General features: G+C 42.9%; 1 protein-coding gene across 3 annotated transcripts; it reads right to left on the reverse strand.

Annotated features, from left to right (window-relative positions):
• Positions 1–10371: 10371 nt before the first annotated feature.
• CWF19L2 (CWF19 like cell cycle control factor 2) lies at positions 10372–106752 on the reverse strand. 3 transcript variants are annotated; one of them, XM_048494220.1, is made up of 19 exons: positions 106608–106752; positions 94018–94128; positions 91808–91921; positions 87335–87448; positions 80511–80630; positions 77570–77654; positions 76161–76276; positions 72845–73578; positions 65698–65794; positions 65242–65334; positions 47193–47318; positions 45442–45579; positions 29632–29844; positions 25340–25456; positions 18294–18449; positions 16182–16262; positions 12672–12833; positions 12031–12132; positions 10372–11044 (listed from the first exon to the last, which is right to left on the reverse strand). In XM_048494220.1, exons 1-19 carry the CDS (start codon positions 106689–106691, stop codon positions 10904–10906), a joined length of 2904 nt encoding a protein of 967 aa, XP_048350177.1. In that variant the 5' UTR covers positions 106692–106752; the 3' UTR covers positions 10372–10903. The 3 variants fall into 3 exon arrangements, with proteins under 3 accessions (XP_048350177.1, XP_048350176.1, XP_048350178.1); XM_048494219.1 differs by having other exon boundaries at positions 12672–12836; XM_048494221.1 differs by lacking the exon at positions 12672–12833.
• Positions 106753–128056: the final 21304 nt, after the last annotated feature.

Below are 128056 nucleotides of genomic sequence, written 5' to 3' on the forward strand. Positions count from 1 at the left end.
GAAAGACCATTTGAACTAGTCCATGCAGACTTAGCTGGTCCTTTCCAATCAAGCGAAGGGGGTGCACGATATATATTTCTGCTGATTGATGATTATAGCAGATATTCTTACTGCTTGCTGTTGAAATCTAAGGGATGAAGCCTTTACAAGGTTTAAGGAATGGGTCTCAATGATTGAACGGAGGTTCCCTCACAAGGTGGCTTGCCTGCAATCTGACAGAGGCGGTGAGTTCATGGGGAACAAATTCCAAACATGGCTGACACAGAAAGGTATTAGCCACAGGAGAACAAATCCGTTCAGCCCGGCTGAAAATGGCGTGGCTGAGAGGAGACTAGGCATTCTTCAAACAATGCGGGATTGCATGATAAATGATGCCAAGGTTCCATTCCATTTCTGGGGAGAGGCTGTCTTAGCTGCCACACATGTAATAAACAGGTTGTGGAGTTCAAGTATCAATGAAACACCATTTTTCAGAATGTTTGGCAAAAGGCCTTCCCTGAAACACCTTAGAATATTTGGGAGTTTTGCTAACGTCCTCATTCCCAGACAGCAACGGAAAAAGGACAAAAGAAATGGCAGAGACTGCGTTTTGTAGGATATGCGCAGAATACCAAAGGCTATAGATTTTCATTGGGTCATGGAAGAATTGCTATCTCACGCAGTGCCAACTTTGAAAAGCATACAGGTTGGGAACATGTGCATCAAAACTCTGAAGTGTTCTTACCACCAGTAAGCCATGACACAGTACCTAGTGACAGCAAACAACCCCCACTCCCTGTTCAAGGTCACACATCTGCTCCGAGCCTTAAGCAACAACAGAACAGTGATAGTGATCAGGAAGGAAGCCAGGGAGAGGAGGGGGCTGAGCAAACTGGAGAAATAGCTATACCACGCAGATCAGAAAGAGCAAATAAAGGCATACCACCAAAAAGGTTTATGGTACAAGAAGTGAGAGTGTGCCAATTAGGGACAGAACCACAAGGCTTCTCTCAAACAAAGTTTGACAGTTATGATCAGACTTATGCACCCACTGCAAAGGCAGAATCCATGAGATTAGTGATTGCTCTGGCTGAGCAAAGAGACTTTAAAATGAGGCACTTTGATTTTGAAACAGCTTATTTAAATGCAGATTTGCAAGAGACCATATACATGAAGCAAGCACCAGGTTATGAGCATGAACAAGTTGATAAAGTTTATAAGCTCAACAAAGCTTTGTACGGGCTGAAACAGTCAGCCAGATGTTGGAACAGGTGCATACACAAAGCATTATGTGAAATGAAATTTGACCAAAGTGTGGCCGATGCCTGTATATATATACCAGAGGTACTGGTGATGAATGTATCATTTTGATGATTTATGTTGATGATCTCTGTGTGGTTGCAAAAACAGACAACCAAATCAAACAACTTTACACTGAGTTGAGTAAACACTTTAAGCTGAAAGACTTGGGGTATCTAAAGCAATACCTGGGTATTCAAGTCAGTAAATCTGAAGAAGGGGATGTGTTTCTGACACAAAAAACAAAAGATAGAGGGTGTCATACAAAAAGCTGGTCTGCAAGATGCCAAAGTGGCACAAACCCCAATGGTGGCTGATTTTTTGTAAGCAAGATAACAGCAAAGCATTTGAAAGGCAAGACCTATATCGTTCCTTAATTGGCAGCCTGCTGCACATTGCTAACTGGACAAGACCAGACATAGCTTTTGCTGTAGGTTTATTAAGTAGAACAGTTGCAAAACCTACTGAGAAAGACTGGCAGGGGCTAAAAAGAGTAATTCGTTACTTGAAGGGAACTGCTAACTATGGTTTACACTTTTCTAACCAAAACAACAAGGACTTAGTGGTGTACGCGGACAGCTCATTTGCAGAGGACTCAGGATGTAAGTCAGTGAGTGGTTATTATATGCAATATGGCAGCCATCCGATTTGTTGGAGATCTCGGAAACAAACAACGGTTGCCACTTCAACTGCTGAGGCAGAGTATGCGGCTCTTAATGAGGCATGCAATGAGCTACAATGGGTTATGCAGTTGCTAAAAGACCTGGGTGAGAAATGTGAACAACCTATAACAGTTTTTGAAGACTCACAGACATGTATAGCCATGGCAGAGAACGAAAACCTTAAAAGTCGTACTAAACATGTAGCTGTGAAATTCCAAAATGTAAAACAACTGATACAGTCAAATATGATTAAGTTGCGATGTACTGTGAATCATCTGCAAACATAGCCGACATCTTAACAAAGCCATTACCAATACAAAAACATAATGACTTGGTGTTTGGTTTGGGTTTAGCAGATGTACAATTTGGCAAGGACTCTGTACAAAGTGAGTGAAATAAGTAACTCTGTGTACTGACTATGTACTAACTATGTAATGAGTGTAAATAATGTGAATGACTTTTGTTTGTAATTATTTTGTTTGTAAATATTATGTAATGAGGCAACATTCCAACCAGATATGAGAAGGGGTGTCAGGATATTGAAAATTGCAAGGTGGTCATATGCTGGTCTAGAATGACTGGAATGTAACAGTCAGCAGAATTGTAAAGGTCGGAACCTCTCTGTCTGGGTCTGCAGTGATTGGCATGTAACAGTCAGCAGAATTGTAAAGGTCGGAGCCTCTCTGTCTGGGTCTGCAGTGATTGGCATGTAACAGTCAGCAGAAGTGAAAAGGTCACAGGCCAGGATGATTAGATCATCTAGCTAATGATTTGCTGGACAAAACTATATAAGAAGACTGCATACCCAATTCAGTACCTCTCCTTCACCTTCAGGTTCGGGCTCAGATTGTTGTCAGAGTAGAGAGTGGATAGTTATTGTTATTTTTGTTCCTTTGAGAAACAAGAGATAAAGTATTCCTGTTGGAACTAAATCTACTGTCTGAGTGTTTCTTTTTCTTATACTGCAAGCAGTTACCTCCTGTTCTAGCAAGGGTGAGTTGGCACCTAGTCCTTCCGCTGTGCACTAGGCCAACAGGTCTATCACCAGAGCAATGAACCCAGTGAAATTGACAAGACTTGGTGTAATGAAGTAATGCCAAAGCAAAAATGACAAACAACCAAGCAAAAGGGCTGCAGGCAACCTCCCCAGTTGCAGTGAAACAATAAGGAAATTCAATGTATTGTCGAAGGCGTTCATGGCTGGAATCACTACGATGTTGTGGGTTTTCTGGGTTGTATGGCTGTGTTCCAGTAGTATTTTCTCCTGACATTTCAACCTTCTTCTGTGGCTGGCATCTTCAGAGGAATAAGGAAGTTGGTAAGTGGGCAAAATGGCAGTTCAGTTCGGCTAGGGACACATCGCAGGAGGGTAACCTGCGTAAACAAAAAAAACTGTGCGGAAATCTGTGAAGCAAAGTTAGAGAATCAATCGGGTTAAGTAGTGCATGTGTAAATGCCCCGGTTTGCCAGTCTAATGCTGTTCATGAGGATCTGCTGAGTCAAGTAAAAAAAAATCCAGGGGGCTGCTGCAGACGGAGCAGCAGGAAAGCCCCTTTCTCCACTAGAGGATCTTGTGGAATGCAAGCCAAGTTCACTGAAGACAGTAACCAATCACTCCCATCCTCAGAAAAGCAGCTCAAAGCACTACAGCACAACCATAAACAGAGCTGTATTCTTCTCAGCCCAGTGGCTTCAAACCTCTTAGAAGGGTCAATGAGTTTAGAAACTGTTCAGTTTTCCAGTTCGGCTTCCACTTCCCTAAAAATATTTTACATGCTGCTTCAATAACGGTAACACACAGTTACCAAGCAAAAGACTATTTCTCTTGGCAGATAACTTGTTGAAGAGACTGGAGTTTAAGAGCAACTGTTATGGTTCATCTGGAGTAGCAGTAATCCAAATCAACATCCCTTCCTCCTTTACCACAGCACCGCCCACAGCACCGCCCAGAGCCCTTCGGGGGTAGGGCGGTATACAAAACCCATAAATAAATTAAATAAATAAATACCACCCCTATATTTTACGTGATTCACTGATATTTTGATTGAACCCACAAACCCGTCTGCACAGAAACTCCCTTGCCTTTTCAACTCATTCTTTTTAAACATTTGAAGTTCTGGGAAACTAACATTTTCTGTTTGAGGATAAACTCTGAAGAGCCTGTCTGGATTAACCGATCAATTGGTTCATCTGGGGCTATTAGCTATTATATTTAAGAAATCTTGGTTCATTCCATAATAACACACAAAACAGAGCCATTGCAGTAGCAACTACTCTTACATGCAGGAATTCACTGTGCTGATCTTTGGGCCTGAGGCAAGAAATGCCATCAACAAATACATACTGACATCATCACACAGGGAAAACCATGTTTTTTCTGGCACATACGACACCCAAAGCTTCGGCATCCAACACATTCTAACCTCTGATGACGGGCTGCAAGTATTTTTGGCATGATTCAGAACCAAATGTTACAAGAATCAGTGCACTGTACTCTATGGACAGATTACATGTGACAAGATGCGCAAGTAGTTCTATGCCTCACAGTAAAAGGACTGCACTGCAAAACCTGAAACCTCAACACACAGATCTTCACGACATATCTGAGGGTAAGCTATGTGCAAGAGAATATTTTTAAACAACACATTTGTATTAAAAGACTTTTAGACAGAGCTCCTACCTGAAATGTTGAAGAATTAATTGTTGTGCATTACTTCACTCAGCATCCTGTGGTTGCTTCCTGCTCCTGTGGCAGCCATTTTGTGGTTGGCTCCAACTCCTGTGGCAGCCATTTTGTGGTTACACTGTCTCCCTTCTGTCAGAATTCCAAAAAGGCTGCAGGTTTAAAAAAGCTGGAGACACTAGAGAGGCAACTAGTACTTCTTGGCAGCCCACAGAATTAAGAAGCAGAAGAAATGCCCGACAGATGAATAACTTTGGTCTATCAAGGTCAGTGTTGTCCACTCTGTCTGGCAGAGGCTCTCCAGGTCTCAGGTGGAGGTCTTCTGCATCACCTGCTACTCTCTCTTACAACTGCAGATGCCATGGATCGAACCTGGGACTTTTTGCACATAAACCAGATGGTCTACCACTAAGTCATGGCCCTCCGACAATAACAGTATTTGTGCCTGCTTTATGATCTCTTTATGATCTAACCAGTTTTCCATGCTCCCGTCTCCTCTATGTCAGACTACGGCAATGCCCTCTATGTTCACTGCTTTTGAAGGGTTACACACATCTGTTTTAAAATGTTAGACTTACAATGAAAACCTCACTTTTTGTTTAACAAATTTCATTTTTAGTAGCATCTGCCCCAAAGTATCTTGGTTGAATTTTATAACAGATGGGTTACCAGCGATACCTTTGGGTGTGTGTGTGAAGTGCTTCAAGTCGCTTCTGACTTATGGTGACCCCATGAATCACTGTCCTTCCAAATGCCTTATTGTTAAACGAAGGACCATGGCTTCCTTGATTGAATCAATCCATCTCATGTTGGGTCTCCCTCTTTTCCTGCTGCCTTAAACTTTTCCTAGGGCATTCTCATTTATTTTATTTAAAATATTTATACCTGTAAATGTTCTAAAGGTTCTTTCCAATGATTAAAATAATATAAAACACACATTTGTATCATCTGACCAATCCAGACCAAAGAAGAGTTTTTTCACTTGCTCACTTCAATGTTTTCCCTTCTGCCATACTACGAGGTAGATATAACAATCTAGAAATGTGCAAAAGGGTGTGCTCATGTGATGCAAATCAATTAGAAACATTCACTCACCAATTGTTCTGTTGTCCCAAATGGGCAAGTATTAGAATCAAATACTTTAGGTTGCTTTCTATGATACCTAGTGAGCTGGACGAACTAAGCAGACTATTGTTTTTATTAAATAACTCGGATGCTACAATCTGTAAAATGGATGCGAACTTTCTGCTGGAAATACCCCATAAGCAACAGCATGTATGAATCAACTTCATTTGCTATATGTTGCAAGTTTGCATTTTGATGTGATTTTGATGTGATGTGATATTGTTTATGCCAAATAAAGGCTGAATGAATAATAATAAAACACACATAAAATAATATCACACACAAATAATAAAACAGGACAAACAGATTAGCTATAAAATCAGTGAATTAACCCAGCAGCATCCAGGATCATCAGGGTAAGATGAAGTAACATAAAATAAAAACCAGAGGAAACATGACTGGGTTTAATGACCAGCATTTCCAGTTTAAAAGAAATGTCAGATGGCAAATTGGGAGGAATCATGCTCTGCCTCAGACTTTGGAAGAGGACAAGCGGCCACAGAAGGCAGTTCTGGATTACATAGCGAGACACAGCATAGGTCTTCTACATGTGTTTATTGAACCATTTAATAGGGGCTTCCCTGTCTACCAATGCATGTAGTCTGTAGGAGACTCTTTAAACCAAGAACAGGTACAGAATTCAACTGAAGACTTTGCTTCCTCCTTTGGGAACTTCGACAGATCTTTTTTCTTTGTTGGGTGATCTTGGGCTAGTCACAGTTCTTCAGAACTCTCTCAGCCCCACCTACCTCCTAAGGTGTCTTTTGTGGGGAGAAGAAGGGAAAGGAGCTTGTAAACCCCTTTGAGCCTCCTTACAGGAGAGAAAGGCGGGGTATAAAACCAAACTCCACTTCTTCTTGATGGAAGGGAAAATGCGCCCTCCCAAGGATTATGTCTTCCTGACTGTGCTGTTGATTGCAATCTTGAGTTTGGCTGCCCCTCCTCCTTTGTTTAAACTTCCCACAAAAAAACTTCCTCTCTCCTGGAATAATGTCCTGATTTCAGTTGTGCTTCTTCACTGGATGGATAGGGGTTGACTCAGTAACAAGTACTGCACAGTATTCCTCCCTTTGGAAAGTGTCTGTTTGTTTTGGATGAACCTTTAGAAGTAATCGAAACTTTCCCTGTATTGGATGAAATACTTGACATCTTGTAGCACAAAATACTTTTAAATAAGCAAATGTGTGCGAGACAAATTAAGAACAACACGTCTGTTCCATGTTAACTTTGGAGAGGCACAAACAGCCCAATCGGGAGAGAGAGAACATTCCATATACAGTAGGTAAAATTAAACTAATTAACATACAGGCCTCCCTGAGGTCAAACTATCATTTCAAGCAAGTAAATTATGTGCCAGCAGAAGAGAGGACATTATAGCAGTGACCTTCAAATCTTCCCGGAGCCAGAATCCACCATTAGTTGCGGGATGGCAGGAACTGACCCAGAAAATTGAAAGCATGTAACAGGAAGTCATTTGCCACTAGTCTTTTGAAAGGAAAAGGAGGGTCCAGAGTTATGACCTCATCGGGGAAAGGGCTTTGTGCTGCTAGAAACATGAACTATTGGAGGATCGATGACTGGGGCATGGACCATCCAAGCTGTGCTGAGGGAAGAAATAAAGAGAATGAAAGGGATCGTTGTTATGAAGAGCTCTGTGCTCACCTGTGCTAAAAATAAACCTGCTGCTCTTTCCCATCATGTGTGCAAAGAGGAGCAGCCAGCCTGGTACTCTAGATCTGCAAAGGCAGAAGGCGCTTCAAGAAAAGCTGTAAAAAGCAGGGACTTCTGATCCAGGACACGAGGATTGAAGGTTGAAGGTTACCATTCTGACCCAAAGGAAATATCTTACAACTAGTTCTCAAATGCAAATAGAATTTTATTTACACATTCAGACCTGAGTGAAACTGAGAGTGACTAACCCCGTGATGGCGAACCTATGGCACGTGTGCCCAAGGCGGCACTCAGAGCCCTCTCTGTGGGCACACATGCCGTATCTCCCCCTCCCCCTTCCAATCTGACACAAGAAACAGGCTAACAGATGACCTGAGTGCTGCATGTATTGCTCTCGAACTTACAAAGTATGAGCCAAGACAAATTATCAGCATGCATACAACAGCAAAAATTAAATCAATTGTTCAAAAGCATGCCAAATGCAAACTTTTACCTTTCACTATCATTGTATCATTGAAAGCTCTGTTATTGTGTTTTTAAGACAAAAGATGTTAATGTATGAGTTGTTTTTTCTAAACTAAAACCTCAGTATTCAGGTTAAATTGCCATATTGGCACTTTGCAATAAATAAGTGGGTTTTGGGTTGCAGTTTGGGCACCTGTCTCTTAAAGGTTCACCATCACTGGACTAACCCAAGGTCATCCAGAAAACTTAATGGTAAAGCGGCGATTTGAATCTGGGTCACACAGACACTATAGCCAACGTGGGGTAGTGGTTAAAAGCAAATGGACTCTAACCTGGAGGACTGAGTTTGATTCCTCGCTCCTCCACATGAGCAGTGGACTCTAATCTGGTGAACTGGATTTGATTTCCCTGCTCCTACACACGATGCCTGCTGGATGACCTTGGGCTAGTCCCAGTTCTTCAGAACTCTCCCAGCATCACCTACCTCACAAGGTGTCTGTTGTGGGGAGAGGAGGAGAAAAGAGTTTGTAAGCCCCTTTGAGTTTCCTTACAGGAGAGAAAGGGGGTATAAAACTTTTCTTCTTCTATAACCACTATACCATTGTGGCTCTCCAACTCTTTCTGAAAGTGGGATATTTGTATCTCACCCTTAAGACAGTCAGTGTCAATTTCATCTCTAATGGAACCATAATCCAAGGGCAGTGGCTGCCAATTGGCCAATCTGACATCAGCAATGACCACCATCTGATGCTTTTAATACGACCAGGAAGGTTGATTCATAGCAGATTTTGTGTGCCTCTCACAGGAACCACAGCTGTGGCCTACAGAGAAGTTCAGTGCAACAGCACATATTTTGCTCCCAAGGACAGCTTTGCTTCTGGTAGCAAGGAGACTTTCCAGAGGGACAAAAAGTTTCCCAACACAGCTCCTGTTCCTGTGAAACTGAAAGCACGAGAACTTTGACACCAGTGCTCTCTTCAGTGCTGCAAATCCAATTGAGCCGTTTCATTGCACGTGAAAAGTAACCTGCAGTAGCCAGCAGAGCCATAAATAAAATATGTTCAAATCCATATTTCAAAGAGATTTGCTGTGACAATTCCATTGCAAGAGCAGGACATCAGCTAATATGATAGTAAGGTTCCACATATCTGTCTAGTTCCATTTTTCTCCTCAAACCAATCTCTGCTCTATTTTAAAGTAGCCTGTCTGCTGGTACAAGTGGGTTTGTTCAATTTCCTGGACTTAGATCCATCTGAAACAACCAGCCTCTTGCCAGGCAGAAATCCCCTTACTGTGAAAAGGTAAACGTGCCAGCACTGGGTCATTACTGACCCACGGGGTGACATCAGATCAAAACATTTACGAGGTAGACTCATGGGATGGTTTGTCATTGCCTTCTCCAGTCATCTACACCTTATCCCCAGCAGGGATGGGGGGATCAAATGACCCCAGGCGCAACGGTCGGGGGGGATGTAAAACCGCCCCCCTCCCTGGCACCAACCTGGCTTAGAAGAGCTGGGTTGGCGTGGAGGAGGCACCTAAAGACAGCCGCAGCTCCTGTCCGAGCCGCCTCCTTCCCTCCTCAGGCCCTCGGGGGTGGCTCAGATGGGTGCAGCAGCAGCAGGCTGGCCCAGGAGCCAGTCTGCCGCTGCGGTGCCTGCCCGAGCTGCCCCCGCCCCACCCTCCAAGCGCGGGGACAAGGGGGACGCCTGGAGCAGGTGTTGTTCTTGGGCACCATTCCCTCCCCCCCCCCCAAATACTCCTCTGATCCCCAGCAAACTGGTTACTCAATTTACCCATTTTGGAAGGATGGAAGGCTGAACCAACCTTGAGATAGCTGTCTGAAATCGACTTCCGTCAGGATCAAACTTAGGTCCTCCTGCAGCTTCTTGGAGGATTGCCAAACTCCAGGTGGTGGCTATCTCCAGGTGACAAGAGTTCAATTCACCTGGAGAAAATGGCGGCTTTGGAAGGTGGCATCTGTAGCATCATGCCCCACTGATGTCCTTCCCCTCCCCAAACCCCATCTTCTGTAGGTTCCATCCCCCTAAAATCTCCAGGTATTTCCCAACTGAGAGCTGGCAGCCTTAAGATTGTCAGCTTTTCATTGGTCTATATCACTGGGGAAATAGATACCACTGGGGAAATAGATACCACTGGGGAAATAGATACAAAGTGCCAACGAAACAGTTTGTTTTTGTAAGAAGGTAGGATTTAATCAAATCAAACCCTCTTCTGGATTCCTGACTGGAGTGTGTTTTTGCCTCAGTTGCCCGGCTAACATAAGACTGACTCAATGTTGAAACCTTTTTGCAATATTTTAAAGTAAAGGGATGCTTGGAACTACGCAGGTTTTGCAGCCAGGCCTGATACTGAGAAGGGTTTCTGCTTCTGCATCTAGAGTTTTCCATGCTTTTCAGACAGTTTTGAGAAATATCTGCTTCCTTTCCCTATTAAAACACACTACAGACTCTAATTCCCTACAAATTAAACCAATGTTCTTTTTAATTGAATTACTGTGGCTTGGACAGAACATTCCAAGGAGCTACAGGGTACTGTTAAAATGGTTGTGTGTTTTTTTTAATGGTATACTTTGAGCAGCACATTGAAGGCATAAAATATACAGAACTGGCGTGGTGCCAAAGGAAAGAAAAACCCTTTCTGTGTAGACTGCAAAGAGGGGAGGGTGTTTTACAGAAGGTAAACAGGAAGACAAACAGACAAAGAGGCCGAGCAGCAGAGCTTGCAGAAGAGGCTTCTGTACACTTCTCATTTATCAGAGCAGCAGATTATGTTTGAACCAAGCATTAATGTCCATACTGTACCACAAAAATAGGAACAAGGTATTCCAGAATCTGTTTAAGAACCACTCTCCTGTTAAAAAATGTGAAAACATCTATTGATTCCTGAACAAGAGCTCATCTTTTTTTTTAAGGGGAAAAAAGGAACACCCTGCATGGTTTCAGATGCTTTTTTGGGAACTCCCAGCACCTGCAGCATCAAGTCGCTGTTCAGTTCATCAGTCTTTGCTTCTGGTGAAGTCGTACGGCTTCCACTTCTGAGCAAAATGCAACACCTTCTTTCTCTGGTCCTCAAAGTTCTCACGTAGTCCTTTACGCCAAAGCCTGGGCTCCAAATCCAGCATGCCACCAATGATTTCCTTGAAGAAGAAAAAAAGCAGGACAAAAGAACAGTATTGCTCTTAATGAAGGTTGAAAGCCCACACCTGTTCCCAACAAGGATTGCAAAAGCGTTAGGGACTGGAGTCGTTCTAGCTTTGCATTTTAAGAACAGGTGACTCACACATTTGGGTGAAATACATTATGCAAAAGACTGTGTGGGTGGACAGGGAGAATGAGGTAGAAGCAAGATCTCCAAGCCCTGGTAAAGGCACCCCCACGGCGTTTGAAGTTCTCTCTCTCTCTCTCTCTCTCTCTCTCTCTCTCTCACACACACACACACACACACACACACACACACACACACACACACAGAGATTGTGTTAATCCCTTAAACCAATATTATCTTTCTAAAATTACTATCTTGATGGTACTAAAACAATTAGCCTTTGGTCTTCAATTGAATGTTTACTGTGACTCTTGCTGCATGCGAAGATCTCAGCATCTTAGCAGAACTACTTGACAAAGCCACAAAGACTGCACCTGTCCTCAGGCACGCTTCTTTCGTCTCCCGCAACCCAGCGCTAACGCAAGCAGCGAGCTGCTCAGCGCAGCACGTGGGGAACATCTCCCACGCTGACTCCATCCAAGTGCAGGAGCCCCGCATGCATTTTGTTCCACCTCCAAAATGGAAAAAAAAAAAGGATTTCCATTTCCCCCAAAGCACGCTTGCGTCTCTAATCATAATATTGATTATGCTACACAATTAGGCTTCTGCCTTCGAGCGTACGTTTCATCAGGCTCCAGTTTTGCACGGCAGGATCCCGGCATCGTGCAGAGCTGCTTAACGACAAAGCCACAGAGACTGCGACTCTGCCAGCACACAGACATAGAGCTGGCGGGCTTCTTTCGACTCTGCCATTAAAAGCAAACATGAGAAGGGGGGGGGGCTCTCTTTACACCACACGGGGGGAAAGTCTCACATGCTGCCTGCCCTGAAGTCAACGAGGACTGTACATTGCCGTACCTTTCCAAAATAGACAGGAAATCTGTGCTGGTCTTCGATGACGTGGGCAAACCCTGCTTGCAGCCCGAAGTCGACGGAGAAGTAGGGTAAGCCTTTGGGAACCTAGGCAGATCAACGAATTGCCCATTAATGGTATCCTTCAAAGAAAGGGGTTCAATGCCAGCTCCCCTAGCTACTGAAAAGTGGCAGCTAATGTACTTATTTTGAAACACCCAGCCTGCCGTCCCAGACGCACAACCGTAGCAGAGCTTCAGGGTGGCTGACAGAGCAAAACACTGAATGATTCACAGCCCAAACCTGATGAGGGGTGAGCTCCGCGGCAGCCAGCAACAGCACAGCAAAAGCAGTGCCATGCTACCTCCAAGGTGGTTTTGGGTGGCACAGGAAGGAGGAGAATTCCAAAGCCCTCCGGCTGCCTGAATACCCCACAGACCAAGATGGCTAGTGCCAGGCTTTCTGGTGCCGTAAGTCTGTGGCCAGGGATGGGGGGGGTGGGTTCCGGGGCTGGAAGTCTGGTAGAAGCTGATGGGCAACCCAATCTTGGGGGGAATCCCCCTTTGGAGCCAGTGCACCCTTGCGTCAGTGTGGATGCCCACCCCACCCATGCAAGGGGTAAATGCACTGACTGGGGGGACACTTACCCGGGTGGTTAGGTGCCACGTGGCTCTGCAGCACCTGACCCGGAAACCACTGCTCATCCCCAGGCCTGCTGGCGCAAAAATCTGCGCTGGTGTAGCCAGGGGTGTTCCGGGAGCGGGCCAAGGAGTGGAGTCAACCTCAGTCAGCTTCTTCCCAACCTTTGCCTGCTGGAACACCAGTGCAGGGGGGTTGATCTTTTGAGTGGCATAAGCCCATGGAGCCTAATGGAGTGTTCTTCGGCAGTGGGGAGGGTTTTTTTGTTTTCTGCCTCCTGGCACTGTCAAGAAGCTTCCTGGAGGGGGCAGGGCAGCACTGAAGCAGCGCGGCATCTTGCCACCGGGGGAGGGGGGGCTTTGGATGGGGCTGTACAGTTTGCTACACCCCCAGGAAAGAACCTAGCCCACCCCCTGCTGTGCTAGTGTGCTCTCCTATGCCAGAAGGGGTGTAGGCTCTTCTGGGACTGGGCACCAAAGACCTGTGTGGTGCCTGCCTGCCAGTGTGTTTGTCCTCTTCACCAGCACAGGTGTCACGTATGCCAGTGGGGTGGGCAGAAACACCAGTGGAGGCCCATGCCACTCTCAGTACTCCCCGCCCCTCCAGATTGGCCTGCCTATCCTGTACCTCAAAGTCCAGCCCACGATGCCAGATTTTTCAGTGCTTCTGAAAGGTTCTCAGACTTGGATATGGGCAATTATACATAGAAGACTGGTTGTGGTGGGTTTTCCAGGCTGTGTGGCCGTGGTCTGGTAATCTTGTTCCTAACATTTCGCCTGCATCTGTGGCTGGCATCTTCAGAGGTGTATCAGAGTGTGTTAGCAGACTTTCCTCTGTGATACACCTCTGAAGATGCCAGCCACAGATGTAGGCGAAACGTTAGGAACAAGATCCACCAGACCACAGCCACATAGCCCACAACAACCAGTTGAATCCAGCCGTGAAAACCTTCAACAAGACATACATAGAAGAGTTTCATTCCAGAATTGGGGGGGGGGGGGGCAGGAGAAGCCTTTCTTCATACTCTGGGGTGTGTCCTTAGGTTCCAGATGGGAAAGCAATGAAAAGCAGAGAAGAACATGTGACCTTTCTCTAAACCAGTACGACCTTTCTCGAAACCAGTGTAGAGTCTCAAATGCAGAGTTCACGAAAACCTCTCATAATGTAAGAAGAATGGCAAGGGATTCTACGATTATTACCCAAATCTGATCAGTGCCTCTGTGAGCAAACACCAGCTGCCATCCCAACAAACTCAGAAGTAGCACATCAATAAGAATCAGCATCTTGGGAAAACTGTAGATGATGGGCAATATGTTTAGGCATAAATCCTATGAACAGCTGATGCAGATATACTCTAAACACAGAGCTTATTTTGCACGGGAGGCATCAAAGGGAGTGGTTCCCAATAGTTAAAATTTTCATCAGTTTGGACATCAAAGTCATTTAATGCTTTACACAGAAATCAAATTTGGTGAGGCTACAGCGGTGGTATCCTAGTGTTCTTAACAGAAAGTATCCCAAGTATGAAGTGCAGATGGGCCAAACACTTAAACCCATGAGCTGGGGGCAGGGGAGCTCTGGATACAGCTCCCTTGCTGCACTTGTGAACAGACTTGTGCTCTGAACACAGCTCCCTTGCACTTGTGAACAGAAAAGAAGAGTTAGGATTTATGCCACACTTTTCTCAACTGTAAGAACACTAAAGTGGCTTATAAACTCCTTTCCCTTCCTCTACCCACAACAGCCACCTTGTGAGGTAGGCGGGGCTGAGAGAGTTCTGAGAGAACCGTGACTAGCCCAAGGTCACCCAGCAAGCTTCATATGGAAACGCAGGAACAAACTCAGTTCACCAGATCTGAGCCTGCCGCTCTTATCCACTGCACCACGCTGGCATATTTGCCCTCTTTACTGAGCACGTTTACAACAAGAAACACTGACGCCATGGCAATATACCTACAGGAGATTAAAAACCCACAGAGGAATGTGAAAATGGTTCTTAGGAAAGTACAAGTATATTCTTTGTAGTAGTCACTCAGGGTGGGCAGTTTATTAATAAATTCAAATTTATTAAATTTAATAGAAGAAGAAGAAGAAGAAGAAGAAGAAGAAGAAGAAGAAGAAGAAGAAGAAGAAGAAGAAGAAGAAGAAGAAGAAGAAGAAGAAGAAGAAGAAGAAGAAGAAGAAGAAGAAGAAGAAGAAGAAGAAGAAGAAGAAGAAGAAGAAGAAGAAGAAGAAGAAGAAGAAGAAGAAGAAGAAGAAGAAATGGGCTCTCTGGGAAACTTATGCTCGTGTATGAATGTTTTATGGGGCATTTTAAGTAATCTACGATGTTAAGAGCTGTAAAGATTTTCCAGGCCTCTCTCAATGATACCAAACCTCCATCTGTCTCCAGGAACATAGGAAACCAGCAGACAAGGAGGCATGGGAAACATGAATACAGTTTACCCAGGTACAGTCTGGGCTGCAAGCCCATTACCCCAACATAGTTTGTTTATGACTTTTCAGAAATAACAACAGTTCTTCCTTTTACAACTCATGAGATTGTAAGCTACTGGCATTGGGCAGACAGACACCTGTTTCAACTTTATTTAAGGAAATCGTGTTTGAGAAACTGTACTCCACCAGAATTCTGTATCCTCACAGGTGGTATAAACATCACAGCTACATTTATTCTGTTACACCTAGGAAATGTAGTAACCCAAATTCAGCAATATCTCTAAGCACATTCTTCAGCAACAGAAAAAAAATCCTGTTTAAATTTTCTTCGCAAAAATAATTTTGATGCTGACTCCCACAAACCAGTTCAGTATTGGAAAATGAAAAGACGAGAGTAATCGGAGGTGGAAAATGGGAATATAAAGCATGCAAATACGGAACACAAAATGAAGTTTAATTAGAAGCACTTCGCCCTGAAATTTAATTTTGTAGCTATAAACTTAAATGATGCTTTGGTGCATTGGTTCTGAATGTTCTGAAATACATAGAAATAATCTTTCTTACCAACATTTATTCATCCTTTTTATGACAAAAGTATATGGAAGCAATGTTAAATAATCGAATAAATCGAGTAAATCATCATCATCATCATCATCATCATCATCATCATCATCATCATCATCATCATCATCATCATCATCATCATCAAAAATAAGTATACTCATGCTGTTCCGCTACAGAATCTATAACTATGTCAAGCTGTAATACCATCCCATATCTGCTCCGATAGATAAACTGGCCATGAGATTTTAAAATCCCCCTACAAGTTCCCATTAAGGCTCATTCACCCAAGCTACCGAACCAGCACCAATCTGTATTGATTTTAACTTTCAAAACCCTGACTGAAGGTCTTTATACCAATTTCATCATTTGGCCTGTGAATTTAAATCTCGTATTTTCTATCAACTGTATTTTTTTCAGCGGACTTTAAATATCTAGCTCAAGGAGAGGAAATCACTCACACATTAAAAAAACACAACCTGGTCTGTATCAGTTAAGGAACAGAGGGCTTCAATACATACACATTTGCGAACATCTTTTGAAGACAGGTCAATCAGTTTTTTATTCATGGCCCACTCTTCATCACACTCCATTATCGCTTTCTGAAAAATGGATGCAACAATTTATGAAACGCTCTTAGAATGCCATGGAATGTCATGCATACGTTAATCAGAAAAGAAAAGCAGATCAGAAGTAAGGTGCGCAATTTCAATAACACATATTAATTTTGCAATGTAAGAACTTAGCTGGAAACATTCTGCAATTTGTGGAATACAATTTACTCCCATTACAGAACAATGAAGCCATATTTATTTTATTCTGCACTTTTGTTTTTAAAGGAAAAAGTCGTTTCGGAATTGCTAGCCAATTTAAGCCAGGCACAAATTACTTTGACATGAGAACTTTTCAGTTTACGGACCTTAAAAAAAGACACAAACGTACAAGTTCCAAGAATTTATTAAATGCCATTTGCGATTTTTGTACTTTAAAAAAAATCAAAGTTAAAACTCATTAAATCAAGTGAAATCGTCAGTATTTATATTTTAGATTTCAGTCACTATGTTTCCATATGGGAAAAAAATAAACTGAACTAGCTTTAATCAACATTCCCTTCATATGCAAATCCAAGCTCCCTAAATCCTACAGAAAATTAGAATGGTATGTTACTGTCCACGCAATGAAACCAAGAGAGACTCTGAGTTGCATGCTTTCTTCTCATGCTTGCTCAGCCATTTTATGTGTGCGTTTAACCCGTTACACCCCCCTCAGCATTAGGTCACGGTGGTCCCCTTCCTATCCATGCTGTAAAATGGTACAGAGAAACTGTGGGATATTGTGACCAGCCAGTGGTGGGATCCAAAAAATTTAGTAACAGGTTCCCATGGTGGTGGGATTCAAACTGTGGTGTAGCGCCAATGGGGCTGGGTGGGGCATGACAGGGGGGCTTACCGAGCATTCCTGGAAGGGCTCATTGCAAAGCGATGCAGCCATGCGCCGGTCGCTTGGGCAGGAAATCGAATGCATGCAGGCGCATGAGCTTTGCCACGCACGCATCACTGCACCTCCTAAGCTAGACTGCTCTTTCAAGTTCTGGTGCACTTACTGCTGAGAGTGAGGGGTAAACTAAGGCAAAAATCACGTGGCAAAATCACCAATTAGTAACCCCCTCTCGGCACACACAAATAATTAGTAACCTACTCTCGGGAACCTGTGAGAACCTGCTGGATCCCACCTCTGTGACCAGCCTAAACAGCAGTAATCATACCGATTAAACCAGGCAGTGGTTCTGAATGAGTAAGAATCAGTGTCATACAGTGGTTAGACCGGCTCTGGCACATCTGGATTCAAATGCCCTCTCTCCAAAGCAGCTTGCTAAGTGATGCTGGACCAGTTAATTCCCCTTCCCCCAAATTACCACAAAGGATAAAGGGAGAAATGAAAACTCATGCATGCTGCGCTACACTCTTTGAGAAGAGGCTTACGCAGATCGACACGGCTCACTTTCTGCCCTTTCCACTTTGCACTAAGAGTTCAGGAAACTGCACTTCAACTGCGTTCCACTTGGAAGACAAGTGGCAAATCAATGATAAAGTTTAAATGGAGCTGCCTTACATTTTTCTGAGCTTTGCAAGACTTCTTGTAGGCTCAACTTTAAAATCGAAGCAGAGCACTCAAAGCATTCATAAAACTGAGGGGCGAGAGAGATTAACGTCTCCATCCAAAGGGGGGGGGGTGTCTGCCTTTGGGAGCGGAAGGGGGCTACACCGGTGGATTTGCCCTCCTGAGGGCACTCTCCCCAGCGGAGGGGTGAGTCCACTTGCACTTGACCACGGCAGGACACAGTGCTGGAAGACACGCCCGTGTTCCTGCACCTCCACCATAGAAGGGGGATCCGGGGGCATCATTGGGGCAGGACCCAGTTGCCCCGGCAGCTGGGGCTTAGGACTTACACCACCATTTTGGTGATGCAAGTCCATTAAGAAGGGGACTTCTCAGCAGCGGGGAGGCTTTTTTGTGTTCTTAGCCTCCCCATGCTGCCAGGAAGCCTCCTTGGACGTGGCCAGCCGGCGTGGCTGCAGAACCACAGTCAGACATCCGTCCCGCTGGATGGGACTGCCATGCGTTATAAATACCTTGAAGTAGATGGGAGCCATGTCCCCAACTTCCCTTGGTAGAGGGATGCATTCATACACCATGTGGTATCGCTTCTTGGTGCTCAGGTTGGTCTCAAGGAAGACACAGTCCAGTCCTTCAGTTTCAAACATCTTTACCAAAGCTTTTCTGAATGCCTGGAGAAGGGTCGGTAAGCGAGTTAGCCACAGTTTACAAAAAAAAGGAATAAAAAGATTACATAACACACTTGTATCTGGTATCACTGAATTTTTTCCTGCTTCGTAGGCTAATGTCAAATTGCATTTGGCATAATGAGCTCAACCTTGGAACATTAAGATTCATTTTAAATATTCATACAATGTGCTAATGCTACCATCAGCCATCTTCTGATCAGTCAAATGACAGTCGTGCTGCAGTTCAGAAAATTTGAGGGCATCATAAATGGAAACGGTCACCACAGGAGATCTCAAAAGATGTTCTTTTCTGCAAAAGTCTTGTCTTCCTACTGACTCCAAATGCCGCCGTTCTTCCACTCTTCCTTCCAATTACACCATTTATCAAAAAGTGACATTTTGATCAGATGTGATTGACCTTTAAGTCAGATACTAATTCCTTAAAGAAAAGTAATCTTAGCTCTTTTGCCTCCACTGTGCACGAGTTTACCCAACTCGCAACTTTAACAGATTTGACTCGTTCGTGCTCCCCCCGTTCTCTAGATAGGACGGAATGTCACAATTGATTATGGAGCAGATCAGTTTACATCTGCAGTGGCGCCTGGAAGCTGTCATTTTTTTTTAAAACAAACAAATAACTAGATGTCTCTTGAGTTTCAGGTGGAAATCATGGTTTGGATTTCCAATCAACGAGGGTTGATTTTGGGCATCCAAACCTGGAATAGGTTCCTGGCAGAGAGGAGGAAAGCGCGAAGAACTTCCTTCAAATTGAGCTCTTTCAAATTCTATCCAGCTGGACACCTCAGCTCCGAAGCTTCTCAAATCACTGATCATTTGTAAAGCGTTACAACCATATATTATAGAAATCACATTTAATTTTAAATCCCATAAGCTTCACCATCTCGGCAAGGTTACCCTCAGAGGCAATTTCAAACACATAATTTCCATTCGTAGCAATTTCCACATATAACTGAGGTTTTTTTTTTTAAAAAAAGGGAATAGTTTAAACAGTTTTGTCCTCCAAACACTGGTATTGAAAAGAAGACAAAAGATTTTTGTTGGGAACAAGTGACATTAGACATTTTTGAAATATTATCAAAGAATAAAACATGGCAAGAAAAACAGAATGAAATAATGAAGATATGGACAAGTTATGAGAATTGGATGAAGGAGACAGGAGTCAAAGAAGACATGTGGATAAGAAGACAACAACGAATGAACTTACTGCTGTTTGGTTAAAGAAAAGTAAAACATAATATTAGGGGAGGGTGGGAGAAAAAAAGGGAAAATGTATTGTTTGGAAATTATAATTCCTGCATTGCCTGCTCAATCACAGAAATTTCCACTGACGTCTCCCTAACAAGGCCAAAATTCAGGCCGAATCCTTGCCTAGCAACACAGACCACTTTGGCCAACTGCAGTTCAAGCTCCCAAGGAAGCAATCAATGCTATTTGAATATGACCACACTAGCACTGTTCTGTTCCCCAAGTAAAACAGTCTTAGGTGCCCTGTACTCGGCCAGAACAGAGTGGGGGACTCACAAGCCAAGGTGTAACAGTTAAAAAAAGGGGGGTTATTGCTAGAAGAATTGAGACCCTAACTCCTCCCATGGGCTGACTAAAATAAAGTACTTGCTTGACTGGAACAACTTGAAGCTTGAGACTTTTATTCTCTCTTGACTTCTTCCAAGAAAGTCCACTTTGTCTGTGCTTCCTCTTGGTTCCTTCAGTGTCTTTTATCTGGATTCTACTTTCTGTTAGCACCTTAACTTTATGCCCTCTTCACTTTATGCACCTTAGACTATACACCATAGACTATACACCAGTGTTTCCCAACCTTTTCGAGGTCACGGTACCCTTGACCTCACTCGTCATATCTCACGGTATCCCTGCCGTCACCCTCCACCTTCCCCTCCCATTGCCCCTGCTTGCCACACCCTCCACCTTCCCCTCCCATGGTGAAGGGTAGCACGGGGGGGGGGTGGCTGCTGACCTTGTGGCAGGCCCTGCCCCATGGGCCAGCTCCATGTCCTTGCTGGCGCCAGTGGGAGACACCACAAAAATGGGGGGGGGGGGCGGTAGTGTTGCCGCGGTACCCCTGGGACATGCTCACGGCACCCCAGGGTACCAGGGAACCCTAGTTGAGAATGGCTGCTATACACCATAGACCTAATAGATATTGCAACCTTCCAGCTTCCTTGGCACCTTAGACTAACTGAGCTAAACAAGGGCATTACTGGGTAATGAAAGGAAGACTGCCTCTAGGGGGATTTCTTAAAGGGACAGGGTCTAACTACAGTTCCCTCCCTTAGAACACTATACAAAAGAAACGAAACCCATTGTAACTATACGAACAACTAAGACTTATAAAGAAAATAATAAAAACGTCTCTGGGGGCATGACAGCACAATCCTGCCCACAATGACAGGACGCTTAACACTTGGCCCTACAAAGAAGCGGTGAAGTTTATCAGCTGCTGGTAGCGGTTTGTGGCTGCTGGTAGGGGTGTTAGGTTTTCACAATGTTATTCAAAGAGTGAAGCTTTAGAACTAGATATGAGATTGTCAGAAGTCAAAGAACAGAGAATACAGGCCCCGAGCACCTTTAAGGTCCAGTTAACGGAAATATTCCCAAAACCTGAATACCATTTCCCAGTCAAGAGAGCACTCCGCTTTCTTAAGTAATAAGGCAGGCTTGGAAACAACAGAGAGGAGGGAAAGGCAAACAGTTGTGAAGTCAAGGAAAGAAGTCTCTGCAAAAATGATACCTCCAAGCCATTTAAAACTTCTAGCTTAACTTTACAACTCGTGCTGTAGAAGTACAACTGCTCCAAGATGGCTGCAATGCCAAGCAGAGGGCTGTCAACCAAAAATACTGGCATAAACTGGCCAAGCAGCAAGGACATTTAAATGCAAATTAAATTCAAACAGCCCCCCTGGCCGGCATCTTCAAGAACCACTCACCGGTAAGCGGAACTATTCATTATGGTATTCTAGTTGCTGTGACCAGGAATTAATTCAACAGCTGACAGACTACTGCCTGTCACTTCTACTAGTAGCCATCCTGCCAAAGGGGTTTGGGAGACTTTTGAGCCAAATTAAACTGAGAAAGGTTCTTTTGCAACTACAGATACTAGACCAAGAATCTCCCAAGTTTTTCAGCAGTGAACAACCCACCTGCTTGCTGTTTGAATTTCAATGACTGAAGAATGGTGTTTTGGGGGACAGGAGATGGCTCTGTAGTAGCCGGTGCGTTCCAGCAAGACACAAGGGCCCTTTCCGCACACGCAAAATAATGCGTTTTCAAACCACTTTCACAAATGTTTGCAAGTGGATTTTGCCATTCCGCACAGCTTCAAAGAGCACTGAAAGCAGTTTGAAAGTGCATTATTTTGCATGTGTGGAATGAGCCTTAGATTGTAATACACTATATCCGTGGTGGCGAACCTTTGGCACTCCAGATGTTATGGACTACAATTCCCATCAGCCCCTGCCAGCATGGCCAATTGCTGGCAGGGGCTGATGGGAATTGTAGTTCATAACATCTGGAGTGCCAAAGGTTCGCCACCACTGCACTATACGATAAGAGTTGAGGATAAGTAAACCAGCATAGAAATAGTTATAACAGTGGTTTTGAATGGCTGTAACTTAACAGTTTATCACTATGTTGTTGTTTTTTATTTCAGCAAAACAGGCTGGACTACCACGAGGATTTTCCCCAAGAAATAAGCCAGGCCTGCATTTATTCATTCTCTCTGATTAAACTATTGCTGCGAAATTGTGTGCACATTTGGAATGATTTGTTGGTATAAGTATGTTACTTGGCAATGCTGAAGTCAGTAAAGGATTGCACTGGAGTTCGTACTTTTAAATTGCAAGGGGGTATAATCCCAATTGTAAATGCATTATGATATATACTTTAAATTTGCAAGAGATTTTGTCTCTTATTGCAACAAGTGCCTGTCACATTTCAGGGAACTTGTTCTCCTGTTAAGTATTGTACACACTTAGTTTTCCTCCTAATCCTGTGCAGGGTTCTCATAAGTTGGAGTTCATCTTCAGTACAGTGATGTTTTTCTGCATGTTATCTTATGTCTAATCTTATGTCTAAGAGAATCTTATGTTACCTTATGTCTAATAGAATTGAAGTCCAGCGAGGAATTTGTTACTTTAGATTAAATTCTTTATTAAGGTCTTTTTTGACTCCAATTTAATTTTGACCAAGGATATCCTGGCTGCATTTGTAACTGGATTCTTCTGTCCATGTTACCAAGCAGCTTAGTTTTATGCCCAAGCAGCCAAAGCAAACAACTAAGGTGTTGACAGAGTTACTGAGGCTGTGAGTTTGGGTAAGTATGCAGGCCTATCATTGCTTCCTTCTAGATTAAAGAAATTGCCAGCAGGGTTTGGTGCTGGGAGCAGTGCTGGGGCTCAGCTTCCTGGTCAACTTCTCTCTCCCCCTGCCCCCTACCTCATTCTCTCTCTCCCAGCCATGCCAAAAACTATTTTACCAGCACACTGGTATCTTCACATGGCAGATAAAAAATGGCGGCCTACCCTGTGCTTGTGCCAGAAAAATTTTACTTGTCCTTTTCTCCCATTTGTTCATCTCTGGAACACTCATGCCCGATCTACAGCCTTGCTTCACAGAGGACACTGTGGCAGAAAACCATGAACATTTTCATGGATTCTTGCATGATTTTTCCATGAGAACTCGCAACAGTCCTCAGCAAGAATGGAATATGGGGGAACTTTTGGCCAGGAACTGCTGAACTAGCCTGGATCAGTTACTGCCAATGCCTGAAGTTTGTTTCATGGAAACAAAATCTGGGACAAGCCATCTTGCAACCCTTCAACACCAAAGGGCTGTGCAAATGTAGCAAGGGGGTGGGTGCAGAGGCGTAGCTCCAATTGGGTGGGGGAGAATGACACACAGGGGCAAGCCTCTGTGGGGGTGTGGTGAAGGCGTTCCGGGGGCGTATCACGGGTGTTCCGGAATGGGAGCATTCCAGGGGCAGAGGATGTACCGGTGCACCGGGCACTTTTCCACCTTGCTACGCCTCTGGTGGGTGTACATCACCCTATGAAGCTGTTCAACAGCAAGGAAGCTCTAACCCTAATCCTCTTCAACCCTTCTATTGTACTATAAACTCATGCCAATAAAAGGTTGGCGATGATGATGAAGCAAGAAAGCTTCCCAACAAGAAGCCACAAAAGGATGGTTAGAGATACAAAGCTGATTTAAGCTAAGAAACGGCTTCTCGACAAGCCTTAATTTGTACAGATTTTTGGGTTGCCTGTAAAAACGAAATGGTAGTTGAGGGTAATCATTTAAAAATATTAACTTAGTAATCGAGGGAAGGAGCCCCAGGACACACAGAGGTAAGGTGGAGTCAAAGCTCCGTTCACAACCGAAGTTCGATCCCGATGGAAGCCAGTTCAAGGTTGACCCAGCCTCCAATCCTTCCGAAGTTGGCAAAATGAGTACTCAGTTTGCTGGGAGTAAAGCATAGACAACAGGCGAAAGGCAATGGCAAACCAACCCATAAACATAGTCTGCCTAGTAAACACTGTGATGTGTCATCACCCCATGAATCAGGAATGGCCTGGTGCTTGAACAGGGGACTACCTTTATCTTTTCCTTATCAAAAATAGGCAAAATTCTGTTCTGGAAGCTACTAGGAAACGGAGTGAAAAGAAAATAGCCACTGCATGCTATCTCTCTATAAAACGATGGAGCAGGGATTACTGCTATCTAGAACTGTTTGTGCACTATTTCAAAAAGGATCTAGTGTAGCTGGGTAAAAGTGCAAAAAAGGACACTCCTCCCAAAATAGCTGGGAAGTTGCTGTATCTTCTCCACAGAGAAAGGAGCTTGAAGTTTAGGGGAAACAATGACTATGAGGAAGAAGACTAGAGGTGGATAAAATTACACAGTGTGGAGAGAGAACGTTTTCCTCCTAAGTCTATAACTCTCCTTCACCCATAACTCAGGGCTGGGCAGTGAAATCGATTAGCTGAGGACAAAGAGAAGGAAGCACTTTTTCGCACACCATGCAATTAACTTGGGGGGATTTATTTATTTCGTATCTACATGTGTCAACAGGGTGGTTCTTGCTTCTTTTGCATAAGAGAAGAAAGTATACCGCATATTTCCCTCTTGGCCTTTGGTACAGAAGACTCTGGTTTAGTACAACAGCTTGACCATTTTAAACTGGTCCTCAACTCTTCTCTCCCAGTCATGGATATTTAATGCGCTCTCTAATCTGGATATATGTACAATTGCTGTATTTATTTTTACCTATCTATTTTCAACAATACCACCCGATGAACTGACATACTGAAAAAGCTGCTGCCCTTTACAATACCCACTCCATTTTATTTTTATGTTGCACTGCATTTTTCAGAATGCTCGCTTATTCCAAACATGTCTTAATTTCACTTTTTTGTTTATTATATCTTCATAAGCCTTTGTTCCCTGAATACTTGAAAGAACAGTGAACACTGTTTGCTCAAAAGCTATGTGGTTGAGAGGGGACGGGGCACAGAAAAATCAGGGAAAGTATCAATGTTGCACCAGAGAAGCAGGTAGGTTGAGTATGGTGGTCCATTCCAAGAGCGACAGATGTGACGGTCTTCTTTTAAAATCAATGAGACTTCGACTTGGATCCCTCAGAGCATTTCCATGGATGGATCTCCATACATGGAGTATGACTTTTTCATCCCCCCCCCCTCCCGCTCCGCTCCACTGCAGAATATATGTCTCCCCACCCCACAATGGCAAAAAAAGTCAAAACCAGGAGCAGAAATCTTTCAGGGGATCCAAGCCACTGGCTGAACTGTGCCCACAGTATTTACATTTTATTACAACATCAAGCCCAAAGCTTTGGCTACCTGGATTTCTTCCCAGATGTCTTCGTCCAGAAGAGTGGCTGCAGTGATGTGCTGCATAGGAACAATTACGCAGTGGCCTTCAGTCAGGGACTGGTAGTTTGGCAGTGATAAGTAGACCTATACAGAGAAAAGCAGAAAATACATGAATGTTTAAGAAGAGGAGTTGGTTTTTATATCAAACTTTTTTTCTAACTTTAAGGAACATCAAAGCAGCTTAGAATCACCTTCTCTTTTTCTCCCCACAGCAGACATCTTGTAAGGTAGGTGGGACCGAGCCCAAGGTCACCTAGCAGGCTTCATGTGGAGGAGTGGGGAATCAAATCCAGTTCTCCAGATTAGAGTCTGATGAGGGAGCAGCAGTGGCGTAGTGGTTAAGAGAAGGTGTACTCTACTCTGGAGGAACTGGGTTTAATTCCCCACTCTGCTGCCTGAGCTGTGGAGGCTTATCTGGGGAATTCAGATTAGCCTGTACACTCCCACACATGCCAGCTGGGTGACCTTGGGCTAGTCACAGCTTTTCGGAGCTCTCTCAGCCCCACCTACCTCACAGAGTGTTTGTTGTGAGGGGGGAACGGTTAAGGAGTTTGTAAGGCCCTTTCAATCTCCTATAGGAGAGAAAGGGGGATATAAGTCCAACTCTTCTTCTTCTTCTTCTTCTTCTTAACCAATACATCGCACTGGCTCTAAGTTCAGTGGCTTATATCTGCAATTAATGCCATTTTAAATAAAGGCAGCTTTAAAAGGAAGCCAAGATTCCACTAAAACATTCTTTTCATAATCACATTTATACCGAGCCATTTGTCATACAGTGACGCTATTGCACTTTGGTTTGGAATTATAAGAAGGATTTGCCAAACCGCAGTTCCAATAAGAAAATGTTTTTCAACGGAAGAACAGGGTGATTATGTGAAAGTCACTTCTGAGTTGTTCTTTGTGGTGCACACCTACAAAAGAGCAGCTTAATAATATCCTCCCCCAGCCATCAGACTATTTAACATTATGCTGTAATCTTGCAAGACCACACTTTTATAGCAAAGTAAAAAAATAATCATGTGTTTATCCCGTCTTTCCAAGTAATACATTGAAAGCAGCATTTCACACATGAAACATGTCAATTTGTTTTGATTATGCTTCGGTGCGCCAGTGTTAACTTCATGGACGTCATTTTGTCTTAGTATATTCTGGTACATCAACATCCTTTATGATGGCAATTGTATCATAAAACACACTGCTGAAAGACTTTTTATTGTACAATCTAAGGTTTGTGTGCTTGCATTATCAAAAAGATACCAGATAATGCAGACAATGCTAAAAGTGCCACATTTAATCCTGCCTGCAATTTCATGCAAAGCTGATTCAACCTGTACTTTACTGCTGCAAAATAACCCACTGAAATCATTCCAGGACCAGTTGTGCATGTCTGCATAGAGGTATACTATGTAGTCGTAACACTTAAAAATTATAGGTGTACAAAATGGCTTTCTGTAACTATGTGCACACACACACAAACACAGAAGTATCTCCCTTTCCAGAGAATATCAGTTTTTTATTAGCGTGCCTCCATAACATAAGGACTAGAAATTTTGTTCTAGTCTGTCTGTCTCATTTGAGATGGTGTCAACTAACAGTGCAATCCTAAGCAGATCTATTCAGCTCTATTTAATGGGATCACTTTCAGGAAAGCGTTCTTAGGGTTGCACTGTAAGCGTATTTACGATCACTTGAGGTCAAACTCCCTTTTTATGGCCTCCAGCCGGATTCTTCTACATTTCTATTGCTCTTTATATAAATTATACCTCTCATTGGATGCTGTCCAACCCCCAAAATCCAAATAAGGCATTCAGAACAACACAACATGAACATGTGCAAAAACACACACACAAAAACAGATCCTTTCTAGTCTGAGCATGAAAAACAAAGGAAATCAGCAAGTTCTTCCGCCTTCCCTCAAATACATTTTTTTTAATTCCCACCATATAAAAAAAATCAGCTTTGTCAGAATAGAAAAACCAGCAAGCGGTCTGATCTTGATATATCTTTTATGTTTCCCCCCAGAAAAAATGACTTTGCAGAAAAGGGCAACCCCAATGGTCAAGGTGCTAGAGAACTTCCCCTAAGAGGAATAGGGGGAAAAGTGTAAGGATTTATTGTTGGCGGGGGGATGGGTGGGGTGGGGGGGGTGGGGGGGTGGTGAGAGGAAAAGATGACAACTGCCCAGAGCCCAAAAGGGCAAAGGCAGTGTAGAAATCTAATAAATAAAATAAAAATAATTGTATTATCGAAGGCTTTCATGGCCAGAATGACTAGGGTGTTGTGGGTTTTCCGGATTGTATGGCCATGTTCCAGTAGCATTTTCTCCTGACGTTTCGCCTGCATCTGTGGCTGGCATCTTCGGAAGATCCTCTGAAGATGCCAGCCACAGATGCACGTGAAACATCAGGAGAAAAACTACTAGAACACAGCCAAACAACCCGGAAAACCCACACTGCCCTAATAAAAATAACTGATAGAGGAATAATACATGGAGTGTTGAGAAAACAGAGAGAGGGAGATCCAATAATGTCAATGGACCAAATATTCATGACCAAGAAAAAGTACACAACGCATAATAATCTTATGGAATTGCCACCTGCTTAGATGACTCTAAAAGATCAACACACAAATTCAATGAAGACAAATTTATCAATGGCTTCTAGTCATGATAGCTAAATGGAGTCTTCATATTCAGAGATAGACTGGGAAACAGGATGCCAGATCAGATGGATCATTTACTCTGTTAAACCCCTCTCCAAAGCATATACGTGATAAAATTAGAACTGTAACTTGGACAGTTCAATTCCTTTCACAGAGCACAGCTCCGCTAAGAAAATCCTGTCCTGGAGCAAGCACCTGTGCCAGCAAGCTACTTCTCTGTTTGCTTGCTTGTATGGAAAGGGGTTTAGTCAGGAGGCACAGATTAGTTTACCTTTGTTCAAGCAGAGTGTTCGTAGAAAACTAGTACATCCAGAAAGCAAGGGAATGTCAGTGCAATTTAAGAAGGAAAGCACGTTCTACCGTATGTTCCTTCCAACATTTTGAGAGCTGCAGATAGTGCTCTAACCCAGATAGCACTGCAAAGTTTATGGCGTTGAGGAGCAGAGCTTCTTCTATTTGTGAAGAGCTCTCTGTGGAACTCTTTGCCTATGACAAGCATATGGCCAGTTTGCTCAAGGCATTTCAAGAAGAAGAAAAATCTTCCCCTTAAAAAAGGCATTTGGCTGACTTTTGAATAATTTACATTTTATTATGGCTCTGATACATTCTGAAGTATGGACAGACAACCTATCAACTAACAGAGGAGAGCAGACAAGAAGAGAGAGAGAGAGAGAGAGAGAGAGAGAGAGAGAGAGAGAGAGAGAGAGAGAGAGAGTGTGTGTGTGAGAGAGAGAGAGAGAGAGAGAGAGGGTGGGTGGGTGGGTGGGTGGGTGGGTGGGTTGGGTGTGTGGCGAGGTTCTCCCAATACAGGCTTTGGCCTTGTCAAAAATTGATGGGGGAAAAGCACATTGTGATTTTTTTTTAATCTGCATTTTAAATATTTTACTTGTGCTGAACTTCCTATGCATCTTAGCTTAGTCACTGGCTGCCATGACAGCATGGTTTTTCTTTAACTGGAAGGTACGTCTAAAAATTTCAAAATACATAAAAATCTCAAGTAACCTTATTTTTCTGTCTCTTCTTTTAAAATGCTACTCTCTTGCGGCAGAGACGCCCCATGCTCTAGACCATAATTATTTTGCGGTGGGAAATAACCTAATATAAACTTACAGATGTCCTGCTCTATTAAACTGTCTAAAAAGGGCAAGATGGGGCTGTCTGTATGCCGGCTGCATATCTGAATGACTTTATTTTGTCTTTGTGAACCTTGTTTCATTTTACAACTTGTAATTTCAATTCTCTCTTCTCCATGACCCTTTCCCTCTTACTGATGAACTCCGCTTTGGCCTCCCGATTATTTACTCTGAATATTCTGCTCTTGTGTATCATTGCAGCAAGGTCATCTCCAAATCCGGAGCCTCTGAAGTGCTGGGGGAGATTAACTCGATCATTCGAGACGGTGTCGCATCATCTTTCGCCTCACCCTTGAGGAAGCGGTTCTTTTCTCTTAATTGGAAGGGCCAGGAACGTTCAAAGACAATAACTCACGTCATAAGAAGCCATTTGACTTTTAATCTCATAAAACTCTGGCACTGAAAAACAGCCCTCTTTCATTCCTTCCCATTTGCATGTCAAAACAAACTTGGCTCCTCTCTTACCTTGCTACCGATCGCAACGATGAGATGTTTTGGAAGTCTGGGGCTACCGAAGCAGTGGGGACAATTCTCCATGCATGCAGCAAGCTGCCGGTGCTCCTGGATGGCTTGTCTCCTCTGCCTTTCCTCCACTTCGCCGCTGCGCTCGCCCTTGGCAGCGTTGGAAACAAACATGTCATCCAGCGTGTAGTAGTCCCTGTCAGTTTTATCTGAAAACTGGAAGGAAAGACAGCTTTAGGCACCAGGGCATAGCTGACCACGTGCTACATGTGGACCTTGTACACCTAATCTTTGCTCAGTCACAAAGGCTTGTTGACTGGTCTTCCGTGGTCACCATGATATCAGCAGCTTTAACCTCTCAGGGTTAAAGCAATGGTAAACGTGGTGTCACCCATACATGTGCAGGTGACATGTACAAGCTGCCTTACACTGAATCAGACCATCCAGGTCCATCCAGGTCAGAATTGCCCACTGGAAGCAGCTCTCCGGGTCTTTCACATCCCCTGATTCTTTGAGCGGAAGATTCTGGGTAGGGAACCTGAGATCTTCTGCATGCAAATCTGACGCTTTTCCAGGGAGCCATAGGCAGATATACAATACCTTGGCCCATTATGCACTGAACACTTACGTTGAGCCTGTTCTCTGCGCAGTGGGCTCTCCCTGCATTCTCTGACAGACTGGTACACAAAGACGAGAAAAGGTTTTGCTTAAAGAAGTGGCGGTGGGCAGTGCCACCAAATTGCGGTCGAGGTATGGCAACCCCCTGGGGTTTTCTAGGAAAGAGACAGAGCTGGTTTGCCATTGCCTGCCTCTGCATTGCAACCATGGACTTTTGTGGTGGTCTCTGATCCAAGCACTGACTAGGGGTGACACAATATAGCTTGCAAGATCTGCTAGCCTGGGCTATCCAGGTCAAGGCAAACGACCGAACTAGTGCGTGGGAACGGAAAGAAAAGAGACAAGTCAGACCCAGGCATAAGGAGTACATGTCCACTTGGCAAGACGCTTGCTGTGAAAAGTACAATCCTTTATGCCCCAAAGCTATCAAATGCATCTATTGAAGAGATCTTGAAGGTGGGCTCTGGCTAATCAGTTTTAACGATGCACTTACTTGATGACTATTTTTACACAGTGGTTATTGTTGCTACTCACTTTGGGTCCTGTCTGCATCATGAGAAAGACAAGATTTGTAAATACCCTAAATAGGCAACTAAGTCAGTAAGTGCAGAGAGAGAACAGGACATATATCTGACAGACTGGCACAAATGGATGGAGGAAGAAACAAGATAAAGGCAGAATCATATTCGGGGCAGAAAAAGGAAGAACTTTGGTATACTCAAAAGAAGCCTCATTGTGAGACCCGCATATGTAACATAAGGGCCTGTTGAGGGACTCCAGATGGTCTGATCCAAGTTGTCCCCAGAGAAGCATTTGACTGGAGAACCACATAAGAGGCAAATATCATCCATGGCCACAGCTTCCTGGTTATAGTTGCAACAGCTCATTTCTCAGCTGCTGATATCATGGGAATCATCAGTCCAGATCCCTACTTGGGGCTGCATCAGTAGGTGGCATGCTAGATATATACAGTATACGTGCCCAGGAACAGTCACAGTAGATTCCTTGAGTACAGAAGGGAATGTCAAAAATAATCTCAAGGGAAATGAAACAATGGATAGAGGGGAAAGGGGAGTTAGTTTAGAACAAGGGTCTGCAACCTGTAAGACCCAAAGAGCCATTTAGACCCGTTTTCCACGGAAAAGAAAACACTTGGAGCCGCAAATACTTTTTGACATTTAAAATGAATATAACACTGTATATATATTTTTTTTACCTTTACGCTTTGTATATAAACAATTATAGTGTGTTGCTTATGAAACTTTATGTAGAGTTCGGCTATTGGAGAGGCCAGGTCTACCATGACAAGGGCCAGAGCTACTGTCTCTGAGGGCCAGGTCTACCTTGACAAGGGCCAGAGCTACTTCCTTGAAGACCAGGTCTACCCTCCTGGAGGCCAGGGCTGCCTTTCCGAAGGACAGGTCTACCCTCTCTGTTCTGGAAACATCGTTCTACCTCTTCTCTGATGGACTGTTGGAAAAGGGAGACCAGATCATCCCTCGATAGTCCCTTAATGATCTCAGAGTTACTGGGGGCTGAATTGGGGGAAACTACCTCCCCATCAGCTCCGTTTCTCTGTTGTAAGGAGCCCTCTTGCCTGAGGCTGGAAACGTTGAGTTCCGTCGGAGCTTCTGAGGGGGATGGATCACTGGTGCAGCTGGAGCCTTTTCCTCTCTTTGCCGGCTGGGCGTTTGAAGTGGCAGTGTGCTTTCGCTTTTGAAAACACTTTCTCTGCGGCTGTTGGCTCTGCGTTGGGGCTTCAGTAGGTGCATCTGATTTTTCCACCACCACCACCCCAAACAGGCAGTGAAGTCCACCCTCCAAAGCAGCCATTCGCTACAAGGAAACTGAGTCTCAGGGTGTGTGCAAGGGACTCACCTTGCCTTTCTGTTCAGCTCCAGGCGGATGCAAAGACACGTCCATGCTGCCCTCTGACCCCCGGGGATCAGAGGACAGCGTGGGTGTGTCTTTGTAGCCGCCCGCAGCTGAACAGGAAGGAAAGGTGAGTCCCTTGCACACACCCTGGGCAGCTCGCTTGCCTCAGCTTGCTCTCACTCCCTCTCTTGCCGGACTGCGTGACCAGCTTGCTCTCACTCCCTCTCTTGCAGGACTCTCTTGCAGGACCACACGGGAAGCCACGGAGAGCCGCAGGAGAGAAGTGAAAGAGCCATTTGCGGCTCGAGAGCCGCGGGTTGCCGACCGCTGGTTTAGAAAGAGGTTGTTGCTTTTGCACAAATAGATATATGGGCATGAACAGTTTTCTTCAAATAAATGCACAGAATACAGTGCATAAAACTATAAAAACATGTGAATGGAAAGGGGAATAAAAACAGTGAATTTACTTTACTTTCTTATCCTATCAATATTTTCTGGGCAAGCGAAGTACAAACATTTTTGCATATCTTTCACTGGAATCCCAAAGAGCTCATTCTTAATTGTTTTTCACACTTCTCTGCACTCAAAAGAGCTTAGAATAGTATGAAGATTATCCCCGTTTTATTCTCACAACCACCCTGGAGGCAGGGCAATGACTGACCCAAGGTCACGCACGTCTTGGTTCATGGCTTGGTCTTATTTCCTCCCAGTCAAAGGCCAATCCTCTCAGTGACTACATCATCTTTGTGTCACAGTAAACAAGAGAAAAACTGCCAGCAGTACACCCCAGAAGAGTGTTACTATCTGTTATATAATCTTTGACACATTTTCATGTGGTTTCCATAGAAACAATATACATTTGGCTCAGAAAAGTCCTCACGGTGTACAATACGAATGTCCTCAAAGTGCAAGAATCCACAACATTTGTGTTACAATGCCATGCCCTGCATCACTTCGAGCCCATTCCAGACAGTCCGGGCGGGGAGGGCTCCGTGGTGGCCGGGCACAACGCGGCAAAGGTGGTACTGTGCTGCCTCCAAAGAGATTTCAGGCAATGCAGGAAGGAAGGAAATTTTTAAAAACCCTCTTGTCACCTGAATAGCCCCATAGGGCAAATAGACTTACACCACAATTTCCCATACTGGAAATCTGAGGCCAGAGATGGGGGTGTTCCCAGGCCGAAAGCCTGGGGGAAGCCAAATGCGGTCAGCTCCACTTGTGGGAATGCCCTTAGCCTTCCCCCAGTCAGGCCAGCATCCTCCATTATGCTGGCACAGGTCTGGGGGAGCCATCCTCTTCCAAGTCGGGCATGTGGAACTGTGTGATGCCAGCCCGCTGCCCTGTTTGCCCTCTCCGCCAGCGTAGGCACCACCAATACTGATGGGGTGGGCAAACACATTGGAATGGGCCCACGCTGTTTCCAGGATGCACTTGGCACCCCCACCCCCCAGGCTGGGCTATTATAAAGCTAAATCCACTTGAAACAGATCATAAAACAGCTGCAAGAGTCTGTAAACAGCTGCAAAAAGTCTGGGGCAGTATTTTTTAACAAGTAAATCCAGCCTTCAATGCTTCAGAAAACGACAAAGAAGTGTTCATTCCAACATCAGTGTACTGACAACACAACACTGAATTATAGTAACACACACAGTGTAAAGGTGACAGACTAATTTACCAATATAATTTTGCAGAACATAGTTAGAATATGGTTTCCTACAACTTATTCCTATTTTATTATACTGATTAATTTAAAAATGAAACTGTGAATGCTCTTACTCGTTTTTTGCAGAGAAAATTCAAATTTAAAAAAAAATAATTCATCCCTTCTTAGATCTGCATTCCAGATCTACAGCAGTATGAATGCTCATCTAGTCTTAAAAACACAAAAAGAGTAACCAAAACCATGACTGCCCAAACTGCTGGTTTTGCTTCATCTATATTCCCCTGCCTACACCTTCCTTACAAAGGCCATGCCTTTCTTCTCTTGCCTCCTTGCACCGATCTGTCAATTATCAGTGTAAAGGAGGCTCATCAATTTCAGTCACCTGGAGGTCAATGCAGACAGTGGAATTGACAGGTTCACCACCCTAGAAGGTCCAATTTAAACATTAAGGTGGACCCAGGCAAAAGCATTCCCACAGAGGTCTCAATTGAATGTTCTTATCAAAAACAATAGCCCAGACACACAGAACACGGCCATACCAGGGGCATGGCAGCAGGAGTCAGACAATCCCAGCACACCATTGCTATGAATGTAGATGTGATAAAAGTGTTTTTGAAACACCAGAAGCTGCCTGGAATACTCACATGGCTGCTTTGTTTGCAGTCAGTTAAATTTCAATCAGACTAAAAGGTTCGGGAAGTTTTTTTGAAGGTCAGAAAATAAAACCATGGAAATCTAAATATGTACTTCCCCTCCCCAGTAACAGATAGGCACCTTCCTCTTTAAAATAAAACAAAACAAACAAACAAAAACCTGGGACAACTTCAGCATCTCCCCCATTTTTACCTCAGTCGTCTTCTCTGAATTAAAATTTCACCTTTCTCCATTACACCACATGCAGACATCAAGCACTGTGATTGTTTCTTTGAGGGGTTTGCATGAACGAAAAATGCTGATGGGATATACCAGGCAGCAGTGGTGGGATTCAGCCGGTTGGCACCACTTCGGCAGAACCGGTTGTTAAAATGGTGCTTGTAAATAACCAGTTGTTAAATTATTTGAATCCCACCACTGCCTGGCAAGACTGCATGAACAAGTGTAAAACTGCACTGCTAGTATAAAGGTCCCTCACCCCCACCCCCCCAAACACACACAGAAGTTCCTCTGATTTGCTAGGCTTCTAATCATACAATATGACAGGAACTAGGCCCCAGTTTGTTTCTCAGAGGAGATAAGTGGCGTTCAAAGGAGGAGGGACAAAAAGAACGGTGATTATAAGCAGCACTTTTATTCCACTCGAGCTCCTCTGACAATACTGATGCTTCCACTCCTTATGCAAAACCTAGCATCTAAGGATGTCACTCGGGCTTGTGACTGCTTCGTAATCTTGAAAAACAATTCTGCAGAAAAAGGGTGATTGGGTCAAACAAAGTTTCTGCAGCCCTGCAAGAAAAGAATTGCTTCCAAGTATAGCTACGCAAAGAGAACAGATGCACATTTTGTCATCTTGGATGATTTTCGCCTCATCCAATCGAGCTTGTTATTTTGAGACAATATCAGCGCTGAAGGAAAAACAGCTTTTGCCTTCAATTTATAGACTGAAACACACATTCTAGGCCTGTTGGCAAACGGATCTGCATTTAGTCTAAACAGTCAACAAGTATAACTTAAAAGCCAACAGTATGGGACTGGCATTAGTCATAGCCTACATCTGTGATTTAAAGAGACAGGCACACGCAGAGGAAAACTGCAGTGTGTGTGTGAATAAATTGCCATCAAGTCACAGCTGACTCAGGGCGACCCAGTAGGATTTTCAAGGCAAGAGACCAACAGAAGTGGTTTGCCACTGCCTTCCTCTGCATAGAGACCCTGGAATTCATTGGTGGTCTCCCATCCAAATACTTACCAGGGCTGACCCGGCTTAGCTTCTGAGATCTGACAAGATCAGGCTACTCTGAGATACCCGGGTCAGAGTCAGAGGTGTACCGGAGGAAAATGGCACCTGGGGCAACACCTGCTCCAGGCACCCCCTCAACTCCTTCCCTGCCCCCGTGCCCCGCCCCCCGCCACACTTACCTTAACTGGCGGCGGCAGTTCTGGGCAGCCTGGCTGGGCTGGGCTGAGGGGCGCCCAGCGGGCCCACAGCAGGCTGCTCCTTCAGCCAGTGGAGGAGGAAGGTGGTGGTCTCGGGACCACCACTACCCTCCTCTGCCAGCTGAAGGAGTAGCATGCCGCGGCCAAACCACACACACACACACACACACACACACACACACACACACACACACGTGATCTAATGGGGGGCGCCTGGGGTCAATTGATCCCCCATGTCCCTCTGGCAGATACGCCACTGGTCGGGGCTATGCAATGCTAGGTGCCATTATTTTCTGGGGCAATGTTGTCAGTGCCAAAGAGGCATGCTGCTTACAGCACCCTACAGCAGCTTGGCTCTGCTGCAGAATGAATTGCTCCAGAAGAAGCAATGCGTTGGATTCGGCCCAGTTTGGCAATCTCCACTGATCCCCTTTCCCAATGCAGACCCCGCTCATGACTTATTTTGCCTGGCTCCCCATCTCCCACTGCCCCCCCCCCTTTCCTTTTTCTCTTGGTTGCTGCCGACTTCCAGCCTTCAAAGACCCTCTCCTGCTTTAGTACTTGTTGCGTTGCCATTAAAAAGATTCCACTGCGCAACTGCACCCCATATTTAACTCTTTCCCTCTAGCCACTGCAGGAATTATTAACAGATGCATATATGCCCTCTGGGAATGGTGGAATCAACATCTTCCTCCTCCCCCAGTTCCTCCTGGGAATGAAATGATCACAGAAATCAGACTGGCAGCGTAAAGTCACAGAGACGCACAGCAAATCTGAGCGAGATCAAACGAAATGTGATAGAACTGTAATCTTCTCGTCCTGTTTTTATCAACTCTAAAACGTTCCTTCTCCTGGAGTTACAAACGCTCAGAAATGGTTCACACCTCTATGCCAAGACTATGGCTCTGCTCCACTTCTCAGATGCATGTGGACATCGCTACCCATGAGGCAACTCTCGACCTAAAGCATCTGACTGAGAAAAGATTGAGATAGCTTCATCTTGCTTGTGGTCAGGAGCAGGAAAGAGTAGAAATAATTGTACACCACTTTGATTCTTCTTCCTCACTAAACATAAATCTCCTGTCTTTCCTGTGCAAGGGAAGGTGGCCCTTGAAATCATTTGCCTCTTGCGTGATGTAGTGGTGAAGAGCACGTGGATTCTAATCTGGAGAACCAAGTTTGATTCTCCACTCCTCCACCTGAGTGGCAGAGGCTTATCTGGTGAACTAGATGTGTTTCTGCACTGCTACATTCCTGCTGAGTGACCTTGGGCTAGTCACAGTTCTTCAGAACTCTCTCAGCCCCACATGCCTCACAAGGTGTCTGTTGTGGGGAGAGGAAGGGAAAGGAGCTTGTAAGCCACCTTGAGCTTCCTTACAGGAGAGAAAGGTGGGGTATAAACCCAAACTCTTCTTCTTCTATCCTTCTTGTTTCCTCCTAACATTCCACTTGGAGATGACCACCTCTGTTCGTCTCTTGCCTTGATAACCCTACGAGGTCATCGTAAGTTGGCTGCAGCTTGACTGCACTTTGCGTGCAAGTGTGAAAAGCACACTTTGCAAGTGTGCAAAGATACATTTATAGTAAACGCTGATGGAAATTCTGGGGTACAGGACACTTCTTCACTTAAGGTTTAATAGCAGAACCAGAAATACATTTGGTCAGATACTCTGTACAAATGTATGGGAATTCAAGGCCTTTAAAACCAATTCCACACTGCAAGGCAAGGTGCCCATCAGCCTACATATAATCATTTTCTTTAATCTATTATTTATTTTTAGAAGCCTGCAAGAACTAGGCATTGTATGCATGATAAAATAATACAAGAGACGATATTGTCAGGCTCACAATCTAAACTAGGCAATAGATCTGTCAGCGAAAGGGAGTTTATTGATGTTATTTATAGCCTGTCTTTCTGCCTCAGACTAAAGGTGAATTAAAAAAAATATTTAAAATAACAATGCAATCAAACAGCACCCAACATGTAATTCAACAAGAATTGGACTCATAGAATTGGAAAACAATGCAAACAATTGTTGTCTACAGCATGCTGTGGCAGAGGAAACAGATACTAAAAATGCTACCTGCAAGAGTTAAGATTTTATGCATCAAAAGGAGGAAAGAGGGGTGTGGTGCTCCATTCTACATTAAGGGTGTTATTAATAAAGGAAGCCGTCCTGACACAGCATTCACACCACTGTCTGCTTTTGCCACATTTTAAAGTTAGGGCTTTATTGTAAACCCATTGAGCCCAACATAATGTATTTCCTATGCAGAGACAAGTTCCTCTGCACCCATCTCTCAATTCCTCTGGTTTTTCTTTTGTCGGTTTCCCCCCCCCCCCCCACAATTATTTCCATTCTTTCCTGCTCCATTCCCCCTTCTTATATTCACTCCTTCTTAAAGGCAGCTTGGTGCTACCACAAGGCTCACTCTCCTACCCCATAAATGGACAAAATCAAGGGTGAAATTAGCACCAACTAGACCAGCAAAAAAAAATTTTACTCCACTATATGCTTTGATATTCAAGAACAGGAGGGGTTGTGGTTCATTGGTACAGCACATGATTAGAATGCAGGAAATCCCAGGTTCAATCCGTAGTTTCCAGTTAAAAGAGATCGGCTATTAGAGAAACTTTTCTCTGGTTGAGATGCATGAGAGCTGCTGCCTCTCAGAGAAGACAGAACTGAGCTAGACCGAACAAAGGTTCATCTGGGTGAAAAGCAGTTTAACAGGTTAATCACAAATGCAATGAAGCGGGCATCAGCCAGTGCTCAATCACACTTTCTACAGGTTTGGAGGAGACATGGACGTTCCTGCAAAGGGCTGCAGCAGTGGGAATCTGGAATTCTCCCAAGGTGCTTATGCAAATGTTAACACAACTAGTTCCTGGGCTTTTTGTTGGGCAGACCTGCACCACAGGGGTGCCAAATGAAAAAGACGTTTCTCTTCATACTACAAGCAGAGAAGAGGGGCAGTGCTGGCTAGGATATCCAGGAACAAAATGAGTATTTACTGAAACTTTTAACTTCTCTTAACCCCCACCCTTCAGAGCTGAATATTACAGCTTTAAATGGCAATAAAATAGTTATGTAAATATTATAATGAATCCCAAGACGAAGATAGTGCAAGAGATCGTCAATACACATGGATGAGGCATAAGCACCGCTCTTTTGGGTGACAGTTCCACATATAGAGGAAAAATGGGGGAATAACACACAAACCTTATTACATAAAACCCTGTTACAACATGTGTGTACGTATTAGACTCTATTTATTACATCAGTTTTGTAACTTGTTTTCCATTTATCACCTTTCGTCAGCAGATCTATTTCTTACTTGCACTCACCCACTAAATCCTTCATTTCTCCCAGTAATAACTCTAACGCAATCATCATTCAAGATACCCCTTGCGTATGAATGCAAGGAGAGTTATTCCTACTGCTGAAAATCTGCCAGGGAAAAAAAAGACACATATAGAGTGTGTAAACTGGATCAGTGCGATTTTAAATTGCCATGGCAACACTGACATCACCCCTTTTAAATGGTGGCATTTATATTTCAGGAACATTACAGTCCAAATATGCTACAGGAAATTGACAAAGTCAAATACTGATCGTATTTGTGAACATGAGGCTGAACGAACTGTGAACATATATTAAACAGGGTAAGGGTACGTGGGGCAGGATCCAAACCACTGCCGATCAAGTTCTGCTTGCACACGCGGCTTAGCGTACACACTTTAATCAACTGGAGCTCCTGAAAACTGGAACAGACGTCCCCGCGTCTGCCCTGCACCTGCACAGTCCCATGTGGGACTGCATAGAGGCCATGACAATGAAGAAGACCTGCTTACTCAGGAGTCTATGCCTTTGGGAAGTCCAAATATAAGATCAAGTGTATCACACATCACACACAAGGTTGTACTGGGAGCAGGAAAATGACATCTGGCTCCAAAATTCTGCTAATGCTACAGAACTACAGAGCAAGAGAAAGAAATGGAGGAGCGCGCCTATGTATTACAGTGGTATTGTCATGGCCAGATTCAACTGGTTGTGGTGGGTATTCCAGGCTGTGGTCTGGTGGATCTTGTTCCTAACATTTCGCCTGCATCTGTGGCTGGCATCTTCAGAGGTGTATCACAGTGCGTAACAGACTTCCCTCCGTGATACACCTCTGAAGAGGCCAGCCACAGATGCAGGCGAAACGTTAGGAACAAGGTCCACCAGACCTCGGCCACACAGCCCAGAAAACCCACCACAACCAGTTGAATCCAGCCGTGAAAGCCTTCGACAGCACCTTTATTACTTTTTCACTGAGTAGACGGTGTAGCTCAACACAGGAGTGCTGTTGTATGCATGTTGATGATAGTAGCAGTAGGACTGGCGGTGGTTTCGTTATCAATTGCTCTCTCCTTCCCCCCACCCCTTCAGGAAAGGACAGAGTGGCCCTACATGGACATACATTCTAATTTTTGTCAGGCTGATCTCCCTCCTCTCCATTCCTTTATGTGTCTTTTCAATTTCCAAGTCCGAGGGCAGGGTTGGGCTCTCTCCATTGACATGAACAGCTTTGGAAGCAGACTGGCCATTCAGCTCAGAGGAAATATTCCCATTGGGCCACTGCTCTGGAGGACTGCTGGCAGCCAGGAAGAAGCGCGGCCAAGCCCTGGGAGCTCTGCCAATGAGGCAGCGTCCATTCAGCTCAGACTTGGTCAGCGGTGCCAGCAATGGATGTCAGTCCACCTGTTGCCCCCTCTGTCAGTCTGGCTTGTACCTGGGTAGTTTTAGTGATTCAGTCTGTTCCTGGAGACAGCACTCTTAGAAGTAGAATGTAAATATGACAAATGGTGCAATCCTGTGTTGGTTCACTCAAGTCAAAATCCACCAAAATCAGTGGATTTAAAGCTGGAATAACTCTGATTAGAACTGCACTGAAGTCCTTGTTTCACTATTCTCGCTCTTTCCTGTTTCTTAAGACCGATTCTTTCGAGTGCGCTTTGTTCCAAGGTGACTTCCACCTTCACAGTTCTGTTTCTGCTCATAATTCCCACTGAGCAAAATGCAGATTCAAAATCATCTTTTTGGACAGCTCTACACTTTCCAGTCAGAAAGCAAAAGGCACCGAGAGAGACCTCAACATGAAGATTTCTCTGTCAAGTGCAAGTTCAGAAGCAGCGTGAAGAAACGGGGCGTATTAAAGGAAGACAAGAGACAACCATGTTTCTCTTGCGCTATACATTGTGTTCAGCCTACGCTAGAAATTACACTTCAATATTTCCGAGTGGCAACAGAACTTCTTAGGAAGAGGCACTGCCTTCAGAGAAGCAGACCAAGATACGGCAGTCAAAAATACGAACGAAAGTATTTCGCAATGCTGAAGGGACTACCATTTGATATCATATGATAGAATATAATTTCCAGATTTTCCTCAATTTCCACCTCTCTCCCTTTGAGAAGATGACATTCATTTCAAGGGATATATTCCTCATATCTCTCACAGAACGAAAGCAAAGAATAGAAAGCCATTATACGGTTGGCAATTTCTGCGCACTCCATTAACAGAACTGACAAAATGGCCTAAGCTACTATCCGGCAAATGTCTCAAAACGCCCATTCTGTTCCGAATTTGCTTTCAGAGTTCATACAGTAATTTTTAAAAAGGTATATATCATCATAATGATGCATTATGGTCACATATAGTGTGAAAAATAGTCAGATTAGGAGACAGCACGTCAAACTAGGAGTGTGGTTATGAATCCCCACTCAGCTGTGGAGCTCATCAGAGGACCTTGGACAAATCATCTTCTTTCATCCTAATCTGTCTCAGAAGGGTCTGTCTTCGTGAGAATAAAACAGGACTCTGTACTTCTATGGGGGACAACTTTCGACTTTCACTTTTCAAAATTAATTCCAAGTTAGAATACCAGAAAGCCACCAGCAAAGCTATTATTGCACGGTTAACGGAATACTGTATAAGTATGCTAACCATCTTACGATGCCAGCTGACATTTTTCATTATCTTGCCCTGCCCACATGTATCAGTAACTCAGGCTCAATCTTTTTCCATCCCCCTCTCCCCTTTCAAACCTTTAGGTACGTCTAAGACCCTCTGCAGAATGAGCAGACTGCAACTTCATTCCCCTCTCCTCCATTTTCTCCTCACAATGGCCCTGTGAAGTAGGTTGGGCTAAGAGTGTGTCACTGGCCCAAGGTCACCTCGTGCACTTCCATGGCAGAGTGGGGATTCAAACCTGCATCTCCCAAGATCCTAGTACAGTGATGGCGACCCTTTTTGAGACCGAGTGCCCAAATTGCAAACCAAACCCAACTTATTTATCGCAAAGTGTCAACCTGGCAATTTAACCTGAATGCTGAGGGTTTAGTTTAGAAAAAACTGGGTGGCTCCCTCTTCCTCCGTCCCACCCGCTTGAGCAGGGGCCAGCCTGCTCTAGCCTCCAGCAAGTCCTGTGCGCACTGCTCTGTGCCTCTCTAGCATCTCTGCCTCCTCTGCACCCCCCCCCCTCGGGCAGCAGTCACCCGGAGCACAGGCACCAGGCCTGCCAGCCGAGTCCTTCCTGCTCACCGCAGTGCGCGCACATCATGCTCAGTGGCCCAGGCCAGCCTAGATGTATGTGTGTGTGGGGGGGGTGATTTTCCGCCCCCACATGACGAACTCTGTGTGTGCGTGCCCACACGGAAGGCTCTGAATGCCACCTCTGGCACCCGTGCCATAGGTTTGCCATCACTGTCCTAGTATGTCATTCAAACCAATACACCATACTAGCTCTCCAGAACTGTAAGGTTAAATACATGCCTTAGTGACTAACTATATGTTATATGCAAAGGCATGCAGTCAGCACCAATGGTCTCTTTCTATCGTTCAAAGGAAAAGCTGCTTTAATAATTGATTTGGAGAGGGAGGCAGTGGTGGCAGAGATCACTTAATCCTCACACAGCCCACACGCCCCTCTTCATGCTGTATCTATCGATTTTTTAACCTTTCCTTCAAAGAGTTAGCGTAAGAGCAGCAGGCATACGTATTTGATAAAAGCTTTCATGGCCAGAATCCACTAGCTGTTATGGGTTTTTCAGGCTGCGTGGTCGTGGTCTGATAGTTTTTGCTCCTAACATTTCACCTGCATCTATGGCTGGCATCTTCAGAGGCATGTCATGGAACGATGTGCTTCCCTCCGCGGCACAGATGCCAGCCATAGACACAGGTGAAGCGTTGGGAGCAAAGACTACCAGGCCACGGACCGGAAAACCCACAACAGACCGGAAAACCCACAACAGCCAGCAGCCGCCATGATATGCTTTCTTCTCTATTGTCATCTCTCCTGGGAACATGTAACTGTTCCAAGGCCACCCAATGAACTTATGGCTGAATTGGAATTTGAACTCAGATTTCCTCAGGCCTAGACAGACACTCTAATCACTACACCACAATGTAGCCTTGCCCCATCACTAGTCAAGCCACTCCCATCACTAGTCAAGCCACTCCCCATCACTAGTCAAGCCACTCCCACACACACATATGGTGTATAGAATTCCAAATGAAAGTCTGCCCTTTCAAAAACATCAGTAGCCTCCCGCTGATGGCAGCAGATCCACTGCTTTAGGCTCCTTTCCCCAGTGCCATCCAGCTGGCCAGCAGGGGTCTTACTGGGCTTACAATGAGTCCTAGACCTCAGCATCACCAACAGTGGCAACTCTTCTGGAAGTGACATCGTCACATTGGCGATGTCAAGGGAGATGCTCTGGAATTCGGGCAAAACTCCAAGGTAAAAGCAGCGTCTATCATAGAGTTTTTGCCCAAATACCAGAATGTCTTCCTCATCACTGGCAACTCGATGACATCACATCCAGAAGTGATGTCATAACATTTCTGGTGAGGCCTAGGCCTTAATTTAAGAAGAAGAGGAATGGAGTTTTATACCCTGCTTTTCTCAACCTTTAGTTCAGGGAGTCTCAAAGAGGCTTACAATCACCTTCCCTTCTTCTCTCCACAACAGACACCTTGTGAGGTAGGTGGCGCTGACAGAGTTCAGAGAGAATTGTGACTACCCCCCCCCCTCCCGGTCACCCAGCAGGCTTCATGGGTAGGATTGAGGAAACCAACCTGGTTCACCAAATTAGTGTTCTCCACTCACGTGGAAGAATGGGGAACCAAACCCAGTGCTCCAGATTAAAGTCTGCCACTCTTAACCACTGCGTCATGCTGGAAAGGCTTCCTTCCTCCCCTGCCAGTATCTGGCAATGCTTAGACCCTCAGGGAAAGAGGAAAGTAATTAGGGAGGAAGGCTAGTTTGGATCAAAGACAACATGAACGAGAAGGGGTTAAGCTTCCTTCCACTACGGGTTCTCCATTTCACCTTGTTCGTTCCTGAATGGAGCATGAAAAAGGGGCCAGCAAAAATCCATTCCTTTTGGATACAACCCAACAACTTTCATGGTTTTAATTTGACAGTCTCACATCTGGATTTTCTACAGTAACAGATTCTAATTATCAAATTGCTACAGGAAGATAAGTGCTGCAAATCTGAAGAGTTGGGACAATGCAAAGTGAAAATAAAAAAGATTTTAATATATTAAAATACAATCTTTATCTAGCAAATAAGGTATATGACATAAAAGAAAGTCCAGTACATTTTAAATTTACTTAACTATTCCTACAGGACTACATTGCAAAAACATTCTAGATTACAGGAAAACTTCTTTGTGTTTTCACAGCCGCATACACAACAGTTAATTAATTCCAGCTGTGAAAGCCGTTGAGAATACAGTTTTCATATTTGCCTCTGAACATTGTACAGGATTGTGCAATTGTACACAATCACTCCACACTGTGCCACAAAGAGAAACACATTATCATGACCCACCTCTAAAGATGCCAACCATAGATGCAGGCAAAATAGTAGGAGTAAAAACTACCAGACAATGGCCATACAGCCCAACGCAGCTAGTTGATTCCAGCTGTGAAAGCCTTCAACAATACATTGTAATGGGTTTTAGGGCACATTCAATCAGCTAACAAAAGTTTCTGGCCACAACTTCAGGCAAGGCTCCAAGGATACCCTAATGTACACCTAACAATCAACTGCAGCTGTACATTGAGACCTCACACAGGCAAGGGCAGGCACCTGCCTACTATTACAAGATCTGGTCACTGAGGAATCTCTGATAAGCTTCCAAGGAACTCGAAGGTACCCCCAAGCCCAATTGGAAAGTCATTACCAAAGAAAAACTGAGTACAGCCTTGTCATTTAAACATACTGCATTTAAATCTCACTAATTACAGGAGGAAGCAAGAGATTCATCAGCAAGGACATATAAATGAAGCACTTTTGCACGTTAGTGTGAAAAGGAAACACCTGGATTTGAGCAGATCAATCAGTGAAGCTAGTTTTCCACAGCCTTCAAAATATCCACGTAAAAGCCTCAAGACTCCTTAGAACACTGCATATCAAACAGAACTTATTTTAGAAAGTTGAAAGTTTTTTTAAAAAAATGAGAGAAATGTTCTTTCAGCTATAATACAAATTCAGACACATCAGGCCTTACCTTTGAAGCCATTCTCATGAAAAGCTTATTCTGATCCTCCGCTGTTCTCATTTTTTCATTCCTGACCAAATCCTTCAGGCTCAGATTATCATCGTCCTGAAAATATCTGACCCTTTCCTTATCCATGTGAGTAGTGATCTGAAATTGAATAGCAAGAAAACTAACATTAATTTTATGTGAGGGTCAAATATCCTTTTTATAATCTACTCAAAAGGGCAGAGCTTGAATTTCATAGTCACTGTGATTTGTGCATCATAGACCAACAGTGACATAAAAGTGAATTCACAGTGACTATGCGATTTTTCTGTACTGTTGAGGGCTTTCGCAGCCAGAATCGACTGGCTGTTGTGGGTTTTCTGGGCTGTGTGGCTGTGGTCTGGCGGTTTTTTGCCACTAATGTTTCACCTGCCTCTACGACTGGCATTTCCAGAGGTATGTCACAGTGAGATGATTTTCCCTCCATGCCACAGAAACACAGGAAAAGCACATCTCGTTGTGACGTACCTCTGAAAATGCAAGCCATGGATGCGGGCGAAAACGTTAGGAGCAAAAACTACCAGACTGTGGCCACACAGCCCAGAAAACACACAACAGCCACTATCCGATTTCTCATTTATTGTAGTAACGTAATGGGCCTCTGCAAGCAGCTGCTCAAGGCGGGCTTGATCATGAAACGCACCACAAGCAGATTATAACTGGGCAAAAAGCAAAACTCCACATTTTTGCAAAACTGCCTAACGTGTGAATCCTATCCCTTTAGACAAAAGTCAAAGAGAAAAGTCAGAGGGACACTGTCTCCATGACTACTGTTGAATCAACTGTCAACCACACCACCTCTGAGTGAGAGATGGGAGCTGGCAAACACGCCATGTTTACAATTGCTGTTTGCACTGAAACCCCCATTCTGTATTCAAAATAATACCATTTGTCAGAGGTTAGTATTTTAGAATTCACTCTTCCCTTGTTCTTTCCCTGAACACATTCAAAGATCAAATTACCATATATACGTGTGTATAAGCCAACCTTTTCAGCACATTTTTTATGCTGAAAAAGCCCCTCTCGGCTTATATTCGGGTCGGCTTATACTCGAGTATATACGGTATTTATATACAACTGTATGTGCCCTAGTCTGTGCTGATAACCTCACACCAGTTATAGCTGAAGCTCTGTTTGGACATACAGATGAGGAGGAGGAATCCAGTTTTGAAGGATTTTAACTCTTGTGTTTTAGCTTGGTTGCTGATTGAGCTAAGGTTTTTGTACTTTTAAAGTTATTGTTGATTCCATATTGTTCTTGTTGACCCTCTTTTCCACTTACAGAGCTAGTTTACTGTTTTTCTTGAAATAAATATTCAAAAACATTTAACCTACTGATGCCTCAATTAATGTAATTTTATTGGTATCTATTTTTATTTTTTGAAATTTACCAGTAGCTGCTGCATTTCCCCCCATAGGCTTATGCTCAAGTCAATAAGTTTTCCCAGTTTTCTGTGGTAAAATTAGGTGCCTCGGCTTATATTCGGGTCGTCTTATACTCAAGCATATATGGTAAGCTTTAAGAAAAGAGGAGTTCACAGAGCTGTGGTTTTTCATTCTACACCACAGTACTCTAGAACTGCCCTACCAGCTTTCTTACATTGTTTTGGAGTTGTTTTTACATTGGCTCTTTTCCCACCAGACAGGCTCATTAATAAATATATATTCAAATAAGCTGTGAAATAAGAACTTATATTTATTGTGCAAATACATACCGTCTGTCTTTTCCTCCTTCCTCCTTTTGGTTCCATCGGTTCTCCCTCAGCATTCACAGGCCAGCTTCGACCAGATTTATCAGTTCTCACAAGGACCACATCATGGTCTTCTGGGGCACTTGCTGTCTACATCAAGATTCAAAAACAGCTTTTAAAATACGGCAAACAAAGTAAACAAAAACAGGTGATACTAAAAGCACTAAAGCAAATGTAATATATTCATTTCAAATATCCATATTGCATTTCTAAAATAATGTGTGTGCGTTTATAAAAGACCTAAAGAAAACAAGCTAATCAAAATTAAATTATTCCAGAATAGAGAAATAATTGTCATCTACTATATTCCCCGCTCTAAAAAATAGCTGGCCCTATTTACGCCGTATCATTTAGATGCATCTTTCTGGATCTTCCATGACAGCAAACTGTCCATCCTTAATAAACAAAAACTTGAAACTGTAGCTTGCAGTGGATTTACAAACACGGATATGAGGGAACCGGAGCATGGTTCGCATTTGTTTCCATAGTACTCTGAACTATTAATAAAGTGGAGAAGGGAAGTAAAAGTTAACTCTGGGGAAAGAAGTTAGGAGTGAGTGAGAATATATTCCCAAAACCAGTTTCTGATTTATAAACAATAGTTGGCAAGGATCTAGGGTTTCTACTGCATCATACCCAAGCAATGAGATGTCAGGGAATGGGGTGATTATTTTTAAATTTGTAGAAGAAAAAGAGATAAAACAAAATTAGAGGGGCTGTGTCTAAGCTTCTTGCTTAGAAATTAGAAAGCAGCCGCTCGTTGTATTTTAATTGATTAAATTAGCTCTAATAAGGGGAATGTCATCATAATTGGGCATATTAAAACAGACTTTGTCAAGCTTGATAAACACCTATATAAATCTCAATCTGAAACCATTTTCATACAAATAAACAATGTGTCTGGCTCACATCTGCTCATCCTGCCCATAATGACAGCTTATCCCTGAAAGCACTGACAGAGGAAAAATGTTTTGCAGTTCTGAAAGCATCAGGGCTCTAAGGACTTCATTATATTCTTCAGGAAAACCTTCACAAAAATAATGGATAAAGGGGTGAGAAGAAAAATCAAGATGTACACATTTTAATCATCAAATGAGCTTGCTGCTCCTGAACTCAATCAATATTTTTCCTTTGCAAACTTGTTAAAAAACCATACCTTTATTTTTCATCTTTTCCCCTCTATCTAGAAGGGTCCTAAGCTATTGCCTGGTCCTTTCCAATACCGGAACAATTACAATGAGCCAGTATTTCAAAGAAGTCCATGGCGCCCCTGGACTTCCATTTTATTATGCAAACTTTTGAATCTCACAAGGGACATGAAGGTCTTCCTTCAGTGTACAACCTAATGCATATGGTTGGACGGCAAGTGCACAGAACAAAGCAGTCATAATGAGAGAGAAGCTACTGTCCATGCTGTTGTGTTACTATTCGCAATCAGAGAACAGAAGGCACTGCAGAGATCTCGTAGTTCAAACACATAAAAATAGGGAATACATGGCAACCCCTACAGGCTCTCTGGATGAAATAGAGTCTACTGTTTCAAAGTGGACAAGCGTAATGGTAAAAGGAGATTCAAGTCCCCACTGTACCATGGTAGCTCACTGGGTGACAGTCACTTGCTCTCAACTTATTCAAAGGGTTGTTCTCATTAGGATAAAATGCAGGGAGAAACACACTGATTTAACTTCCCCCAGAGAACACAAAACTGCACTTAGCTCTTTCCCTGAGACAGAGTTTAAAAAGGTAAAGCTTCCCCTTAAGTCAGTGGCTCTCAACCTTCCTAATGCCGCGACCCTTTAATACAGTTCCTCATGTTGTGGTGACCCCCAACCATAACATTTACCCATTTTACAGATGGAGAACACTGATGCAGAGTCTTAGGCGACCCCTGTGAAAGGGTCGTTCAACCCCCAAAGGGGTCCCAACGCACAGGTTGAGAACCACTGCCTTAAGTCGTGTTTGAGCAGTGATTTCATAGGCAGTGCAAGCAGTGCAAATCACTGCAAGCAGTGATTTCTTAGGCAAGCCGTTTTGTGGGGTAGTTTGCCATTGCTTTCCCCGGCTATTCTTTACCCCTAGCTGTACTCATTTACCGACCAAGGAATGGATGGATGGCTGAGTTGACCATGAGCCAGCTGCCAGGATATCTGACCCACAGGGGGCTTGAACTCCTGACCGTGCGAGTGGCAGTGCAAGCACTTAACCACTACGCCACGCGGCTCCTGAGACAGAGTTTACTAACTGCTAAAAGGTAAACTTCCTGTTGTTACTTTTTTCTTCTTGATGCTCAGTTGTAATCTTGCTTTGGCACTTTCTCTTTTAACCTTTACCACCAATCATTTCAATCTTCATTATTGTTTAGATGCAATGCTTGAGAACCACAACATGGGAATTGAAAAGCAGGTTTTAAGAGATGTGTACGTGCTCCCTTCTACTTCTCTTTACTCTCTCGCTCAGCAGTTTCCCTGTGGAGCGTTGATTTCGGTTTTGCACTGCACAGGCATCAACACAAACAGACATTTGTGGCAAACCAAATTTCTGTCATAAATCAGACACTGAAACCATGGTTTTTAACTGAGATGTCAAACCAAGGTTAACAGGGTTCCTACTTTGCTCTTAGCCATGAACTGCACCCATGTGACACAAAAACCAGTTAGAAATGAAAAACAGCATGTACCACCCTAAAGAGAAGAAAACTCATCTTAAGGCATCTCTTAGTTTGAAAACCATAGTTCACAGGGACGTCATGTTACATCTGCACCTATCTATAGCAAATAACCTGTCCTGAGAGTTGCAAATATAGATAACATTTCAATTAGCCTACATAATCTCATAGATGACCATAAAAGAGGATTAGATTCATGGAGAATAGGTCTATCAGTGGCTATTAGCCATGGTGACTAAGGGAACCGCCATATTTAAAGGCAGTAAACCTCTACTAGTTCCAGGAGGCAGTTCCAGAAGGCAACATCCAGGAAGGCTTCGGCCTCCATGCCCAGTTGTTAGACCTCCAGAGGAACTGGTTGGGCACTGTGTGAGACAGGAAGCTGGACTCGATGGTCTGATCCAGCAGGGCTCTTCTTGGGTTCTTATCCAGTGTTACCTTTTTAACACTGGAACACATTATTTGAGTTCTGGTCATCCACATCAATGATCATCAGATCAATGTAAATGTTCACAGTCCCTTTGGTTTTTCAAATAGCTGATTACTGTCTGTATTCCCCCCAGTGAACTGAATATGACACATTTCTCTCTTGCCTATTAACGCACTGATTTAAAACCTAGGAGAACCAAAAACCAGAGTCTCTAAAGATGGCCTGTTAAGTAAAATACAATCTTGGCATTGCCTCCAAAACGACTGTTCTATAATTGAACAGCAGAAAATGAAAAAGCTATCCTATAACATACAGTTTAATTTGAAGAGTAGCTAGTTGACTCCGAGCAGCTGAGCAAAAGCTGAAAGCAGACTGGTAATTTGAAGTCGTCAACTATTAAACTGGAACTGCAGTTAACAGCTGAAGTAGATGATGAAAATTGCAAGAGTCTTTTTACCAAAAAGATGGGGAGATGATACCATTTGCCCATGAAGAAATGAGGAAAAAAATCATTTCTTAAAATATTACTCACTCCATGAGCAGATACATATTGCATGAGCTCAAAGAGGATGTAAGGTTGACTGCAGTTCTCCACTGAGAGCCAACGAAATTATCTAGGCATGGCATAACCAAGGCATTATAAATTATGTATAATGTTTAGATGAAGAAGCTAACTTTGATACCCATAACAGATTCTCAGGAATAAAGTAAATTATTTGCATTCATCAATTCAGATCACCTAGCTACAAAAAAATATTTGGAATGTCTGTCTCTTTGGTTATATCGAACTTCCAGTGTGAAACTTCAAAGATTATTCTTTTAATTAACCTATTTCTAGGCTGCCTTTCAGTAAATTTTTCTCTTCAGTTCCAGCTAATCAATAAAATAACTGGGATGCAAGACGCCCTGAAGCAATTCACCATAACCAAATAAAATATCTCTCTCATCACAATGAAATCAGCCCTGAAACAAAATCAAGCAACTAGAGGAATAAACCAACTTTGTTATAGAAAACAGGACCTTAAATGTAGAGTCATCATTAACACCACTATAAATAAAGCTAATTTAAACCAAAGCTTCTCAAAGTAAAAACTAAAAAGGAGAGGGCAGCCAGGAAGGCAGATTTTAAGGTCAGGCGAAGTCTGAATTCGCTTTTCAGCTAGGCAGTGGTAAGCTGGTCTAGGAAAATCTAAGGAAGTTCTCAATACCAAATCTTACAATGGTTGTGAGGGCTCATCTCTGTGTTGGTGCGTTGACTACAGAATGCCGTCCTCAGAGACACCTGTGTGGCACCAATTTCACTTTTTGTTCCACATAAGGTTTGTACCTCTGTGTATCTGATATGTGAGTGTATTTGGCAATTTCTGAGTAATCTCCTGCTAGTTTTACTTTATTTTAATGTGGGTTTTCCATTTTTGTGCTTGATAGATGTGTTTTTCTTTAAGAGTCCTTGAAGCCTTTCCACAGGCAAAAGGGCACAACACAAACCGTTTAAAAAGAGAAACAAATACACAGTGGTTGATAACTGCGGTTAACTCCAGCACCACAAGCTAATTTCTATTTCTTTTCGAAAGCGTTTCCGGTAAACATATCAGCTTTCAACAAGTTTTTCTCTTCAGTTCCAGCTAATCAATAAAATAACTGGGATCCAGATTGCTAGCCAGCAAGAAACCCGACATAATATAACAGAGAGTGTCTTCTATATTTCAAGATGTCATTAAAATATTCATGTGAACATCCGCAGGCATAACTACATTTGGTGAGGATGAATTACTTTTTGACAGGGAATCCAAAGTTCATTTTTTTTCAGGCCCCAAATGAACCAAGGCCCATAGTCTGCCTAATGCCCTAAAAGGAGAACAAGCTATTGTCCACCTGCTGATTTTCACTATAGCTTCAGCCGTCAAGTTGCCATCAGCTAAACATACTTCCAGGGTGCACATGGTGCAAGCTGTGATGCTAAACTGAAAGATCATCGGCACGCTCCAGATGTACTGGCTCAAAGCCAAACATCTTCATCTAACACATACAGGAATGGAGCTTAATTACTTATCTTAAAACTGTGTAATTACTTTCATAAAAAAAATGTTTTCCTTACATGTTAGAGACCATTGACTAATGAACCTTAGAACGCCAATTAGCCATACTGTTTATCCTGACGAGCTCCTTTTATAATGACTTTTCAAAATCTAAAACCTTCCTAATTGTATCACACTGATTCAAGGGATGCAACCAATTTTGTATTTAATTAATCTATGGTTTAGATGTTTTCAAAACGGGCTGGGAGCTCCTTCATCTTTGCATCGGGTGGGCCTCTTGAGAGGACAGTAACAATTAGCGCAAAAATCTATGGTTTCTAGGTTATGAACTGTCATTTCTCTTTTGATTGCAGAAAACTCCCAAAGTATAGCAGGGTTCTTTAAGGCTAATGGGAACACTGCATCTTTGGGGAAGGAGGGGGAGAAGGAGAAGTGGCTACTGTAAGCCATCTTGTGAATCAATATGGATCCAAAGGCAGAACATCTTTGTATTGTCGAAGGCTTTCAAGGCCAGAATCACTAGGATGTTGTGGGTTTTCCAGGTTGTATGGCCGGGTTCCAGTAGTATTTTCTCCTGACGTTTCACCTGCATCTGCAGCGGGCATCTTCATTTGAGACTCTTTTAAGGAGTCTCAAATCACATCCCCGTCTTCAGAGATGCCAGCCACAGATGCCACCAAAACGTCTTTGGACGAATAAGCTAGTAAAAACACAAATCTAGTTTTACCGAAGAGACAGAGCCAAACCCATGTGTCAGACAAGATTCAACGCAAGGAACTGGCGGATATTAGAAATTATAATGAGCTGGAAAACATCTGCATGGGGGTTTGCAGGCCGCAACCCATCTGCTCCTAGTCATCTGGCATCATCCAAGATTCTGTGTGGGGCTGCATATTTTTACATGCGCTTACCTGCTCGTTAACCCCCATGATACCAAGTCTCTTGTCAACTATGACACAATACTTAACATTTTTTGCTTTTGGGGAGAAGGTGTTTAAAAGTATCCTCTTATTTATATTTAATTAGGGAAGTCAACAATAAAGCCTAAGTTATTTCCCAAAACAATTAACGTAGCGTGTTAGAATGCCGCAGGTTAATGTTTCGCTCAGTCTGCAGTAACTCCATTGGTTACCCATCAGTTACTGGTTGTCACATATAAAACCTTTCATGGCCTTGAACCCTTCTGCCTGCAGGACTGCCTCTCTTCCTATGTTCTGCCACAACAGCTTTGCACATCTGAGCAGGGCCTTCTGCGGGCGCCACTGTGTGAGTCGGAAAGATCAAAAACTGCAAATATGTGCACATTTTCTTTTATGGCCCTCACCTTGTGGAATGGTCTGCCTGAGGAAGTCAGGAAGGCTCCCACGCTCCTGTCATTCTCTCAATTGTGTAAGACAGAATGGTCCAGGAGAACACTGGATCTGCAGAAGAACTGGTTGGCCTCTGTGTGAGACAGGATGATAGACTAGATCAGGGGTCTGCAACCTGCGGCTCTCCAGATGTTCATGGACTACAAATCCAATTGGCCATGCTGGCAGGGGATGATGGGAATTGTAGTCCACGCACATCTGGAGAGCCGCAGGTTGCAGACCCCTGGTCTGATCCAGGAGGGCTCCTCTTATGTTCTTACACTGTTAAGCAGTGGTGGGATTCAGCAGGTTGGCACCATTTCGGCAGAACCGGTTGTTAAAATGGTGCTTGTAAACAACCAGTTGTTAAATTATTTGAATCTCACCAGCAGAACCGGTTGTTAAATTATTTGAATCCCACCACTGCTGTTATGGTATTTTTATAAAGGTAACATGGCTGTATTATAACAGAATGGTTCAGAAAAAGGCTTTACTAAAGGGAACAGGACTGTGAATTATACTATTGTGTATAGTATGTATTATCTGTTTGCTGTACATATTATCTTGCTCTCACTGCATTCTTTTTTACTTACATAATACTATTTGCTGCACTGTTTAACGTACTGTATCAGATTTCGGAAATCCCATTCCTCTTACATTGCTTATTGGGGGTCTCATCCTATTGATTACACTGACTTACACTCTGTTATCCACCATGAGTCTTACTAAGAAAGACAGACATAATATAAATAAATAAATACCTCCCAAACTATTAGTTTGGATTCAAAAAAAGTATGATTAGTTCTTCATCTGCAAGGGAGCTTTGGGCTGAGTGAAATCTGAAAATAACCATTGGTTACTCATGTGAAGGTCCTTCTCCTCTGATCCAGGGAGGCAGAAACAAATTAACCTCTTCCTGTTTCCTGTGGGAGTCGCCCCTCCTTCTTCAGTTTATGGAACTCCAAATAAGCTATATAAACTTTTCTAAACCAATAACTCACATCTTCTCTGTCACTCAAAGGAGGACTCTTTATGGTGAGAAACCAATGGCCGTTCTCTCTCTGAGCATGAGGACATCTTGTGGGACCCCTCTAAGTTGTGTCCTTGATACAGGGTGGGACAATGTCATTCATCTTCTTCAATGTGTGAAACACTCTACAGTCAAATGCCACATCTGCTGAGCTAAAGATATTGATTTTATAATGCCTAATGAATCTGGAGATGGAGGACCACGTGGCTACCTTGCATATTTCCTCCAGAGAGCCATTTTTAATCAGTGCAGCATTGGTAGCTGTGCTCCTGATGGAGTAAGCTGGGATAGTACTCGGATACTTTGGCACAGGTTGAACCTTGCTGGGACTAGCCAGCCGCGCAGTTAGGGACTGTTAATGATGATGGCTTTCAAGAGGATTTGGATGTGCTGATCCCAGCACAGGAGAACAATGCGGGCCGGGGGGGGCGGGCAACCCTTGGGGCTCCCTCGACCTGAATCCCTGATTTTAGCCGCTCAAGAGCAAGTCATTAGAACTTAGCAATCGCTAAGAATGGAATGGGAGAGAGAATAAGGAGAAGTACAGAGAGTCAGAAGGCTATAAATAATAGATAGCAAAGAAAAAAAATTCTAGATTCTAAAATTTTAAAGCAAGTAGAGAAGGCAACTAACTACTTCTCCTTGTGAGGCAGGAAAGAAACTGAGGAAGGAGGGGCGACTCCCACAGAAAGCAGGAAGCAGTTAATTTGTTTCTGCCTCCCTGGTTAATTGATAGGAAATACCCACAAGATGTTAGAGGGAAAAGCAGTTTCTTAGTTAGCAGGCAAGGAGAAGTGAACATCTTCTGCTCAAAGGACAAAAACCAAAAAATCCACAGGGCACACACAAACTCTTAGGTCATAGTTTCTGGTAGGGCCTCCCTGTATAGATGTCCAACTCACGGGCCAAAGCTTCCATTTCTTGAGGAAGACAACCATCTCAACAATCTTCAAAGCACATTTATTTACTTATTTTTCTTGTTATAGTTTGCCCTTTCTCACTGAGGCTCCAAGCAAATGGTACAGAATTCTAGACCATCCTCATCCTTCCCCACGGCCCAGGAATCAAAATGAATCAAACTGACCAAAAACACAGACGCCATACACAGTAGTTAGGGCAGTGGTGGCGAACCTTTGGCACTCCAGATGTTATGGACTACAATTCCCATCAGCTCCTGCCAGCATGGCCAATTGGCCGTGCTGGAAGGGGCTGATGGGAATTGTAGTCCATAACATCTGGAGTGCCAAAGGTTCGCCACCACGGAGTATGGGGAAAAATAAGAAAGTAGGTCTGAGAAGCAGGCCTGAGGGAACCAAACTGTAGCCATTAAATTGTCTCTGACTATAGCGAACTTCACACAAAGCCACGTTATTCAGCTATAATTCTGCTTATGCTGATGAACCCAACTGTCATCCCTGTCAGAACATAGTTAATGATGAACTGGTCACTCTGACTATAAAACCGTGGCATTCCTGTTGTTGTTTTTCCAGAGAGACTATTGCCTGACAGTCTCTCTCCTTGGGCATCGATGCATAACAAATACTTCAACAAGAAACTCCATTTGGTCCGTTCCTAGCCAGTAAGCCCCATCTCCTGCTGGGTCGGAATTCTCCACATGGGAAGCTGCCACTTCAAAATCTAACAGGTCAGTTAAAAGCACAACGAAAGGCTGAGCTTGCCTTAACGGTCATTCCACCAAAAGGAGTGGTATAAACCGTTAAAACAAAATTTAAAAATCCAAACGCCTCTGATAATCTTTGTGCGAACCGTTCAGTTTACAAAAACGTTTGGGAAATTGTCACCTCCTAACAAAATCCCCCAATATAACTTTCTGAAGAACCACTCGTACCTTCTTTCCAATGCCACAGGGTACCTGCTGAATGCCTTTCAGTTTTGTTATGATGATTTAGTCCCGTCAACTCCCTGGCAGGCATCAAGCTTCACAAAATGATCTGCATTCTTCCTGACACATCCTCATCAAGCTGTCAAATTTTGTATTTTGCCAGCTTTAGTATGTGTTTTCTTAGACTCGCAGAAGCAGTTCATTTGCTGTGGTTTCTTCCATTCCAATCAGGTTTTTTCGTCCATGCCTCTAACATGACCGTTTACCTTCTTAAGATTTGGGGGTATATATTATTTGAATCAGGTGCTGAAGCCTTGGTGCTGAAGCCAGCTTGTATATTGTAAGATGTTTAATTCTGCAATGACTGCTGTCCCTTCTCTTTCAACTAGCTAGCCAAGGGTATTTAAACACAAACACAAGTGGTTCTGGTGGGTTTTCCAGGCTGTGTGGCCATGTTCTGGTGGATCTTGTTCCTAACGTTTCGCCTGCATCTGTGGCTGGCATCTTCAGAGGTGTATCACAGAGAGAAATCTGTTACACACTGTTTTCAGTAACACACTCCTCTCTGTGATCCACCTCTGAAGATGCCAGCCACAAATGCAGGCGAGACCACAACCATGAAAGCCCAGAAAACCCACCACAACCAACTACAGTTGAATCCGGCCGCGAAAGCCTTCAGCAATACAATAAACACAAGTCATTGAGGCAATGGGGTGTTGTGTGGTTTCCGGGCTGTATGGCCATGTTCTAGTATCATTTTCTCCTGATGTTTTGCCTGCATCTGTGGCTGGCATCTTCGGAAGATCTTCTGAAGATGCCAGCCACAGATGCAGGCAAAACGTCAGGAGAAAATGCTACTAGAACACAGCCATACAGCCTGGAAACCACACAACGCCCTAGTGATTTCGGCCGTGAAAGCCTTCGTCAATACATTAGGGCATTATTTGGACCAGAACTTGTGCTGGAATAATTGCCTCTCCACTGTTAGCTCCTGAAGTAGCAATGAAAAAAAATCATATTATCTCAAAATTAGAAATTCAGATACAAATTCCAAGGAGAGCTTTCTTGGTCAACATGAACATTAGATTGGCTGCATTTGGGCCTGCATTTGGGTCTGATGACCCAATATGGACTGGATGATACGTAAGGGTGCTACAGGCATAACCTGATTGGTAACAGAATGACAGTGGGCTGAAGAGCTACACATTATATCTTGTGAACAGTGTTGCCAACAGGCCTGGAGAAAAATGTCCCATCCCTTAAAGACTTAATGGAAACAGGCAGCTGCAAATGTTCAGGGCATGGAGGAAAATAACATCACCTGGCAACTAACATCCCGTGAAGACTCTGTTAATGGCCTTTTTTTTCTCTTCAGACTGTTGGCAATCCCATTCAAGAGTTAATTTCTACCTCTCAGTTTAGCCAAGCAACACTGACATCAATCACAATTATGGTTAGCTAGATTACCTGCTTAGTCAGGGTTGGAAGAGGTTTAAACTATCCCAGTTAGCCTTAACCACAATGAACACTGGTGCTGAACTACCACTGAGGAGGGGAAATTCATTTCAAGGAGGAAACGTGCAATTCCCTGATTAAGAGATTAGCCCCAGTTCATTTGCAGCAACCTCTCCTGAAGAAAAGAATCCTTCCCTTTCATTTGAGGATGGAGACAGACAGAAAACAAGAACTGGAGGTTTTTGCTGAAAGGGTCGTTCACCTTTGTGATATACATTTTCACTCATTCCTTGCATTAGTTTGATTTAGAAACCCTGTCATAATTCCGTACCAGTTTAGAGCGGTATAAGATGGTTCACTACATTTAAGATAGTTGCAGAACAGAAAGCAATTTTCCGGTGCCATTGTGTAGACAAGAATGCAAGAAGGAAAGAAGAGGATATTCTCTTCCTCTAATCTTTTGATACACACTCATAATTTTACCAAAGCACCGTCAATAGCACAATAAATTCACTAATCCTCTTAAGATCCCAGAATGAATACTTTCTGAATCAGCTATTAAGTGTATTGAGCTTACTTATTTTCAGATATGCACCTCACCATTTTCGAATGAATAAGCTCCCGTAAATGTATAAAAATGTTAACAATGTAAGATATTCTCTTCAGGATTCCAATTTAACTTTTCCTGAAGTGCTTTCATTCAATTAATTTCCTCATAGAGCTTATACATCATTGTGAAAGAATTGTCTAGAACAATCACACAAGAACCAAGAGACCAGCTTTCACTACCTGCATACTGATACAAATATATTACTTCAAACTAATTAACTTTCTGTTTTAACTACACAACTCTACGGTATGGGAGAATTATTAGTAAACTAACATCTTATGAATTTCTGCAATAAAAATGGGGAGTTTTTGAGAGAAAGCTGAAATCCTCTTTTGACATTGCTTTATTTTTCAGTAATAACAAGCCGAAAGCAATCAAAACCCTCACCATTGCTTATAATCTTATACCAACAGCAACGTTTGAAGTCCTAGCCACTGGCTGTTAATCAAATTTTAATTGACCATTGGCCTCCTATGTGATTAAATAGATTTGCATATAAAAAAACTTCAAAATAGGTGCTTGTCCAAGTAATGGCAATAAGTGCACATGTTAATAAAATGTGCCAACAGCAATGATGAGATATCACAACAAAAAACGGTTTCCAAATATCTTCTCAGTTCCCAGTTCCATTAACACTGCACCAATTTTGCCACACCTATTTAATCTTGCTCTCTCCAGTCAACAAGAACTTCTGTTGATGGACAGCCCAACCCAGATGGGGGGGGGGGAGTTCCACAGTGGCTGGGGATGGCAAGGCCGAAAGCAGGGCCACACCTCCTCCAAAGGGATTTCAGGCAGCGTGGAAAGGAGGCAAAACTCTGAAGCCCCCCCCCCCCCCCCCCAAATAGTCCCACTGAAGAAAAAGACTTATGGCACACTTTCTGCTGGCATAAATCTGTGGATGGGGAGAGGAGTGTTCCTGGGCTGAAAGTCTAGTGGAAGCTGACTAAAGTTGGCTCCACCTCCAGAAACACCCCCCCACACACACACACACACACACCAGCATGCTCTCTGACACTGGTGTAGCTTTGGAGAGGCCCTTCCAGGTTTGGGTACCGCAGAGCTGTACAGCACCCGCTGGCATGTTTGCTCTCTCTACCAGCATGGGTGCCCCTCATGCCAGCAAACACGCCAGCACGGGCCCCCACCACCTCCAAAACACCATTCAGTCTCCCCAACTGGATTGGGTTATAACAGTACAATCCCAAGAACACTTTCCTGGCAGTAAGCCCCATTGGCTGGACTTCAGTAAGTTTCTGAGTAGCCCTGCTTAGGATGGCATCGTTAATCTGCTCATTAGTAAATCTTTTCTTGTGTTAATTTCGTTCTTTTCTGTCTTCCTGAAGCCTCCAGCGTTGTAACTGGGCTGTATTCCCCATGCCTCGGGATTCTGAATTGAAATTTGATGGCCTGAGGCTGGGATTTTATCTTAGTGAACAACCTGGGACTGCATTTGCTGGAAGCCTGTTCAGGAAATGGATTTGTGGGATATACATCAGCTCCTGAAACCAGCAGTTCCTTGAAAGCTTCAAGTCTGGCCAGACCTAGAATACTTTTCCCTGTACTCTGCCTGCTGCTTCTGTCTTCTCCAACTCCAGTTCCACCAGCTCAAGGGCTCTGAGAAGCAGAACAGAAACTCCTCGCCTAGACTTTGTACAGCCATCTACATTCCCAACCTGGCCCTTACCCAGACTCTCATTTTGCTGAGGTTTTCAGCGACATTTACAATCCATAGTCAATTACGCTACCTATTTGGTTTGCTGGCAAGTCTGATAGCTTTTTAAACTGAAATGTTTGTCTGCTGAAAACCATACCAATTCTGCTAGAAAAAAAATTCTGGCAGATATTCGGTTGCTTCGCCAACAATTTAGACTTCTGAAACTGGCTTGATTTTCATGACAACTTACATCTTATTTTTGAGAAAGCAGATCACAACTGGAGTTGGCGATGAAAAACGTATTTTGAACAGGGCAAAAAAAAATTGAAGCATCCTTGCAATCCACCAATCTGGGCTCACTGATGCCTCTTGATCATTATCGCTTTAGTCCCTCTTTAATTAACACTGGCGTCCTCCCGCAACAACATGGCACCAAAATAGAACTGCAAGCTGAATTCGAAAGAAGATGGATATTAGAGCAAAGCAGCAATTTGTGAGAAGCTGCAGAAGGCCCATCTGCCCAATAAACTGGATTTTCACTAGATTCCATCTCATATGCTCTGTACGTGCTGATGAAGTTGTTTACAGCTGGAAACTCTGGCAAAAAATAACAACAGATGTCCCACTTCAACAACCACCATCCCCAAAAATGCAAGATTCTCCAAACTCTTCATTCATGGATGGATAGCTTAGCTATATTTTGCAGTCTGAGTGCTCTTAATGATAACATGTCCCAATGCAACAATCCCTCCACCCAAATGCAAGCACTATAAAAAATTTAAGACAGTCTAAAGAAACTGATTTCCTGAACAGAAATCAACAGAAAGAGAATCATAACAGAACCAGCTCTATCCAGTACAGCACAAGTGGACAGACAGAAATCCTCCAGGGCAGGGGTCTTCAAACTATGGCCCTCCAGATGTTCATGGACTACAATTCCCATCAATCCCTGCCAGCATGGCCAAGAGGCAGGGCTGATGGGAATTGTAGTCCAGGAACATCTGGAGGGCCATAGTTTGAAGACCCCTGGTCCAGGGTCTCAGATAGTTGTCTTTCACAAAACCTACTGCTTGTTGTCTTTAATGGGAGATGTTGGGGACTGAACATCAAAATCTCCAATAAACCAAGTAGATGTTTTTCCTCTGAGCCATGGCCCCTCCCCAAATTCATATCCTAGGCCCTAGTGTAAACAGTTTTTCTTAAGAAATGTACATATCACCTTTTCCTTGCATCTACGGTACTTCACAACAGAATACAATGACACAAGCAAATAAAAATCTATAGTTAAAACCGTCCTGCAAATAAAACATAAATACTTCCTTACTAACTTGATTACATTGTAGAAACAACGGCCACAGGACACAGTGGTGGCTTTAAAAGAGGATCAGATAGAACCATGGAGGATAGGCCCAACACTGTCTACTGGCCAAAGAGAGGCAGCAAACATCTGAATGCCAGTGCTAGAAGGCAACATTGGGGAAGGCCTCAGGCCTCAGCCTCTGCGATCAGTGGTTGGCCTGCCAGGGTAACTGACTGGCCACTGTGTGAAACAGGATGCTGGATGGACCACTGGTCTACTTCAGCAAATAGCACTGAAATAACTAAGGCCCTTCAGAGACACCTTTCACTCCATTCACAGATTGAAGGGCTGCTTGTCAAGGCAGGTCCTGCAACCCTTACAAGAACTGGATTGTTGTCCCTTTCATCTCTGCGAGAGGAATTATTTCAATCGGTGGAATATATGGCAGCACCCCCATAGTCATTAGTAGTCATTAAGGGATGGATGCACTCAGATGTTCCATGAGCCTCAAGTGTTTTTCCCTCATACAATGCAAAATAAGCATGTGGGTGGAAGTACCAGTCACAATGGATTTTGACAGAAACACTTAAGACAAATGTCTATAAAGCCATCTTTACACAGAGCCCTTCATTTTCATAAAATAGGGCAGAATTCTTTGTTTTCCTGTCAGACGGACTGAATTGAGGCACAAACAGTCCAGCAGAGTCCTTGAAAGTAAAAAATGGATTTCTGTCCCCTAATTTGATGCCTCTGAGCTAACACTATTGCAATTAAGATGATGATTTATAGATGCTGTTCTCCACAAAGTTAAGATATGATGCACAAACACCAGATATTGACATAATTAGAAAAGTGAATGCAGGCAAACTAATAAAAGTGTCCTGAATTGCCAATTATTTTATCTCTAGTTCGGGATTACTTTTTTCAGACCATCTTGTTATTGACTGCTTGATTACTTTTGGCCACATTCTCAGATGAACTGGTTCACACTCTTGATGCTTATTAGAAGATATAAGGGTTTAGAACACCGCAGACCGATGAATAATTCTTATGTGTCTCATCAACAAAGTGAGCTATTTAAGGTACAATCTATTCTGAAACTACCAGAAACCTTGTGGGGAAATGTGAAGTCATAGCTATTACGCAACGTTGAGACAACCTCAAAAGTGGGCGCTTCTAAGAATACCAATGAAATAGAACAAATGTCTACAATAGAATAGACCCAAATTCTCAAAAGACCTATTTTACAATAGCAAAGAAACAGATACAAATTATTAAATAGAACTGATCAAATTCCCCAAAAGACATACTTTGTCAGTCACCATTATTGCAATTTTTTAAGATCTATATTTGGAATTAGATGAATTAGTTATGAATCTATCATCAGATGCTGGAAAAAAAAACCCTATACTGTATTGTCGAAGGCTTTCACGGCCGGAATCACTGGGGTGCTGTGTGGTTTCCGGGCTGTATGGCCGTGTTCTAGCAGCATTCTCTCCTGACGTTTCACCTGCATCTGTGGCTGGCATTTTCAGAGGATCCTCTGAAGATGCCAGCCACAGATGCAGGCGAAACGTCAGGAGAGAATGCTGCTAGAACACGGCCATACAGCCCGGAAACCACACAGCACCCCAAACCCTATACTGCTACACTTTTCTCTGCTGCCATATCAGCAGATTTTCCCCGAAGGGGCACTTCCATGATTTGAGGAACTGTGAACCTCAGACATGACCCTCAGGAAAACAAACAATATGTAGCATACTGTGACACTTTGTTTATTGCACGCAAAAACTGAGCAAGTCTGGAATCTCTCTCTCACACATACACACATTCACATACACACATAAACACACACTACCTTGTTACCCATTGTTGGCACTGATCACTATAACATCTTGGATCATTCTGGTTTGGTCACAGATTATTGTACAACTGATGGCAGCTTCAGATGACCGACCAAAAACTCAGCAGAGGAAGAAGTGGAACTGGACACAAAGTAGTTTTGGAAGCCTGGGTGGTATCTTGTTGCCTTCAAACATAGCAAATGGCTTTTTGGAGAAGGGGTGAGGTTCAAAGCTCTTTGTGGTACAGAATGAAAATCAGCAACGACAAGGAATATCACTGGCTTAGTGCGATTCCTTTAGTGTAAGATGACTGATTATAATGGTGGTGCAGCAAAAAGCTTTGTGTGGCTCCAAAAAAATGAATAAATAAAAATCAGGACACACAGCTTCTTGGGAGGAGGAGCCATACCTACCACCAATGAGAGATAACTCTGATATTCAGGGCACTAATAGGCGACTCGGGGTAGAGACCTGTCTTATCTATATATATAAAAACAGTGACTTTCTTAGTCATGCCCTAACGCCGAAACAGCTGGACGCCCCCAAATTTTCACATGACGTTCCTCCCTGTTGCGGGCAGTTAATCGGACCTTCAAATCGTCGAAAGTCCATACCTGAGCCAGGTAAAACGTCGTTTTCCTGGTGAACCAGGCCATGAAGCTGCTTGGGTTTAACTGTCACCCTTAGAATGTTCGTGCAGCATGTCTGTGGCCTGAGGGGTTGGTATGCCCTTCGAATGTTCGAGCAGATGGCCAGAGATGAGCAGTGAAAACAGTAAAATACTGTAAGGTAATAAGAGTGGAAGTGAAACACATACACACTTTGCCGTGTGAGACGTCAGGTGGGGTTCCCCCCCTCACACGCAGGAAACTCACTCTCTGTGCCTCACCCACTGCTACCACACAACACACATACTCTCATACACATCCAGCTCATCCTCACACACCTCACTCTGCCCTCCCTCACATCCAACCACCACTTACCCACTTCCTGCAGCCCATATTAAGCCAAACCCACAGCTCTCTTTTTTTTTGCTACTAAAAAGCAAGCTGGAGTTTGCCTTTTTTCTTTCTAAGAAAATCCAGCGTGAGGCGGGACACTACTGGCTCCGCTTCTTTTGCACATGGCCCTTTAAGAACCCAGGGAGCTGGCCTCGATCTGAACGCCTCACCACTCTGCCTCTGCTGCCTGTGGGATAGCCTCCTAGCCCCAGTTCTGCCTTCCCCAAGCCAGGACTGTGCGTGTCAACCAGCCTCATGGACAGCGGGATTCGCACTCTGGACGGTTCTGTTGTGGAATGGAAAGGGTTACATTATACTAAAAAAACAAGCCACCACCATATAACAACGTGAACTGAAAAGGGAAAGAGGGATTCCATTTGACCACCCCAAAAGGCTATGCTGCGGATCGTTGGACCTGCATGGACATCTGTGTGGGTTGCGGACTGTGATGAGAAGGACAATTGCCACAGCAACGCGTGGCCGGGCCCCGCTAGTGAGTTATAATACTCTGCAAGGTTTCTTTTAGCCCAGACACATGACAGGGATAATACATCTACACCCAAACCCAAGTAATGGGAACTCCCCAAAACATGCTATAATACTGAACTGTGACTTCAAGAAATTCCATTCACACGGCCATATTGTTTACATAGCACTGTGTTACTTACTGTGTTGAAAGCACTCCCTGACAATGTTTATTAAGCACATTCAAAAGTGTTACTGTTCTTGGTACTGTGCCTTGCTCACTGTTGCTTTTGTTTTATACTCAAGGCAACTGTCGTTTCCTTACCTCCTCCTCAGGCTTTCTAGCCGAAATCTGCGCTTTGCTCTCTTTGAGCTTACGTGCGTTGTCAAGCTGGGCCTGAAGCTGGGCAGCTAAACCCTTTGGACAGAAGGAAAACACTGAAGGTTAGCCGCGCTGCCTTTTTCTAATAAGCACAACAAACGGGTCTTATGCTAAAATATTTCTCTCCATGGTCCACATTTTAAACAGTTCCCGCTTGCAGCTGCATTGTGTACCAAAGACAAATCCGTTCAAAATAACAGAACCAAGCCAGAAATGGCTTCTAAAGAGATTAAAGGGATGTTTGGGTGAAGGGGTTTAATCAGGAAATGATTGCAAGGTTCCCAAATACTCTTGAACAACTGTGCCCCTTGGGACTAAACACTGAAGTAATGTGGGTGAAAGAAGAAGGGGAAAAAGTAGACATTATTTAACGATATTCAATCCTCTTGCTTCACATACCGTGTTTCCTATCAATTCTGCTTTCACAATCTTGGCTCCCAGTCTGTTCATTTCCTCTTCGCTTAGAATACGGGGACTTTCATCCTCTGTGACAGAGCTGGTGGAACATACATAAAGCATTCAACATCCACACCATGGGAAAGGAGATATTTAATTAAGTACCCCCCAATGCCCTAGACTGGAACATATGTTTTCCAAAAAAACACAAAAAAAAACAATTGAAGAAGCTCTTAAGTAATTTTCTCTCTCCCTCCCCCTGTTTATGTTCTTATGTAGTTCTCAAATGTTTTTAAACAATGTTTAATGGTTTTATGCGGTTTACAAATGTTGTTTGGCAAAAAACATACGAATTTTATTTGTCATTCCTCCACTGAATCGGCAACAGTGTCCAAGCATCAGCTGCTGGAATGCAGAAAGGAAATAACTCATTAGAAGGAAACACAGCTTCCTCTTAACCAGAGTCCACTTTTCAAATACATCACTGTGCATACATCAAGTAAGCCCAGCACTTGCAAAAACCACCCCTTTACAAAAAAAGAAAACGTGTTCTAAAAAATCCACTTGATCGCCTTGAGGACAAAACTGCTACTCAGATTCACAGCAAGGCTAGAAAGAACTATTTCTCAGGATATTTTCTGAGTTTATGCTTTTAATAGTAGTGGCAGCATTTATACCCTCCCCTTTTATTTTCTACCCAGTGCCTGATCCTTAATTCCCCCAAGGAGTTCAAAACCACACAGAATAAAAATCATCATGCAATCAGTTCGTGGGCCACCTCTCTCCCTATCTTTATCATTTCCGTGTTTTATTTGTATTCCACTTTTTCCCCAATGGCGACCCCAAGTGGATGATGACATCATTCTGGCTTCCTCCACTCTATCCTCACGACAACCAACCTCTAAGGGACAGTAGATTCAGACACCACGATGGGCCCAAGTCACCTGGCAAGCTTCCATAGCAGTGTCAGGATACAAACCTGGTTTCCCAACACTCTAACCACTCTCATTTTGTGGCCAGCTCCAAATACCCATCTTCCTTGTGGCTTCTGGCTTAACCCATAAGGACTCAACCATAACTAGAATAAAGTCCAAGTATGTGTAATGGAAACCATCTAACTACACTGAGCTAAATTTTAGCATACTTGTACCCATTCCTCTTGACTCTCATTTTCATCCCTACAATGTCCCATTCAGTCAACGTTCAGAGCGCAAGCTCTTCAAGGCAAGACCTCCTTCTGCTTATATTCCTCTGTAAAACCTTATGCATATCAATAGAATAAGAACCCAATTAGCTATCCTTCTTTTCCTTCTTTATCCCATTTCTTTTTATCATGCCTCTCACATTCTGAGCTATTATTTTAAATTGTTAAAAAAGGGTAGAGCTGGAAAAGGTGATGAAAGGGTGATCCAAGAGATCAAGGGGGTTGGTGAACCATCCTTACAAAGGAAAACTAAAGAGGCTGAGAATTTTCTGCTTTGACAAAAGGATTATTAAGGGGGTGGAGGGTTACAAGAAGCATATGGAAAGAGTGGGTAAAGAAAATGTCCGCTTATAAAGTGGGTAAAAGAAGCGCCCTCTAATAATACTACACCTTGCATTCCACAAATTCAATTGATTGGCAGAAGGGAGAAATGGAAGCATTTCTTGAACCATGCGAATTTACCTCATGGAATTCACTTTCTCAGGATATAGCCTGCCCAAAGTAAAACAGCTAGGCCCCCTCCGCACATGCAGAATAATGACTTTCAATCCACTTTGCAGATGGATTTTACTGTGCAGAATAGCAAAATTCACTTGCAAACAATTGTGAAAGTGGGTTGAAAAATGCAGCCGGGACTTACCGCAGCTGCCGTCGCTGCCCGGAGAAGGAACGGCTGAAAGAAGCCCCTCCCTCCTTCATCTCGCTGCCGTCTGCAGCACGCGAGATTTGGAGGGGCCAATGGACGGGTGCGTTGTCTTCTGGCTGACATCGGGGGATGTCGGGGGGGGGGCTAGTTAAGGCTGGGCCTGGGAGCCACTCGGCCCTGCCTTCTCCCGTTCACAGCTGAATTTTACTGTGCAGAATAGCAAAATTCACCTGCAAACAATTGTGAAAGTGGGTTGAAAGTGCATTATTCTGCATGTGCGGAAGGGGCCCTAGATCCAAGCCCAGTAGCACCTTAGAGAACAACAATAGTTTGGGGGTATGAGTGCCAATGGGGTGCTTTGACTCTTGAAATCTCATATCCTACAAAATTTGTTGATCTCTAAAGTGCTACTGGATTTGAACCTAGCTCATGGAAGAGGGTGATTTTAAAGAAATAAACCAGGCATTTTAACCCCTGCACAACAATTCATGTGCAAAATTTATTACTGCACGAGATTCTCTGACAATTTGATACTGACGTCTGCATATGTATAAGAGGAAACCCCTCTTCCCCACAACTGATGCCCGTTCTCTGTGATTCTTTCTTTACAGTATAAAGGAAGGAAAGTTTAGTGTTTTTGGCCTGGAAACTTATTTTATGCTGCTCAGCAATTCAACTTTTTAGGTCTGCGTATTTATGCTGTGGCCAGGTTTTTAATGGTGGATTTTAATCAATAAATGTCAGCTTTCCTTATTGTGTGTAATTTCTATGTTGCCTTGGGCAAGGTTCCCTGAAGAGACAGCATAAAATTTTCTACATAAATAAAAGACAACTATTGAAGGCCTCCGAACATTAAATTAAACATTAAAAGAAAACAGCCACACACAGCTAGTGCTCTGAAATTTGCGTCAATATCAGTCCCTCTTTTTGTTGCCCCTCATAAAAACATGGTACTCTGTTCAATACGATGAAATCAATTACCAAGATCAAACAGGGCTGATCTTAGCAAACACAAGATCCTCTGAAGATGCCAGCCACTGATGCAGGCGAAACGTCAGGAGAAAATGCTACTGGAACACAGCCACACAACATGGCCACAACATCCTAGTATTGTTGAATATATTTAGAGGTTTTCTTCTAAAATCCACCCTCTTCAACTTCAGTTCAATAGCTATTAGGCCCAAGATAAAGTGGGAAGAATGGAGAATGAAAACAAATTAAAGCTCATCTTAGCGCGGAGCATTTTTAATCAGACATTTTATTCCTCTCCAAACAATCTGAATCTTCTTCCGAGTTCCAACTGGATGACACTTTCACTAATACTGAGCACTGCACTAATGGCACAGACGTGTACAGCAGGAGTTCAACTGTGCAACAGGAAACCATCTTTCTGATCATCTCACTCTCTGCTCACAACAGTGACAACGAATCCGGTCTGGTCATTGCGCCGCTGCTTTATTTCGGGGCAAAATCAAGCTGTGCAAATTCGTCACGCAACTTATCATGTTTCAACAACATGTCACTGTCATCATTTCAGCTGCTGAAATAATCTAAACAATCTTAAATGATCTAAACATGCTCAAACACACACATTTTTCAATTAACTATGGCTGAGGAGCGTGGATGGGCATGTTATATTCAGGCACACACCTAATTTCAATTATGGTTCCTTCTTGTAGATACCAAATAACCTTGCACTGTGGTCCCAGTCACTGTCCATTTTTGCCTGATTGTCACCTGGAGGAGGTGGTGGAAGAATTTCAACCTCTCCATACACGCAGTCCAGTAACCTGTTGGCAAGTCTTGTTTCCACCATTACAACATTCCCTACAGCTCTCTGACATCTCTGGGTTTCACAATCTGGGGAAGATATGAGGTTCAAACTCTCAGGATTGGTCTTGGCCGAGGAGACACTAACTGCTTATCCCTATACATCAAAAACACCCTCTGTGTCAAAGCCTCGGACCTCGACAGAGACAACACAGACTCCAGGAAAACAGCATCAAGAATCATGCACATTCTCAGATACAGAGTAACGCCATCTGCAGACAGCAGTTCATGAACTCCAGGTGAAAGACAATCCATTATCTAAGTCAGATTCTCGTAGTAATACAAGCAACAACTATTGAGGATTACCCATTTTCCTCTAACTCCTTGCCTGAAGCACCAACAGACCTACATTTAGGAGGTATTCATGGTATTGTCGAAGATTTTCACGGCCGGATTCAACTGGTTGTTGTAGGTTTTCCAGGCTGCGTGGCCATGGTCTGGTAGATCTTGTTCCTAGCGTTTCACCTGCATCTGTGGCTGGCATCTTCAGAGGTGTATCACAGAGAGAAATCTGTTACACGCTGTTTCCAGTAATACACTTCTCTCTGTGATCCACCTCTGAAGATGCCAGCCACAAATGCAGGCGAAACAATAGGAACAAGATGTCCTGGAGCTCCCTAATCATCGAAAAGCCAGAAAACCCACTGCAACCTGCTTCATTTGGGGCTGCTGGCCATAGTGTGTGTAGAATTGGTCAGTCCGTTTCTATTGCTTGATTTCACTGCCACTCGGACAGAAGCAGAGCTATAAAATACTCGGTAAGATGATCAAACTGAGCCCTTCCGGGGAGAGCGGTTTTCATTAAGTCAGTGACAGGCAGTGACGAAAACCGACAGAGCGAGCAGAGCGAAACGAGCGAGCGAGCGAGCGAGCGAGAGCGAGCGAGCAGGCGAGCGAGCGAGCCAGTGAGCAAACGAGGAAACGAGCAAACAGAACAAGCTGACTGATCAAAGTGCAGTCAAATTCTTTCCACAGCTTTACCTATTGCAAAGCACAGGCTCAAAGGTGGGAAAGAAGCAAACCAAAAATCAAATAAAGACGTCACAATTAAACCACCCAAACTATATCTGCTAACAAGAATGCAGGTAACAGAAACATTGTTCACCGACCCACAACCACAATACCATGATTCTGGCCAGCCATCTTCCAGCACTGAACCTACACAATAAAACTGGAAAGCCCTTCAAAATGGCATCTCTGCAGAACAAGAATTCTGCAGGACAGTAATTGAAAATAAAATCTGTGAACCAAAAATAGCTTTCGGTGCTTTGCAATCACTTCAAAGATAAATCCAAGCTTTTCAAGCATATGATAACAGGGATACCTAATGAACCTCAGCCCTGTTCTCTAGACTTAGATTTCTGATCAACAAGCACTCCAAGAAAATTACAAATGCTACTTCATGCAGGTAGGAAGTGGTTGGGTGAAACCATCATTCAATTCCACTTGTTGTAAATGTGCATCACAAATGCAGGACAGAAGTGTTTCCAGCCTTCTATTTCAGGTAAACATTGTCACCTCTACACAGACACAATGCCATTCACCTTGAAGAATCAAAAACACTTAACTTTCACAATACAGCATAGGCCTTTCATAGGCAGAAAGAAGCAGGGGAGAAAATGGCTGCAACAATACTGTATTGTCATTCACGTTGAAAACTACAGCACGTTGTCTGCATCCAAACTAAACTGGCACGGAAAATGAAAGAGCGTAACTAAGCTACAAAATGGTATGCAAGTGAATAACTTTCCGATGCACAACTCAGGTTTTATGACTTTTTCCAAGGGGGAAAAAAAGGAAAAGATCAGAGCTAGAGACAATTCACGAACATTACAATGTACATGGATGGTTCGTGGGCAGTTATTAAGCTTGCTAAAACTCCTCTGCCAATTACTATTTGTGTCCTATCCAAGGAGAAATAAAAGGGCCACACCAGACACAGGAGATAAAATATAAGGCCGAGGTCAATTGTGCAAAATAGGTAAAATATATCTGGTTATTCAGAGTAATAAAGAAGAGTATAAGTTCAGAAGCAAGTTGCCAGTGGAATGCAACTTTCATTAGAAACTTGCTATTGAACAAATATTCTTCTCTGAGAAACCACTACAAATTCCCTGGAAGAAGCCTCGTGGGCAAAACATGTAGGGAATTTTTATCTGAGTAATAAAATATATATTTTACCTATTTTGCACCGTCAGCCTTGGCCTCATTTTTTATCTCGTATCAAAGAAGTAACCAAGAAGCAGAAGTTGAATGCTATGCACTGCCAAGTCCTGGTAGTAGCAGATTTTTGTTGCCTTACTACAGCAGCCCTCGGTGATGACCAGAAAGGAAATGCAGGGGCCTGGATGAACAAGAAGTCATGGAATTTGGGCAGCTGGGGAAAGGTAAGGGCAGCGTCATCCATATGCTAGCAAAGGAAGAAGAGATGGGCAATTTCTCCCTATCTGCAGGTCCCTCAACCCTCAGCAGTGAATAGAACCCAATCCTCAATTATTCTTCACTTTGAGTTTAGATAAGGCGTGTTCAACTCTGGCATTATGAGAATCGTTGTTCAAGAACAACTGGAGGGGCAAAGTTGGATGCCCTTGGTTTAGAAGAAGAGAGAATGAGAGTTTGGATTTATACCCTACCTTTCTCTCCCATAAGGACACTCAAGGTGGCTTACAAGCTCCTTTCCCTTCCTCTCCCCGCAACAGACACCTTGTGAGGTAGGTGGGGCTGAGAGAGTTCCAAAGAACTGTGACTAGCCCAAAATCACCCAGCAGGAATGTAGGAGTGCAGAAACACATCTGGTGCACTGGTCCTCCAGTGGAGGAGTGGGAAATCAAACCTGGTTCTCCAGATTAGAATCCACCTGCTCTTAACTACTACACCACGCTGGTGTAGAATTTTAACCAGTATACCACACTTGTTTAGATACGTTGAATTTCATTATCTGTAGACATGGGACAAATATTAAGTCCCAAAAGTTGATGTTACGTGGGCTAGGAGGCAAGGGACAGCTTTGCTGAGCACAAATCTGCATCTGAAGGGCACCTAGAATTAGATCCAAGTCTTAATTTGTGCTAAGATTTGCCCAGACTCAGTCCTGGGATTTATTTTCTATGCAGCTTTCAAAGCTTGACCATATGGAGTAAGCGCAAATGAAAATGCAGCTGAGCAAGCACAAAGCACTTTTTCTGTTCGCACCAACGAAGTACAGAGAGTCCCCAGCATTTCAGAACCAGAGGGCAGGTCTTCCAGATCAGGCGTCATTTACGGACTGACTGGAGCCCCCAGAATCTCTTTCCCGCCCCAGAAGCTACAGTTATACAAGTTATGTGATTTATCCAGTATTTTGGGGGACTTTCAGGAAGAATTACAAACCAAGTAAAAATCAATCAAAGGTCATAACCTCAAAAACAAATGTCAGCGTTCTTCTTCCTGCAACATTTTAAGACCTTTCCACAAAATAAATTCTTAGATACCCTGAATAGGATGATTTACTGTGGGACGGCTCGTCGTTTTCCAGTGCATCTTCTATGGTCTCTTCCTTTTTTTCTCTTGGATCATTCTCCCTGCTGCTCACAGCCGTTTCAGTTTTGCATGGCTTTTCCGCAAGGGTCGCCATTTCCGTCGTGACCGATTTTTCATCAAGGGCAGCTTTCCCCTCGACTTCCTTTGGTTGCGTCCGACGCCATCTCGGCGTATTCTCAGCGCCGTAATCAGGCTTTCTGAAGACACGACTCACTGGACCGTCCTCCGTGTCGTAGCCGGGCTTTCTGAAGCCAGGGGTATGTAATTTTGATGATGAAAAACTCTGCCTTCCTTGCCCTCCATCTTCGGCAGGCTTCCAAAATGCAGGTTTTAGGGGGCTCGGAAATGATTTCTCACAGCTTCTTTGATGGGAATATTGCGCAGTTCTAGGAGAAAAATCTTTTCCTGCAGATCCTTTACTACTATGACTCGGTTCTTTATCTTCTTTAAGTCTATTTCTCGTGCAATTTCTCGTCTCTTGAAAATAGTCTTCGCTATCCCTGTCCTTAGGTTTTCCTTTATATTCATCCCTCTCCTGCTGCTGCTGCTTCTCTTTATCCCTCCTCGGCCTCATATGGCTTTCCTTCTCTGAATAGTTGCTTTTGGGCCATTTTCGACGCTCATTTTCTTTTTGGACGGCAGCCCTCTCAGCTTCTTTTAATCTTGACTCAAATAGCTCCATTGACTACAAGAAAGAAGGGGAAAAACACGTGGCATTTTTGCGTTAAGTAGATACGAGAACACAATCAAAAGGGAGGGAATACGCGAAGCCAGATTTTAAAAGAATGACATTTGAAATTGCAACGTGCCAGCTAAGTCTAGTAATACCTCACAGAAATCCACTATTAATTACATTTTCATCTCGCCCTTCCTGCAAGAAGTATACGACCTTTCAACGAAAAGGAGGAGACAGATTTTCACAAGCCAGTTCCTCAGACAGAATTTTTGGTACGTAAGTCCGTGGCACCCTAACATACTCTCAAAGAGGGACTAAACTTTCTTCAGAGTTGTCACTGGCAAAATTGTGTTCTTTAGTAAAAGAATACACGTGGCTAAACCATGTCATCACCTCTGCATGCTGCAGCTGCTGTATATTCACAAAACATTTACACCAGTGGTTCTCAACCTGTGAGTCGCGGCCCCTTTGGGGGTCGAACGACCCTTTCACAGGGGTCGCCTAAGACTCTCTGCATCAGGGTTCTCCATCTGTAAAATGGATACGTGTTAGGGTTGGGGGTCACCACAACATGAGGAACTGTATTAAAGGGCCGCGGCATTAGGAAGGTTGAGAACCACTGATTTACACTTTCTTAACATCATGCTTCTATAGACAATACAGTGTGGCCTTCTGAAAAGCTCTGTTTTAAAAAATGTCACATTTAGTCCGTAGACAGAACAGATGTATCAGGTAAAGCAGAAAACTTCTTGATGTTTTTCTGACCATGTATTACATTTTGTCTATGTAGTACATTTGGATGTGATAACCCATTTTGATTTGTAGCTTACCCTTTCCATGTCATCAAGCCAGTTTTTCTACCTTTTCTAATTTGAGCAATAACTTGTGAACTGAGTGAGCAATATCAAATTTTAAAGCAATGTTGGAAAACAAATTCCCCAACAAATAACTAACACCAACAATGCCTTTATCAATCAACATTTTTAGATATACGGCATAAATCTAAGGAAAAGGAAATTTCTCCATGTTTTATAATGTTTACAGCATACAGCCCTTTATCTATTTTAGACAGTTTCCTGAAGTGTATCCAACAATTGCAGCTTAATCTTTTGCTTTCCAATGAGCTATAGCATGAAGAAATTCATTTTGATATGTCACAAGTATGAACATGAGAATGGATCCACATTTTATTTCATTTTTGTCCCATGTAAGTAGATAATAGGCAATTTTGTGTTATGGCAAAGAAGCATGTTGTAATTTTGTGAGTACAGCAACCATTCAATATACATACGGATTTTTTTTTTTTCAAATCTTACAGTTTCATGATTTCATAATCTTATTCTCTAAGGGACCATATATAATAGTAATATGGTGTTATAACTTGACCATATTCAGCTTCTCCTGAGTTTGTGTTACAACTTTGTCCCTTTATAGCTAGCACAGTCTGGTTGCAACTGATATTTATATTTACACTGGAAGCCCGACCATTTAGGTCTGGCTGGAGAACACACTCAATGGCATGGAGATATCACAGAGTCAATGGGATTGTCATTTAGCCAAAGATCATTTGGCCTCACTTGCCCAAACAAATGCCTTATTTGGTGACAACCAAGAATAGAAGAATTTCTAGCAAGTCATTTATGTAACCCATGTACAACTTTGGCAAAGGGATAGTCCACCAATAATGTACAGCACAGAGGTACCTACCAAGACATTATTCTGTTGTGTTTTAGAGAAGCATGCATGTCAAACCATGAAGACCAATCAACATGCAGTTGGACGACCTTTAACATAGTCCACTTATCCACATTGATGCCACATTTGTGCAAGACAATATTGGCCATTTGTCCACAACAAATGCTCTTGCAACTGAAATGTCAACTGTTTATGAAGTCCTTGTTACCCAAAAGAAGACAACTATGTATATGAAATCAATATCAGTTGTGGGTATAAGGCTGTGTTAATGAGGCACTTCATGCCAAAAGTGCAGAAACCATATGGAAGCATCTCAAAAAGTTACCAGATATTAATATGTCAATTTTTGGTTCATGGCCAAACATATTAGTTTGGAGGAAATCATTAGGAGCAGAATTCATAACAAAGAATTATATTCTAAAGCAAAACAAAATCAACAAAAAAAACTAGACGTTGATTCTCAAAAAGTGGGCTGGTTTGACATAAGGGAAGTACTTGACAGAGAAACTAAAGGTCTGGACTAATAATGCACACTTCAATGAAGGTAGAGTCCCCCTAGCACAGCTGCCAGGGTTCAATTGCATAGCCTTGAGCTGAAAAATCAGCAAACGTGCCAATCAGTTGTCCAAGATGAGAAAAGGGAAGCTGGATTTAGTTCTCCTGCACTGCATTCCTGCCAAATGATCAATTAGTGAAAATGCCAGTTTTTTGACAGGGCTATGTAGTGGAGCCATCACTGTTTCACACATGTTTACTAAAACCATTCTGCAAGTGAAGACTGAATACGATTAGCCACATTTGGGTTTTGGCCGTTTCACTGGGGAGCTAGCTCCATCTTTTCCCTCTTTGAACGAATATTTTTATAAAAGGGAGGATATTCTTCTTTCAATGCTTACCCCATATCTTTCAGCTACAAGTTCTTCTAGATCCCTGTTCTCTCTCTCAGACTGCTCCTTCATTCTTTGATAAGATTTCTTCAGCCAACCTAACCCACCATCTTCTACAGCTGCAGCTACAAAACAAAAGTAATTTAAACAGTGATATTTGCACACTACAAATTTGTATCACGGCCCCATTGCTAACTGCGTATGGCACACATCACACACGTATGTTAGCACAGACAGAAATATACTTAATGCTGGTATAGTTCTCCAACTGAAGCTCATGTTCTTATACTTACTTAGAAATACGGGTCACCTTCAACTTGGAAAAAAAACCGTTAGCTCTGCCCTGAAATGTGTGAAATGAAGGCCAGCATTATAATAGACTCCACTTCTATAGATATCTTCTGACATATTCAGCAAATAGCAAACCCGTGCTGAAGCATAACATCTTCTGTTATTAAAGGTTTTCAAGGTCTGTATTCTACTGCTCTTCAGATCGCAGCATAGTGCTGAGATCTCACAATAGAAGCCTTATAACAATTCTGAGCATGAAGAGATGGATACATTGGAGTTTGCTCTTCCTAGGGTTACAGCAATCTCTACCATTCCTTGCACAACGGAAGTGGTACTGTTTTCTAAATGAATACACGATCCACTGAAAAGCTTTTTTAAAAAAAAAATCTGCACTTGCCGCAGAATGCTAGAAGAAGCGAAGTGGAAAAGGTTACATAAATAATATCCTTCGCAAACTGCATCCATAATGTGCTCCATTTAAAATGGGATTCAGAGTTCAGTGGCTGAATATGTTAAAGCTGCAATTTGTGTAATGGAATGAAAGAAACCAAATAAGATGACAACAATTTATCATGTCCTGCTACAATCGGGTTCTTTTTTTTTTTTTAATTAGTTCTACAATGGAAATCTCCGCTGTGAAACTGAAGGTCAAGCCACTCAAGATTTTGAAAAAGAATGCGCTACGACTTTAATCCAGAGACAGGACCAGAACCTGCATGCAAATATTAGTTTAGTTTTAATTTAGCATTAATGAGAAGTATGTGGAAGACGGATGGCTGATCTATAACTTTTATAAAAAGGAAATACTGCCTTCTTAGCTGCGGTACCAAAACAATGGAATATTCCTCCCCAGGGATATTACTCAGTCCCCCCTTGCTCCTATCACTGTTTTCCGCTAACAGGTGATGACAATTACGTTTTAATTGCTTCCTCTCTTCCTTACATCGGTATTTTAGTTTACGTTTTAATTGGTTTTGTGATGTTTTTATAATGCTTTTTTAAAATTGTCATTTAATGTTGTTTAATTGTTTGTTTTTTATAATGCTTTTTTTTTAATTGTTAGCCATCTTGGAGGCCCAAGCCACAGAAAAGAAGGACATTTTATATAAATGAATAAAATAAAATACCTTTTATTAAATTATCCTCTTGTGATGGCAAACCTGTGCCGCCATCCTTCCAGTAAGGGTTGAGTTCTCTTTCAGAAAGCAGAGACTGAAAGTAAGGAAGAAAAGTCAACTACGAATCTGTCAGAGCCCTATTCCCTCCTCACCAAATTCTGTTAGATATCTGTTCTATCTTTGATCATGCTCCATGGCTATCAAAATCATCCCCCTTCATTTTGTCTTTTAAAAATAGATGACCGCAAACACATTTTTAAAAAAATATAATTCACTGCCTGATTTGAAAAAGAAGAGGGTTCCCCCCCCCATTCCCCCCAAATCTCAAATATCTAAAAGAAGAAATAAAATAACTACATTATTTCTTGGTAACAAAGATTCAGTCAACAAGTAAACAATTCCATGGCTTGTTTTACCACAAGCAACATAAAGTTATACAGAAAATAGCTACCGATACTTCTGTCGTTCCAAAACTTACCAGAATGCTGTATTTTAGCCATTAACAATTGAATGTCAACATGCATTACAAGCAAACAGTGGTACATGTAACTAATTTGTTCGAACACCCACATAATACGGTTTTCAAAAAAACCTACAAATGGTCTATCTGCACAAGTTACATCCCTTTTTTGTTTTTCCAAATAAAAAGGGATAACACAGAAAAGAAAAAAAGGGGAGGAAAGGGGAAGACAGAATAAGAGGTTCTATGTTAGCAGCTTGTTAAAGCGAAAAAAATCAATTACATGCAAAATAGAAAAGAGAAGCTTAATACATTAATTTACCAAGTTCTATGTACTAGAAATTGTTCTTCTGCAACCCAACAAGATCGACACAGACTTCAGAGAATAATCAGAACTGCAGAAAAAACAATTGCTGCTAACCTGCCTTCCATTGAGGACCTGTATACTGCACGGGTCAAAAAAAGGGCTGTGAAAATATTTACTGACCCCTCGCATCCTGGACATAAACTGTTTCAACTCTTACCCTCTGGCATTAACGCCGCTACAGAGCACTGTACACCAAGACAACTAGACATAAGAACAGTTTTTTCCCCCAGATGCCATCACTCTGTTAAACAAATAATTCCCTCGATAATGTCAAACTATTTATTATATATTTATTATGTAATTACTGCACTACTTTTTTCATCATTCCTATTACCCATCTCCTCCCAATTATGACTGTATGACTATAGCCTGTGCTGACATTTCATTTTATTTTATGATTTTACATTTTATGTTTTTATTACTATTGATTGTTTCCTGATTGCTTACTAGACCTATATGACAATCATTAAGTGCTGTACCTTATGATTCTTGACAAATGTATTTTCTTTTATGTACACTGAGAGCATATGCACCGGAGACAAATTCCTTGTGTGTCCAATCACACTTGGCCAATAAAGATTCTATTCTATTCTATTCTATTCTATTCTATTCTATCATACTCATGTGAATAATTCATTTAGAGTTATTTATGATCATCCATACATAATACAAGCTATGTCTATTAAAAACATTAATTTATGCTCATATAATTCACAATAATAATGTGCATGAAGAAGCAATTAATGAAAGACTCCAATTCTGCTTTTGTTTTATATTCAGATCTTGTATTCATAAAATTAGTCAGTGTTAGTTGTGTATGAGTAGTCTCTCATATCCACAATTCTTTTAAATGGGAGTTCTTTCAGATTTCCAAGAAAAGGAAGCAAAACTCTTTCTACAGTTCGTAAATATAAAATTAGTTCTTAATATTGTTCCAATAAATTTAACAAAAGGATACCTAACAGCATACTTGTATCAAACACCTTCATTTTTAAGACCCATCTAAAGATTAATTCTTAAGGTTTCAGTGTAATTTAATATCCAAAATTGTTGTCTTTTTGCAGATCCATCACACACACACACACACACACACACACACACACAAAACCCAAGTTTTTAATTCAATTAGTCTCTTTGCAAATAAGTTAATCAGAAAACAACATAAGGCAAAATCTCAAGAGTTTAAAACAGGAGCTCATACATGCAAATCTTAATTGAAGAGAAGAGCTAAAGAAGGAGTCACAGAAAGTCCCTAAAAGCTATCTGTCCGGGTTGAAGCCTTCGCCCCCACATTTACCTCAGGGGACCACAGGGCCCACTCAAGGTGCACTGTACCAGCAAGTCCTGGTGCTGGGGAAGTCATCTGTCAGGTAGCAGAGGGGCATGCCTTGACAGAGTCAACTTGGAAGGTGCCCAGCTGGCTCTTGGCAGCGCACTAAACTGCAAAAGCCAACCCACCCATGTTCTTACCAGATGCAACCCTGGTGCTGGGATCCCTGGGGCAGAAGGGCAGGCAGTACTGACCTTCTTAGAGGAGATCAGGCAAGGCAGCCAGTCCTTTAAAGATCACTAGGAGAAAGGACCAGTGAGCTCACCATCCCAAGTCAAGGATTCATTGGCCCAGGGCTTGTCACTTTCCCGGACTGGGTTGAGCAGGAAGGATTGGCTGAGCATGGGGTTGGCCCTCTGTAGGGAAGCACCCAAAGTGGAAGAGCCAGACCTATTCACTGGCAAGTGGGAATCAACAATCAGCGGAGTGTGGGGATCGGGTGAAGAGAACCCCCTCCCAGCTCTATTCTCAGGCATCCCTAGGATACTTGTCCAACAAAAGCAACCCTGAAAAGTGAAACAGCCCTAGACTCAGACTTGACCCCAGTGGAACCTGACACTATTTTAATGACAACCAATGGAAATGATGACTTTTTTCCCTTGAGCAACTGACCTCATCAATTACATTTGAAGTCCTGTCCGGAACTTAGTAGTTAACAAATTCCAGCCCAGAAGCAGCTCTCTAAGAATCAGCAGTCTAGTCTAGAATCCCAGGATTAGTCTTAGACAGCTTAGAATCAGAGTAAGTTTCCACAGTATCTTACAGTGCCATGAGCATTAACAATTTAACCAACCTGCTCACTTGCTTGGGTTTTCTGTTGCTCCAATAATTTTTCTTTCTGTTTTTCAGCCTTCAGTGATGCTGAAGACAGTGTTTTCATAGTAATAAAATTTAAGGACATCCACTCATCCCTCTGTAAGCAAAACAAATGTTAACATTTAATTTAATTTAACTTTATTTTAAAAATCAGAAAAATGCTGATTTTGTAGTACAAACTCAGGAACACAGGTCAAGCTTACAACGATATTAAGAACAGACTGTATGTGGTAGATATGTCAAGCTCTCCTTCTCTTCATACAAAAACATTAAGAGTTCGATTAAAAGTTCTTTTTATGAGGAGTACAAGTGCAAATGGGTTTCTACCGCACGGAAACACATAAACGTTAATGTCTCTATGATCTAAGATAACCTAGGCAAACTTTTTTTTTATCATCTAAAATAATTCATAAAAAATTATCTGGCAGAATGGGTAAGATGAAGTTTGTTCTGGATCAACAGCCTTTGATTTGACCGAAGATAATTGCATCTTCTTCTTTTTTTCAAAATTTACCAATAAATTTTACCTACAAAAATCAAACAGTGGTAAAACCTTGCAGACAGTTTTATCTGGGATTGAAGAAAGCAGGTTTTACAGATGTATCCTTAGGCACCTTCATAATAAAGGGGACCTCCACCGTTAGTCGTGTCAGATAGTAAGATTTTTTCCGTTCATAGAATAAAATCCTGATAAACAGTGGATAGAAACAGAGATCCTGTACTAATCAATATACCTTAGAGAAAGCTGTCTGCATACAAGATAAACATACTCCCAAAGATATAAAACATAATCCCTTTTTAACTGCTACTCTCAAAATGGTGAGAAAAACCTAGCTCCAGGTATATTTTCAGCACAGAATTCTTGGGATATGACTTGCTTCCCCCAGGCAGGCACCAGGTTTCTTTTTCTGTTCGGAAGATGTATAATCCTATAAAAATATGTGATGTGACTGTAAAAGGGGTAATATTTCCAAAATAAAATATGCAGGGGAAAAAAACTTCAGTTAAGAGTGTCCCCTAGGCTCACCATCTTCTGTTGCATTCATAAATACCCCAGCTATTTTAAAAAGGAAATTACTAGGGAGATAATACAGTTTGGGAAGATGATAATAAATCACCCTGGCTAAATATGTAAAACTGTATCTATTAAACATAGAATACTGTGGGCATATTCTTGGCACAGAGCTCCCAGTTATACTGGTCAAGTGACCTATGATCATATCAAATAAAAATTGATAGGTATAAAAATGGGGAAAAGACACTGGCTTATCGCTTGACCTTAAAGGATGATCTCATATATGGTCTAACTTACCCTCCTGCCAATGTAACCCCTATGTTCAGAATGGGTTGACCCAGAAAGGGGGTGGAGACTCAAAGCAGCAGAAGGCTGCAAAAAACTGGTGAAGTTGGAGGAAGCGAGGCTACCAGGCTGGGACCTTGATTTAATTCTTTATAAGCTCTTAACACCTTGTTTAAGAATTTATTGTTTCAGGGCTTGCTATGTATGTAATTGATGGGAGTTCGTTTGGGGACCTTCATCATCTTGGATCCCATTCACCAAGCCTCTGAAGTCTTCATAAGCCAACCACCAGCAGGAAGAATTTGACTTGGCATTTATCAGTGGATTGTCAAGATAAGGTCTTGAAATGCAACCTAGAAGGACTGTAAATTGTTAATGTTAAATGTTTATGTTAAAAGTGTTATTTGTTAAGGAAGTAAACCATTTTGTTTTAAAATCTAGTTCTTTGCAACTCCTTCCAAGTTCTTCCCCACAGAACCCACAGTTAGAGGTTACACCAGCTTCTATCATTACATGGGAACTCTCTTTTAAAAATTTCATGCAATGGTATTTGTCTCTGAAAAGTTGCAACATGTTCACAAAAGACACTCATTTCTGTACAGCAGGAATGCGGGTAAAATGAGAATCTTCCGCCACGCTCGGTAGCTCTGTGCCCAAATTCAGCAATTTTGGAATCTAATTAAACATCATATACAAAGGATTATCCTTCAAGCCAAAACAATCCTGTTGGAACACACAGATGACAAAAGGATTCTTCCAATTAGGCAAGAACTCATAAACTTACTCCTGGTGCCTGCCAAATTACAAATTGCTCAAAAATGGCAAAACTTCCCTACCACTTCAACCTGGCACTCCAAGATCTAGGAAATGATAATGCTAGAACAAAGGTCATCCCAGTTGAAAAGTATCAAGAAGCCTATCTAGACTTGAAACTTGACCAAAAAATAACTCTTGCTTTTTGTACATTAAACCCTAAATTTAATTGTGTGTGTTTTTTTAAACTAAATCCAGTTCCATCTATTTACTTTAAATACTAACTGGGGCAACAGGTATTCTAAATATAGGTTATTGACCAAAACTGATTTTTTAATTATTATTACAAAAAATGCCGGTTGCTGCAATTGTTTTCATTTTTCCCCTATCATGTAAACCCGTGGTGGCGAACCTTTTGCACTCCAGATGTTATGGACTACAATTCCCATCAGCCCCTGCCAGCATGTCCAATTGGGCATGCTGGCAGGGGCTGATGGGAATTGTAGTCCATAACATCTGGAGTGCAAAAGGTTCGCCACCACTGATGTAAACTGAAGAAATTTGGTCCCTTCTGTGTATAACACCTAGGGGCTTTTTGTCATCCGTAACTTGTGATCGACAAAAATAAAAAAATTATTTTATGATCATTCATATGCAGACAATGCTGTTCACCTTTGCCATTTCATATATACATATTTGAGACGGTCTAATTATGACTAATTATAGCAGTACATATTGGGAAAACGTACAAAGGCATCAATATGAATATGGATTTTTGATTCTTCCTCAGGGCCACACATTTTGTAAATCATTCCTTCAGGAGAATTTATATAACACCTCAACCCAAGGGGGGAAATTGGCTCTCTATGCACACAATTCCAATCTCTGCTGCATCCAATTTGGCAGATGCCCCATCCATTACGGGTCACAGGTGCACCGCAGAGCTCTCATGACACCTAGCTACTCAAACGGTGCCCAAGCATCAGATGGACCATTAAGCGGCTCCAATTAGAGCACATATTTATTTCTGCCTGCATTTGGAAGCATAACATCACGACTACGGTGTCAAGGGCCAGGCTGAAGACCTTTCAAGAAAAACAATTTCACAAAGCTTAGGGCAAAAAAAAAAATGAACAGGAAGACATCGTCAGCTACACAATAGCATCTGCTCCACAAGAATATTTTTTATTCACTTGAACCAGGTGGGACTTCTTCATAGGTTGTTCTAGAGCTGCGTGCCAAATTAAGTATAGTCTGCCCTGAATGCACTAACAGGTGATAAAGGACATACCTGACACCTAATTTTGCACTCTGAATGAGGAGAGAGATAATTTACAGACTGGTGCCATGGTCTACCTTCTTCCTCGAGGTGCATGTGCATATGGCATCCAAACTCTGCAGGAGCAAGGGAGCAGTTTAAAACGGTCTGCCCACAGAGGCTAATAGATCTGGCCAACCTCCAGGATACCTTGAGTGACTGTAAGATCCCATCTGATGGCCTTGTTGACATTTGAGGTGGATGACTGGAATAAGAAGTTTTTGGCGGTGGGCCCCTCTCAACCTCTCCAGTCCCCAAGACAGAATCCAGCATCTTTATTATGGCCTAGGCGACTTAAAGAGGGCAGGAGTTATCTCGAACACCACTAACACGAAACACTAATTCTGACAGGCTACACTACAGAACTCACACAGCGGTGACAGCGGCAAAGAATCCCTACTTAATGTTACTATTTCAGCATCCAGTTTGCACCCAGCTCAGTTGTCTAAAGTAATTCGCCACTTTTTAACTCTGAAGTCTGAGCGCTAAACTACCAGGTACTGACAGTTAGCTGTGACATCTTTCCCAAGCTCTTTGCAGAGGTAGTATCGCAAATACATTTTGATCTGGACACTGGACACAAAACTGCTGAGGTACTAGAAACCCACGATGCAGCATCCAGGAGCTTTACAGATCACATTAAGCTGGCCTCTGCAGTGGAGGGTGCCAGAACACTTGGATCTGTGAAGTCCACCCCTTGTGTGTTAGACCACTGCCCATCCTGAATACTAAAAGCACGGAAAGATCTAATCAATGAACCCCTAATGTTCATCATAAATCAATGACTTATCCAGGGCAGCCTTCCGTACCCACTAAGACAAGTGGTCACCAGTCTATTACTTTGTTGTTTTTAAAGTGGTACACCCAAGATCTCTTAATTTTCTTAAGACGATGGTGGACTCTAGTGACAGTATCTATGTCAGCGGAATGATTCTCCAGACGTGATGCACAACCTTCTCTGAGGAAATACATGAGATAGGTGCGGAAACTCTGGCACTGGAAACAATGTAACGAGGATACATTGTTTCCAGTGCCGGATACAGGATAGCTGATGAAATTGCTTCAAAACGCCTCACGCGTTTACCAGCGTTTTCGAATAATATTCTTCATCAGTGCAACACGTTAATTCTTGCTCCGAGAAAGTAGGAGGAGTCAGGTGGAGAATAACTCACTCCTTGACATTTTCTGGTCCTCTAGTGGCGACCATGTTAAGATTGTCTCCATCTCCCGTGGAAGCCATATTGTAATTGTGCCTACTACCATGAACCGGAATTCCACAGGTGCCCACAGACTCAAAACACGTTGGGGACCCCGTTCTAGAAAAGTTAAAGACGACTCTTGCAAGCAGTATCGTTGGGTGCTTTTTAAATCAACAACACGAGTATTTGATTCCACAAAGTTTACTTGACAAAAAGATTAAAAAATGAACGTAGCATTTTCATTTACTTAATTGCTATGTGGGTAAATGGAAGAGCGAGTGAACAGGAGCTCCTCAGAATGCAACGTACAATTTAAATTTAAGGAAAATCATCTCATCATGACTATGCAGACTTAAAAACCCACAGGCAAAGAAACAGGTGATGATGCGCTATGCTTGAAGTTATCTGGGTAGATGTCAAAACACCCTTTACAGCTCCCCATATCAGTGAAGCATGGAAGATTTGAAGTCACAGACAGAGGATAACCAACCACCTGAGTCATAAAAGTGCCCAGACATTAACAAACTTTGCCTGGAGACTGAACATGATGAAACAGGGACGAAGCCTAGAGAATAACGATGCCAGAGACATCCTCAGGGCAGGAATGGACAGCAGCTAGTTAGGAGTTCATAGTGACATGAAACATGAAAAAAAGAGCTCAGTTTTGCATGACAGCACTTAACAGCAGTATATCCTCAGCCCACGTCATCCAACAAACATGGCCACATTCACACTGTAGCGCACAGGTGTCAAACTCGCGGCCCTCCAGATGTTATGGACTACAGTTCCCACACCCCCTTGCCAGCATGATGCTGGCAGGGGATGATGGGAACTATAGTCCATAACATCTGGAGGGCTGCGAGTTTGACACCTGTGCTGTAGCACCTCGAATCCAGCTGTTTGAAAGGAAAGCCACCTTATTCTTCACTTCACTAAGTGCCCACTTTGCTGAGCAGAACAAAGTTTTTACATTTCAGGCATCAGCATGATGCTACTGCATCCATAACCAAGGAAAATGTTCTCCAACATTTCTTCTGACCAACAAATAAATTAAACAATTTAACAGTAATGTAGTATATATAAGACAAATATCCTTTTGGAAAGGAGGAGTTTGGATTATAAACGCTACACATTGTTACAAAAGCATTCCAGAAAAAGACAACGTGTATCTGCGTATGTCCGTGTATTCACAACAGTATTCTTGATGCATTGTCGGGAATCCAGATTCTATTTTAATTGGACCAATTAATTGGCACGTAGCATTTTCTGACTGCGCTCGTGCCGTCTCTGTCACATTTTGTTCCCCAAGGGTATGTCAGCAAAATGAAATAGTCGATAATACACAGAATCCTCAGAAAGAGTAAACAGGGCACAAAATGGTTAGAGAGGAAATGTGCCTCGAGGTAAAGGTCACCACCCATCATAGAAGCACCCTAGCAAAAGATCATCACTTTTATATCCAAAGTCTTTTCCAGCAACACATAAAAAAGGTTAAGTTCTGATGGCAACAATTAAGTGCTGACTTGTGCCTGGATAATACTGCTTGCAAATTAGGCTGCCCTACCAGATCTTTGTTTGCACGGCAAAGCAGTCCCACTCTGCCAGCAAAGCTTTTCTCAAATCAGGAGAGAAGTTTTTTTAGTTAAAAATGTCAAACTTACTCCATGAGCTGAACACAAAGGTGTGCGGCCACACCCGATCGTGGGAGGACACTCCTGCAAAGGGGCAGGATAACCCTTCCAGGTCCATATATATTCAATTTAATTTCCCAAGCTCCAAATCCAGAATTGACTATTCAAAAACGAAGAAATAGTGTGGGGCAGTAGCTAAGGACATGAAAAGTGAACCAGCAGTCCTAGCTCATCAAGCAAGTCAGGTCACTTTCTCCGAGGTTCCTTCCGCACATGCAGAATAATGAACTTGCAATCCACTTCCACAATTGCTTGCAAGTGGATTTTGCTATTCCACACAGTAAAATCCAGCTGCAAAGTGCATTGAGAGTGGATTGAAAGTGCACTATTCTGCATGTGTGGAAGGGGCCTGAGTTTCAACTCTCCCCACCACCATCATCAACAAATGACATCTACAAGGTGGCAAGAATAATGAGTAGGAAACACTTCGAACGTTCTCAAGAGCTATGTAAACACTGAATAATAAAATCCTTTAAAAATGTAAAATGTGTATTACACAAAACCCAAACGGTACCTCAAAAGGTACCTGCAGACTTTTACCTGAACTGTGGTTGGGCCTTCTGCAGTGTCCGGCTGTTCTTTGTTTACAATGCAGGATTTTTCTGTGCTAGAAGAACCCGAAACAGACGCCTCCACCCATTCTTCCGCAGAATCCTGGGAAGACACAGTTTTTTTCCTCGTGATAAAAGTACTCCTCTTTATGCTTTTCAAATCTATTTCGTAATATAGGATTTTCATATCAACAAAAATAAAGACAGATTCGAGAAAATTATTTTTTTCCCCACAGAGGAAGAATGAAGCACGGAAGAGATTATTTAGGCATTTCGGCTCTGTTCAGATAGCTACTTGATCAAAATTTCTGCAATTCACAATATTGCTTATTAGTCGTGCCATCCTGTTGACTGTACTGACTTACACAGGGCAATTGGCCTCGAGTCCAGTGAGAAAGGCAAACTATAAAATAAATAAAATTAAAATTGTATAATTTAAAAACAATAGTGTGATGCTACTGCAGAAAGACTCCTTTACTTCTATTTACAGGAACAAAACACTCAGATTAAAACCGTGAGAATCGGGGAAGGCTGTGTCTTACATTTATGAATGCTATTTTTGCCCAGAGGAACAATACCTGAGAACCAGTAGGATCATTTGGCTATTTTTCATAACGACAACATGACATTTTATAAAATTGTTTCAATATTCTAACAAGCCATATTTTAAGAAGTACAGAAAAAGGGCTGGTTTTTATAGCCAGCTTTTCTCTCCTGTGAGGAGACCCAAAGCAGCTCACAATCACCTTCCCTTCCCCTCCTCATAACAGACACCTTGGGAAGTAAGTGAGAGTTCTGAGAGAACTGTGACCAGACCAAAGTCAACCAGCAGGCTTAATGTGGTGGAGTGGGGAAACAAACCCAGTTCTCCAGAGTGGAGCTGGCTGCTCTTAACCACTACACCACACCGGCTTAAAAGATCACCGGACTCATGCCATGCTTTTAAAAAAAAAAGCTTGGACAATAATGACTGTTTTAAATGAAAGTCAAAGTCTTACAAAGATTAAAGTAGGTTCCTGGATTTCTGCAAATTTCTTATTCTATTTGGTCTTACGAAAATTCACAATGGAAATAGAGGAGTGACAGTGATCACAAATCTCATCTAACATGGGGTTTTAGGGGGGCGGATATTCAACGAGGCATTTAGTGAGGAGGAACTAATCAGGGTTGCAGGCAGTGGACTCCAATTTTCTACAGTAACGATCCAAAAGCTCACAGACCACCAGAAAGCATCCAAGCTCTCAGACAGAAGGCGATGCCTTGTGCAGAGCCAAATCAGTGTAGCCTGGCATTATCTATTCTGACGGGCAGAGCCCTTTCCTGGCCCTGCAACCAGAGATCTTTTAAAACCAGAGATGCCAGGAGCTGAACTTGGCTGTTCATAAATGCACAGCACATCCTCCACCATTCTGCGATGGCCCCTGAGAAGCACTGCCAGTACAGCCACGGGAAGAGAATGAAGCCCACGATAATGCAAGTGACATCTGTGTTGAGCGTGCTGCAGGACAGTTCTCGGGAGAGGAACCTCGAGAGGAAATGAATGCCAACCTTCTGCTGTACAGAGAAGCAGCATTACTAAGTCACTGGTGCTACTTTATATTAATCTAATACACCAAGTGCATTTGGTCACTATTGGTGTGTTCAGTTGTTACCGAGACGGGGGAAACTTCTTCCAACCCGAAAGCAGCATCTGCACACTGGTAGATTGCATCTAAGGAACTGGTAGATTGCATCTAAGCTTTTGGTTTCAAGCAGCTTAAAAATATAATGCAGCAGCAACTCTACAAATTAACAATCATGGTTAGAAACACATAATTACCATCAGCACCTTTTAATTTTTTCCATCAAGTGACAGCTGACTTAACGGCGACCTTGTAAGGTTTTCAAGACATTCAGAGATTGTTTTCCATGGCCTGCCTCCACATCATGCCCCTGCTATTCTTTGGAGGTCTCCCAACCGAATACTTGCCAGAGTCAAAAGGCTGAGAATATGTGACTGGCCCAAGGTCATCCAGAAAGTTTCCATGGCAGAGGGGGGATTCGAACCAGCTTTGCCGGTTCCCAGTCCAACATCTTACCCACTACACCGCACAATAAGATTTTCGGGGTCTCCTATACAGAACTTAACAAATAAACCCTCTGGTTTAGATAGAGTGACCCTCTGCAAAAATGAATGAATTTTGGGGAGGGGGAGGCCTGGAAATGATAGAGAAATCTAATTGACAGATTAAATGTACTGTGACGGAACTTCACGGGAAGGGGAAACAAACTTCACATCTGAATTCCTTCTGTTCCTGGTGCACATTTGACATTTTATGTCTACAGCAAACACAGGCAGGAGGCAGGTCCTACATGATCCAGGGTCAATGCACGGGCACTCTTCTCTGTTCTAGTGTTTATATTCCTCCCAAACTCCTAAAACTTCAGTGCACTGAGAACTTTTGGGACCTTCTGTCTAATACCTTTGGTAAGTTAGCTCTGAAATTCCCAAACTCCCATCTGATCTTATGTGGGGATTTTCATGCTAGAACAGGCCTCAACAAGGAAAAGGCATTGTAAGGAAGAGGCATTAAGTATCAACAATGCCAAGGCCTCGCCTGTTTAAGCAAACTATAGACGGAATCCCAGCCGATCAATGAAGCACTTTCAAATACCTAGAGGTAACTTTAACTGGGAGGGTTCATTTAGCAATTACTATTACTATAGTCTTAAGATCTATAGAGGCTATTCTGAAATTTCCTGATCGATCCAGCTCTGAAACTATGTCAAAGTAAGACAGTTCCCCAACTCTGGCCCCTTCCACACATGCAGAACAATGCACTTTCAATGCACTTTCGATCCACTTTGCAGCTGGATTTTGCCATGCGGAATAGAAAAATCCGCTTTCAAATCATTGTGAAAGTGGATTGAAAGTGCATTGTTCTGCATGATATGGCATAGAGGTTTGGGGTTGGAATGATCATGTGGCTACAAAAACTGGAATCTATCCAAAATGTTTTTTAAAAGAGAATTGCAGCTTTACCCAAAGGCACCCCTGCAACCTTGATGTGAGGAGGACTTAGTTTGTCCCCAATTTAGGGTCCAAGTACATAAAGCCCTGTTAAGATTTTGGAAAGAGCAAAGCAATGGCAACTCCAATCTACACCACAGGCAACGTTTTAACAAGATGCTGCCAAATGATGCTGCTTAATTAGCCTGCTGTAATGACATCCTGCATTGCTATTCCATATCAGATGAACCCAGGGTATCCCCAGAGCAGGTACCAACATTTGCAATTCGGTTTTTAAGTGAGAGGCTGCATCAGACAGGGAATCAATCTCCCAGTCCAAATTCTATCCATGGTTTACACTGTTTAAAAGGGATCATGACAGAGTCTATCTGGTCAGTATCACCTTTCACAATCTCAGAATAGATTTAACCTCAATCCAGTTTCAAACCATGCCAATGATTTTGCTACCTGGACTTTACTCCCATGAGCCATTCATCTAAACATTTATTTATTTTATTTATTATTTGATTTCGTATACCGCCCTATCCCCAAAGGGCTCAGGGCGGTGAACAATATAAAAGCATATATAAACATAAATATATAAAGTTTAAAAATTTTCATTTCTAAAACAGTATCCCACTCGAACCCATATGCAACCCTCCCAATAGGGAAGAGTGATGGGTCCCACGATGATGTTAGAGGACAGCCCTATACAGCAGGGGAGGATGAAAGCAGGAGGCACCCCTCAGCGGCTGAAGTCTCTCCGAAGGCCCGGTGGAACAATTAGGTCTTGTAGGCCCTACGGAACTCTCCAAGGTCCCGCAGGGCCCGGACAGCTGGTGGTAGAGTGTTCCACCAGGCAGGGGCCAGAGCCGTAAAGGCCCTGGCCCGAGTGGAGGCCAGCCGCATCATTGAGGGGCCAGGGATCTCCAGTAAATTGGCCTCTGCTGAGCGCAGAGGTCGACTCGGGACATATGGGGTAATGCGGTCCCGAAGGTACGAGGGTCCCAGGCCACGTAAGGCCTTAAAGGTCAACACCAACACCTTGAAGATGATTCGGATTTATGGAGCTGAGGTTCCACAGGACCTCCTGCGGTATATTTTATTTTGTCCCCGTTCTGCCAAGAACTAATTTTCTTACCATACTTTTCAATGACAAATCTCTTTTCAAATTCAGAGATGTTGCTCTTTCTCAGATGTTAGTCCATTTGTTTCCTATGGAGTGTCACCCTTTGCCTTAGCAGACAAGAAAAATCAGGCTAAAGTTGTGTATAATAAGGGCATTTAAGGTATTTAAAGACTAGCATTTTGGGTCAGACTGTTTTGATGTTATCATTTATGATTTGGTGGTATATGACAGATTTTAACAGCCTTCGGTCACAAGCAATAAACTTTACTGCATCGTGTCACATAATTACAGTCCCAAATATTGTTGGCAACAGCCTTCCACTAACCAGACAGACAGCCACTTACAGAAGGACTATCGGATGAATCGTTTTTTTCATCTTTATGTTTCTTTCTCTTCTTTTCTTTTTTGGGTTTTTTCGAGCGCTTTTCCTTTTTCTTCTTTTTGGCAACCGAATGTTCCTAAGTAGAGAAACATTTATATCAATATGTCAAGCCAGTATAGGACAGCACATCTCCTCTCACCATTTTAAACAGGAGACAACGAACATCAACTTAACCATATTAGTTCTCCACTGCTACTGTGATTTCTCTTATTTAGATGTGCTTCGTTTATTTTAAGTACTTCTATGCCTGCCTTTCTCCTGAATATCTAAGGACCCGACAAATCCTGGATTGCTGTTTTACAGCGCAGTCCTAAGCAGAATTACACTTCACCCCCAAAGCACTGGCTTCGGTGGATGTAGGAGGGTATAACTCTGTTTGGGACTGCACAGTTAATGCTGTATTTAATTGTACATCACGCTGAAAGTTCCTGGACAGAAGTATGTCAAAAATGCTTTATAGAGAATTTGGGCAGAAAAAAGATTTATGTTCCAAAACAACAAAAATGAAGACTGTGGTTAAAAGAGAGTTGAGTGTTATGATTCACAACCAGTTAAAGATTTTTCAGTTGATCAACAATCTGGTTTATAATCAGTTACTTACTTGTTTAAATCTGTTTAAATCTGAATAAATGTTCACGCTGAAAATAGTATTTTGAAGAAAAGGGTTCAACTCCACCTAAAGGAGATAACCTATCAAAGAACTGTGACTAGCCTAAGGTCACCCAGCAGGAATGTAGGAGTGTGGAAACACATCCGGTTCACCAGATAAGCCTCTGCCACTCAAGAGGAGGAGTAGGGGATTCAAACCCGGTTCTCCAGATTAGAATCCACCTGCTCTTAACCACTACACCATGCTGGCTCTCAAGAAACTACACCTCCTTTTTAGGAGTTCCCTATCCTGAATATTCCTTTCAACAAACACGAGAACATGGAATATTCTCGATAATAACAATTAACCAACATGGCTTGAAAAAACAATTTTATAGGACAACCCAGTCTCTCAACGCATCCTTTCCACACTGGATGCCAACTTTGGATACCAAAGGAAAGAAAAGCAAAAATTCTTCCTAGTTGATCGTCATCCAGAGAAAAGAGAGCCTTGATAGCAACAGGTCCTTCAAGAGCCCCCAATTAGCCTTTGCGCACTGTCATCACTGTGACTTTCCAGGGGACTAAATTCAATCACAGGAGATCAGTGATTGAAGGCTTCGCTGATTAATTTTGCCAATCAAAGCACCAAATCAAAGCTATTAATGCAGTTCCATGTACATGTTTTTCTTACAAAATGTTCAGGCTGCATGTGTTGAGCCCCTTTAAACCACCCAATCTTTCCGTTCTTATGTGACACTAATTAAAAACTGACATCATTGCATTAACCATCTACATGGAAATTTAGCATGGATGCCAACGCCACATTTTATTTTTTTATTTGATAAACGTTACTGATTACCTTTCAACCCCAATTTGCAAAGCGGATCTGGGGGAGAGGCCCCATCGCTATGCAAAATTCCCTTTCCTATAAATAGCCATCGAAGCTGGATCCCGAAATTTCCTAAAAGAAGACTCTTTCCATTTAAATGGACGTTGGAGGGCTGGGTTATAACTGGTGCCAGTTCTTACTACAGCCCATGATAAGGGTATCTAACATGGTGCCTGTGGATGCCACGTCTCCCACCCTTTCTGGGCCCCCCTAAATGTTTTTAGGAAGTGGGGAACCAGGCAGAGCTTTTGCTCAGCAAGGCTTCTGATTGACTGTTGGAGATCAGATTGACTGTGCGTTTTATTCCAGTGTTGCTTTGGCAGCAACGGCCACCACAGCACAAGGGTCTGCGTCTGCACTGTGTTTCCAACACAGGCAGTGGCAATCATTTCGTGGCTGGCTCCACCTCCTGTTTTTGTTGCTGTACCCATCGTGCAGTGTCAGAATTGCAGAGGTGCCCACAGGCTCAAAATGGTTGGCGACCCCAGGCCGATGCTTGAGCTTAGCAGGTGAATTATCTGGAATCTGCTGAGATGTCTGATATTTTCTCACTGACCATTGTTACTTGCCCAGGGCCAGCCAAGAGGCTAGAACTTTTTTAAGCACATCAAAACCCACTGAAAGGCTCATATCAGGGTCACTTTGACACCGTCAAGGCACAAGTTTTTATGAGATCAGGCTACGGATATTACCTTCTCCAGCTCCTCCACACGGGCAGTCACGTCACTGAGCATCCACGTATCCTCCCCTCGCAGCCGCTTCAGCTCTTTGCGTCGCTCTTCCTTTTCATAATTGGCTTTGGCCTAAAACGGAGGACAAAACAAAGGTGAAAATTAATTCCAGACAATGTCTTGTCAAAGGCTTTCACGGGCGGATTCAACTGGTTGTGGTGGGTTTTCCGGGCTGCGCGGCCGTGGCCCACCAGACCACAGCCACACAGTCTGGAAAAACCACTACAACCAATGAAGTCCAGACAGTACAAATGTACACAAAAATATTCCACTCCTTCAGCACTTAGTTCTTATGTACTTTACACATTATTATCAGGGATATCCCATTGTGGATAAGCATATAACACTTAATAACTTTAGAAGTTACTTCTCCAATCCGATGATGAATTACTCTGACCAAGCGTGACCTTTTTAAGACGTTAATAATCACCACCATACTTTAATCCATCAGTGAAATCTGCACAAAGTCCTCGAAATTAAAACATACATTTAACCTCGGAAGAATGCGCTCTCTTGGTAGCGTTACTTTTATGGCCCCTCCCCCCAAAAAACCTGCAATAAACACATCTGTGCAATAAAGAACGCAGCACTTGTTAGAGTTTAAGTTTTGATAAGCAGTAATTCCCTTCATCAAATATGCAAAGAACAGAGTTTGATCTCCAGCTTGAAGAAAGTACAATTTTCTTTCTGCAACATAAACCAAGAATTACAGAACTGTACTAGTGGACTTAAAACACAATTGGTTCTGGTGAGTTTTTCAAACTGTGTGACCGTTGTCTGGTGGATCTTGTTCCTAACGTTTCGCCTGCATCTGTGGCTGGCATCTTCAGAGGTCTATCACAGAGTGTAACAGTGTGTAACAGACTTCCCTCTGTGATACACCTCTGAAGATGCCAGCCACAGATGCAGGCGAAACGTTAGGAACAAGATCTACCAGACCACGGCCACACAGCCTGGAAAACCCACCACAACCAGTTGAATCCGGCCGTGAAAGCCTTCAACAATACATTAAAACACAATGATCACTGGACCATTGCTTCGATCGCTCAACCAATGAACGATAAAATGATGCTACCTTACTGAATTATCACCTCACATTTTACAAATGCTTTTGCAAAAGCTAGGTGCATTTTGAAACAGATGTCTAAGATCAGGTACAAACAGCCAGTTTGGAGTAGGCTTAAGAGCAGGAGACTCTAAGCTGGAGATGTTCGATTCCCCAGTTCTCCACTCTCTCAGCCATGTCTACTTCACAAGGGGCCTGCTGTACAGAGGGGAAGGGAAGGCGACTGTAAACCGCTTCGAGATTCCTTAAGTTAGAGAAAAGTGGGGTATAAAAACTTTTTCTCTTCATAAGTGATGTCATTGCATTACTACTGTGAGAAGACCCTGGTCTTTGCGCTGAAAGCATAAAACGACACAAACCTGATGCAATGCAAGGAATGGATGGGGTGGAGAGGGGAAATAGCAATGTTTTTTCCTGCTTGCTATCAGAGGCAGAAGGAGCCAGGTGTAAGTCCTGTTTGCTGACACTGCTGTTAAAAGGATCGCTGTTGACAGCTTTTGAGAAAGACCTCTCTATGCCCAACAGCGATGCCTAAATTTACCCTTCTGGGGGCTAAAAGTTAGTATCAGGAAAAAGAATACGATGAAGTATGAACAACAAAAATAGCTCAACAGGGAATAGTTTGTCAGATTAGAGGTGTCTGCCAGATCCTAAACGGGTAGACAGAGAAAATAAATGCCTGACATTCCCACTCAACAAGCTGGAATATCCGAAGACAAGCTTTGCTCCTCATGACACCAGTAATCTCAAAACCATCCACAGTCCTGAACTACATAACACCTCTGATATTTCTGTCTCCAAAGCACACAGCGTTTTCTTTCCATACCCATATGATGATATTCTATCCTCCAGAGGGGAGGTCTCTACCATAACCTACCTAACAATAACAAATGATTTTGCACTGAGTGATTTTCACTTCCAGCTTCAGACAGCGACCTTTGGTTCCATCTGCCTAATACAATCGCCCATAGCTCACTACATCAATCTTTTTATTCCATTCTATGTTTTATAATTAAATCCCCTGCCAGTTGCAGGTTTCTTTCCCCTGCTATGAAAACCAAGCCAGATCATTTCACATTTCTTGAGCCTTACCAGGTAAGCCTTTGATTCTGAGGGCTCATGAGCACCGTTCAAGAGCACAAAAATGCCAACTAATTCTCCTTTTGTCCATGCAAATTTATTTATATTTTCCTGTGATTTTTGCCTTGCATTGTGAGGCCTGGTTGCACTTAACCTTGATTGTTCCAAACGCACGAGGAAGACACGTACTTAAGTCCTTGACCATTTTTGTCTGGGGGGGGCGGGGGGAGAGAAGCCCCCACCAAAAATTTAGGATGCAGGCTTCAGGGTTTCATATTTTAATGACCATATTTTTCTAATTATGGCTAAAAGTCTATTGCTATAAAAAGCTAGTCCTAATCTTTTCAGTTTCTTGTAATTGTATTTAAGTTATGACAAAACTGTTGTCATGCATGTAAATACGGGTAAGCCTTGCAGCCATCATCGCAGCAAAAAGTAACCCTTAACCCTAACTCTCTCCAATTTCTCATAGTGCTATTACTGTTTTAAGAACTCTATTTAAATCAGTACTGGACCCGGTACAGAAAGCAACCCGGTGAGAAATGAATTCATCTATCACCACCGAATGGTGTAAGACTAAATTTACAAATAAGCCTGACTTAGCATATAAAGTGACATAACATATAAGTTCAGTTTACATGCACTTCATGTACACCGTTACATGAAACTTCATGTACACCATAGGTGTCAAACTTGCGGCCCTCCAGATGTTATGGACTACAGTTCCCATCATCCCCTTCCAAGGCATGATGCTGGCAGGGGATGATGGTAACTGTAGTCCATAACATCTGGAGGGCCGCAAGTTTGACACCTGTGATGTACATCAATTTTTATGTCATATCACAAAACATTCTGAAGCAACAGGATAAATAAGCTTTGTACTTTCACTGAAAACAGTCAAGGCACACTGCAATAAAATCATTGCTGAAAATACTAGGCGCCACACCGAAATGTCCAGATGCGGAGGCTTAAAACGGCTAACGTATGCACATGCAACCTGCACATGTTGCAATCATACCTCATTCAGAAACACAGTAAATGTCCCAAAACAAAACAAAATTATTTGCAACGTGTGAGAGCGGATGGATGCCTTCAGATCTAAGAGCTATTCTGGCACTTCGCTGTCCGGTTTCGTTTTCCCAGGCAGCCAGGGAAGCAGCAAAGGGAGAGAGGTGTTTGGCAGACATTTAAGTTTTACTCTAGTGCTTTTCAGCTTGGCCAACTAGGGCTTGAAAGAAAAGGGGCATGGTTTAGCTTCCGTGACCCGATGCTCTGTTTCTGTTTAAAAGCAAGCAACCTCCTGAAACTCTGGCTATACAGAAAGGATCTACCTGTGTCTAATGAGGAAAGAAACCTAATGAGGAAATAAATCTATGGTTATTAACCTTTTAAAAAACATAGTCATTCCATATTAAATTGAATCACAGGAAATAACTCACACTAAGTTCCATATTACTATGCCAAAAAAAATTTATGTGCCATTATTTTTTGCATCAAAATTCTGTCAAACCCGTTCTACAATGGGAAATATGAACCAAAACCACTCCAGAAAAGCAAGATCATATAAGAAGATAAGATATGTAATCAAGTGGAAGACAAAATGATAAATGAATCTTTTTAAAAAAATCTTTAAAAACTCTCCAGTGGTTTTTTTAAGCATTTCTTTATTAAACTTACAACATGGGAGGGAAAAGACACCAATGATCCAGTCACCCTCAACTACTTACAAAACAAAGGTTTATACTGTGTAAACTACAAAGATTATATATAACAAAATGACATCCCACCCTCACCCAGCTGTTGATCTTATCCATCACGTTTCTTCAAGGTTTATTAATCTCTAAGCCCATCTTAGATTCCTCTTTTCCATTTCCAAATTTTTCCATTTCAAAATTGAAGGAATTTGTAAGAAATAAATTTTAAAAATCTTATCCTCCTTACCTAGTTTCCCATAGTCAAAGGTTTTTCCCTCTTTAGCATAAACCTAGGTTTCTTTGGTTGTGGTGGGTTTTCCGGGCTGTGTGGCCGTGGTCTGGTAGATCCACCAGACCACGGCCACACAGCCCGGAAAATCTGCCACAACCAGTTGAATCCAGCCGTGATAGCCTTCAACAATAGGTTCTTTTAACCTACTTCTCTTAACCTTAGAACAGAATTTATCCTCCTAGCCTTATTTATCATTCATTTCCAAAAGATCAATTTACTTCCCCTCTTATTGGCTTTGTAATTGATCTTAACAAAACATTTTCAATAAGAGTCTGTTTTAATTATCTTACAGATCTCTTTGGCACTGGGTATTGAAGTAATTCTTTGTTGTTGTCCTTTGTAAGTAAGGAAAACCCCTTCCCATCTAAGCCATGCAAATCTTATCCGTTTCTTTCTCACAGCGTCCAGCAGAAATGCATAGTCTTTTCTGTGGGACTTTTAAAGGAATCTCCTACATCACAATGATGTTCTTGTCTTCTATCTTGATTGCTGATTTCCTGTGGGCTTCCAGAATCTGCTCTCTCATTTCTTTACAGTGGAAATAGATGTGACTATCTCTGCACAGACCTTTCACTTTAAGATTTTTTGATGTGACTATCAGTTTTCTCAATCTGGGACACCATATATTCTTCATTCATCTTCAGATGATTGGCCAGGACTAAGACACTTTTCTTACTTAACTCCGCTTTTGCTAGACCTGAATCCTCTTTAAATCCTCCATTGTAACAAATTGCAGAGAAAAGAACCATTTTATCTGCCTTTGATAGACAGATATTAAATCCTACGCATTTAGAGCCAATAAACCCACCAGAAACATTTCTGATAAAGTCATAACCTCAATCCTGAGGGATCTGCTAGTCTCCCTGAGTCTCTCTGTCACGTTCGCAAGAGCAATGTTAACCCTCACATTTGAGAGCAGCAGCAAAAGACAATGAACTGTCAATGAAGCTGAATGAATTATAAAGCTGTCTACCACTTCTGCCTACACACAGCAACTGTGGCTCTGTTCAGATCCAATAATGCCAAGCCACAATTTGCAGTAAATTAACAAACTCAGGCTTGTACACATGCTCAGCCCTACTCTTCTTAGATGCTGCTAAGGCACAGCCTGGCTGCCATCTGTCCAAACCAGCAAGCCTATGGTTCACCGTCTCCTTGAAAAGCAAAAGTGCAAACCAAGGCTTCATCGTTCAGACAAAACATAAAGTTATGTTTTACCACCAATGAGGAATTGTGGGGAAGTACAAGGATAGGAGAACAGAGCCTGAGACTCACCTGTGTAACACCTAGCTATCGTTTGGCTACAGTCCGAAGGACTGAGAGAAAACAAGTCGAATTTCTTTGAAGAATCCACACTCAGGCCATATCACAAATTGCTTTTCAAAGTCCTCTCAGCTTCAAAAGTGGTTTGCCACACCGCATGGAGAGAGGGAGCACTGTTAGAGAAACAGAAGCTTGAGTGCGAACAACTAATTTAAGAGTTCTTTTAATCCAGACTCGTTACCTACCGTATATACTTGTGTATAAGTCGAGGTATACTCGCACATAAGTCGAGGTACCTAATTTTACCACAAAAAACTGGGAAAACTTATTGACTCGCGTTTAAGTCGAGGGTGGGAAATGCAGCAGCTGCTGGTAAATTTCAAAAATAAAAATAGATGCCAATAAAATTACATCAATTGAGGCATCAGTAGGTTAAATGTTTTTGAATATTTATTTCAAAGAAAAACAGTAAACCCCAAAAGCTCTGTAAGAATAGAAAAAGAGGGGTCAACAAGAACAATATGGTATCAACAATAACTTTAAAAGTACAAAAACCTTAGCTCAACCAGCAACCAAGCTAAAACACAAGAGTTAAAATCCTTCAAAACTGGATTCCTCATCATCATCTGTATGTCCAAATGTAACCCAACTTAGATTTTAAGAGGGATATTATCAGAAATGAAAAATCTACTATTAGCTTCCATTGTAAACAATGGGGCATCCCCTTTGGGGGTCAATAACTTTGGATCCCCTGACCCAAACTTCACCAAACCTGACTGGTATCATAAAGAGACTCTCCAATTGGCCATGCTGGTAGGGGCTGATGGGAATTGTAGTTCCTGAACATCTGGAGAGCCGCAGGTTCCCTACCCCTGAGCTATGGGAATTGTCAGAAACTGTATGGTAAAATCATAGAGTTTCTAGCAATTCTTAGAGCTACTTGACATCACTTCTGGAGAAAACCCATTTGACACTTTATGCACTGCAACATCAGTACTCTGATGACACATCACAAACCAGTGAACAAAACACAACCAAGCCTTTCCTTTACATACATTACGCTGCTCTCTCATTCATTTAATACAAACGATATAATACAACCATGTGTATTTCAGAGGCTACATAAAATTCTAGTTCCATACTAGATTGGATCAAAAGGCCATAAAGAAAAAGAAGGCAGCCGCTGGTGATGTTCCACATATATTTACACAAGAATTCAGGCAAGTGCTACAGTCAGTTAATAAATTCTACAAAAGCATGTATGTTCCCACTAATACAACGTGATGAACCAGAATACCTCTTCAGTATGACATTTCTCCCTCCAGCTCCCTATTTAGTTATGCTGCACAATGATGTAGATGTGTGTGGTCTAGGAGCCCTTCTGTGAGCAGAAGACACCATCTGAATGTAGAAAATCTGCTTAAGACCCAACCTTGCGACTAGAGAAAAATAACACACTTTTTCCAGGAAATATCAATGCTTAATTCAAAAGAAAATTTGAACACAACAACAACAAATATCTAATGCAGGATCATGTTATTGAAAGAAAAATACAGCAGCTTCATCATAAAAGTAGACCGAGCATGTAACAGACCTCCAACATAAGCAACTCTGAAAGGCATACATTAGCATGAGTAGAAATAGGAGTCACTGCCAACTGCTACCATAAGGTTGATCAAAAGCTATCCTGTTTTCTGTTCTTCAGCTTGCACCACCCTCCCCCCAACACTCAGTTCTCAAAGAAAGAAGGTGACAATACCTGTTTCTAAAGTGTACAAACATATCCTGATGCCAACAAGTTAAGTACAGTCACTTCCACACAATTCAAACAGGAGTATAATATTTAAAGTTCACAAACGTTTTCTGAGGGACAATCATGGAAGTCCATCAAGGCATGCGCACTACTATTTATTTATTTAACTAATTTATACCCCACCTTTCTGCCCACCGGAGACCCAAAGTGGCTTATATCATTCCCCTCTCCACCGTTTTATCCTCACAACAACCTCTCGGGTAGGTTAGGCTGAAGGGATGGTGACGCAGTAAGCCTGCATGGTACCCCAGATACTAGCCCAATATGCTTAATCACTACACCACACTACCTCTACTATGAATGGTTTATTTGTGGGTACAACAAGGGGTGAGCAAAACCATTTTTGTCAGTATATTTCGGGTTTGGGTTTAACAGACCAGATCTTTTTTTAAAGCCAGGTTCAGAGGCAAGATCTACAACTGAATGCTGGACCCAGCCAGGCCAAGCCCAACGTTTAACTGTAGGCACCCAAATATGAAGAAGCTAGGACCAGGCTTTTGACTCTTCTTCCTGCTAAGGAATACTCTGTTGCCGGGAAGGTTGCATTCCTACTAAACAACTCTTCTTCTGTGATTTTAAATTCCATAGCTAGGTTCCTTTTAGGAACTTTGGAATAATACCTGTGATGGTTTTATGTATGGAACATCATAAATGACCTGGAAGTAGGGGTGGGTAGTGTGGTGGCCAAGTTTGCAGATGATCCCAAATTACGTAGGGTGGTGAGAACCACAAAGGATTGCGAAGAGCTCCAAGCGGACCTTGATAAATTAGGTGAGTGGGCTCAGAAATAGCAAATGCAGTTCAATGTAGCAAAATGTAAAGTGATGCACATAGGGGCAAAAAATCCAAACTTCACATACACACTACAGGGGTCAGTGCTATCAGTCACAGACCAGGAAAGGGATTTAGGCGTCTTAGTTGATAGTTCCATGGGAATGTCAACTCAATGCATGGCAGCTGTAAAAAAAGCAAACTCTATGCTGGGGATCATTAGGAAAGGAATTGATAATAAAACTGCAAAGATTGTCATGCCCTTATATAAAGCAGTGGTGCGACCGCACTTGGAGTACTGTGTCCAGTTCTGGTGTACATCTCCAAAAAAGGATATTGAGGGAGATAGAAAAAGTGCAGAGAAGGGAAACAAGGATGATTGAGGGACTGGAGCACCTTCCCTATGAGGAGAGGCTGCAGCGTTTGGGACTCTTTAGTTTGGAGAGGAGACGTCTGAGGGGGGATATGATTGAAGTCTATAAAATTATGCATGGAGTAGAAAATGTTGACAGAGAGAATTTTTTCTCTTTTTCTCACAATACTAGAACCAGAGGGCACACATTGAAAATGCTGGGGGGGGGGGGGGGGAATTAGGACTAATAAAAGGAAACACTTCTTCACTCAACGTGTGATTGGTGTTTGGAATATGCTGCCACAGGAGGTGGTGGTGATAGCCCACTTTCCACCTGGATAGCTTTAAAAGGGGCTTGGACAGATTTATGGAGGAGAAGTCGATTTATGGCTACCAATCTTGATCCTCTTTGATCTGAGATTGCAAATGCCTTAACAGACCAGGTGATCGGGAGCAACAGCCGCAGAAGGCCATTGCATTCACATCCTACATGTGAGCTCCCCAAGGCACCTGGTGGGCCACTGCGAGTAGCAGAGAGCTGGACTAGATGGACTTTGGTCTGATCCAGCTGGCTTGTTCTTATGTTCTTATGAATTACCACTGATCTCCAGGTTACAAAGATCAGTTCCCATGGAGAAAACGATTGCTTTCAAAGGCAGACTGTGTAGCATTTTATCCCACTTGGGTTCCTCCCAAACCCCACCTTCCCTAGGCAATAACCCCCCAAATCTCCAAGAACTTCCAAACCCAAAGGGGGTAACCCTAATTACAGCTGGAAGGGGAGAAGAGTAGGAGAATGAAAAGCAAGCCCTCTCATGTCCTGTGAATAGGAATGTTATCCATCTATCTATGTGACACATTTAACAGAACTCTGTTAACAGAACACATCTAATAGATTCTGTGACACATTTAACAGAACTCCTACTATACTTTGTTACTATACTATACTATACTATACTTTGTTACTATACTTTGTTACTCCTACTATACTATGTTACCAGAGGCAGTCTCTGCAGCTACTGGATATCCAAAACTGGTGCACAGAAATTTTAATAAACTAATAAATACTTCCTCTCAAGCCTCTTATTATTGAAGGAAAGTGTTCCCACACATCACTGCAGAGGACACTTGCGTATCTTATACAACACAAGTATTTTTTGTGTGTGTGATTGACAATAAATCCCACTGGACTCAGTGGGATCCCCCCACCCCCACCCCAGTGAACATCTACAGAAACTGGCTGAATGTCTTCTCTCATTGTTGCTTTCACGTAACGCTTACGGAAACTGTTTTTAAACTCTGAACCTTGATTAATGTACTGTTAACTAATCGACTCCACAGAACCCATTATTTATCCTAAGCAAAATAGCATTACATGTTCACACGCAAAACTTAAATCAATTTCTCAGGGAATGAAGCATTAAACTTTTTCTGGAAATAGCAGAGAAGAACAATTATTAGTTCCAAAGTTTCCACATTAACTGTGCAATCCAAAGGGGGTGGGGGTGGGGTTGAATTCGCATTGGAAGCATCCATGCCACCACCACGGAGGGATGTGATACCTCTCTATTTTGCATTGGTCAGACTTCACTTGGAACACTGTGTCCAATTCAGGGCACCACAATTCAAGAAGGATATTGACAACCTCGAACAGGTCCAGAGAAGGGTGACCAAAACAGTAAAAGGTCTGGAATCCATGACCCACAAGGGGAGACGTGGGGAGCTGGGTATGTTTTGTCTGAAGAAGAGAAGGTTAAGGGGTGACTTGATAGCCACATTTAAATATCTGAAAGGATGTCATGTTGAAGAGGAACCAGGTTTGTTTTCTGCTGCTCCAGAGACTAGGACAAGAAGTCATGGACTCAAGGTGCAGGAAAAGAGATTCCACTTACAAACTGTAAGGGTGATTGACAGTGGAATACACTGACTCAGAGTGGGGTGGAGGCCCCTTCCGTGCATGCAGAACAATGCTCTTTCAACCCACTTTCACAACTGTTTGCAAGAGGATTTTGCTATTCTGCACAGTAAAATCCAGCTGTAAAGTGCATTGAAAGTTGATTGAAAGTGCATTATTCTGCATGTGCAGAAGGGCCGGAGTCTCCTTCTTTGGAAGTTTTTAAAGAGAGGCTCGATAGCCATCTGTCAAAGGTGCTTTGATTGTGCATGACGGGAGTGGGACTTGATGGCCATTGTGTTCTCTTCCAACTCTATGATTTTAATTGGGACTATGAATTTATCTTAGTCATAATCACCAAATGCTAGAATCTTTTCTAGCTCCTTCATTCCCAGTCTCAGTCTCCTTCTGATTTCTTGATTACAGCCTCCCTTTTGGTTGATAATGGAGCCAAGAAACAGAAGAGCTTGAACAATCTCAGTTTCTTCATTGTCAACCTTAAAGTTGTGTAATTCCTCAGTAGGGATTACTTTTGTCTTCTTGAATCACACTGTACAACCACATAATAATATGAGAAGCATGAGGAACTTGCTTGGTTAGTGACTCGAGTTCTGAACTGTGCAGTCATTTTATCACTGATTTGTTACTTGAAGTACCCCTACCAGACTCCTTCGGGGATTGTTTAGTACTAAATTCAATTTAATTACCATCAAAGGTCACATGATAGCCTAAAGCATACCAAAGGAATCAAAACTAAAGGGCCACTAGAGGCAGCTCTGGTATTCAGTGCAATTACTCCTGTCTCCTCACACCTCTCACAGAAGAGAAACAGCTGGGCAGGATTTTTCTTTCAAATATAATACCAACTATATTTGTTCTATCACCTAACTGTTGTCTTGGAATCGAGTGTATGCTGGAGGCAAACAAGGAAAAATATGAGTACATCGCTTAGAACAAAATCATTTTCTTCGTATCACCAGGTCTTTCTATCTCTATGCAGGCAGCAGAATCAAATTTCAATTCAATTAACACTACCAAAAATGATTTTAAGATTTGCCTTCAGTAATAACATGGCTATTTTATTTTTACCTTATCTATTCTATACTTTCCAAGAGAGGCCAGGCTAGAATCCCATATCCATCTTATTTATCAATATTATATTTCCAAAAGCAACATTGATTTTGTTCACAGAGGAAAGTCACATTATCCAAACTGTATAGCAAGCGGCTTCTAATTCACATGGTACATTTTCCTGTTTTGTTTTTCTAGAAGCAGGTATAATATGCAGGATCAGCCCAGAGTGAATGTCCCCAAAAAGAAAAGGTGCAAGCACCACTTTTCTCTGCATTCTGCTACAAAAAGACAACCTGGGTGTGAAAATGTCCTGCTACCATTTTATTTTAACCACAGTACCATATTAATCATCAAAAAGGCAGAGGAATATTTACAAAGGATGCTTATAGATGAAGAAGAACCTCTGATGTCTATCAACAGTTGTGAATGAAGAACTAGGGAGTTATTTTTCAGTTTGAGCCTTTAATACATAAATGAGATTATATGAATGTTGTGCCAGATTTAGTATAAGGGCCACTGCCCATAGATAAGCACCACTTTGATATCACAATAATGGGCCACACATGTAATCTGTGACAAGTGGTAAATAATTATGTCTATTCCACTTATGTCTTTTACACTTACACACATCAAGATGCCACTACTGGCAGCTGCTTTCCACTGCACATAAACGACATGTGCACTCATCACATGCATAAATGTGGCACAGTATACAGGGGTTTGAGCAATTTCCTACAAATAAGAGTATAGGAACCGTACTTTATCACTCCTGAGGAAGCATTAAAACAGAGTGGGCAGAACTGAAAGCACAAACATTGCCATAATAATTAGCTTTATTCCCAAAATGTAATAGGGCTGAGAACTAACAGGAGCATCCATGAAGATGCTCAGCAAACAAGGTGACAAGGGGTCTTTTTTACCACTCTATGAGGTTGATCTCCCCTACCTACCTTACCACTGCCCCCCCCCCCATCCCCCAGACCTCTGAGAGTTGTATTTTGGAGCATGTCCTCTTAGACAATCATGAAACTTCGGTCCCCAGCAACGCGTCATATAGTCAGAAGGATTCCTTCTCTAGGGAATCTTTCTGACTATAGGGCGCGTTGCTGGGGACTGAAGGATATTCCTTTATTGGACCTATTTTGGCAGCCATCCCTACACATTGGAGGGGAGGAACTGAAAAGGCAACCCCTCCACCAGCTCTTCGGCTTCCTTGAAGGGGGAGACGAAAAGCCAAGCCGGTCTCGATCACCTGCTGCAGCAGCGCCTCGCGCTGGCGGCGCCTCTCCTCCTTCCGCGCCGCTAAACTTCGCTCACTCTCAAACCCGGACGCCATGCTTGAAAGGGGCCAAAGGAGTACGATTGGCCACTGCCGTAAAGCAAACCCTCCCGTTTCCCCCCCCCCGGCGCCTGCGCAGCTCCTTACAACGCAGTGACGTCAAAGCCGCGGGACGCTGTTCCTTGCTGTTCCGCCCACGCGCGTCTACTATTTACGCCACCGTTCTGCGTTTCCATAGCAACACCTCCGCGCTGTATTTGAATGGACGTCGCCGCTCTGTTGAATGGAGAGTGCTGTTCAAAGAGCGCGGGCAGAAATGGCTCTTTTTTTTCTTTTAGGAAGCCGTCATTTTTCCCCTTTATTATTATCAAAATAAAGCACAACGAGGATTGATTGTAATAAAGCAAAGGAAGAATGATGAAACCGAGTGTAGTAAATAAAATTGCGTTACTTTGCACCTTCTCGTTCAGTATGAAAAGCTGCAAGAACTTCTGGTTGATCCAGAATTTCAGTCAGAAATTCAAGAATATGTTAACGCAATGAAAAAAATAAGACATTCATAACGAGCGAAAGCACTGCCAGTGCCTACTATGACAATTGTGCAGTTTTCCCACCAAACTCGGGGATTAAGGCCAGTATGGCTGCCTAAGAACCACTGGGATTAATGTAGCATCCCTGATTTTTGCAACTCACACCAGATTGCAGAAATGCAGAACAGCAACTCCGTGATGTTTCTGGGTCTGACAATATTACCTAGTGGTGAGTGTCCCACCAGGATGTTGAAACTCCGTCCCTTGGAAGACCTTACTACCTTCAGCTCCTAAAACATGTTAATGTTGTCACTATGGGCAGCCATTCCTTGCGATTTAAAAACTGCTTTGTAACAGTTTTGTCTCAATAACAACTTTGCTCATGAATATTTGCTAATGAATATTGGGGTTCAAAACATCTAACATGCTATTATTAATGGAGTGGTGTTTGCCATAGTTAAAGAGGTTCAAAATTATGATGCATAACAGTGATTTCTGTATTCCAAGTAAATAAATATTTTCAAGCTACAACACCTTTGACATTATTATTATCAAATATGAATTTACACTGTACTATCAGTTTACTTTACAGAGCAACAACAAACTCAGGTTCTTGCCCCAGGAAGCCCACAGTCTGCAATTAGACAATGGGGGAGACAAGTAGTGATGTGGGGGTCGACAGAGGAAGATACAATTTCAGCGCAGTTATAGATATTAAGACTAAGGGCAAAGCTGTATGTTACACATGCACTTGAAACAGAAAAAAACACTTAAGTTGGTCAGAAAACTCAATAATCAGTTTCATCCTTAATTTCAGTAGGGATGAAGGCCAAGGCATAATTACTCAATATGCTGCACCAGGTCTGTTTCCACGCCCACCCCATCCCCGCCATCCTGTCAAGTAGATATTAACCGGGAGTTAATGGTTGACAAGTAGATTCTCCAGTTCATGGGACCAATTGAGATTGGGGCCACAGAGACAGGGGGCTTAATCACCCCATCACCATCATTTTCTTGACCATCATTTCTTGTCCCCATGGAGTTGCTGTTTGGCTTACTGGGAAACTTACATATGCTTAAGAGCTATATGCGAGCATTCCCCCTACCAGCAGCCGCACAATCTGCATGGCACCAATACAGTGTCTTGTGCGGCCAAGCAGCTCACAGGGTATGTAAACAAGATCCTGTGGTACTGGTAAACTGTAAGCCAAATATGAGCATTCAATTGCAAAAAGGGCTATTGCAGTCTTGGGGTGTATCAAGAGAGGAATAACATCCAACTCTCAAGATGTCATAGTCCTACATTGGCCAGGCCACACCTGGAGTATTGCGTGAAGTTCTGGAGGCTGGCTTCAAAAAGAATGTGCACAGAATGGAGAGGGTGCAAAGGAGACTCAGACTGATGAAGACCATCAAGGGCCTGGAGACCAAGTCCTACAAGGAAAGGCTGGGGGACTTGGAAATGTTCATTCTGGAGAAGAGGAGACTGGAGGAGGGGGGGACATGATTGCATGATTTAAAAAAACTATCACGTAGAAGAAGGCAGGGAGCTTGGTCATGTTGGCAGCAGAAGATGTGTGTGCTATCAAATCACAGTTGACTTATGGTGACCCCATAGAGTTTTCAAGGCAAGAGACAATTGGAGGTGGTTTGCCATTGCCTGTCTGCCACGGACTTGTCCAGCATCACCCAGCCGGCTTCATGCAGAGGAAGGAGAATTTGAATCTGGTTCTCCAGATTAAAGTCCACTGGTTTTAACCACTACATGCTGACAGCAGAGGACAGAACTCTCAATTATGGATTTAAATAACATGCAGAGAGGCTGGATATTAGAATTTTTTTTCACCAGTGAGAGTAGCTCAGCAATGAAATCAACAGCGGAGGGAGGTTGTGAGCTCCCTTTCACTAGCAGACTACAAGCAGAGGCTGGATGAATGCTTGTTAGGAATGCCACTAACTGATTCTGCATTAAGCAGAGTGTTAGACTAGATGGCCTCTATGGCCCTTCCTCACTATGATTCTATGAAACCAATTTCGGACTGAACAGGGGCAATATGTGGACAGACAGAGTGATGAGAGAGGTGAATAGTTTGGGTGGCATGGTTCCAGTGAAAGGACCCAAGTGTGATGTTTGAGGGGCAGAACGGAGAAGGTTGTGGCCCCTACCACACATGCAGAATAATCCACTTTGAATCCACTTTCACAATTGTTTGCAAGAGGATTTTGCTATTCCGCACAGTAAAATCCAGCTGCAAAGTGCATTGAAAGTGCATTATTCTGCATGTGCGGAAGGGCCTATAGTTTGCAAGGTAGGAAATCAGTGGTGAAAAGTGCTGTCAAGTTACAGGTGACATATGGCAACCCTGTAGGATTTTTGAGATAAACAGAGGTAGTCTGCCATTACCTGCCCCTGGTCTACCTAATTATTTGAGTGTAATCCAGAGTTTCTGGCAGAAGATGCTACTCTATTTCATAAAAGTAATCATACTGTAACTCCCTGGTTCACATAATGAAAAACAGGCACCACCATTTATGACAGAGGAAGGCATAATTTTTTTTTCTCTCTCCCTCTGTAGATTGGATTCCAAAGCTAACTTCTCAGAAGTATCTTGTTCTAACCTCTCGGATAAAATTCAGTGCAAAATGTTTTGAAGCTAGCAAGGTATCATCTCTGGGAATGGCTTTTCCTTTAATAGATTTTCATTCTGCTCTGTCCATCTGTCATCATAAATTCACTGTGAGAAGGGCAGGGGTTTTATTTCCAACTCTGCCACAACCCAAAGAAACATTAATCTCATCGAAGTTTAAACAAATACTATTGGCAAAGAAAAGCATGAAAGTGTTCTGTATTGAAAAACGCATTTGCCTTGACTTATTCAGCGTTTTTTTATCATACTGTAATCCATCTTTAAATTGCTCATGCAAATACAAATACATTACTTTTCCATCTTAAATGTGCACTTATAAAATGGATTGTCCTTGCATCTCAGTTTACCTAGTTCTGGGAAATTTGTTTTCTCTCATTTAGTGTTTGTTATATAACAGTGTATTATGTACATCCATAGAAGCTAGCATTCAAAATAGATAAGCTAGACCTGCCCCCTTGACTTTTTCCTGTGAGGTGTATCTTCTGCTTAATCATTTCAACACTGGGGCTGCGGTGACAGGTGAGAAAGTCACACGCCACAGGCAGAAGTCCTGGTGCCCATGGGAATAGGGTTCTTCTGGATCCATGGCATTACAATAAACTAGGAATTAAAAACAGAGTATAAAAACAGCATAAAACATTTGGCAGCCTAAAACTTACGTTCTTAACTCTTCGTCTAAAACTGTCCCCAGGCTAGAAGCACATTTACAAGATCAAGTCAACCCCTGAGTTAAAGGCCTGGGGTAAGAACATAAGAAAGAGCCTGCTGGATCAGACCAGAGTCCATCTAGTCCAGCACTCTGCTACTCGCAGTGGCCCACCAGGTGCCTTTGGGAGCTCACGTGCAGGATGTGAAAGCAATGGCCTTCTGCTGCTGTTGCTCCTGAGCACCTGGTCTGCTAAGGCATTTGCAGTTCCAGATCAAAGAGGATCAAGATTGGTAGCCATAGATCGACTTCTCCATAAAAAGTAATGATTTGGCCTGACACTTTATAGAGAGTAAGGCAGATGCCTAGCCTCAGGGTGAGGACAGTCTATAGCTGAGGTGCCAGTGTAACCTCAGCTTGCGGGTTCTGTGGGGCAGAACTTGCAAAGAATCTTGCAAAACAATTTAAAACAAATTTTCTTTTCCTTTTCACTTCTCATAACACATCTTAACATAGAACTTAGTAGCACAACAAACCATGATCTTTTTCAAGTCTAACAATTAACTTCCCCTGTATTCACAGCTTGCCAACCCCAAGTCCATTTCTTTCCTCTTGTAGGTGGCCCGAGACGTCTCCAGGTGAACTCTGGGTGCAATGGCATCGAAAGATGAAGGTCCCAAGAGAATCCCCCCCCAAAAAATAAACACAACCCTGAAATAGTAAATTCTAAAATTTACAATTCAGAAGAAGTTTCCCCAACACTGGTCCCCATGCAATTATCATAATTACCTTAAGCAAGGTGTTACGAGCCTATAATTAAATGCCAAGCTCCCAACAAAGTGGCCTTGCTTCCTTCTACTGCTTTCCATACATTCTGCACCCTTCTGCCTCTAGAGACTCCACCTCTTCTTAACTCATTTCATTCCTATGTTGGGGTTACACCACCACTGATAAAACCTTGTCTGCAGAGGCATAGCTCCAAGGGGATGGGGGGGATGCTCCGGCCACGCGCCCCTGTGGGGGTGTGGAGGGGGCATGGTGGGGTGTTCTGGGGTGGGGCGGGTGAATTCCAGGGTGGGGTGGAGGACGCACCAGTGCACCGGGCACTTTCCCCCCTTGCTACGCCTCTGCTTGTCTGTGGTCACTAATCCAAATTTGGATTCAAAAAGCATGGCTTGTGGGGACAATATTGAGAGCTAGACAGTACAGAAGGAGGTAGACCCAGAGATGGAATGAGGGGGGTAGTGAGCACCAGATTGCTGCGTACCACAGCCCCCCTCCAAACCCCTGGGAATGCCTGTCCCTGCATCCCTGGAACACGCCTCAGCAGGGGATGCCTTGGAGTGTGTCATGTGCCCCCCCTATCCCCTTAGCGCTACACCTCTGGGTAGACCTTTAGATCCCCCCATTCTTTTTCAATGGGAAACCTCAAAGTTGCTATACTCTTTCTCACTGAAGGACAACAGGAGATTTGTGAATTCATCTGCCAATGGGCCCTAGTGCCATGGGGACAGAACTAGGTAAGCACTAGGACCCAAGCAGAGCATTCTAGAACAAAGAAGGTCCAAAAATGGCAGCTTAATTCACAAATCTCCTGTCATCTTTCAGTGAGAAAGTGTATAACAAAAAGAAATGTGGATGGACTCAACTAGTTGTGAATGGCTCAGTGGAACTCTGCTACCTCTCACATTCTCCTTCTACTAGCTGCTGATGGGGAGATGGAAGGCATTTGGACCAGGCAGACGTGCAATGAATGTATCATCATAAGATAGCCCCCAGCCGCTGTGAGAACCACAGAGGAGAAGGTTTAGGTGTAGCCAGTAAGAAAGAAAAAACATGAACCCAGAGGTGGGATCAAACCAGTTCTCTCCACTTCTCTAGAAGTGGTTACTAATTTTTCTGAGTGCCGAGAAGGGGTTACTAAAGCAACCTCCCTGCCCAATAGGGACTGGAGGTGCATGTGTGTGGCGGCGCCACTGTTTGAATCCCACCACCATCGGAACCTGTTATTAAAATTTTTGGATCCCACCACTGCTTGAACCCTCACCTACTGAGATTCATATGAATTCAAGACTGCCTTATTCATGGGAAGATTTTTCAAAGAAAATGGTGCAAATGTGTGAAGGGAACTTAGCCTTACCTTCTTCTCCCCCTTCACCTCAGAGAGCGCTCTCTGTTTTTGAAGCATTTTTATCCCAGCCCAGCTCTAATATCCAAAGTGAAGGGAAAATAATCCATACAATGGAGGGCAGCAAGGTTAGGGCTCTCAGGGAGTGGTAGGGTTAGCAATAAAATTCTGTTCACATTTTATAATGAGCCTTCATGCTACTGCTGATGGGTACCATTAGTCTTCCTTACTCTTTAACCAGAAAATTCCAGACTGAGGGACACAGCTCACTCTGACTTCAGCCACTTCAGAGATCATCACAAATTCATTGGCTGTGCATATATGTATTAAGCACCACAAAGTCACTTCCAGCTCGTGGCAACCTATGAATCAGTGTCCTCCCAAATATCCTACACCATTCCATCCTTGCTCAGGTGCACTTTTCAGCTGAGAACATAAACTTCCTTTACAGGAGATTGATCCAAGCCTCTACGATTGTCTTCCTTTTTTCCTGATGCCTTCAACTTTTCCTGGCGTTATTGTCCTTTCCAGTAACTCTTGGTCTTGTATTAATCAAAGAATAATAGCCTCTGTTTAGTCATTTTAGCTTCTAGGACTACTTGAAATTATCATGAAGCTGAAACAATGTGAGGACCATACTGCTGTTCTGGTGAAAAGATAGAGGGGGGAAAGGACACTGCCACTAGAGTGGAGCAAACAATTCACCCCTCAATTCACCTCACAAGTTGCCAGATTAGGGCCCTGTCCACAAGGTGCAAGCCGTGTGGCAAAGTTTGTGTGGGAGTAAGTGGGCTCAGTTCAGCCCTATAAGGAGATTCTTCTACCACTTGGATACAAATTACACCCCATCACTACACTTCTGAGAAACAGAGCCCAAGTTCACACAACATTATATCACATAACAGAAGTAACACAACAAAGGTCTTACGAGAAAGTAGTTTAGATCAGCAGTTGCGTTCATTTCTGTTTAAGAACCTGTGGCAATATAAAATACATTGCTGAGGTGTTTAGCAAGTAGACCCTGTTTATTTCCTTTTGGATACAAAGTGTCCTAGAAACCCTGCAAGGAGCTCCCTTAGCAGAGAAAGCAAAAATAGGAAGGAAGGAAGGAAGGAAGGAAGGAAGGAAGGAAGGAAGGAAGGAAGGAAGGAAGGAAGGAAGGAAGGAAGGAAGGAAGGAAGGAAGGAAGGAAGGAAGGAAGGAAGGAAGGAAGGGAAGGAGGAAGGGAGGAAGGAAGGAAGGAAGGAAGGAAGGAAGGAAGGAGGAAGGAAGGAAGGAAGGAAGAAAGAAGAAGAAGAAGTTTGAAGCAAAGGAAACCAAGGGGGAAATTATCCTAATTGCTTGCTTTAAAAATATTTTATAAGTTTTAGTTTCATCTTAAAAACAGGGTGACCGTTTGCTCCCCTTTTAATCTGAAATCCTCCCTACTGAGGAAAACAATCATGTTAATAAAAGAGAATAGTCTCAGAAGACATCGCTCCCCATAACCGAACTCCCAACAGGGAGGCATTAACCTTTACAAAGTGAGTCACCATTTCCCATTTAGCAGAGAGTTTTACGAGCACACTAATAGGAACTGCATGAACTAGTGGCGATTTCCACAATGAGCGATTTCACATGCCTCACCAAGCTGCTTGGTGCCATGCGTGAAATTTGTCACAGAAAAGAATGTAAAAAAAAAAGTCGGGAGGGGGATATTATTAAGTGTTTGGGGGAGAAACTTTCAGGAGAAAGCAATATTTCTCCAGGCTGACAAAGGTGGGAAACGCTGTTTGGAAAGCATGAGATTTGTTTAAGAAAATGACAGCAAAGCTGCAAAAATAATGGGAAATTCTGTGCACTGTGTACAGTATGAACCCTCAGTCTGAATCACAACACTGCACTCCAGAGAACTGTAAAAGCTGTAGCCCATGAGGAAAGAACAGACAAATGTGAAGGAAAATGGCAATTCTGAGGGCCAAAACTGACCCCCTCCCATTGAGTTCTTATTTATTTCAGCTTGTTTTTGAAAACAGTCCTTTTGTCAGTTCAGTACCCTTTGTTTTTGAGATGATTGCTAAGACGGAGCTGGGAATATTTTATGATTTGACAAAAGAAATAAAGTCAGGCCCATGAGAGATTGTACACATATATACACAAGAATAAAGGATGGAATGGTTCGTTCTCTCTCTCTCTCTCTCTCTCTCTCTCTCTCTCTCTCTCTCTCTCTCTCTCTCTCTCTCTCTCTCTCTCTCTCTCTCTCAATCAGTTATGTTTCCTGAAATGCAGAATGTAAGCATCTATGAAAGGACTTCTGTGGAATTTTCTTCCTCAGTTTTTTCAAGAAGAGCTGCCTCCCAGGTTGGGTTGATAGACATTTTTTTCTCTGACGCTATGGGTGAGCTGCAGACACCTTTTGGAGGAGAAAAGAAAAGGTTAAGGACCATTTCTTCGAAAGGGGTCTGTGTATGTTCTTTTAGTCAGCCCCTCTTCCACAAATCACACTGACAGAGCAATAAACACACAATATTGTGTTGGAGGCAAAATCCAGTTCCCTATGTTGTTACCGGAGTTACAACCCACTAGTGTTTCCTGGGCCATCCTGCCGAATGTAATAGTTCTCTAAGGAATCTCTCTGCCCTTGCAGGCAATGGCAAACCACCTCTGAATATCTCTTGCCTTGAAAACTCTACGGGGTTACCATTACTCAGCTGTGACTTGACAGCACTTTTCACCACTAATAGGAAAGATGCGCCTTTCAGTGGTAGACCATTTGCCTTGCAGGTCCAAATTCAGAACATGGCACCTCCAGTTAAAAGGACCAGGCAGTGAGTGACGTGAAAGACTTCCACCTGAGACCTGCCAGTCAGAGCAGACAATGCTGACCTTGATAGACAGATGTTCTGATACAGAAAAAAAGATGCTTTGTGTGTTCCTTCCTTTTTTGCAGAGGTGCTAAAGGTACAACATCTGGCGATCCTGCATGATGATACTAAAAACTGTATTGTTCAGTGATAAGAAAATAAGCAATTGGGCCCTTCAGCATCCTAATTTGCAAGTGGAATGTCTTCAACACCTGGATACTGGTGGGGAGAAGCAACTCACTATGAGCTGCTGATCTATTTAAATCTGTCAACAGAAACTTCAATGTATGTGTCACTGAAAAAATTCACAAGTTTTTCAGGCACATCTCTATACACAAGAGAGCGAGCCCAAAATCTTCACAATCAGGAGGGCAAAACCTCATACGTAAGCACTTTCACTATAACATTTAAACAGATGGGCAAGCGTTTCACACTCCAGATGGTTTCAGACGCAGCTACTCAGTCATTAATAGGGAGTAATGCTAACAGTTTTTTAGAAGGTCGATTTGCCAAAAGAAAAGGTAGCCTTCGTGCTAAGGAAGATATTTTGCTGCGAATACTTTCCCAAAGTTAATGGCAACACATGCACTCTTTTAATCAGAAATATTCAACAAAGCATTCTTGGGGGTGATTCTGTTTTTCTCTAATCAAACGGAGATAGTTTCATAACCAACCAATAAACAAAGCCATGCCCACTTCAGTTCTTTAGTGGATATGTGAGAAAGAAATGCTACATATGTATTGGGTGAGATAAGGTGTACCGTAGGGGGACATATATGATTGAAATGTCCACAGGTGAGTGCTCGACTAGTCATGTAAGGGCAGAAAATCACCCCCACACCCCTCCTCCAGTTTAAAAGGACCCTGGTTCAGTCTCTGGCACCTCCAGTTTAAAAGGATCCAGAGACTCTGAAGAGCTGCTGCCAGTCAGAACAGGCAGTCCTGATCTTGGTGGACCATTAATGCTATTTTATCACACATGGCAAAGCTCTTCTTGGTCTGTACCACTTCAGGGTGCAAATGAAGGATCACACATTTGAATGAGAGAATGGTCTTTCCTGACCAAACTTTTTCTCTTTTTTCATAGGCCGTTTCTGCATGGCAGCGGAAACGGCTGGGTCGGCGCTTCTCGCGCCGACCCGAAGATGCTGGGACCGTCCGCACGGACGGTCCCGGGAAGAGGCGGGCAGCCGGCGCCGCGGAGCGCCGGCGCCCGCAAGACCAGGCTTGTCCCTGGGCCTCTGAAACATCGCGAAGGCCTGAGACCACGCCCCCTTAGTCATGCGCGCACTCGAGCGGCGCAGGGCAGAAGGACATGTCCCCTGGAACACCGGCGATGTGCTGGAAGGCCCAGAGAGGACAAGGTGAAGTGCCGAATTGAAGTCGGAGTGAAGCAGCTGCGGTTAAATTTCGACAGCGGCTTCACTGCGGCGTTTCCCCAAAAAGAGCACTAGGAAGCGCTCTGGGGAAACGCCGGCTCCAGGCCGGGCGGGCGGCGTGAGGGCGGCGCGGCTGCGCTGCAGCTGCGCCCCTCGTGCGAATGGCGGCCTGGAGACGGTGTTTTTACCGTCTCCAGGCCGTCATTTTCTGCCCGTGCGGAAACGGCCATAGTGTCCTTTTCCAGGAACATTTAAAAGTGTGTGTGTGTGTGTGTGTGTGTGTGTGTGTGTGTGTGTGTGTGTGTGTGTGTGTGTGTGTGTGTGTGTGTGTGTGTGTGTGTGTGTGTGTGAATTTTCAGTTGAAACTACACAGAGAATTTATTGCCAGCAACTGCAGCTGTATTTCCACTTATGCAAATGGTTCTTTCCCCCTGTGACGGCAGACAATGGCAGAGCTACGCTTGCACACACGATATGAATTTAAAAACCTGCAACAAATGAGATATATGTGCAAATCCAGCCCCAGAAGCTGTACATTAATTAGCTGCATGATTTGATTATCTGTGCAATAAGAAGGAAATTATTGCTCTTGTTAATGAAATAATGGAATAATTTCAGATAAGTGAATCAGTACACTCATCACATTATCACAGTGATGGACGGCATACCTTTTCCTTCAGCTTGTTAGGATAAGAATGAACAAAATGTAGTCCTAAAAAGAAACCTGAATGCCAATGGAGTGGGCCGGAGGACAGATGGTGATCAAAACAACAGCAAAAAAACACCATGAGGATCACAACAAAAAGGATGAGACTTACCCGAGTAACAATATTGACATGTTGGTACTACTTCCTGGAGTGGTGATAAATTCTGGGGTAGTGGAACAGGATTTTTTTTTCAGATGAGAGAGTGCCAGAGGCTTATTGTGTAACTGGAATATGTACCTTATTTACAAATGCAGAAGTCAACAGTACTGGCTCCAGGATTTGGGGAACTAACAGAAGAACACTTAGTACTAAGTTAACTTCATCTGGATGTAGCAAGGCACTCAAACCAAGAAGGCTCTCATAACACCTCTGAATGACAATGTGAACCTCTGAAACACCAATGAACACCAATGAACAACCTCTGAAACACCAATGAATGACAATGAATGACAGTGGGCACGTTCCCAACAAATGGCTGAATTTGTTGTCTTTCAGAGCCAGCCAATCAAATAGAGCCCAATGGAAGCAAGCAGGGATGCCTACAGCAAGTACTTGTGATCGTGATTGTCTTCTGGAGAGAGGAGAAGAGCTCCAAGAGCTGGTGGTGGAGGGCATAGGAATCAAGTCATACTGGATATTTGTAGAATTTACTATAAAGGAGGCCAAATTTCTATCACTGGCACGTGAATGTGAATTTTTTCCTGATAGATACGCACACACTGGGTTCCAATTAGGAAAACTATTTAATGGCACAAAAGACTTTGTAGAGTCCTGTGAAATCTATGTCATCCACCTCAAAAAGAATGGGAGATAGCCCATCCATGGTCACCACCACAGTTATTCTGGAGAACACCCTCACCTCTGCAATGCTTGTAAGCACAGAGGCCAACACTGACATAATCATCCTTATCCTCATCCTTCCCCCAACCAGTCATCCTCCCTTCACCATCACATAGTCACTGCTGTGGTCACAGGGGTGTAGCAAGGGGGGGAAATGCCCGGTGCACCGGTGCATCCTCTTCCCCCGCCCCACCCAGAACACCCCACCCCCAGAATGCTCCTGGAATGCCTCTGGAATGCCCTTGCCACAGCCCCACAGGGGTGCACACCCATGTGTTGCACCCCACCCCTATTCCCATGGAGCTACGCCTCTGCATGGTCATTGTCCCAGTGGCTCTGCAGACCCATAGATCAATCTAATTCCACCCAAGACAGCAAAGAAAAAGACTTTCCTGGCTTTCCTCCTTCCCCCATCCCCTCCTCCACACCCAGGTGGCCCACACCATTTTCCTCCCAATCAATTTCCCCCACTACCAGCTGGGCCTCTGCCTCCTCTGGGTCAACTATTCTGGCCTCCCTCTCTTCATCCCCATTCAGAAGGGGCTGATTTTCGTCCACCAAAAACCATCACCCTGTGGGCTCCAGCATGGCCACTGCCATGACCTCAGGCAGCACAAGACAATGCATGAAAGAGAACACCGCTCCTCAAAGGAGCACAATTTGTCCAATTGGCCCAGCCTTTCCCTGAGGCTGAGATTGGTTCGGTCAATCGCATTCCACTGATGAGCAGACATGATCTTCTCCAAACTCCTGTTGCAGCAAGCTAGAAAGATCTTCCGTACTGTCTTCCCTTTTTGATGAATGAATTTGAAAACAGAATCGGTTAGGTAAAATTTGAATCATATTTGGCTACATTGACATCATTGGATATTGCACCATCATTGCACTATACCACACATTTGCTGCTGGGTGGATTATCCATTTGGGAATTATTGCTACAGTGCTATCCAATGATAGTGTGGATACAGCCCCTGCTTCCTGCCCCCTTTCTGAGAAATCATCTTCAACATCACTTTAAAACACCTTCACTAAATCAAAGAGAGAAGTCAAGTTGCAAGCAGGCGCTGTTGATAATTGGGGCAGGGGCTCACTTTGATTCCTTGCAACTTGATCCAGGTTGTGTATTTCTGCATGGCAGAGGGTTGGACTTGATCAACTTTGTGGTCTCTTCCAACTCTATGATTCTATGGAGGCAGCAGTTAACCATCCCTTCATGTGGTGCTATTCCAGTAGATGGTGGGTGCCTGCATCCCCTTTGTCTGATTCCCTGAACCGAAGAAGAAGAAGAAGAAGAAGAAGAAGAAGAAGAAGAAGAAGAAGAAGAAGAAGAAGAAGAAGAAGAAGAAGAAGAAGAAGAAGAAGAAGAAGAAGAGGAAGAAGAAGAAGAGGAAGAAGAAGAAGAGGAAGAAGAAGAAGAAGAAGAAGAAGAGGAGGAGGAGGAGGAGGAGGAGGAGGAGGAGGAGTTTGGATTTATATCCCCCCTTTCTCTCCTGTAGGAGACTCAAAGGGGCTTACAATCTCCTTGCCCTTCCCCCCTCACAACAAACACCCTGTGAGGTAGGTGGGGCTGAGAGAGCTCCGAGAAGCTGTGACTAGCCCAAGGTCACCCAGCTGGCATGTGTGGGAGTGTACAGGCTAATCTGAATTCCCCAGATAAGCCTCCACAGCTCAGGCGGCAGAGCTGGGAATCAAACCCGGTTAGATCAGGTTTGCTCTTTGTCTGGCTTGCTCTTATATGAGGGTGCTCAAAATGACTGCCACATCACATCATGCATTTTTCTCTCCTCACACTAAGCTGTAACTCCTGAAATAGGCACTATTTTGAGGCAGTCACAGCAATGATACTGCCAACCAGCGGGGGAAACTACATTCATTCCCAATCCCGATCATCATTGAATTGCCGAACATAGCAGTAAGGCAGTAATGGGGCTTGTTGACGCATGCTGAGCCTCATGTAGACAGTCCTATTTGGCTCCATTTATCGTGTAGAGCAGAGGCCTGAAACTTAGCTGAGGCTCAGCCATCAATTTTGATTAGTCCTTAAGTTGAACTGCCGAAGAGGCAGTGCAGTTGGCAATGCAGTTAATGCCATGAGGCATCTGTTGACTGGAGTCAAGAAAAAAAATCTCTTCCATCGGCCTGAGAAGGGACAGACAAAGTGATCAGGAGTTGGTTGAGGCTGCAAGGGTGGAGTAAGGAGTGATGAGAGGACCATAGAAAGAGGAGGGGAAGAAAGTATAGGGCCAAAGTAGCAGGTTTGTAAGGGAAGATGAGAGTATAAAGATTCTTAAAAGCAAGAACTGGATTTAAAAAAACCTGGAGTTTATTTTATTTATTAATTACACTTGTTATACCACCCACCCCCGAAGGAGTCTGGGTGGTGCACAGAAGATAAAACCAATAAAAAGACATCACAATCTAACAATTAAAACCAAATTAATTAAATACAGCATCAACATAACAGAAAAAGCTAACATCAGATGGCAGCCTGAAGAAACCGCCTATCCCCCTGGGAGGGGACCAGACACAACACATGGCAGCCAGTTATGATGGTATTGGGGGTGGGGGCAATTAGCAACCAGCCCCTCCAAAAGCCCAGTGAAACAGTTCCATTTTACAGGCCCTGCGGAACTGTCCAAGGTCTGCATTTCCTGTGGAACTGTCCAAGGTCCTGCAGGGCCCTGATAGCTGAAGGGAGTGTTCCACCAGGCAGGGGCCAGGGTAGTAAAAGCCCTGGCCTGGGTAGAGGCTAGCCGTATCATTGAAAGGCTGGGGACCACCAGCAAATTTGCCTCTGCAGAACACAGAGGCCAAATAGGGACATAAGGGGAGAGATGGTTTCTGAGGTATGAGGGCCCAAGGCCACGAAGGGCCTTAAAGGTCTGAACCAACACCTTGAAGGTGATCCGATATTCCACTGGAATCAGTATAGCCGGTGCAGCACAGGGAAGATGTGGTCCCTAATAGAGCCACCCATGAGAAGTTGGTGTGAGAAGTAGGCGGGAAGTTCTTCTGGGATTCCTCTTAGCTGAATCTAATTGTATACTGAGCTTTCATAATATTTGGGGATTAAGAAAATTTTTAGAGTCATGTGGCATTTAATTAATCGATTGAATGTTTCTCCATTATAGTCAGTGTCATGTAGTGGTTAAGAGTGGTGGAGAATCTTGAGAACTGGGTTTGATTCCCCACTCTTCCATGGAGCCTGCTGGGTGACATTGGGTCAGTCCCAGTTCTCTCAGACTTCTCTCAGCCCCATTTACCTCACAAGGTGTCTGTTGTAGGGAGAGGAAGGGAAGGCAACCGTAAGCAGCTTTGAAACTCCTTAAAGGCAGAGAAAAGTGGGACATAAAAACTAACTCTTCTTCTGCCTTTGCGAAGTTCGAAAGGTCACTGCAGCATTTACACTAACAAACAAACAAACCCTTCCATTTGTTTAAATTTCACATCATCCAAATGCCACTGTGGTTTGTGCTCATTTTCAATTTTGCTTGGAATGAGACTACTTTATCTACATTTGGCTGTTCAGGCATTTATCATACCAATAAGAGTCTTTTTTTAAAAAAAAACTGGATACATTTCTATTAACCTACTGTCTAAAATGGGGTTACCAGCTTTGCGATCTAGCCCTGCTTTTGTGCTTTTAACAGCAAACTCAGCTGCAGGAGTCAGAGTCTTATCTCCAGCCTCAAAAGGTTTATCACGATGGTTTTCAGAGCATAGGGGAAGGACTGCAGAGAAGTTAATGGAGTCCAGAGCAAAATAGCCTTAAGGCTCTTCTCTTGCTCCCCATCTCCAGTGTGGCAAAATGTGTGGGATTGCCAGCCCCAGGTTAGAAAATACCTGGAGATTATTTACAGTTTTTAGCATCTGTTTGCAGTGTTCAGGCAACACTCATTCTATTACGAAGTGTGTTTAAATTTACAGTTTCTTTGAGAAGCTGGGGCGCAGTATCTACTTGTGATTACCACCTGGAGGCTGGCAACTCTAAGAATATGTCAACAGGTTGCAGGCAACCTATGGTGACCTTGTAGAGTTTTCAAGGCAAGAAACAAACACGAGTGGCTTGCCATTGCCTGCCTCTGTGGCGGAAAGAGGTCTGCTCCCTAGCAGAAAGAAAAAGAGAAGAGACCTCGCTCCTCCACTCCCAGCAATTTATCAGATCCCAGACCCCACCCTCCTTTGACCTGGTCAGACTGGGTCAAGAGATCTTTTCCCCCTAGGTCAGGTAGCACTTCCTGATGTTTCTCTGGAATTTCTAAGTCCTCCAAATCTATGATATCTGATGGGAGGAGGAAAGAAAAAGAAAAGGGAGGGGGGAAGGAGTCATTTTTCCACAGCCTCTGTGTAGTATCTCTGGACTTCCTTGGTGGTCTCCCATGCAAGTACTAACCAGCGCCAACCTTGCTGAGCAGCCGGGATCTGGGGAAGCCTGGCGTAACCAGGACCATCCAGGTCAGGAGAACATAACTTACTGGGCAGTATTCTGCTTTAGCCTGGAAGGAAGATGTCACATTCTGCTCAGTGGAGCAGCGGATAATATTTAAATGCATGGACTGTCAATGTAAAGAAGGCATTATATGGTTTACTATATAGTATTCAGTGATGATAAATTTATTAAATAACCATGAACACTGGTTGTGGTGCGTTTTCCAGGCTGTGTGGCCATGATCTGGTGGATCTTGTTCCTAACATTTTGCCTGCATCTGTGGCTGGCATCTTCAGAGATGCATCACAGAGGAAAGTCTGTTACACACTTTGTGATACACCTCTGGAGATGCCAGCCACAGATGCAGGCAAAACGTTAGGAACAAGATCCACCAGACCACACAGCCCAGGCAAAACCCACCACAACCAGTTGAATCCAGCCATGAAAACCTTCGACAATACAACCATGAATACTGATTCACTAGATACGACCAGCTTCTTACTTGACTCTGTAAGCCTTTCTTCTGAAATTCAGACATTATATGGACATAACCTTGTTTGTTCATAGTTTCAGAGGGTAGCTGACCACATTGGTCTGCACTGACAAAGGGAGTTTGGACTCTCAAAAGCTTATATCCCCAAAATCTTGTCTCTAGGATGCTACTGGACTCAAATCTACTTTATTTGTCTACTAACCTTGGGCAATATGAATGTGTGGGGGCATCAACCTTGTGAGATCCTGGGTCTTTTCTCCATTTCTTTACCCCACATGGAACAGCAGTCGAACAGGTCTGATTCCAGTCATTGCTTACAAGGGAGATCTCCTGGGAGCCTTTTGTGCGCCACCTTGATAGAAGACACATAGGATGTACATGCAATAAATAAGAATAGGGAAGGGGTTTTTCCTCAGTTCAACTGGCAATTCTGGTCTGGAGAATACTAGTCTGCAGCCAGCTAAATGCAGGCCTCATTGGTACAACCCATGTATAATTGCTGTCCTTAGCAACTAGGCAGGTCACAGTAACATCATAATCAATGTTCAGAACCATCCTGGGGTTGCACAAAAAGTGTGACCATGTTTTCTGAATCAACACCCAATGTGTTCTTGTAGCCTCGGGCTAGAACTTTTGTACACTCTGTGCAACTGTCTGTTTCCAACCTATTTGAGCAATCTCTTGTTTGCTCGCTGCCACGCAGAGTGATGGCTGTGCTTCTGCGCCATATTTAATATCTACTGCGGTCATTTATTTTAATTGCTCCCATCCCGGTTCCCATTCCACTGGGCTGCCTCCATTTAATTGGCTGCCATTTGTCTCAGCTTCCCACTGTCATGCTCATTTATCTGCCACCATTAAGCCTCCACTGCAGCTGCATTAACCCAGTTCTCTCGCTTTGCGTCCGCTCCCAATCTTGCAGCTCTTCCTCTGGTTCGTATATTGCCTCATTACGCACAGGTCTCTTACTGACCTTCAGGAAAGGCATCTTCCTAACTCATCTCTCTCCCGCCCTCCCCCCCTTCTCAAATAGCTTTTCTATTTCCTCCTCCACTTTATTGGCAACTTTTCGTGATCATAAATTTATCCGCACAATACTCCATACCAAGAAAGGGATATCAGTGGCGACTGGAAACACGTTTCCACTCCCCCATAAAGAGGGGAGACGTCTGAGGAAGTCTTCTATTTATTTAGTTGTCCGTTATTTTGTTGAACTAAGGCTGTAACCCTAAACAAATTAATTGGGGTATAAATCCCATTGAACAAAATGGAAGTCACTTCTGAATACATGTGCTCCGGATTACACTGTTAGTTTGCCCTGTCCTGAAGGACAGCATACCAATTATCCTATCATGTCCCTCCCATATTCCTGGCTGAGAAACCCAGTTTTATCCTACTGCAATCAGGAACTGTGACCCCGTGCTTTTAAGTTAACTCAAGAAGCTTAGCTTTGAGACTGCATTCTGCCCTGTGAAGGCTCCCTACCAGTTGAGAGCTGGTGTGGTGTTGTGGTTAAGAGTGGCAGATCCTAATGTGGACAATCAGGTTTGATTCTGCACTCCTCCACATGAATGATGGACTGTAGTCTGCTGAACTGGGTTTGTTTCCCTACTCCACATGAGAAGCAGTCTCTAATCTGAAATAAACTGTGTTTGTTTCCCGACTCTTTTGCATGAAGCCTGCTGGGTGACCTTGGCTAGTCGCAGTTCTCTCAGAATCCTCCTCCTCCTGTGAGTGGCCTGTGCTTCAAAAGCAGCGCAGGCCCTGACTGGATGTAGGATCTTGACTGTGAATTTATTTATACTTACTGCCTTTCAGATATGCAACAAATGATTCTCCCAGCAGCTCTGCTCAGATAGTAAATTAGATCTGCCTCACTCTGGTCAAAAGCATTTTCAGTAGTAGTAGCAGCATCCTTCTGCAACAACGTGAGTGACTTATCTCACGAGAGCTGCCCCTTGACAAGCCTTAGGAAGGAAGACATTTTGAAACCTGCTCATCCCCGGTGAAGTGTTAAATCCTTCTGCTATTTAGATGATGATTGATTGATGAGTTTAGAACAATATAAATCATTATATATATATTAACCTCTTAAATATATTAAAATAATTTCGAAATATTAGCGGGATTGTAATAAATATTGTCCGCAATAACCCTCATTAAAACCCTCCCAAAAGGGGGAAGAAAACGGGTCCTATAGATGGTAAGAGAATCAGCAGAAAGATGGGGCTAAAGAGGGAAGAGGGAGGGGGGTACCTAATAGCTTAATTGACACTCCAAAAGCCTGGCAGAACAACTCCATCTTACAGGCCCTGAGGAACTCACCAAGATCCCGCAGGGCCCGGACAGCTGGAGGAAGAGTGTTCCACCAGGCAGGGGCTGTAAAGGCCCTGGCTTGCGTGGAGGCCAGCCGCATCATTGGATGTAGAAGGATGTAACTCTGTTGAGGATTGCAACGTGTGTGTGAAGTCCCATGAAGTCACGGTCAACTCATGATGGTCAACTTACCAAGGGGCTTTCAAGTGAGAAGCGGAGGTGGTTTACGACTGCCTTCTTCTGCAAAGCATTGCTTGGCAGTTTCCCTTCCAGTTGGTGACCCTTCTGAGCTTCCGAGATCTGACAAGATCAGCCTATCCCACACTGCCTTCCCGCCCTAGATCGCACTGTAGGAGACTCTAATCTATGCTGTTTTATGGTTGCCTCATGAAGTAATTGTTGAATCATTGTGATACAGTGTGTAACAGACCTCTGAAGATGCCAGCCACAGATGCAATCAAAACGTCAGGAACAAGATCTTCCAGACCACGACCACACAGCCTGGAAAACCCAAAACAATCAGTTGAATCCAGCCGTGAAAGCCTTCGACAACAGAGATATCCTTTGATTACTCAGTACTGTGACACTTATCCTACCTGGTCCTGTGAGTGCTGCATTAGAAAGCACCATTTCAGCTAAGGGTCGCAAATAACTATCAGTGAAATGCTCAAAGATTGGATAGGGAGGAGACCCAAGTTTTGAGCAGGTTGTTTGCCATTGTCCCATTCAAAAATTGTTTCATTATTTAAGTAAATTGGTTAGTTTCATCCAGCATATGTGCTCAACAACCTTGGGAGTTTCTAGGCAGACTAAATGACTTTTATAGGATTTCATTCGTTAAACTTTAGGTGGTGTCACCATTGCAGTGCTATCTCACTGAGCCTTGCAAAATGTGTGTTAAATAATAAAAGCAAATGCAAAGAAAAGTAATTGGCTATTGATTTGTCCTTAGGATTCATCTGCCAGAACTGAGAACCTACAGTCTTAAAAAAATGAAGCATTTTTTATTTCCCTCAAGCCTAAAAAAATCTTCCATTTCTTCTGCCACCCCATATGAGAGTGCACTGAAGAGACTATAGCTCATTCCGCATATGCAGAATAATGCACTTTCAAACTGCTTTCAGTGCTCTTTGAAGCTGTGTGGAATAGCAAAATCCACTTGCAAACAATTGTGGAAGTGGCTTGAAAACGCATTATATTGCATGTGCGGAAGGGGCCTATATTATGATGGTGAAGTACTTCTGTCATCCCGTAACCCTAACTGGTATCTGCTCAGCACTGGGATACTGTTCGCAGTATCTGAGCCCTTTCCCACCATTATCTCCTTGGTAAGAAATTGGTTCCATTCTACTTTCATGCATCTTGGACACATTTGCACCCTGCATGTCCAAACCAGAATTTATTCCATTGTTATCACCTCCCAGTAAAGCAATAGGCTTCCCCACATCGATTACCAAAAGTAATATGGAAATCTCAACAGCAAGTATAATATGAGTTGGGTACTTCAGCAGAACCCCTGCAAGGAGAGCCTTTTATCTAGTTTAGAGGCACTGCTTATTTTAATCAACTTCAAATCCATTAATGTTCCCAACCTCGATTTTGTCCAAAATATCAGTCTCATACAACTAAGATTAGAGGGTTAAAAACGCAGATTTTGTTTGAACAAAGATACTCTTATATTTATAACCTACTGCAATAAAGTCAAGCCAGAGGAGGCCACTAAGCTCACAGTTCTTAGCTGTATCTAATTGCTTACTGCATCATTCACAGCATTTGGGTATTGAGAAAATATTTAGAGTTGAGAGATTTCCTGATCAAGAAAACTGGAAAGACAAAATGAGATAGAACTTCAACATGGCCAAATTGACCAATCTTTTAAATAGAAGATCAGAACATGAATTTAAAGAGAAATTGGAGTTGTTGTCTAAGTATTAGATAATGGAAATATTTTACTAATGCACCTACTTGATTATTTAGAATGTCAGTATTCCTCCTTGTAATAATACTGAATATCTGTTTACATATATACATTAAGAGATAAAGTATATATAAAATTCTACTAAGCAGATTAATGATTTTTTGGTCACTGAAATAGCTTTTTTATGTATATATAACTATATGCACTTGTTTATTAATTTTTTAAAAATGCATATACAATAAGATTACAATTAGAATTACGTAGACTGCCTAGATGATTGACCGTTAAAAGTTATTTTTATCCAGTGTACTGGTTGATGCTAGTTTATTTTCATTAATAAGATTGTACAAACAGATCTGTTTCATACTTAATTTTGATACAGATTATATTTGATTCTGATTATATAAGATTATGTATTCATTATAATTATAAAACAATTATAAAAGAAATATACTTATAATTACTTTTTAATTGTAAAGACTGTTACCATTGTTATGTTTATTTTTCAACTTTTAATTTTTTTCCTAATTCTTTAGTTAGTGAAA

Source organism: Sphaerodactylus townsendi, linkage group LG04, assembly GCF_021028975.2.
Source record: "Sphaerodactylus townsendi isolate TG3544 linkage group LG04, MPM_Stown_v2.3, whole genome shotgun sequence".
NCBI lineage: Eukaryota > Metazoa > Chordata > Lepidosauria > Squamata > Sphaerodactylidae > Sphaerodactylus > Sphaerodactylus townsendi.

Excerpts from the sequence above, each read along its gene's own strand:
- CWF19L2 (XM_048494219.1), bottom strand. The coding sequence starts at position 106,691 with ATGGCGTCCGGGTTTGAGAGTGAGCGAAGTTTAGCGGCGCGGAAGGAG. Across the intron at positions 94,129-106,607 it reads GCGAGGCGCTGCTGCAGCAG|GCCAAAGCCAATTATGAAAA; the intron begins GTGATCGAGACC and ends CCTCCGTTTTAG. Across the intron at positions 87,449-91,807 it reads ATTCATCCGATAGTCCTTCT|GATTCTGCGGAAGAATGGGT; the intron begins GTAAGTGGCTGT and ends GTGTCTTCCCAG.